This window comes from Macaca fascicularis, chromosome X (genome assembly GCF_037993035.2).
Source record: "Macaca fascicularis isolate 582-1 chromosome X, T2T-MFA8v1.1".
NCBI classification, from domain to species: domain Eukaryota; kingdom Metazoa; phylum Chordata; class Mammalia; order Primates; family Cercopithecidae; genus Macaca; species Macaca fascicularis.
This window is the reverse complement of record NC_088395.1, coordinates 30641144-30785322: the sequence shown is the minus strand read 5'-3', so window position 1 is coordinate 30785322 and position 144179 is coordinate 30641144. Positions and strand designations below refer to the sequence as shown.

Here is a 144179-nt window from a genome sequence, read left to right as displayed (position 1 = left end):
CTGTGTCATCTAAACCATGTGCACAAATGAGTTTCTTAAAAATGTACTTTGAAAGTCCCCAAACACTAATTCTACTTTGTTATCTACCAAATCTGTTTCACAGACACATTTATTATTTTATCCTAGCTTTATACTCTACTGCTGCTGATTCCTCTGCTATAGATTGGACTCTGCCAAATTGCCTGCTGAAAGTGGTTTTTAACTTGAGAATGTCATGGTTTCAGGCTTTATCTCACTTGACTTTGTGATATTAACTGCTTCTTATTGTTCTCTCTCACCTTGGGCTGTAAGATCTCAGGACCTTTTAAGTTTCCTCTACCCTTGATGACTTTCCAGCCTCCTCCTTGGATACCTCCTCTCCTGCTCACCATATTCATGTTGTTGACATGGCATTTCATTCTTGAAACTTTTTTTTTTTTTTTCCACCTCGTGTCCTTTCCTTAGTCACCCATCCACTGCCCTCAGATATTGATACAGGATTTTTCTCGGCACTTTCCCCGAACTCGGGGGCAACCCCTCTACTTGGCCCACTGCACTCAACCGCTTGTGGGAGGGAGCACGTGAGCAAGCGAGTGTGGGATCCGGCAAGCTGCTCTGGGTGCCAATACAGGAACAAGTTCCATGTGGGGCCTGTGGCCAGACTAAGCACAAGCGAGCCAGTATGGGATGCAGCCAGCTACTCTGGGCGCCAACACAGAAGCAAGCTCAATGAGGGGTCCTCAGCCACATAAGGTGTGCCACCTCGAGGTGAATGTGGCGGTGCCCAGTTGAGGGTTCCCGTGACGCTGAGGCCCCAGAGGGGCTGTTACAGTGCTCCTGTAATTCTGCCATCCACTGATGGTGGTGTGTTAGCAGCTCAATTGGCCCCTTGCCTCATCACATGGGGTGACTTCCCTCTGCCAGCGAGAGCAAAGGGCCAGTGTGACAGCTTTTCTGGGTACCCACACTTGGTGGGTCTCAAGCTCTTGTCCAGTGTCCAAGTAGAATGAGGTCACACGGACAGTTGAAGGATGCTGAAGGTGGAGAATTTTATTGAGTGATAAAAACGACTTTCAGCAAAGAGGGGAGCTGGAGAGGGAATGGGAAGAACAGGTCATCTTCCCCAAAGTCCCCAGGCCATTTCCTCTACCAACTGAGTCTGGGGTCTTTATAGGCACAGGATGGGGAAGTGCATGCTGATTGGCTTGTGACTATGCAAAAAAGGTTAAAGCAAAGACACCACTCAAACATGGACACAAAAGTATAGAAAACCAATTAGGAAAGGGTAGTTAGATATAAAATAGGTGAAGGGTGGGGATCAATCAGAAGAAAGCATGACAAACAGGAAGGCAAGTTTGCAACCCAGTCCGAGGATTTAACTTGGCTTTCAGGCTTTAAACTATCTTCGGCTTGGAGGTGGGGTTTCACCAGGTACCCACCCCTATCTGCTTAGGCATCTGGCTGCCTCCTGTTGCTATCAATATCACTAGAATGATAATGACTCCTATCTTCATTTATTTCTATTCTTGAACTTCCAAATTTTAGGTCCATTTTGAACTTCCTACTTAGACTGCTCCACCTAAAAATTCGACAGATAACTCAAACACAACACATTAAAAGACAAAAGACACCAGAACTTATAGGATATAGCTAAAGCATGGCTTAGAGGGAAATTTATAGCTATAAATGCCTATAACATAAAAATATCTCAAATCAACCTAATCTTCCATCTTAAGACACTACAAAACTAGTGAACTAAATGCAAAGCAAACAGAAGAAATAAGACTAGAGCACAATTGGCCGGGCGCGGTGGCTCAAGCCTGTAATCCCAGCACTTTGGGAGGCCGAGACGGGCGGATCACGAGGCCAGGAGATCGAGAGACGATCCCGGCTAACACGGTGAAACCCCGTCTCTACTAAAAAATACAAAAAAACTAGCCGGGCGAGGTGGCGGGCGCCTGTAGTCCCAGCTACTCGGGAGGCTGAGGCAGGAGAACGGCGTAAACCCGGGAGGCGGAGCTTGCAGTGAGCTGAGATCCGGCCACTGCACTCCAGCCTGGGTGACAGAGCAAGACTCTGTCTCAAAAAAAAAAAAAAAAAAGACTAGAGCACAATTAAAATAGAGAACGGAAAAATAGAAAAAAATCAGTGAAAGATTGGTTGAGAAGATCAGCAAAATTGAAAACCTTTAGCTGGACTGAACAGAAAATAAAAGAAGAAACAAATTACTCAACTCAGGAATGAAAGAGAGGACATCACTACTGATATTACAGAAATAATAGTGACTTTAAGAAAATACTAGGAACAACTACATGCCAACACATTAGATAACTTAGATAAAATGGAAAAATTTCTAGAAAAACACAAACTCCTGAAACTGACTCAAAGAAATACAAAGTCTTAATAAACCTGAGACAAGTGATTAAATTAATAATTTAGAAACTTCCTACAAAGAGTGAATTCTCCCTTCCTCCACTTTTTTGTTCTATTCAGGCCCTTGATGGGCTGGATGATGCCCACCCACACGGGTGAGGGTGGATCTTCTTTATCCAATCTACCAATTAAAATGCTTATCTCTTCCAGAAACACCCTCACAGACACATCAAAAAATAATGTTTTACTAGCTATCCAGGCATCCCTTACTCAATCAAACTGACACATAAAATTAACCATCACGGCCAGGAGCAGTGGCTCATGCCTGTAATCCCAGTACTTTGGGAGGCCGAGGTGGGCGGATCACACGAGGTCAGGAGATTGAGACCATCCTGGCTAACATGGCGAAACCCCGTCTCTACCAAAAATACAAAAAATTAGCCGGACATGGTGGTGGGCGCCTGTAGTCCCAGCTACTCAAGAGGCTGAGGCAGGAGAATGGCATGAACCCAGGAGACGGAGCTTGCAGTGAGTCGAGATCACACTACTGCACTCCAGCCTGTGTGACAGATCAAGACTCTGTCTCAAAAAAAAAAAATAACCATCACAATATCCTTTATGGATATTTATGCAAAAGCCATCAACAAAATACTAGCAAATTGAATCCAGACATATATAAGAGTGATTATATACCATGACCAAGTGGGTTTTGTTCTAAGAATACAAGACTGATTTAATATCGGGGGGGGGGGCGGAAATGTAATCGTGTTAGTCCATTCTTGCATTGCTATAAATAAATACCTGAGACTGAATAATTTATAAAGAAGAAAGGTTTAATTGGCTCATGGTTCCACAGGCTGTTCAGGAAGCACCGTGCCAGCATCTGCTGCTGGGGAGGCCTCAGGGAGTTTTTATTGATCTTACATGGCCAATAAAAGCAGGACCAAGAGAGAGATGGGGGAAGTGCTATACACTTTTAAACGACCAGATGTAATGATAAATCACTCACTCACTATCACTAGAACACCACTGAGGGGATGGTGCTAAACCATTCATGAGAAACCGCACCCATGATCCAATCACCAGGCCCCACCTCCAATAATGAGGCTGCAATAGAATATGAGATTTGCAAGAGGATACAAATCCAAACCATGTCAGTAATATACCATATTAATAAAGAACAAAAATCACATGATCTCAATAGACGCAGAAAAGGCATTTGACAAAAATCTAACACTCTTTTGTGATTAAAATGTCCAACAGTATAGGAATATAAGGGAGCTTCCTGAACCTAATAAAGGGCATTTATGAAGAAAAAAAAAAAACCCACAGGTAATAGGTAACATCATATTTAATGGTGAAAGACTGGATACATCAGGAACAAGATAAGGATGTTCATTCTCACCATTTCTATTCGATGTTGTACTAAGTCTTCTAGCCCATGGTAGTTAGGCTAGAAAAAGAAATAAAACACATCCAAATTGGAAAGGAGGAAGTAAAACTGTATTTGCAGATGACATACTCTTGTATATAGAAAATCCTAAGAAATCCACTAAAAATTATTAGAATAAATAAGTTCAGCAAAGTTGCAGGATACAAGATCAATATACAAAATCAACTGCATTTCTATACACTAGCAATGAACAATCTGAAAATTAAAATAGGAAAATTCCATTTATAACAGCACCAAAAAGATTAAAACTCAGGAATAAAACAAAAGCAACGTAAGATTTGTACACTAAAAACTAAAAAATGTGGTTGAAAGAAATTGGAGAAGATCTAAATATGTAGAAAGCCATCCATGTGGATAGATCAGAAGATTTAACATTGTTAAAATGACAATACTCCCCAAACTGATCCACAGATTCGATGCAGTAGCTATCAGAATCCTAGTTGATTTCTTTGAATAAATTGACAAGATGATTCTCCATTTCATAAGGAAATACAAGGAACTAGATGTCAACACAATCTTCAAATATAAAGTTAGAGGAGTCACACTTTCCAATTTCAAAACTTACTTCAAAGCTAGTAGTCAAAACTTCAAAGCTAGTAGTCAAAACAGCATGATACTGGCATGAGGATAGACATGTATATCAATGGAATAGAACTGAGACTCCAGAAATTAATTCTTATATTTATGGTTGATTTTCTTTTTTTTTTTTTTTTTTTTTTTTTTTTTTTGAGACGGAGTCTCACTCTGTAGCCCAGGCTGGAGTGCAGTGGCCGGATCTCAGCTCACTGCAAGCTCCGCCTCCCGGGTTCACGCCATTCTCCGGCCTCAGCCTCCCAAGTAGCTGGGACTACAGGCGCCCGCCACCTCGCCCGGCTAGTTTTTTGTATTTCTTAGTAGAGACGGGGTTTCACCGTGTTAGCCAGGATGGTCTCGATCTCCTGACCTCGTGATCCACCCGTCTCGGCCTCCCAAAGTGCTGGGATTACAGGCTTGAGCCACCGTGCCCGGCCTTATGGTTGATTTTCAACAAGGTTGTCAAGATAATTCAATGGGGGGAACATATGGTGTTTCAATAAATGGTGGTGGGACCACTGAATATTCACATGAAAAAGAAGTGGGAACCCCCACCTCTTTTTATCACCATACACAAAAATAGACCAAATTGTAAGAGCTCGAACTATAAAATTCTTAGAAGAAAACACATACGTCTTCATGACTTTAGATTAGACCCCAGTTTCTAGACATGGCATTAAAAACATAAGTAATAAAATATAGGTAAATTGGATTACATAAAAATTTAAAACTTTTTTTTCAAATGATACCGTTAAGAAAGTGAAGGCCGGGCGCAGTGGCTCACACCTGTATTCCCAGCACTCTAGGAGGCCGAGGTGGGCTAATCATCTGAGGTCAGGAGTTCGAGACAAGCCTGGCCAACATGGTGAAATGTCATCTCTACTAAAAATAGAAAAATTAGCCAGGCGTGGTGGCACAATCCCAGCTACTCAGGAGGCTGAGGCAGGAGAATCGCTTGAACCTGGGAGGCAGAGGCGGCAGTGAGCCACTGCACTCCGGCCTGGGCAACAAGAGTGAAACTCCATCTCAAAAAAAAAAAAAAAGAAAGAAAGTGAAAAGACAGCCCACAGAATGGGAGAAAATATTTATAAGGCATATATCAGATATCAGATAAGCTACTGGTATCCAAAATATAAAAAATACCTTTACAACTCAATAAAAAGGAAAATAATCCAATTTAAAAATAGGAAAAGGAGATGAATAGACATTTCTATAAAGAAGATATATACATGGCTAACAAACACATTAAAAGAGACTCAACATTATTACACATTAGGGAAATCCAAATCAAAACCACAATGAAATACCATTTCACACCCACCAGAATGGCTAAATCGGAAAGATAATAAGTGTTGGTGAGAATGTGAAAAAATTAGAAATCTCATTTTTTTTTTTTTTGGAGGAGGGGACAGGGTCTCATTCTGTTGCCCAGGTTGGAGTGCAGTGGCTCTATTTCAGCTCACTGCAACCTCCACCTCCTGGGATCAAGCAATCCTCCCACCTCGGCCTCCCGAGTAGCTGGAGCCACAGGTGCGCACCACCATGCTCAGCTAATTTTTGTATTTTTTGTAGACACGGGGTTTCACCATGTTGCCCAGGCTCATCTTGAACTCCTGGGCTCAAGAGATCCACCTGCTTCAGTCTCCCAAAGTGGTGGGATTACAGGTGTGATCCACTGTGCCCAGTATTATTCATAATAGCCAAAAAGTAGAAGCCACCCAAATGTCAACTGATTAATGGCTAACCAAATGTGACATATCTCTACAATGGAATATTATTCAGTCATAAAATATAAAGTTGTAGCTGGGCACGATGGCTCACGCCTGTAATCCCAGCACTTTGGAAGGCTGAAGCGGGCGGATCAGCTGAGGTTGGGAGTTCGAGACCAGCCTGACCAACATGGAGAAACACCGCCTCTACTAAAAATACAAAATTAGCCAGGTGTGGTGGCACATGCCTGTAATCCCAGCTACTCGGGAGGCTGAGGCAGGAGAATTGCTTGAACCCAGGAGGCGGAGGTTGTGGTGAGCCGAGATCGCGTCATTGCACTCCAGCTTGGGCAACAAGAGCAAAACTCGGTCTCAAAAAAAAAAAGAAGAAAAAAAGGAATAAGGTTCTGATATGTACCATAACACAGATGAACCTTTAAAACACTATGCTAACTGAAAGAGACCAGACACAAAGGCCACATATTGCATGATTCCACTTACATGAAAATTTTATAATAGGTAAATCTATAGAAACAGAAAGAAGATTAGTGGTTGTCTACAGTTGGAGCGGGCATGGAAAGTGACTACTGATGAGTAAGGGGTTTCTTTTTGGGATGAAGAAAATGTTCTAAACTTAGATGGTGGAGGCAATTGTACAACTGCGAATATGCTAAAACCACTGAAATGTATACTTTAGGGAAATTTATGGTATGTGAATTCTACCTCAAGAAACAAATTCAAGAAAAATGTATGCCTTCCCCACCCTCCTGAATCTTTACTTTTTCTGCAAACACTACGGTGACTTATCCTCCTGAATCCCACGGCTTCATTTAATGGGTCTACCATGTACCCACTCTCCCTTACTAAAAGTCAGTGCCATATGGAGTAAAAGAATCAGCCAGTCAGGACTCGTCCAAATTCATGAGCCACAAAACCATGAAATATAATGAATGGCTTTAGTTTTAAGGTATTAAGTACGGGATAACTTGCTATGAAGCAACAGATAACTACAACAGTAGACTCATAGTATCTGTGAATCACCAGCAAAGAGTATGGTAGGTCAATGTTTGTGCAATAAGACTAAATAAATGGGCCAGGCAAGGTGGCTCATGCCCGTAATCCCAGTACTTTGGGAGGCTGAGGTGGGCGGATCACCTGAGGTCAGGAGCTCGAGACCAGCCTGGCCAGCATGGTGAAACCCCGTCTCTACAAAAAATAGAAAAATTAGCTGGGCATGATGGTGCATATCTATAATCCCAGCTACTCAGGGGGCTGAGGCATGAGAATCACTTGAACCTGGGAGGCAGAGGTTGCAGTGAGCCAAGATTGCGCCACTGCACTCTAGTCTGGGCAATAGAGTAAGACTCCATATCGAAAAGAGAAAAGAAAAAAAACGAAAACAAATAAATGACCACAGAATGTTAAGAAGAGATTTCAAATTGCATCCTAGGATAAGTCTGCTTCTGACAAATTTTTCAAACTGTAATGGTAGCCTCAAACTTTTCAAGCTTTTGTTCTGATTATCTATCTACAATAGGGTAAAGAGGAGGGGGCTATAGGTAAAATGGTGTAATTGATTGGATAAGCCATACTGACAGTTAAATATAAAGCTTTTGTTTAAAAACTGTACCTCAATAAAATCAAACAGGGCATTGGATTGAATGTCTTAGATGGAAGAAAAGAACTAATCATTGAATTAAAACAAACAAAGCTTATGGTAGTTCAGTGTTTGTACAATAAGAATAAATAAATGATCACAGAATGAAGAGGTTTCAAATTGCATACTAGGGTAAGTCTATGAACTACACAAATCCATCCATGTGAACTACATAAATTTCTCAAAATATACTTACTCTTGGATGGAAACAAGCCAGAAAAGATACAAATTTCATCCCATCTTACGTATCATAGGGCAAGTTCCTTAGGATGTCTGTGCACTATTATCCCCACCTGTTAAAAGGAGACAATAAATATACCTATATCATAGGGTTACATGAGGGTTAAACAAAATACTTTCATTAAAACACAGCCTGGCATGTAATAAATACTCAAAAGCCAATAGCTATTACTGCCATTATTACTGGTACAAAAGTTGTTTTGTTTTCTTGTTTTCACTTTTTTCAAGATGGCATGTTTCTCATTTTAAATCGGCTAACTTTTGGCTGATGGTCAGGTTACCCTCAGCATTTTCAGTTCATGACACTGTCAAGTAAGAATACTTATTTATTGCTCCTAATGTGGCTTGACATTTGGGGAGACAGTCCATTAAAGCACTATTCCTAGCCTTTCTCTGCTCCATTAAAGCAGTATTCCTAGCCTTTCTCTGCTCTTCTATGGAGGGAGGTGACTGAACTATTGGTGAATCTAAGAGAAGATACTTGCTCGTTTTGACACAATTTCTCTTCCCTGTCCTTTCTGCCTATAGAGGGAATTTACTCTGCTCTTCCCCTCCATGCTTAAAGTTTCACAGGGGCTGGTCCCCTAAGAGAGTTGCCTAAATTCATACAATGCAGCTGGTGGCTGTATAATTCTCAATCTGCCACTCAGTAGTGTCAGGATCAGAACCTAGACCATTTATAGATTCCTGAGATTCAGCCCAGTACTAGAGAGTAATAGCAGTGATCGTTTACTATCTTCATGCCTTACTCCTGAGCCTGTCACTGAACTGTTCTACACCTCAGTGGGAAACTAAGGGGAAAGAGTATTGTATATTTTGAAAGCGCTAAAAGAGAAGATCTTAAATGTTCTCACCAATAAAAGAAAAGTAGGTGACGTGAAGGAGATGCTAATTCACTTGATTTCATCATTCTACATTGTATGCATATATCAAAATATGTTCTACCCTATAAATGTTTAATTCTTATTTAATTCAAAACAAATAATTTTTTAAAAAAGATTATCCTTGATCCTTCTCAAACTCCAACACACATCTACTTTGTCAGCTCAAGACTATAAGTGTCTTTTTTCAGAATCATTTATATGATCTTTAAGGCACAAATTACAAAAGAATAAACACATATAAATGGAAATATAAAAGTAGAAAAAATGCACTAATGATTTTTACTTAAGTCCTTTAGAGATGGAGTATATCGGTTATCTATTGCTATGTAACAAACGACTCCACAGCTTCTTGGCTTAAAACCACCACCGTTCGCTTATCTCAGAATTCTGTGGGCCAACAATGTGGGTTGGGCTCAGCAGGGATGTTCTCCCCTGGTCTTTGCTGGGTTCCCTCAAGTTTCTATGGTTAGCTGCCAGGTTGGCTGGGAACTGGTTGGTTTTGGTGCAGGGCTCAGCTAAGACAGTTTATCTCTGCTCCATTTGGTCTCACCCTCCAGCAGGCTAGCCCAGCGTTATTACACAGTGGTAAAATGGTTCCAAGAGCCACAAGAAAGCAAAAACTGCAAGGCTTTGTTAGGCTGAAGCTCAAAATTTTGCACATTTCTTACATTCTGTTCATCAAAGCAGGACACTTGGCCAGCCCAGATTCAAGGGGTCAGGAAATAGACTTCACTGTTTGGTGGCAAGAGCTGCAAAATATTATGGTCATTTTTACAATCCATCCCATATGCACCATAGAATAAAAACAAGTTTGCAGAAATATGGAACCCTACTTGTATAACATAAAATTATCTCAACTAAAATTTAGCTATGCTTAGCAGTATTCATTTAGCATAGTTAAAGTATATAAGCCAATAATAAAGTTACCCTTACACTTTGGTAAACAATGTAGAGAGAAAAAAATTTTAAAGAAGTCATATTGTGAATTTTGAAATAGAGACCTATGTAAATCTAGAGACTAACAGATGTAAGACTAAATATCAGAGTCAATAAAAATATTAATCTGTAATATAACTTTTGGTTAGTTACATAATTTAAAAGCATGACATTCTAGAACAATACAAACGACATGGGAGATGAATGTCCAAAATGACATTTTGGAATATAGTAAATATAAAATACAAAATAAATTATTAAGAACTTGTAACAATTTTTTATAATCATAAAATCAAGTTATTATTGAAAGATAGAGTGGCTTGGATTTTTTCCTTCATCAAAAAGTCTTTCTCTGCTAAAAGTTTTTTCTAGATTTTTTTTTAAGAACAGGCATCATTTAACTAGTCACTCCTATTTACATTATGAACTTGTTACCTTTTTCCTCAGCTAATTTTATTTCATAAGTTTTTTTCTTTTCTTTTTTTTTTTTTTTTTTTTTTGAGACAGAGTCTTACTCTGTCACCCAGGCTGGAGTACAGTGGCGCGATCTCGGCTCATGGCAACCTCTGTCTCCTGGGTTCAAGCGATTCTTGTGCCTCAGCCTCCTGAGTAGCTGGGATTACAGGTATGCGCTACCACACCTGTCTAATTTTTGTATTTTCAGTAGAGACAGGATTTTACCATGCTGACCAGGCTGGTCTGGAACTCCTGACCTCAACTGATCCACCCGCCTCGGCCTGCCAAAGTGCTGGCGTGAGCTACTGCGCCTGACCCATAAACTTCTCATAATTAAAAATTGCAAAATTATTCCAAGATGCCACATTGTCATTAATTCATTAGTAAGCAACAGCTTAATTCTTAATATTACTTTTAAATTCTGATTTCCTGACAGTGCCATCTGTCTGGTTAATGATGGCCCAGATTATCAGATTTTGATGAATTTCCCTCCAGCTCTCAGATTTATCCCTAGTTTTCTAAAATCCTTTCAGGTCCATGGACTGCATAAAATGAATCTTCCTTAAATATTTGGTCTCAAATGTTTGATTGTTATACAAGGGTAGTTTTTACTTCATAGCAAAAGAATATAAGAAATAAAACATCTAATAAAAGGGTTATTCTGAACTGAGGGCAATTGAGTAAACCGATTAGCACATCGCTTCTAAATGTTTCTGGTGTGATCTGAGAGAATATTTGTTTTTGAGGTTGTCACAGCAACTGTTTTTTCAGCTGAACTAGAAGTGTGCTATTTGGCCTAATCAGAACTAAGCAGTTTGGTTTTCATCAAATATCAAATAATACTGCTCAGTGTTTTCCAACTTTAAGTTTTAAAAATCATTTATGATGTTTTGTTGGCACACATATCTGAGAAAGAAAAAGCAAACAAACTCTCAGCTTTTATTGAACCATTTCTCAGTTGATTACGTATCCTTTTGGAGGACATTCATGCAAAATGCTATCTATGGAGTATGGGTATCAATGCCTGCTTAAGAAAATGACTGCATTCTCTTAAGTCCCATATATTTTAGTTAAATTAATGACTGGGTGAGTCAAATATAAAATGAGACATTAAATAAAGCAGATTCATATACTATTAAAAGCACATGTGAGCTGGGCGTGGTGGCTCACACCTGTAATCCCAACACTTTGGGAGGCCAAAGTGGGCGGATCACAAGGTCAGGAGTTCAAGACCAGCCTGGCCAACATGGTGAAACCCCGCCTCTACTAAAAATACAAAAATTAGCCATGCATGGTGGCGGATGCTTGTAACCCCAGCTACCTGGGAGGCTGAGGCAGGAGAATCACTTGAAACCAGAAGGTGGAGGTTGCAGTGAGCCAAGATTACACCACTGCACTCCAGCCTGGGCAAAAAAGCGAAACTCAGTTCAAGGCTCAGTTCTTTGATTAACTGCATCTATGTCTTTACTCAGAGATCTAAAGGGTACCCTAAGGATCACCACATTGGTTAAAATGAGTTTGGCAGCAAAATAACAGCAACAAACTAGAGGTGTCTATGGCTTCCCTAAAGGCTTACAGCCTTACGGCTGCAATATGGCTGTCACAGCTGTAGGCATGATGTCCACAAATGGCAGGGTGTCCAAAGTGAAAAAGGAAAGGCGCTTTTCCTACAGGCCTTGCTCCTTTCATAGGCAGAGGGGGAGTCTTCCTCAGAAGCCTCCTATATTTCTTCTATCTCACTGACCAAAACTGGGTCCTATGGTCAATTCTGACTGCAAATGAGGGTGGAAAGTGTATATTTGGCATTTACAGCCTCTGTAGGGAGACAGGCAAGAAGAAGGTGGTTAGAAATAGCAGTCAAAAAATATATAGAGCAGTCAGCTAGGGAACCAACAGAGTCTGCCACAATTCCAGCCCTTGGTTTAACAGATGAAGATCTGTCCAGAGAAAGGAACTGACTAGTAGCAACTTAGCATCACAGCCAGATTTAGAATTAGAATCTATATCTAGTAAGCATTCCCCACTGGCTGCAGTGTTTCTTCAATGATACCATATCCTCACCTCCGAGATGAGAGTGTTGGCTGGCTAGATGCAATTAACCCTTCAATTTATAAAGGAGCATTAACCAAGCATTTGATGTATGCCATGCACTGAGCAAGGAGCAGGAGATGCAAGAAGAAGAAGAAATGGTTTCTTTCCTCAAAATCTGAATGATCTCTAATGTGCCAGATTCAAAGATAATATAATTGTGATTTTTAAAACAATAAAATGAATATAGTACCCATTCTAAGGCACAGAATGTACATCAGAAAATATTACTCATAGCTTACATAATTATCTAAGGCAGAGGTTAGTAAACTATAACCTGTGGGACAAATCCAGCCCATGGCCTGTTCTTGTAAACAAAGTTTTATCAGAACACAGCCATGCCCATTTGTTTACATATTGTCTATGGCTTCTTTCTTGCTACAATGGTAGAGCTGAACAGTTGCAACACAGCTGAGTAGTTGTGATGGAAGCCATATAGCCTGCAAAGTCTAAAATACATACTCTCTGGCCCTTTACAAAAACAGTTTGTCGGCCCCTTAACTAAGGGGGTGGGGAAGAAGAAAGCTTATATAACGTAAAGATGAGTTACTAAATTTGACTCACTGGTTTTTTGCTTCCTGCAAGTTCAGCAGACAGTAAGTTGACATCAGTAATATAAGACCTTGATTACTTGTGCCACTGTTGCCTTGAAAACATTAAAAGAATGTTTTCACTGGTCGGGTACAGTGGCTTATGCCTGTAATCCCAGCACTTTGGGAGGCCAAGGCAGGTGGATCACTTGAGCTCAGGAGTTTCAGACCAGCCCGGTCAACAGGGTGAAACCTGGTCTCTACTAAAAATACAAAAATTAGCCGGGTGTGGTGGTGGCACACCTGTAACCCCAGCTACTCGGTGGCTGAGGCAGGAGAATCACCTGAACCCAGGGGGTAGAGGCTGCATTGAGCCAAGATGGTGCCACTGCACTCTAGCTGGGCAAGAGAGAGAGATCCTGTCTCAAAATGTTTTAACTAACAGTGAGGTACTTTGAGGTTCAGAGACAGAATTAACTCACCCTGTTCAAGAAGATAAAAATTCGGCCTGGTTGGCTTAGATGAAATTTTTGGATAACTTCTCTAGAATACAAACTGATATGCACAGTTTTACTGAAAAAAAATATTAATTTGTTTCATAAGAATATATCAGTGTATATATGAGGCAAGGCAAATGCAGCGGACCCAAATCTGCTTCCTTGCCTCTCCTGAGCTCCTTGGTTAGTTCCCGTTCCCCCGGTGGCCGAACATCCATACCTGAATGCTTTCCAGTGCCTCACATGCAGCAGGCTTCAAGCTCAACTTAACTCTTCCTCCAGACTTGTCCCAGGTTTGTTCTTTGTTTGTGATGCCACTAGCCACCCTCCCCACCCAACTAGAGGTCATACACACTTGAGTTCAAGTTGTGACTTTGCCACCCCTTTAAGTTTGGCGTATTTTTCAAACTGTCTCAAGCTTCAGTTTTCTCTTTTGTGCAACGTGGAGAACAATTATCTCATTAAGGATTGGTGTAAAAATTAAAGGAGGCACTGAGTATAAAGTGCTCGGCAGACAGTAGGTATAAAAAATTTCTTCTGGGCCGGGCGCGGTGGCTCATGTCTATAATCCCAGCAATTTGAGAGGCTGAGATGAGTGGATTGTTTGAGGCCAGGAGTTCGAGACCAGGTTGGGCAACATGGTGAGACCCCCGGCTCTACTAAAAATACAAAAAAAAAAAAAAAAATACCCGGGTATGGTGGTGCACACCTGTGGTCCCAGCTACTCGTGAGGCTGAGGTGGGAGGATCCCTTCAGCCCAGCGGGTAGAGGTTGTAGTGGGTCAAAATCACCCACTGCACTTCAACCTGGGTGACAGAGTGAGACCTGTCTCAAAAAGAAAAAAAAAACTTTCTTCTGACTAGGCCCAGTGGCTCACACCTATAATTCTAGCACTTTGGGAGGCCGCAGCTGGAGGAAAGCTTGAGGTCAGGAGCTGGAGACGAGCCTGGGCAACATAAAGACCCCCATCTCTACGAAAAGTTTAAAAATAATAACAATTAGCAGGGCATAGTGGTATGTACCTGTAATCCCAGCTACTAAAGGAGAAAGGCTCACTTCAGCCCTGGAAGTTGAGGCTGCAGTGAGCCACTATCATACCACTATACTCCAGCCTGGGCAACACAGTGAGACCCTGTCTCAAAAAAAAAAAAAAAAAAGATTTCTTCTATACACTTTTTTTTGTTTGTTTTTGAGATATGAGACAGGGTCTTGCTCTGTCCTCCCAGGCTCAAGTGATCCTCCCACTTCGGCCTCCCAAGTAGCCAAGATACTACAGGCATGCACCACCATGCCCAGTTAACTTTTGAAAATTTTTTGTAAAGACAGGCTCTCCCTATGTTGCCCAGGCTGGTTCCTGAACCCAAGCAATCTCCCTACTTCAGCCTCCCAAAGTGCTGGGATTCCAGGCGTGAGCCACTGCATTCAACCTACACACTTTTCGAAATGTTAGTCACTCATGTTCTTTTCTTGGATTTTGCACTCCGCATCTACTTAGTCAATAACTGCCATGATTCAACTTCTGCAGCAGGCTTTGATTCCAGCGCATCTTTTCCATCAACATGGCCATTCCCTTGTTTCTTCCCTAAATGGCTGCAATTATTCCCCATCTCTTCTTCCTTCCTCTAACTGCTTGCTTTCTGAGCCATCTTACTACAATTTTGCTCACAAACCTGCATCTGCTGTGTTTTGTTAAATCTATTAAAATCCCACTCAGTTTGTTGTGTTTGTTGATCAAGGCTTTTCAATCTTGGGCTGCAGGGCCCTGCTATCTCTCCAAGCCCATCTTCTACTTTCCTGAGGGCCTTTATACTTGCTGTTTTCTCTGCCTGGACCTAAGGTGTTTCCAAAGGCAATTTTGACTCTACATAATTTTGCCTGAGTTGACTTCCCTTTTTGCCAATTATATCTAGTAGAATCTGTTACACATGTGTATGACATGGCCCCTTTGTGTCCAGTTATTTGGGTCATTATCCCTTTCATCTGTTTGAAAGCTGGCAGGAATGGGTAGTCAGTGGCATACAATAGGAAAGATCAGAGTTTCCAACGGAGAAAGATCAAATTCAGGTTTGGTCACTGCGTAACATAATTTTTCTGCATAACAGACTCCGAAACTTAGTGGCTTAAAACAATAAGCATTTATCATTTCTCACAGTTCTGTGGGTCTGCTGGGCAGTTCTGGTCCCAGCTAGCTCATTTGACTCCTGAAATCATTTGGAGCCTCTGTTGAGACTGGATATTTAGTATGGCCTTAGATGTGTGGCAGCGGTGAGGCTAGAATGTCTCATGTGCCTCAGCTGTGAGGGCTTATTTCTGCTCCACATGACGTCTTATCTTCCAATAGGCTAGTCCTGGCTTCTTCACATGGTCGACTCAGGGTTACAAAGAACAGTAAGAGGGCCAGGCGTGGTGCCTAATGCCTGCAATCCCAACACTTTGGGAGGCCAAGGCGGGCAGATCACTCAAGGTCAGGAGTTTTGAGACCAGCCTGGCCAACATGGTGAAACCTAGTCTCTACTGAAAATACAAAAATTAGCTGGGCGTGGTGGCAGGCACCTGTAATCCCAGCTACTCGGGAGGCTGAGGCAGGAGAATCACTTGAACCCGGGAGGCGGAGGTTGCAGTGAGCCAAGATCATGCCACTGCACTCCAGCCTGGGCAACAGAGCGAGACTCCGCCTCAAAGAAAAAAAAAACACAAACAAAAAAAACCAAAACCAACAAAAAACAGCAGCAAGAGAACAAGCTCCAATGTTTGAGACCTTTTCAAGCCTCTGCTCATGTCCTATTTGCTAATGTCCCATTGGACACAGCAAGCCACATAAGATTTGCTTTTTAAGGGGTCATTACTAACCAATCTAGCCCAGCCACTCACTATGTAACATTGAGCAAGGCATTTGTCTCTCTGATACTTTATCTGTAAAATACACAAACCATTTATATCACAAAGTTCCTTGTAAAGATGAATAATTTTAAATTCTTTACATGTGTTTATGATAATCCCTTATCTCTTGCAATGCTTAGTACTGTGCCTTACACTTCTTTATTATGTGTGGTGTGTGTTTGTTTGTTTTGTCTTTGAGACAAGGTCTCTTTCTGTTGCCCAGGCTGGAGTGCAGTGGTTCAATCACAGCTCACTGCAGCCTTGACCTCCTTGGGCTCAGGTGATTCTTCCACCTCAGCCTCCCAAGTAGCTGGGACTACAGGCACACACCACCATGCCTGGCTAATTTTGTATGCTTTGCAGACACAGGGTTTTGCTATGTTGCCCAAGCTGGTCTCAAACTCCTGGGCTTAGTGATCCACCCACCTTGGCCTCCCAAAGTGCTAGGATTGCAGGTGTGAACCACTACACCTGGCTGTTTTTTTTTTTTTTTTTTTTAAACTAGGAGTTATGGAGGATACAAGGATAAATGATGGCAGTAAATATCTTCTGCTTATAAAGATTAAATGATTGCCCTGAGAAATGGAATGACTTTAAATGGCCTTTGCCATAAATGCTTTCTATTTTAGTGTCTTTTTTCCTTCTGATTTTGCAATTTATGTTCACAGTAGAAAAATAAGTGCAAAGAGGAAAGTAAAATTAACTAAAATTTCATTGCTAAGAGATAACTACTGTTAACATTTCAGCAAATTCCTCTGCAACCTTTTTTTTCTACAGATTTCAATCTTGTTAATAGCTTCCAAGCAAAGTTAAGACTTCTGAAAAGAAGAAATAGATTTAACTATTCCCCACTTTGAAAACTTATTTAAAACACATGCTAGAATAAAAACCAACTGACAGGCCATTTGACAACAGAGTACCAGGAATGGTGACTGAGGGAGTCGCTAGGAGATACAGCACTTACTTGCTTGTTTGGCAGCAAATAAGTCACAGCCATAAAACTCACAAATACCGACAAGTAATAAGTAGTTCCCATTTGCTTTTTTAAAAAAAAATCCATATAATAAACATTTCCTTTACTTGACTCATTACAAGGGCCTTTTGACAAGAGTACCTCCTCTATGCAAGAATGAGCAGCAGATGCCCAAGGGCCTCCACCTTTTTGAAGAGGTTTTGGGTTTTAAACAGACTATATTTTGTTCTTTCAGCAGGTTCTAATTTTTCATGTGCTCCTTATTCAGTTCTTGGCTGCCCTGATCAATTTCCAAATGACTTTCTAGTAGGAATTTTGGCAAGTTTATTGGTTTTTCCATGGGGTCTTTCTCACCAAAATTGTTACAGATATACATGAGACACATAAATGTAGTTTAAGTTGTCTCCATTTACCAGATTTCTATTACTGAGACTATATACATGGTAAAAACATAATAAGAATATGGACAAATAGAACATTACCCTAGTTATAGACCTGCTATTAATCTAACAGGATGATTTCAGAGGCATCAAGTTTCTAACTCATTAGAAGAGGAGGAGGGAAAAAAAGGATCAGAGAAGGAAGTAGTAAGTGAATTCTAACTTCCCTATGATAGTTTAGGCCATCTTTCTATAATGTCAATGTCTATGTGAATCTTCTTGGAATGAATTTTGGAAGGTAACCCAGTGAGCTAAGACTACTGTTTCAGTATCAGTCATGATGGAATTGGTTATTGGCTGCTGTATTTCTATTAAATCAAATGTAATTGCATGGTTCAAATTGTCTATATCCTCAATTTTATTTTTTAGGTTTGGGGTACATGTGCAGATTTGTTATTTAGACTCATGTCACAGGGGTTTGGTGTACTGCCTATTTCATCACTAAGGTATTAAGTCTCATACCTGTTAGTTATTTTTTCTGCTGCTCTCCCTCCTCCCAGCCTCTACCCTCAGGCCCTCAGTGTCAATTGTTCCCCTCTATGTATCCATGTGTTCTCATAATTTAGCCCCATTTAAAGGTGAGAACATGTGGTATTTGGTTTTCTGTTCCTGCGTTAGTTTGCTAAGGATAACAGCCTTCAGCTCCATCTATGTTCCTGCGAAGGACATGGTCTCATTCCTTTCTATGGCTGTAGTATTCCATGGTGTTTATGTACCACATTTTCTTTAACCAGTCTACCATTCATAGGCATTTAGATTTCATGTGTTTGCTACTGTGAATAGTGCTGCAGTGAACATACGTGTGCATGTGTCTTTATGATAGATTTCTATTCCTTTGGGTATATACCCAGTAATGGGATTGCAGGGTCAAATGATAGTTCTGTTTTTTAGGGCTTTGAGGAATCACCACATTGCTTTCCACAATGGTTGAACTAATTTACACTCCCACTGATATGGTTTGGATTTGTATCCCTGCCCAAATCTCATGTTGAGTTGTAATCACCACGTGTTGGAGGAGTGGCAAGCTGGGAGGTGACTGGATCATGGGGGTGGACTTCCCCCTTTCTGTTCATGTGATCTGAGTGCTTACGAGATCTGGTTGTTTAAAAGTATGTCACACTTCCCACTCTCTCTCCTTCTCCACCATGTGAAGATGTACTTGCTTCCCCTTCGCTTTCTGCCATGATTGTAAATTTCCTGAGGCCTCCCCAGCCATGCTTCCTGCACAGCCTGTGGAACTGTGAGTCAATTAAACCTCTTTTCTTCATAAATTGCCCAGTCTCAGGTAGGTCCTTATTGCAATGCGAGAACAGGCTAATACACCCACCAGCAGTATATAACCAATCCTTTTTCTCTGCAACCTCACAAGTATCTGTTTTGACTTTCCCCCCACCCCCTGAGAAGGAGTCTTGCTCAGTCCCCCAGGCTGGAGTGCAGTGGCACAATCTCAGCTCACTGCAACCTCTACCTCCCAGGTTCAAGCAATTCTCCTGCCTCGGCCTCTGGAGTAGCTGGGATTACAGGAACACACCACCATGCCCAGCTAATTTTTGTATTTTTAGTACAGACAGGGTTTCACCATGTTGGCCAGGCTGGTCTCAAACTCCTGACCTCATGATCCACCTGCCTTGGCCTCCTAAAGTGCTGGGATTACAGGCATGAGTCACTGCAGCCTTGACTTTTTAGTAATAGCCATTCTGGTAGGCATGAGATGGTACCTCATTGTAGTTTCAATTTGCATTTCTCTAATGATCAGTGATATTGAGCTTTTTTTCATATGCTTGTTGGCCACATGTATGTCTTCTTCTGAAAAGTGTCTGTTCATGTCCTTTGCCCACTTTGTAATGGGGTTTTTCTCTTGTAAATTTGTTTAAGTTCCTTATAAATGCTGGATGTTAGACCTTTGTCAGATGCATAGTTTGCAAATATTTTTTCTCATTCTGTAGGTTGTCTGTTTACTCCGTTGTTGGTTTCTTTTGCTGTGCAGAAGCTCTTTGCTTTGATTAGATACCATTTGTGAGTTACTGCTTTTGTTGCAATTGCTTTTGACGTCTTCATCATGAAATCTTTGCCAGTTCCTATGTCCAGAATGGTAGTTCCCAGGTTGTTTTCCAGGGTTTTTATAGTTTGGGTTTTAAGTCTTTAAGCCATCTTGAGTTGGGTTTTGTAATATGGTATAAGGAGGAGGTCCAGTTTCAATCTTTTGCAGTTATCCCAGCACTATTTATTAAATAGGGAGTCCTTTCCCCATTGCTTGTTTTTGTCAGCTTTGTCAATGATCAGATGGTTGGTTGTAGGTGTGTGGCCTTATCTGAGTTCTCTATTCTGTTCCATTGCTCAGTGGGTCTGTTTTTGTACCAGTACCATTCAGTTTTGGTTACTATAGCCCTGTAATATAGTCTGAAGTTGGGTAGTGTGATGCCTCCAGCTTTGTTCTTTTTGCTTAGGGTTGCCTTGGCTATTTGGGTTCTTTTTCGGTTCCATATACATTTTAAAATAGGTTTTTCTTTCTAGTTCTGTGAAGAATGCCATTGGTAGTTTGAAAAGAATAGCGATGAATCTATAAATTGCTTTGGGCAGTATAGCCATATTAATGATATTGATTCTTATCTACAGGCATGGAATGATTTTCCATCTGTGTCATCTCTGATTTCATTGAGCAGTGTTTTATTGTTCTCCTTATCTTTCACCTCCCCAGTTAGCTATATTCCTAGGTATTTTATTCTGTTTGTGGCAATTGTGAACAAGATTGCATACTTGATTTGGCTTTCGGCTTGACTGTTGTTGGTGTACAGGAATGCTAGTGATTTTTGTACATTGATTTTGTATCCCGAGACTTTGCTGAAGTTATTTATCAGGTTAAAGAGCTTTCAGGCCGAGACTATGGGGTTTTCTAGATACAGAATCATGTCTGATACCTGACTTTCTCTTTACCAATTTGGATGACTTTTTTTTTTTTTTTTTTGGAGACTGAGTCTCACTCTGTCTCCCAGGCTAGAGTGCAGTGGCACAATCTCGGCTCACTGCAACATCCACCTCTCAGGTTCAAGCAATTCTCCTGCCTCAACCTCCCAAGTAGCTGGGACTACAGGCACATGCCACCACACCTGGCTATTTTTGGTATTTTTAGTAGAGATGGGGTTTCACCATGTTAGCCAAGTTGGTCTCCAGCTCCTGACCTCATGATCTGCCCAACTTGACCTCCCAAAGTGCTGGGATTACAGGCGTGAGCCACCGTGCCAGCCACCTCTTACTTTTTTTATCTTATTTCAGTCATTGGCCAGGACTTCCAATACTATGTTGAACAGGAATGGTGAGAGAGGGCATCCTTTTCTTGTGCTGGTTTTCAAGGGAAATGTTTCAAACTTTTGCCCATTCAGTATCGTAGCTGGCTCTTATTATTTTGAGGTATGTTCATCCCTTCAATACCTAGTTTACTGAGAGTTTTTAACATGAAGGGTGAATTTTATCAAAAGCCTTTTCTGCATCTGTTATCATGTGATTTTTGTCTTTAGTTTTATTTATGTGATGAATCACATTTATTGACTTGTATATGTTGAACCAACCTTGCATCCCAGAGATAAAGCCTACTTGATCGTGGTGAATAAGCTTTTCGATGTACTCCTGGATTCAGTTTGCTAATATTTTGTTGAGGACTTTTGCATTAATGTCCACAAAGGATACTGGCCTGAAGTTTTCTTTTTTTCTTGTGTCACTTCCAGGTCTTAGTATCATCATGATGCTGGCCTCATAGAATTAGTTAGGGAGGAGTCCCTCCTCCCCAATTTTTAGGAGTAGTTTCAGTAGGAATGGTACAAGTTCTTCTTTGTACAACTGGTAGAATCCAGCTGTGAATCTTTCTGGTCCTAGGCCTTTTTTGGTTGGTAAGTTATTACTGATTCAATTTAGGAGCTTATTATTGTCTGTTTAGGGATTCCATTTCTTCCTGGTTCAGTCTTGGGAGGATGTATGTGTCCAGGAATTTATCCATTTCTTCTAGGTTTCCTAGTTTGTATACATAAAGAAGTTCATAATATTCTCTGATGGTTATTTGTGTTTCTGTGGGGTCAGTGGTAATTACTGCCTCCCGCCCCCCTTTTTTTTTTTTTTTTTGAGACAGAGTATTGCTCTGTCACCCAGGCTAGAGTACAGTGGCATGATCTTGGCTCACTGCAGCTTCTGCCTCCCAGGTTCAAGTGATTCTCGTGCTTCAGCCAACCAAGTAGCTGGGATTACAGGAACGCACCACCACGCCCCGGCTAATTTTTGTATTTTTAATAGAGACGGGGTTTCACAATGTTGCCCAGGCTGGTCTCAAACTCCTGGCTTCAAGTGATCCGCCTGCCTTGGCCTCTCAAAGTGCTGGGATTATAGGCATGAGCAGCCATACCTGGCCCTTGGTTAGTATTTTTCTTCAAGAATGTTGAATATAGGCCAGGTGCAGTGGCCCACACCTGTGATCCCATCACTTTGGGAGGCCAAGTTAGGCAGATCACTAGAGTCCAGGAGTTCAAGACTAGCCTGGACAACATGGCGAGACCCCTGTCTCTACTAAAAATACAAAAATTAGCTGGGCATGGTGGCATACACCTGTAGTCCCACCTACTCAGGAGGCTGAGGTGGGAAGATCACCTGAGTCCAGGAGTTTGAGACTGCAGTGAGGTGAGATTGTGCCACCGAACTGCAGCCTGGGCAACAGAAGTGAGACACTGTCTCAAAATAAAGGTTTGAATATTGGCCCCCAATCTCTTCTGGCTTGTAGGGTTTCTAAGAGATTCGCTGTTAGTCTGATGGGTGACCTGGCTTTTCTCTCTAGCTGCCTTTAACATTTTTTCTTTTATTATGACCTTGGAGAATCTGATAATTATGTGTCTTAGGGATGATCTTGTGAAATATCTTACTGGAGCTCTCTGCATTTCCTGAATTTGACTGCTGGTCTCTCTAGCTGGACTGGGGAAGTTCTCATGGATGATATCCTGAAATATGTTTTCCAAGGTGCTTACACTCTCCCTCCCCTCCTTCAGAGACATGAATGCATGGTAGATTTGGTCTTTTATAAAACCATATTTTCAGAGGTTTTGTTTGTTCCTTGTCATTCTCTTCTCTATTCTTGACTGTCTTATTTCAGAAAGCCACTCTTGAAGCTCTGAGATTCTTTCCTTCGCTTGGTCTATTCTGCTATTAATACTTGGGATTGTGTTGGCCGGGCATGGTGGCTCATGCCTGTAATCCCAGCACTTTGAGAGGGCCAGACAGGTGGATTACTTGAGACCAGGAGTTCAAGACCAACCTGGTCAACATGGTGAAACCCCATCTCTACTAAAAATACAAAAGTTAGCCAGGCATGATGGTGCATACCTGTAATCCCAGTTACTCAGGAGGTTGAGGCACAAGAATCGCTTGAACCTGGGAGGCAGAGGTTGCAATGAGCCAAGATCACCCCTCTGCACTCCAGCCTGGGCAACAGAGCAAGACTCTGTCTCAAGAAGAAGAAGAAAAAAATACTTGCGATTGCATTACAAAATTTGTGTTTTTCAGCTCTATTAGGTTATGTACTTTTATATACTGGCTAGGTTCTCTGTCAGCTCCTATACTGTTTTACTGTGATTCTTGGACTGGGTTCCCATGTACTCCTGCATCTCAATGATCTTTGTTCTTATCCATATTTTGAATTCTATTTCTGTCATTTCAGCCATCACAGTCTGGTTAAGAACCCCTGCTGCAGAGGTGGTATAGTTCTTGGTAACCTTGAGGGTTTGACTGTGGTATAAGGTGAATTCAGTCAACTGGCTTCGTTTCTAGAATAGGGGGCATAGGTTCAGCTCCTGACTCCTAGGCTGCATGCTCTAACTCTGGGGTACTGGTTTTGGGCCCCAACTTTGTTCTCTGGCTCCTCAAAGTTAGGAACCCACTGTTCTGGGTTGGGGGGCTGAGGTACTCCCAGACCGCTGGTCACAACACTCTGATGGATGGTGCCAACCAAAGCATTTCATAGGATGGTGGCAGTAGGATCCATTCTTGTTCATACATGCCAGCAGCAGCGGAGCTGTGTGCACACCTGTTGGCTGCAGCAGGGTGCTAGCAGGTGCCAGGCTACCAGCTTCTGTGTGGGCATTTGCAGCTGCAGTGGAGCTAACATGGCTCCAGGAGGTGGAGGAACCCCTGCTGGCAACCGTGTACACAGGTTGAGATAGTGGTGGTGTTAGCAAGGTGTTGGGGTACTGGCACGTGCAAGACTGTGTGCTTTCTCTGTGCATGTTCACACAGGCAGAGGTAGCCACTCAGGGCTGGGGAGGGCCCACTGTTCTCTGTGCCTAGTTTCAAACTGGTGGCAGTATCAGTGCAGGGGTTGGGTGCTGGCGGGGGATGGCACTGGTGGGCTCTGTGCCCATCAAGGCTCCCATTGCAATGGTGATATGGTAGGAGGAAAGGATTGGAGTGCACTCACTCCATCAGCAGTGGCAGGGCAGGGTGCATGTGCACATGCATGCTGGTAGGGCAGGGAAGGCAAGATCTACCCCTGCACACAGGAACTGCACTGGCAAAGCAATGTGGGGTTGGCTGGGCTAGTGCATGGCCATGACGCCCTCTCTGCTGGTCAAGCATAGTCTGCCAGTGCAGGAGCTATGATGTGGGCTGCCAGTGCACATGAGGCCTGCTCCAAGTGGTACTCAGGCAGAACCAGCCCCATCTGATAAGCAAGACCACCCTACAGAGTTAAGGTCTGACAGTTCTCCTAGGGCTGAAGTCTCCTATGGAATAAAGTTGAGCCTAGGAGGATGGACTTTGCTGGCCATGCTCCACTATACATGCTCCCCTGCCAAACCCTCTGGGCTCCACACCAGCTGGATACTGCCCCTACTACTTCTCTAAGCAGATTTCCTGGCCAACTCAAGTTTCTGTGGTGGTCGAGTGGTCTCCTCCTGCCGGGATTCCAGAGGCCCAGTGCCAGATCAGGTTTCTCCTTGCCTGTTCAACTCACCCATTGCTCCAGAGTCGTTAGGGGCCAGGTATGAATCCCAGTGTGCAGTAGCTCTAGCTTCCTCCCCCTTCAGCCCAGCTTCTGTATCTTCCCTCCTTCCAGTCTCAGTGCCTTCCCTCTGAAGATCGGCTAGGAGTACACCAGTTGTCCTGATCCCTTGGTGGCAGCTGTTCCACCTGGCTGTGTTTAGCCAGCCATCTTCTTATTTTCTTGATATATTAAACTGAGCAGGTAGGTTAGTACCTCCCACTATATCTATGGGTTTGTCTATCCTCATATTTCTGTCAATTTTTGCTCTATATATTGGGGGTCTGTTATAAAGTACATAAGAGTTTGTTATAACTTCTTAGAAAACTGGAACTTACAATGGTCATTTAAAAAAGAGTCTTCAGTAAGGCTTTGCATTTTATTCTGCTGTGTTTAGATAGCTTTGCTCACAGCTGGATTATAGGCTTTATTCGGAGAATATTTGCTATCTATCTTGACAGAATGATCTTTAGGAGGCTGCTCCTACCTCACTTCATCCATGTGCTTCTGGAACTGCTAACTGTAGTCTTTTCATCCCATTGTCACAGTAAATCTGAGGGGTGGGCACATGGCTCCAGTTGGGCCAAAGTTCTTCCCCAGACCTTTCTGTATTGCAGTTGGAAAGGAAGTCTTCCTTCTTCATTGGCCAGAACACTGTAGAGATGGGCACCCAGAGCTTTCAGGTCAGATACCCTTTTCTGGGGAGGATTCTCTCCGATTCTGTCTGCTGTGAGAAAGATCACTGGTGCCTTTGTGGCCATGAATCTAGCTCTACAGCTGATAGGTTACATGAGAAACTTCTGCTCCACATTTCTCCCCCTTTAAGGTGGTTTGATCTATCCTCTGCAATACCCCAAATAACAAGTTTTTAAGAGGATTTAAATGTTCTCACCAGAAAACTGGACAAATCTTTGTGAAGTACTTTAAATGGTGCTCTGGAATTTTGGCCATAGAAGGTAGTATATTAGCCAATAGCTATCCTCATCATTATAATTTTCTAAAATGTTATTTGGAAAGAAAGTAGTGCTTTCCTGTTTGTTAACAAGAGTATTTATGCTTACAAGAATATTTTAAATATATGAATATATGTAATTGGTACTTTTGTAATATGCTAGGCAATGACTTAAATATATTTAGCCAAGAAGACAGTTTTTAAACTAGGAGAGCAGGGACAGGTTACCAGAGGATGGGGGCTGGAGGAATGGGGAGATGATGGTCAAAAGGTAAAAAGCCTCAATCAGATAGGAGAAATAAGTTTGATTTTTTTTTGAGAGCTATTGCACAGTTTGGCGATTATAGCTAACAACTGAGTACTGAACATTTCAATGTCACTAAGTGTAAATCTCAAATGTTCTCATCACAAAAAATGTCAAAAATTTGAGATGATGGGTAGGTTAGCTTGACTTAATTATTCCACATTGTATTTTTTTTAAATCATACCATCAGTTTGTACTCCATAAATATATACAACTATAGTTTGCCAATATATAAAAGAAGGAATGTAACTCAACATAATAAAGGCCATATATGAGAAGTTCATAGCTAGCATACTGAATGTGGAAAAGTTGAAAGCTTTTTCTGTAAAATAAATCAGGAACAAGACAAAGATGCCCATTCTTGTCACTTCTGTTTTACTTTTCTTGACTGGAAGTCCCAGTCAAGAAATAAAAGGCATTCAAATTGGAAAGGAAGTTAAATTGTCCCTGTTTGAAGACAACATCATTTTATATATAGAAAACCCCAAAGACTCTAAAGAACGGTTAGAACCAATAAATGAGTTTGGTAAAGTTGCAGGATACTTATTTTAAAAACTCAACAACAGGCTGGGCATGGTGGCTCATGCCTGTAATCCCAGCACTTTGGGAGGTAGAGGCGGGCAGATCACGAGGTCAAGAGTTCGAGACCAGCCTGACCAACACGGTGAAACCTCGTCTCTACTAAAAATACAAAAATTAGCCGGGCGTAGTGGCGTGTGCCTGTAATCGCAGGTACTCAGGAAGCTGAGGCAAGAGAATCGCTTGAACCTGGGAGGGGAGGTTACAGTGAGCCGAGATCGCACCACTGCACTCCAGCCTCAGTGACAGAACAAGACGCCATCTCAAAAAAAAAAAAAAAAAAAAGAAAAATCTCAACAACAAAGAAAAATCAGCAGTGATTCTCTATACACTAACAATGAACTATCTGTAAAAGAAATCAAGAAGACAATCCCACTTACAATAGCATTAAAAAATAGTTGGGAATATATTAAACCAAAGGTCAAAGGTGTGTACAGAGAGAACTATAAAACATTGAAAGAGGCCAGGCATGATGGCTCATGCCTGTAATCCCAACACTTTTGGAGGCTGACGTGGGAGGATCACTTGAAGTCAGAAGTTTGAGACCAGCCTGGGAAACATAGTGAGACCTGTTTCTACAAAAAAAAAAAAAAAATTAAATAAAAACCACTAGCCAGGTGTGATGGTGCATGCCTGTAGTCATACCTACTTAAATGCTTAAACCCAGGAGTTGGAGGCTTCAGTGAGTCATGATTGTGTCACTACCCTACAGCCTGGACAACTGCCTCAAAAAGACAAAAATTGAAAAACAATTGAAGACACAAAAACAGAACATTTTTCACAGATTGGAAAAATAGTTAAGATGTCTGTACTACCCAAAACAATCTATAGATTCAATGCAATTTGCATTGAATTAGATAGAAGGAGTTGAGCTTTTAATTTGTATTCCTATCAAAATTCCAATGTCTTTTTTCACAAAAATAGAAATTATAAAATTCATAGGGAACCATGAAGACCCCAAACAGCCAAAGCAATCCTGAGCAAAAAGAACAATGCTGGAGGTATCACGCTACCTGATTTCAAAATCTACTACACAAAGCTTTTGTAACCAAAACATTATAGCAGTAGCATAAACAGACACATAGACCAATGGAACAGAATAGAAAAACCCAGCAGTAAACCCAGAATATATGGTCAACTAACTTTTGATAAGGGCACCAAGATGACACCATGGGGAAACAATAGTCTTTTCGGGCCGGGCGCGGTGGCTCAAGCCTGTAATCCCAGCACTTTGGGAGGCTGGGATGGGCGGATCACGAGGTCAGGAGATCGAGACCATCCTGGCTAACACGGTGAAACCCCGTCTCTACTAAAAAATACCAAAAAAACCTAGCTGGGCGAGGTGGTGGGCGCCTGTAGTCCCTACTCGGGAGGCTGAGGCAGGAGAATGGTGTAAACCCGGGAGCTGGAGCTTACAGTGAGCTGAGATCCAGCCACTGCACTCCAGCCTGGGCGACAGAGCAAGACTCCGTCCCCCCAAAAAAAAAAAAAAGTCTTTTCATTAAGTAGCACAAGGAAAACCGGATATCCACGTGTAAAAGAATGAAATTGGACCCTTATGCCATACATGCATGAAAAAACCCGCCCAAACCTAAATGTATTAAAAACCCAAACATAAAACCTGAAACCATAAAACTCAACACATAGGAAAAGAGTTTGACATGGGTCATAGCAATGATTTTTTTTGGTTATGACATCAAAAGCATAAGCAACAAAAAACCAAACAAGTGGGATCACATCAAACAAAAAGGCTTCTGAACAGCAAAGGAAACAGTTAACAAAATGAGAAGGCAATTTATAGGTTGGGAGAAAATATTTGCAAGCTACATATAATAAGGGGTTATCAACCAAAATATATGAGCTCACCTAACTCTATAGCAAAAATAAAATAAAATAGGATAAATTGGTTTAAAAATGGGCAAAGGATCTCAATAAACATTTGTCCAAGAGGACATAAAAATAGCCAGTATGCTAATTATCAGGGAAATGTAAACCAAAATTATGAGATCATCTCACATCTGTTATGATGGCTTTTATCAAAAAAACAAGAAATTACAAATGTTAACAAGGGTGCGGAGAAAAGGGAACTTTTCTCATCAACACCGTTGATGAGAATGTAGATTAGTGCAGCCACTGTGGAAAACAATAGTGAGGTTTCTAAATAAATTAAAAGTAGAACTGGCCAAGGCACGGTGGTTCACACCTGTAATCATAACAATTTTGGAGGCTGAGGTGAGAGAATCTCTTGTGGCCAGGAATTCGAGACCAGCCTGGGCAACATAGGGAGACCCCATCTCTCTCTCTCTTTTTTTTCCTTCAGAGACAGAGTTTTACCCTTGTCACCCAGGCTGAAGTGCAATCTCTGCTCACTGCAACCTCTGCCTCCTGCATCCAATCGATTCTCCTGTCTCAGCCTCCTGAGTACTTGGGATTACTGGGGCCTGCCACTACGCCCAGCTAATTTTTTTTTTTTTTTTTTTTTTTTGTATTTTTAGTGAAGACAGGGTTTCACCATGTTGGCCAGGCTGGTCTTGAACTCCTTACCTCAAGTGATCTGCCTGCCTTGGACTCCCAAAGTGCTGGGATTACTGACCAACATGGTGAAACCCCGTCTCTACTAAAAATACAAAAATTAGCCGGACATGGTGGTGTGCGCCTGTAATCCCAGGTACTCAGGAAGCTGAGGCAAGAGAGTCACTTGAACCTAGGAGGGGAGGTGGAACCCGGGAGCCACGGCACCCGGCCGGAGACTCCATCTCTACAAAAGTAAAAAAGTTAGCCAGGCATGGCGGGACGCACCTGTGGTCCCAGCTACTCTTGTGAGGCTGAGGACCACTTGAGCCCAGAAGGTCAAGGCCACAGTGAGCCGTGATTGTGCCACTGCACTACAGTGTGGGCGACAGAGCAAGACCCTGTCTCAAAACAAACAAAAAAGAAGTACCATATAACCCAGCAATCCCACTTCTGCACTTCTGGGCATATATCAAAAGGAACTGAAACCAATATTGTGAAGGGACAGCTGCAATCCCATGTTCATTGTAGCACTATTCACAACAGCCAAATATGAAAACAAATGTCTGTTGATAGATGAATGGATAATGAAATTGTGATATAAAGGAGTATTTTGGTACAATATTGTTCAGCCTTTAAAAAGAAGGAAATCCTACCATTTGTGACAACATGGATGAACCTGGAGAACATTATGATAAACGAAATAAACCAGACATAGAAAAAAAAAATGCTGCATGATTTTATGTACGAAAAAAAAAAAAGGGTTGAATACATAGAAACGGAGGGTAGGCCGGGCACAGGGTGGCTCACGCCTGTAATCCCAGCAGTTTGGGTGGCCAAAGCGGGAGAATCACTTGAGGCCAGGAGTTCAAGACCAGCCTGGCCAATATGGTGAAATCCTGTCTCTACTAAAACTACGAAAAATTGGCCGGACTTGGTGGCAGGCGCCTGTAATCCCAGCTATTCTGGAGGCTGAGGCAGGGGAATCGCTTGAACCGGGGAAGCAGAGGTTGCAGTGAGCCGAGATGGCGCCAATGCACTCCAGCCTGGGCAACAGAGCGAGGCTCTGTCTCAAAAAAAGAAAGAAAGAGAAAGGAGAGAGGGGGGAGAGCGGGGAGAGGGGGGAGAGGGGGGAGAGGGGGGAGAGGGAGGAGGCGGGGAGAGGGAGGAGGCGGGGAGAGGGGGAGAGGGGGGAGAGACGGGGGGGAGAGAGAGAGAGAGAGAGAGAGAGAGAGAGAGAAACAGAGGGTAAAATGGCGGCAACGGGGAGCATGAAAAAAAAAAAGTGGGAGGAAGTACTTCAAAGGGTAAAAAAAAAAACAAAAAAACAGTGGATTTGAACTCCTGTTTTGGTCAACATTTGACTTTTTAATTGCTTACCAGATATGAGCCTTTAAAATACCTTCATCTTTTATTTTGTGCTGACATCCATATAGTTAGTTCTGGTTGTTCCTGAGGCCCAAGTACGTCCCATCTTTCTTCTGCTTGGCTCAGTCTCAGAACACACAGGGTTGTCCGACAAATTTTCCTTGTTTTAAGCTTTAAAAAAAAAAAAGCTAGGCAGTTGGCTTTTACTGCGTAACTCCCTCCTTTACGACAGTGGCGTAAAACCAGCATTTATTTAGCTCCTGATAATGTGGGTCAGCTAGAGGACTCTGGGCTGGGCTGCGTTAGTTGATCTCACCTGCGCTAACTCACGCATTTGTGGTTAGCTGGCAGCTGGGTTATCCAGAGGCTGACGTCATTTATGGGCCGACAGGTGGTTGGCTATTGGTTAGGGTGCTGTGGAGGTGGGGGAGCCATGTTTTTTCTTGTTTTCAGTAGGCCAGTTCGCCTTCTCCACGCGGCAATTGTGGGATTCTGTTTGCTGCTGGAGAAGGCAAGCCTCAATATGCAAACACTTTTCAGGCTTTTGATTGCATCACATTTTTTAGTGTCCGATTGGCCAAAGCCAGCCACATGGTCAATCCCGGTGCAAAGGTTGGAGAAATCAATTACACCTTGGGAAGGGAGGAAAATAATTTTGATAGTTTGCAATCTACTATAGCTAGTTCAACTTGGATTTCTGTCACTTGATCAACTACTGATAGAAGCTATTTAAAAATTGTTAAAGTGGGCCGGGCACGGTGGCACATGCCTGTAATCCCAGCACTTTGGGAGGCCGAGGTGGACGGATCACCAGGTCAGGTTTTCGAGACCAGCCTGGCCAACATGGTGAAACACCATCTCTAGTAAAAATACAAAACTTAGCCAGGCGTGGTGGCACATGCCTGTAATCGCAGCTACTCAGGAGGCTAAGGCAGGAGAATCACTTGAAACTGGAAAATGGAAGGCGGAGGTTGTAGTGAGCCGAGATCACGCTACTCCACTCCAGCCTCGGTGAAAGAGGGAAACTCCGTCTCCAAAAAAAAAAAAAAAAAAAAAAAAAAAAAAAAAAAAACCAACAACAACAATTGTTAAAGCGTTAGTGTGGAATGTTTACAGTCATATATCATTGCCACAGCAATCACTTACAACTAATCAGGGAAATTTTACGAGACGTCTATTTCAAGTCTTTAAACCAACAGTAACTTCAAAGCAATCCCCTACTGGCATTTTAGCTGGGTAATCCCATTTTTAAGGACTTTGGATAGGATATTTAATTAATGATCTCAGAGATGCACATTGTATATATTTATTCTTTGTCCTGAAACTTATACATCCTTTGCAAATCCAGTTGGTAATACTCCAAAGTGCTTTTCTTTTTTTTTTTTTTTTTTTTTTTTAAGACGGAGTCTCGCTGTGTCTCCCAGGCTGGAGTGCAGTGGCGTGATCTCGGCTCACTGCAAGCTCCGCCTCCCGGGTTCACGCCATTCTCCCGCCTCAGCCTCCCAAGTAGCTGAGACTACAGGCGCCCGCCACCACGCCCGGCTAGTTTTTTGTATTTTTAGTAGAGACGGGGTTTCACCATGTTAGCCAGGATAGTCTCGATCTCCTGACCTCGTGATCCACCCGCCTCGGCCTCCCAAAGTGCTGGGATTACAGGCTTGAGCCACCGCGCCCGGCCTCCAAAGTGCTTTTCTGCTAGTAGGCTGAGGGACAGTTCTATAAATTCTCAGTTGTGGAAAAGACAGTAACAGTTCCCTGTTGCAATAGCAAGCAGTTCTGATTACTTTGTCACACTTCATGTGAGTTTTACCAGAAATGCTGTAGGCTTAAACTGAAAACTCCTCCCAAAGTGGTACAAGTGGCTCCACACATATTTAATCTCCCAGCTCAATAAAACATTCTTATTTCCTCAAGCATTGACGAAGCCATCTGGAGCCCAAAATGACCAGACAAATGGGCAACATTGGTTACTACCGCTTCTCCTCAAGGAACATTAACTAAAATGTCCTTTTAAAGTAAAACATCTACACCTATTTATCACTGTTTAAAAATGTGAAGGGGTTGCATCCTAAACAGAGTATTGCACTAAGATGCTAAGTATGCATCAAAAAAAAAAAAAAAGAAAGAAATTCAAGGAGAGAATGACTACAAACATTTCTCTTTCCCTAACACTTAGAACTCTGTCAATATCATGTATGAAAAAAAAATCCCCAAAAGTCTGAATTTTCAAAATAAGGTTAAAACTTGCCACTAGATTAGATTCCACAGAAACACGTGTAATTTCATGGACACTGAGTCATTCTCTGCCCCAAACACGTGCACGCGCGGGCACACGCGCGCGCGTGTACACACACACACACCCCTTACCAAATTCCTGAATAAATCTTGACTTTTTTTCTGAGAGAGACCTTCTTGGCTAGTCCCCGGTTCCTCAGAGATGATGGTTCTTGAAGGTTTTTAAGTAATAGAATGACATATCAGATTCATGTGTGGAAAACTCTGCTACAGTGGCAACATTGGGGCAGTTAGTTTTTGCTGAGTAGCAAAATGAACCCCAAACATAAAGGCTTAAAAAAAACAGTCATTTTATTGCTCATGATTCTGTGGGCAAAGCAAATCACATGGTCAAGCCCTGATTTAGTGCACTTGTGCACGTGGGGACCAATCAAAGGCGTGGATACAGAGAGGTCTGACAAAATTGGGGCCTATCATTGCAGCAATCTATAGCAGAGGGTTTCATTGTATCACCTGTGGGTTACTTCAAACTTTGTGGGCAGATTTTCTGCAGCTCTGGTGACTTTTTAAACATCTGTGTACATTTGAGAGCTGATGAGGCTTTAAATAAGGTTAATAAGGGGGACAATTGGGGGACAGGCTAACATGTATGTTCTATTTTGATTTCTATTTATGTTTAGGAAAAGTTGACTATAGTTTGTGCTCATTTCTGTACTGGGAAGATGTTAACGTTGTACAAACCTAGAAAATTCACCCTGTAGACTGTATAGAAATGTTAGGTAATTATGATCCCAAAGTATTGTCCTATAGAAACTCACCACTGTTTCCAGCTCTACATCCAGAGAGGTACCCATTTAAATTTACTTTTTGTTTGCAGATTAGTTTCATATCTACACAAAGGAGGCCACTTAATTCATGATTATTTCAAGTATAAAGGAAACAAATTATTGTTCCCTTGTTGTCCGTATTCCTATTTATCCCTTCAAAATTTCCTAGTTAGTTGTTCATTCTGAAAATACTTATTTGGCTTATTATGTGCAAGGAGCAATGCTAAATGTCACGTAAGATATGGTTTCTTATTTGCCAGCCCCTCCTCATTGCAGGCTTATTCATTCATTCTGTACTCATTCAGCAAATATCTATTGAGTAAATGTTGTATGCCAAGTACTACAATTGCAACTCTGCATATCAAACCATCCATTCCATCGACAAATACATACTGAGTGTCAGTTATGTGTCAGACATTATGCTTGATGGGTACAATGCCTGATATTAGAACTCTACAGGTGAGCAAAATTCAGCATTCTTTGCTTTCTAGAGTTTATACTGTAGTTGGGAATACAGACATCAATCTTATGATTATACAAACGTAAGTATATCCAATCCAAAAAATGCGATAAAAGTACAAATAAAGGAGAAGAATATAACCTGGACCTGGGGGGCAGAAAAGGCTTCCCTGAGTAAGTGATGCCTGAGATGAGATGAGAAGGTGGGAAGAGAGTGGGGAGCAAGAGGTGCAGAATCCAAGGCAAAAGCAACAGCACACAAAAAGGTTCTGTGGCAGGAGGAGCCACCACCCTTCAGCAGAACTGAAGGAAGGGCTGGAGGCTGGAGATGGGGAGCAGCATATCCTGGGAAGGGCTGTAGGTCCCAGGAAATACAGAGGTTTTTATCCTAAGATAAATGAGAGTGAATAAAGGATCTTAAGTTGGGGGAAAGGGCATGTTCAGATTCGCTTTTAAAATGATTGTTCTGACAGTTGCATGGAGAACAGATCTTCAAAGTGGGACCAGGGTGGGTGCAGGGAGATGGGTTAAGAGGAATCCCTGGTTATTACTATAGCTGAGAGCCTGGACTAGGATGGTGCCAGTGGACATGGAGAAAAGGAGTTCAGATGTATAGGAGATAAGAACAACAGACTTTGGTGATGGGTAGATGCAGGCTGAAGAAAGTGTCAAAGTTGACTCACATATCTCGCCAAATTTCAATATTATCTTTATTAAGGTTTCTAGCAACTTCTTAAAGGTAAAAACAAGCTAACAAGCTGCACTTTCTTTTGGACAAGAATTGCAAAGGCATTCACATGAGGTCACTCACACAGTGTATCAGGTAGCTTTTACTATATAATCACCCCCAAAATGTAATGGTTTAAAACAACAATAATCTATTCACTCACAATTCTGAGGCTTGCCAATTTGGGCAGTGCTCAGATGGGTGGTATGCTCCACATGATCTGCTCATCTTCCAGTAGGCTAGCCTGCTGATATGGTTTGGCTGTGTCTCCACCCAAATCTCACCTATAATTGTAATAATTCCCACATGGGGGAGCAGGTGGAGATAATTGAATTATGGGGGCAGTTTCCCCCATACTGTTCTCATGGTAGTGAGTAAGTCTCATGAGATCCGATGGTTTTACAAAGGGCAGTTTCCTTGCACATGCTCTCTTTTGCCTGCTGCCATGTAAGACGTGCCTTTGCTTCTCCTTTGCCTTCCACCATGATTGTGAGGCACCCCACCCCCAGCCATGTGGAAATGTGAATCCATTAAACCTCTTACCTTTATAAATTACCCAGTTTTGGATGTGTCTTTATTAGCAGCGTGAAAACAGACTAATACACCTGCTCTCTTTTACATGATGGTATCAGAGCTCCAAAGACTAGCTAGCCCCAGAGTGCTGTCAGTTTCCCTGCTTTCATTTGCATCTCATTTACTGTTGTTCCATTGGACAAAAGTCACATAGTGAAGTCCACAATCATTGTACAAGAGGACCACTTAAGGACCTGGATATAGAGAGCTGTGACCAAATTTGAGATAATTACTGAAACAATCTGCCACATATGTTTTTATTGTTTTAATAGTGAATGACTTCAAAACTTGTAGGAGAATTTTCTACAATCCCAGTGATTTATTGACATTTATGTAGAGTCAGTACATTAGCATATGCCCAACACCGATTTGACCTAGTGTTCTTGACCTGGTGTCTAGCTATGTTAACGTTATTTGTGTCCTCAGTAGTCAAGACCAAAGCATAGAATTGATTGATGCTCATCATTCCATGGCTTTGATGCATTGATTCCCTAGCAGGTTCTCCAGCCACTGCAGTATCACTTCTTGTGGATTTTGTGATTCTAATGAGAAAACTTTGAATTGTATTTTGGTATGTCCCATGTCTTCTACTTGACTCAAAGTATTTCATGGACCACTATACATTTACTTATGTAAGCTTTTCATCTCAAAAAAAATCCTTTCTTTAGAACATTTAGAAGAGATATAATTATTGTATCAGTCAGCTATTGGTAAGTAATGACAAAATGCAATGTTTCTATGGCATACAGCAATAAACGTTGATTTTGCTTATATGTCTGCAGATCAGCTGGGGGGGTCTGATGGTTTAAGCTGGATTTTCATTAACTCCATGTGTCTCTCATCATCCTTGATTCAGAGGGTTAGCCAAGGCACGTCTCCTGATGATGCAGGGGCACAAGAAGACACACTCAACTGCACAGGCACTTTTGAAGTCTCTGCTTGTGGCATATCTGTTAACATTCCACTGGCCCAACATGTAGCCAAGTTCAAAGTTAAGATGGGGTGAAATAGAGTCCTTCCACAGAAGTAGGGGAGAGGGATGGAGTATTTTTGCACAATAATTTATCATATTGACTTTGACAGTGAGCTAATAAGGGTTTTTCAATAATGACTTGTCTTTTCAATCTACTGGCCACACTGAGTTCCTGGGTTGGTTGGTTTGCTTGTTTTGTTTTTCTTTTTTCAAGATGGGGTCTCACTCTGTTGCCCAGGCTGGAGTGCAATGGCATGATCACATCTCACTACAGCCTCAACCTTCTGGGCTCAAGTGATCCTCCAGCCTCAGCCTCCCAAGTAGCTGGGACCACAGGTGTACACCACCACACCCAGCTAATTTTTTAATTTTTTGTAGAGATGAGGTCTCACTATATTACCTAGGCTGGATTTGAACTTCTGGGCTCAAGCGATCCTCTTGCCTCAGCTTCCCAAAGTGCTAGCATCCACCATGCCTGGCCATTTGGTTTTTAATTTGCTTCTTTCTCCCTCTCTCCTCTTTCTCCTATCTTCCCCTGTTCCCCTTCCTCTCCCTCCTCCACCTCACATTTAAAATGTGGTTTTAAAAAGTTTTAAGGCGCAGAAGATGATTTATTTGACCTTTTATTTCCAATTTTTTCCCCTAAATGATGGTTAAATTTATCTGAGATGGCTTCTCCTTTATTTTATTTATAAAACATATACAAACCTTTTAATTTATCTATTATTTCTACATGTGTATATTGCCAGAACAGGTGGGTAAAAAGTTTGTTCATTAAACTGAGTTATGAAATGTATCACTCACTGTGCCCCTTTCACCCGAAGTATGTAAAGAGATTCTTTTCTTGTCTGGTTTTTAATTATTATTCACAGAGGAAGGATCACCTTCCATCCTTATTTTTAAATAAAAGTTGTAGACATTTATCAAACATCCAGCATTTTCAAAGACTGCTCAGTCTATTTTTCTAGTGAGCTGAGAAGCAATGGCCATGAAAAGCTCTGAAATCCCCACGCCCCACAGAGAATCAGTGATTACAAAATAAATTACTCCTGGAACAAATAAATCTTCTGTGGTTGATAGGATAGAAATTTGATAATTTAGGGTCACCTACTTAGGTACAATCATGTAGGCTTTGTGGATTAATAATAAATATTAATGGCAGAAGCTATTGAAGTAGAAAATAAAGGCTTAGAAGTAAATATACCTGCAAATATTCGTCATGGCAACTTTATTGAGTGGGAGTGGTGCACGTTCCTGGAAAGTCTGCGTGTGTCATAGACTAGAATGTATAATCTAAGCTATCCTAGTAGGATGTCAAGGTGGGTGGCTGAATTGCGCCTGACCATATGCTATCTCACTACGATTTCTTGGTAACATTTTTGAACATATGCATCCCCCAACTTTTGGCCCCAGAAATGCATATGGCAGAACAATAGTTGATCATGTTCAGAAGAGGGTCAATGATGCTAAGAAACTTGGGGGAGTGGTTAAGAGGTTTGGCTTTGGAGTCTGACACTTGGGATGACTCTCAGTGTCCTTTGCTTTTTTTTTTTTTTTTTTTTTTTTTGAGACAGGGTCTCGCTCTGTTGCTCAGGCTGGAGTGCAGTGGTGTGATCTTGGCTCACCGCAACCTCTGCCTCCTGGATTCAAGCAATTCTCCCACCTCAGCCTCCTGAGTAACTGAGACTACAGGTGTGTGCCACCACACCAGGCTAATTTTTTTTTTTTTTTTTTTTTTTGTAGATACAGGGTTTCACCGTGTTGCCCAGGCTGGTCTCAAACTCCTGACCTCAAGTGATCCACCCATCTTGGCCTCCCAAAGTGCTGGGATTACAGGCCTGAGCCACCATGCCCAGCCTCCTTTGCATTTTTTAATAGTTTTACTACCTATATATGCCTCCAGCCATTAGCTCCTGCAGGACCCATGTCAGTTTTTGAACAGAGATTATGCTTTTCTCAGGGTGGCCCCCAGCCAATGACTGAGCATGAGGTATATAAACTATATAAAGAGATTCTTTTCCTGTCTGGTTTTCCATTATTATTCACAGAGGAAGGATCACCTTCCATCCCTATCTTTAAATAAAAGTTGTAGACATTTATCAAACATTCAGCACTTTCAAAGACTGCTCAGTGAAACTTGGGCCTGGCCACTTCTGCCCAGTGTGAGACTTCTTTAACTGGCAATCTCCACTCCAGGACTCCTAGTCAGGCTGGCAGAGATTTTTTTCCCCTTCTTTTTTTTCTTTGCTCAATGCTGGGTAATTTGTCCAGATCTGCTTTCCAGTTTGCTAATTAATGGCCGAGAACGGTAGCTCAAGCCTGTAATCCCGGCACGTTGGGAGGCTGAGGTGGGTGGATCACTTGAAGTCGGAAGTCAGGAGTTTGCAACCAGCCTGGCCAACATAGTGAAACCCCATCTCTACTGAAAATACAAAAATTCGTTGGGCATAGTGGTGTGCGCCCATAGGCCCAGCTACTCCGGAGGCTGAGGCACGAGAATCACCTGAACCCAGGAGTTGGAGGCTGCAGTGAGCTGAGATTACACCACTGCACTCCAGCTTGGGTGACAGAGTGAGACTCCATCTTAAAAAAAAAACCAAAACAGTTTACTAATTAAACTGGGAGAGTAATAAGATGTGTCCAATCTGTTCAATATATTGTGAAAGGAAAATAAATTTCAGTACCCCCAAATCGCTAAACCAAGGGAAAACTCAAGCTGGGAACTGCGTCAGGCAAACCTGCCTCCCATTTTATTTCTAAATAACATAGCTACAAAGATTTAAAAAAAAAAAAAAAAAAAAAGCTACAGACCTCCCTCACAATTCGCCCACAAATTCTTTGTGGACAAAGGACAGACAGACGGGATCCGTCTGAGGCTCCTGAGATCCCCTTCCTCTGCCCTGTTATTTCACTAAACCACACTAAGACGTTAGTGACTGTTCCTCTACCCTCCTCTCACATGTAAATCGTCCATTCAATGAAAAGCTAATCGGAAACTCGAAAGAATACAACTGTTTGTCTCTTAGCTACCTATGACCAGGAGGCCCTCTCCGTGGCCTGAGTCGTCCCGCCTTTCCAGACCAAATCAATGTACATCTTACATATATTGATTGATGTCTCATGTCTCCCTAAAATGTATAAAACCAAGCTGTGTGCCGATCACCTTGGGCACATGTCATCAGGACTTCCTGAGGCTGTGTCACGGGCACTTCCTTAACCTTGACAAAATAAACTTTCTAAATTGGTTGTGACCTGTCTCAGATATTTAGGGTTCACAATATCCACTGCGTTCTTAAGTTTGGTTATTGAATTTTCCATCCCTAGAGGTTCAGTTCGTTTCTTTTTCAAACCTGCCATGTCTCTTTTATAGCTTTCTGCCTTGTGAATGTTTTCAAGTTTGTCATTTATTTCTTGAAACTTGTCTGATAACATCTGAAATTGTTAAAATCTCCTGCTGTTATATCAGCTGGTTCACATTCATGATGCCTTGCTTTCTAGTACTGAAGCAGCATCGTTGTCTAGGGTAAATACCCGGGGTTCATCATCTTGCTCCAAGAAGATTAAGGACACAAACACATGTGAGTGGGTTAAGAAGCAGAAAGTCTAACAGGCAAAAGAAAGAAGAGAGGAGAGCAGCTCTCTCTTGCGAGAGAGAGGTGTCTGAAAGGGAAAAGCCAGCCTGCGGTGGACTGCAGCAGATTTTATAGGCAGAATTGAGGAGACAGTGTCTGATTTACATAGACCCACAGATTGGTTGGACCAGGTGTGACATTTGCATTGTTTGTGGGGAAAGCCAGTCACCCTACCTAATCTTATTATGCAAATGGGCTTTCCACTTCACTGGTGCCATCTTGTCTGTTCCCTATTGTACACATGGCTGGCAAAAGGAAGGGAAGATGGAGCTGCCATTTTGATCATGTCTTTTCCTATTGTCACAACTACCGGCATTCACCCGTGCAAAATTCAGGCTTGCTTGTCTCTATCTGCAGCTCGATTTTACAGGCTGCTTTTTGTTAGAAAATAAAATGATTTGGGGGCTGCTTTTCATTATAAGGAAGACCTTACTGCGGACTCCCGTTCCTGTACCCTCCCTATCCGCCTAAGTACTTTCTTCTTAACTGCTGTATCAGTACTATCTCTGACCCCATGCCTTTCATTGCCTTTGGACAATTATTTTTGGTGGCCTCCAAAGGCCTAGGTTAAAGAGGCTTTGTGATTTGATTCGCTCAGCCACCTGGGAGCACTTCCAATCCAGATTGCAACGACCAAGTTCAGGGCTTGATGGACCCTGTTCATTGGGGCTACGGGTCCCTGGGGTGCAAATTTGCAAAAGGGCAGGTATGTGGCAACAACTTCTGAGGGATACGTTTCCTTTTATTTTTTCTTCTCTAGCTCTGCTCTTAGCCAAGGCAACCATCTCTGTAGTCCCCAGGGACAGGGGAGTTAGGCAATAGATCGAGTCCTTATACTGGAGGTGTAGTCTTTTTGGATCCTTCTGTAATGCTGGAGAAACTTCTAGAAGAGTCCCTATATTTTGAATGCATCTTGATCCTGGACTTCTGGATCTGGATCTCAAGTGTGAAGCCTGTTCATCTTTGGTGCTCAGAAGCTTATTTCTCTGATTACAGCCTATCCCCCCGAAATTAAAACTTGCCCTAGGAGTTCACTAATGTCTTTTCAGCTCTTCAATACTCTTCTATTTTTTTGAGATGGAGTCTCGCTTTGTCACCCAGGCTGGACTGCAGTGGTGCAATCTTGGCTCACTGCAACCTCCGCTCCCTGGGTCCAAGCAATTCTCTTGCCTCAGCCTCCCAAGCGGCTGGAATTACAGGCGTGTGCCACCAAGCCTGGCTAATTTTTGTATTTTTAGTCGAGATGGGGTTTTGCCATGTTGGCCAGGCTGGTCTCGAACTCCTGACCTCCAGTGATTCGCCTGCCTCGGCCTCCCAAAGTGTTGGGATGACAGGCGTTAGCCACCACACCAGGCCACTTCAATACTTTTAAGGTATTATTTTGACATTTTCGATGAGGTTGATCTGAATAACCTACTGTGAAAGATAAATATAGCCACAAACTATCTGCTGCTCTTCCTATCAAGAGGTCTCAGCCAGGCACGGTGGCTCACGCCTGTAATCCTAGCACTTTGGGAGGCCAAGGTGGGCAGATCACCTGAGGTCAGGAGTTCGAGACTAGCCTGGCCAACATGGTGAAATCCCGTCTCTACTAAAAATACAAAAATTAGCAGGGCGTAGTGGCTACATGTCTGTAATCCTAGTTACCTGGGAAGCTGAGGCAGGAGAATCACTGAAACCTGGGAGGCAGAGGCTGCAGTAAGCCGAGATCGCGCCACTGCACTCCAGCCAGGGTGACAGAGCGAGACTCCATCTCAAAAAAAAAAAAACAAAAAAAAAAGGGGGAGTCTGTTTTCCCTTCCCTTGAATGTAGGCAGTCTTATGATTTGCTTTGACCAATAGAAAGGTGTGGAAGTAGGCTTGCTGTGGTGGCTCATGCCTGTAATCCCAGCACTCTGGGAGGCTGAGGCAGGTGGATTGCTTGAGTCCAGGAGTTCAGGACCAACCTGAGCAACATGGCAAAATCCTCTCTCTACAAAAAATACAAAAATTAGCCGAGCATGGAGGCACGTGCCGTGACCCCAGCTACTTGGGAGGCTGAGATGGGAGGATTGCCTGAGCCCAGGAGGTAGAGGCTGCAATGTGCCACTGCTGTGATCATGCTGCTGCATCTATCCTGGGTGACAGAGTGAGACCCTGTCTCAAAAGAAAAAAAAAGTGGCAGAAGTGACACTGTGGGACTTTCCAAAGTCAAGGCCTCATGAGGCCTTCCACTCTTGCCCTCTTGGAATCCAGCCACTATGGGAAGATGTCTGAGCTATCCTGCTGGATAAGCAATGTGGAAAACTGAGGGGCTCTGGCTGATAGCCCCAGCTGACTCCCAGATGTATGAGTGAGGTCAACCAGGGCCATCCAGCCTCCAGCCAATGGGCCATTTGACTTGGATTACTTGTCCAGGAGTAATCTAAGCAAGACCAACAGAACTGCCCTCAGTAGAACAGATCAAATCGATGCTCTACAGAATACTGACCAACAAAATGGTTGTTGTTTTAAGCCACTACGTTGTGAGGTGGTCTCTTACATAGCAATAGATAACTGATACACCCAGCTCACTATTTATTAAAAACCACAAACACTGGCTGGGCGCGGTGGCTCACGCCTGTAATCCCAGCACTGTGCGAGGCCGAGGCAGGCAGATCATGAGGTCAGGAGATCGAGACCATCCTGGCTAACACGGTGAAACCCCGTCTCTACTAAAAATACAAATAATTAGCTGGGCATGGTGGTGGGCGCCTGTAGTCCCAGCTACTCGGGAGGCTGAAGCAGGAGAATGGCGTGAACCCGGGAGGCGGAGCTTGCAGTGAGCCGAGATTCTGCCACTGCACTCCAGCCTGGGCAACAGAGCGAGACTCCAACTCAAACAAACAAACAAACCCCCACAAATATCTTAAACTGAAATTTTAATGCCTAAAACATTACTACCGTAATTCTTGTTATTTGTTATTTTGAGAAGATATTTATGAAAAACGTGTTAACAATGTAAATATATTTTACTGTAGTCATCAAATATTTGATGGCAGAATTGTATTTTTTTTCCTTTTGACTTCAGAAAAATTTTTAAGCATACACAGTTAAAATGGCCAAGTCCACTTGGGTATACCAAAGTCAATTGATTACTGAAGCAGGGTAAAAAAACTGAATTTTCCTTTTTCCAATCCCTTCACCCAAGGGGACTACAATTAGCTCTGCCAAAGCAACATTTAGAAACAAAATTCATTATTTCTTAACCTAGAAACCTGAGAGGAGAAGGAATAGCATAACCCTAAGGCCATTCACTTTATTTCAAGTTAACATCCTACTGAAACATTTTGGATAAAACCCTTTTTGATGATTTTCTATAAGGGAGTTAGCTCCAAAAATAGTTTTGTGAGCAAGACAATTTATATGCCTACTTTCCTTGCCTGTACGTTCATTGTTGTATAATTATAGCATCTATAAATCTACAACTCAATTCTCACTAATAGTACAATGCAAAGCAAAATGCCTTTACTTCTTTTACATTTGGATTACTCAGTTCCAAAATAGTTTGGTTTTTAGAGTAATATATTAAATTTTCAAAAATTTCTTATTTTAAATAAAACAATTCAATTTGAAATAAACCTTATCCAAAAGATGCCCAACGGATTACGGTGTTAAAATTGCTGGTTTAGGCTGGGGATGGTAGATCATGCCTGTAATCCCAACACTTTGGTAGGCCAAGGTGGGAGGATCTCTTGAGCCCAGGAGTTTGAGACCAGCTTGGGAAACATGGCAAAACCCTGTCTCTACAAAAAACACAAAAATTAGCTGGGTGCAGGTGCAAGTATGAGTCCCAGGTACTCGTACTGGGGAGGCTGAGCTGGGAGGATCACCTGAGCCCAGGAAGGTCAAGGCTGCAGTGAGCCATGATCACGCCACTGCTCTCCAGCCTGGGTGACAGAGTAAGATCCTGTCTCAAAAAAAAAAAAAAAATTATTGGCTTAAAGATTAAAGAAATTTTGTGATTAAATAAATTTAATCCTATATGTAGCTTATTATTGTTGATATGACTCTATTGTGGTTTTTTTAAAGAAGCATATACTTTGTGTCTTAAAACTGTATGTGGAATGTTAGCTAGGACCACCGGCATGTACCACCATGCCTGGCCAATTTTTCTTTTTAAGATTATTTTTGTGTAGAGATGGGGTCTCACTGTGTTGTCCAGGCTGCTCTCAAACTCCTGGCCTCAAGTAATCCTCCCACCTCAGCCTCCAAAGTGTTGAGGTTACGAGTGTGAGCCACTGTGCCTGGCAGTTTTATTATACTTGGATGCTATGGCACTTACAACATATGATCAAAATGCTGATGGATTGTGGTAATAAAGAATACTTTCTTAACAATTTCGTAAAGCTCAACATGTAAAAAGCTAATGACAATGATAATAGAGTTGCAGATTTGCCTGGTATTGATGCAATAATGATGCTATCAACATACAGGACAATTAACATGATTTTGTCTTGATTTGGCCATGTTTATAGATTGTTATATAAAAAGAGATTTTTTTTCTGTATACCTCTCTAGAATCATTCGGTGAAAGGCAAAAGCAAAAAAAAAAAAAAAAAAAAAGAGTAAAAAAAAGTTGGTTCATACTGGGAAAATAATGAAGGAACAATTTTGCCTTGGAATTGGTTGATTCTAGTATGTCATTCCAAGACTCAAGCATAAACAGAAATGTTTTTATTAAAAAACGCTTTAATAGAACAGGGTATAACTAAGATTATATTTGTGATTAAATAAATTTAGCAGAGTATATGTGTAATTAGCGGAGATATTCAAGTAGTAAGTGTTAAATTATAAAGAGAAATGTCTATAAACCTTACTTTTATGATGAGCTGAAAGTCTAAGGAAAATCAAAGATGCAAGAGCGTAAACGGATTGTTGGATTCAGTTAATCCTCTGGTTTTTACGATCCTAGCATGAAAGCATTCTGTACATCTCCCACGGTCACTACAATGCTTTCACTTTACTATGATTACTAAAAACCAGTACAGTAGCAACTTCTGCTGATAGACTGGAGACAGAGAAGCCCAACTGTGGAAAGTAGCGCCACCTAGCGGCCGAATTTGTTTCTTACAAGAGACCAGCTTTTCAAAAGGTGACTGACTGGGTCACTAGAGCCTGTTCCATTTACATGGCCTTTAGCAAGCTGATAAAAGAGTTTAGGCTGAGTGTGGTGGCTCACACCTGTAGTCCCAGCATTTTGGGAGGCCGAGGTGGGAGGATCTCTTGAACCCAGGAGTTCAAGGCCAGCCTTGGAAATATAGTGAGCCCCCATCTCCCCAAATATTTTTTTAAAAATTAGCTGGGTGTGGTGGTGCGTGCCTGTGGTCCCAGCTACTCAGGAGGCTAATCCTGGAGGATGGCTTGAGTCTGGGAGGTCGAGGCTGCAGTGAACCGTGATTGTGCCACTACACTCTAGCCTGGGCAATAGAGCAACACCCCATCTCAAGAAAATAAATAAAACTTAAAATAGTTTAGACTACAAGTGATGGATTTGGAAAATAAGGGAATTTTTTTTTTTCCCTAAGCTTCTGATTCTCTGGTTGAAAAACAGGGGAATCTTGTATGGTACAATTCCTTAATAAATTTTGATTGGATATCTGAGACATTTCAGTAGAAATGGTTCAGCATCTGTTCACATTAAAATCACTTAATATTGGCATTATGGTGTCTAAAATACAACTTAATAATAAAACCACAACCATTGAAGTCCTGTCCACTATGATTTAAATGTAAGAAATCTATGTTAACACTTGTAGCTTCACCAGTTCTTCGAGTTGGGCACAAAAATCCTTGGCTTGAGCTACATAGGTACTTGGCTCAAGCCAAGAATCTGGGGCTGGATAATGGTGTGAAGATTTTCTTTCCTTAGTTTTGAAGGGCAGTCTTCTTTTGGGGAGACTCAGGTAGCTAGCAGGGAGTGCAATTCAATTAGCCAAACACAGTTATTGGAGCTAACTAGGAGACAGTAATAACCAGCTGCAGGCTTCAGCATATACGAAGCCCTGTGTATGACAGGCATGGCCCTGCCCACGCCTGCCATCTATGGGTGTCTCTCTCTGAGGGGGAGACAAGGGGAACATGGTGTCTCTGATGAACACCTGTATACATGGGAGACCTGACAAAAAATCTCCTTCCAATAATTTTTATTATTCCAGTCTTAATCCATAGAAGATAATAGCTCTGGTTTTGTTTATTCTAAATGAACCTGCTTAATATAAAACATTAAGAATCTCTCTTATACTCATTTCTGATTATCCTGAACAAAAATATGTACTCTGGCTGGGCGCAGTAGCTCACACCTGTAATCCCAGCACTTTGGGAGGCTGAGGCGGATGGATCACGAGGTCAGGAGTTCGAGACAAGCCTGGCCAACATAGTGAAACCGTGTCTGTACTAAAAATACAAAAATACCAGGCATGGCGGCATGTGCCTGCAGTCCCAGCTACTCCGGAGACTGAGACAGGAGAATCGTGTGAACCCGGGAGGTGGAGTGCAGTGAGCTGAGATCGCAACACTGCACTCCAGCCTGGGCGACAGAACGAGACTCCGTCTCAAAAAAAAAAAAAAAAAAAAAAAAGTACTCTGTGTGTGTCTGTGTCTGTGTCTGTGTTGGGGGTGAGTGTATATCCTTGCAGGATACACATTTATTTAACATATAGAATTAGAGAATTAACTGAACCTGTGGGATGGAGACATAGATAACATTGAAAAGCCATGGAAGAATCCTAATAACTTAGTTTTAGTCATTAGTTATGTCTCTTCCTTTAAAATCGATTATATAATGCAACTAACTACCAGTAACGTCTCCCTGAGTGGGCAAGGAGAATTAAAATATCAAACCATAATTGGGGAGAAACCCAGCATAGGTGAAATTAGAGAATTGTTCTATTTTAGAGTCAAGTTTTCCCTTCAATAGCAGGTTTTAATCACTTCCATGATCACCCTACCGTTTTGTTTTAACCATGTTTTTGTGGTCTTTTAAACACATATTCGAAAGGAAACAAATGTCATTCCATTTTATTATTTAGTGCTTTCTTTGGACTGTAATGAATTAGAACACGGAATACAATAAAACAGGTCTCGTACGTAACTTAAAATCTAATATGATGATAACAATTATTTTCCCTTGGACACTAAACTTAAATGTAGAGTCAAGACTTTTCTGTCTAGAAACTTTCTAGCCTTAACACGTAATTACAAATATGATGGTCTTACAGCCATGCAGTTATCTATTAAAATTCATGGAAGGTACTATATAGAAAACAAATGGGCATTTCTTTTTTGAGTCTTCTAAATTCTGTTCGTAACAAGTGAATGGCTAAGTAAGGATGTAATTTCTTTTTTTTGTTTGTGTGTTTTGTTGTTGTTGTTAGAGATGGAGTCTTGCCCTGTCATCTAGGCTGGAGTGCGGTGGCGCCATCTTGGCTCACTGCAGCCTCCACCTACCAGGTTCAAGCGATTCTTCTGCCTCAGCCTCCCAAGTAGCTAGGATTACAGGCGTGTGCCACCACACCCAGCTAATTCTTGTATTTTTATTAGAGATGGGTTTCACCATGTTGGCCAGGCTGGTTTCAAACACCTGATCTCAACTGATCCGCCCACCTTAGCCTCCCAAAGTGCTGGGATTACAGCCGTGAGCCACTGCGCCCAGCCAGGATGTAATTTCTAATACACATTATTTCTTCTGTATATTGATGCTTCATAGGAGGTGCTTGAAATAATTCTGCCAAAAGATAAGATCAATAAAATTTCAACCCTTCTAATTGGGAAGGCTGTCAGTACTAACAAAACTACACTGATAGACAGACAGTAAGTGATGGATCAGGAGAAACACACTTTATCTTTTTATTATGAAATATATGGAGCATACAGAAATGTAGAGGATATAATAAAGACATGTGTGTACCCACCACTAAGCAGTGCCAAATCTTAAGGTATTGCTATATTTGTTTTAACTCTTAATTTTTTTTACAAACACAACTTTCCAGGTTTCAGCAAAGTCCCCTTCCCTGACCCCATCCACCTCTTTCTGAGGTAATCACCACTAAACTTGGTATTCATCATCTCTATGCCTGTTCTATACTTTTAGTTTACCTGTGTCTACATACATGACAGCCCTGATTATTTTGCATGTTGAAATTTTTATATAGTTTATGAACGCTCAAGTTCTATGAAATATTCCCTTAAAGTCTGGGGGAAAATCAAAATAACCACAGGGATCATTTTAGGACTATGGGTGACTTTCTCCTTTCTAACCTTTCATTTTACAATTTTTATAAGAGGAGTAACATTCTCATTTCCAAGCAAACAGTTTTATCAAAGAAATAAAGTGGACAGGCGGACACAGTGGCATCACGCCTGTCATCCCAGCACTTTGGAAGGCCAAGGGGGGGTGGATCGCGAGGTCAGGAGTTCAAGACCCATCTGGCCAATATGGTGAGACCCCCGTCTCTACCAAAAATACAAAAATTAGCTGGGCGTGGTGGCATGTACCTGTAGTCCCAGCTACTCGGGAGGCTTGCGGCAGGAGAATTGCTTGAACCTTGGAGGCGGAGGTTATGGTGAGCCCAGATCATGCCACTGCACTCCAGCCTGGGCAAGAGTGGGACTCTGTTTCAAAAAAAAAAAAATGTGTATATATCCACACACACACACACATATACATACACACACACACACATATATGTATAGTGAAATTTTTTCCCACCCCTTTCTCCCAAGTGCCTAATTATCACCCCTTTCTGTCCCAGTGGATAAGCACTATTAACAGCTTTTCTGTCCTTCCGGCATAGGCAAACATTCTAGTTTCTCTCTCTCTCTCTCTCTCTCTCTCTCTCTCTAATAGAAGGGTAGTACAGTTACATGCTGCTCCGCACCTTGCTTTTTCACTTACCCTGAATACCATATCTTTCTAGAGAGTATCCTCATCCTTTTCTAAAGCTACACATTTTCTCTGTATGGCTGTACCAGAATTTATTTAACAAGCTTCTCTTTGATGGATATTTTGGTGATTAAATGATTTGATATTTATGAAATCCACTTGTAAACTAGTCATACAATAATAAGAAATCTATGAGATAAATATTATCAAGTTCAATAATAAGGAATAAAAGAAACTACTTAATACTAAACAGGAAAATTGAAAGCGGTCTGAAGCTGCTTTTTAAAATAAAATATTGTCATCCTCTCAACTGTTACTCTGTCAGGTAGAACTAGTTATTTGAAATTGAATGAAAACTGGCAATTAAAGATATTGGCCTAGTTGAGAAACTTGTTTTTAACCTAACTTCTCCTTCTCAGAATATTTATCTTTATGGTCCTCAAATTTAATTTAATGGGTCATTTTCATTAAATTTGATGACGGGGCAATCTCAGGAAATACCTGTGAGAGGTTTTTTTTGTCTACGATACTTGGCACAATGTATATTTAATGATAAGGCCAAAATGAAGATATGTACCTATAAAGTACACACAAAGTAGAAATCAGATTGGTTTACAAAGTCACTCAATTTTCTACTCATTGTTTATTATGTGAACTTATTATTAAAGTTGTTAGGTTGCAAAAGCAAAGGATCAAGGAAACGTCAATATTTAAATATTACTAGATAAAACAAGCTATGAAAGAGTTACAGTTAAAAAAAATTTTGTGCTTCTATCTACTATGTTGTAAACACTACAGAGTAAATACTACCTACTCCACTGTCAACGCCGTTAGCTTCTGTGCTATCACAGCTTTCATTTGTTGGTTTCTCCAAAAACTTTCATTCTTCACTCCCACATGATACCAGATACCCAAAAGATATCCCAAAGAATTGGGCTTTGGGCATTTCAAAAGAAACATACTAAAAATTCTAAGATATCATTACAGAAGCAGAGATGCATTACTTATTTTACTGATTAGTTGGAGAACAAAGGATTGAGGTGTTGCCTATCAGATTGAGAGAAGAATGGTGGTCAAGGTTAGCCACGCAAGGCCCTATTGATAATGGCTGCTGACCTTACCAACGTATTTTCTGCAAATGCTGAGATGGGACAGTGTAGTCTGTTCTAACAGAATGATTAAGGTGTTCATCATTACAGAAATTACTTCTTCGGCTGTTGGTTAACTCTTCAGAGTGTGCCCTATCAAGTGCTAACAGCCAAGTTTCACATTTCCTGAAACATCTTTCTTAATTTAACTTTCATCTAAGTTCTAGTCTGTAAATGAGAAGTGCAAGTAAGAATGAGGGGTCAATTTATTTTAAGTAAATTTGTCATTAAATATCAATGTGTACAATTTCAAACATTTATAAATCTACAATTTATAGAAAAATTAATGTAATCTTAAAATTATTTGAACAGTGGTTTTCACAATTATTTACAATGAACTCAACCTACTTTTGTAGAAACATTGTTTAAAAGTACCCCTGCCACAAAGTGATCATTTCACAGTACCTCTCTATAATATTTATGTCACTTAAGTGGTGGCTGCATCAATGAAACCTAGCAGATTCAATAATTTAGAAACCGCACAATCAGAACAGTAAATAAAGCTACCATCAATTCCAAACAAAACAGAACCTTTTATAGTAAGATATAAATGTTTTCCCATTCAGCACTAATTGAAAAAAATAATTAGGAGGCAATCTTTTCTTCACTGTTTACTACAAAACTAAGTAATGTTAAGATTTTTTAAAAATTGACATTAAGAAGCTAGATTAGGTAACTTCTTATGTGACATTAAATATTTTGAGAAATTCTGGGTTTCATTGGAAGGCATTTGTAATGATAAACCTTTTTTCAGTTACAATAAGATACTAAGCAGAGATAATTCCGTCATCCCAGATAGCAATTTCTTATTAACAATTGCTAACATTTGAACTGAAAGAGATTATTGGCTTTATTTCTATATTTTTTTCTACTTAGGTATTTAACTTTTTTTGACATCCTCTTATCCCCTCAATAGGATCCCAAATATGTCTAAAATTAATTCAAAAGAAAAATAACTATTTGAATTATTGCTTGTGTTTGAAAACAATATTTACTGTAGTATTCCACAGTTTCTTCTTTTTTTAAGCTAAGACAAATAAAAATGTAAGGGATAAGAAATATAGTTGAAGTCACAATAAAGTATATTTTCTTTTATTGACATAAAACATAAATTTTAAATGTTGGCTCTTTAAGAAAAAAATTCTCCTGGTAAATATTATGCATAACCGTTGCCCAAAAATGTATACAGCTGTTTTCCAACATATTTATATACATAGTGGTTCACTTAAGACCAGCCCTGTTAGAACCTTCTGAATTTAATGTGCTCTTAATTTATAAATGGGCTACCCTCAGTGTATAAAATATATAGGCAGGTATGACAAAGTAAAAAATATAAAAAGGAAAGATGGAAGAAAAAAGAAAGCATCCTTTCCTGTAAGATCCAGACAGAAAGTCATCATAACTAGTGGGACAAAGGAAAATATCTGAAGGATTTCAGTTTTGGCAAATACTTTTCAAAAAAATATCCAAGCTGTGAGAACACTAAATGTCTATTTTAATAATTTAGTAGAAGTTTCTATTCAAACATTCAGTGAAGGTGTTGCCGTCTTCTACTATGTAGACAAGAAGACTTTTGGGGTGTCCGTTAAAATCAAAGAGCTGCTCATTTGTAACAGGTTAGTAATAACCTTTTAATCAAGTATATGTCATGCAGAGACTCAAATCCTGGTCCAATAGTGTTTGAATATGTTTGATGGAAGATTCCAATGGTGAGGATCCAAATTCTTCCTACATCTTAGAGGCAATGCAGCAGGATGTTATGGCAATGGAGGGGTCAGCCCCAAAGGTAGCTGGTCCAACCTTAACTGTGGATGTTAAAAAAAAAAAAAAAAAAAAAACCCAAAAAAAAAACCACCAAATATTTCTATAGCATTCTTTTTGCTGCATTTTCTTTATTTTAAGCCACAGGTCTACTTGGAGGGTCATGCAGCAAGTGGCTTATAAATAAAATCAAAGTCTATGAATAGTGTCATCGCATTAAGAGACAGAATTGCTGGGTTCTTTCATTATGTAAAAAGCTCACATCTTGGGACTCCATGAGTTGGTAAGTTTTACGGAATACCTGAAATGGGGAACAAAAACCACATATGTCAATAATACATGCATACAATGCAGGAGTTAAAGCAATGAAGACGATTCAATCATTTATTAAACTAGAAAGTCCATATGATTTCTAAATCATACCTCACAATTAAAATGCAACAAACAGGGCTAATTCCAAAATTAGCAAATATTGCCACTGTTGCTAATTGTTTACCAAGGCAAACAATTTCCAGCCCTCTCAAATTGCAGGGTATGTCATCAAAGAGAGAACCTAAATATAGTGACCACGTGCATTTTAGAAGCCTAAGAATCTAGACACGTAGCACATCTTTTAGCTTAGAGAGATGCCACATGTCTCAATTTTCATAGAGACAAGGCCTTTTCATGCTGTCATGATACCAAGGGGGAAACAAACAAACAAATAAATCAAAACTTTCAGCTGCAATGTTTCTTTTCTTTACTTTTCCAGACCATTGTTATGCAGCCCAAAATACTCAGGATAATGAAAAGTAACAGAGGCCGGGCGCGGTGGCTCACGCCTGTAATCCCTGCACTTTGGGAGGCCGAGATGGGCGGATCACGAGGTCAGGAGATCGAGACCATCCTGGCTAACACGGTGAAACCCCGTCTCTATTAAAATACAAAAAAAAAAAATTAGCCGGGCGCGGTGGCGGGTGCCTATAGTCCCAGCTACTCGGGAGGCTGAGGCAGGAGAATGGCGCGAACCCGGGAGGCGGAGCTTGCAGTGAGCCGAGATGGTGCCACTGCACTCCAGCCTGGGCGACAGAGTGAAGACTCCGCCTCAAAAAAAAAAAAAAAAAAAAAAAAAGTAACAACTTTTTCTAAAACAATGTGTACGTTTCTTTATAGATTTAAATTACAGTTCTCATGGGAATGTTCCACCAAACATTCCTGAGAAGCAGAAAGAACAGATTCCATATAGATTTATGTATACAGAGGCCTTTTGTAAGGTAATTCAAAGAAAAACTAACTATTTGGACTAGTGGTTGTGTTTTTGGAAACGCAGTATTTACTGTAGCATTCCATAGTTTTTTCTTCTGTTACTGATACCAAATTAAGGTATTGTTAGTACAGAAGCAGACAATTTGAACAAATTTATTCTGAATATGCATGAATATTCAGAAAATGGAAAAAGTAATATAATCTAGTTTTAAATTCTCATGCAAGTAATCCAAATTTTCTCATTAAAAGATAACCTAATGTTCTGCAAATAATTTTCTGTAAATAATTTTCGTTCTACATTTATGTATAGCACTAAAATGATAATGACAAGCTAAATAAATGTTTGTCAGATCTCGACAAACAGATGTTCCCTCTCATATCACTAAAGTTTAAATTTTACATCTTAAGCTCAGGCCATTATCTTATTAATTGAGAGAGAGAATTTAACTCTCCCTAACCATGAAGATTTTTTTTTTAAGTTTCACTTTCATGGGAACATACAGAATAAGAAGCATCATTTCCATTTAAGCCAGTAATTTTAAGAAAAATTGAGCTATCATCAAGAGCAGCTTCCAAAAATGGCTATTATAAATTAATAAGATTATGCAATATATTTCATAACATGCTGAGCCATTTTACTTTTATTTTAAAAATATTATTCAGTAGAAATTAATGTGGAAAAATAATTCTATTTTCATTTCAACCCCTTTATTTAAGCAATCATTTTTAAAACTTCAGTTCACAAAATACATTCTTTTAACTAAAACAAAAGTGACTATAAATCTTCCCTGGTTTTAGGGTTTTACAGGAACTCTGCTGACATGCTCTGGCTGAAACTCTTGCCAGAATTGAAAAGTTAAGACTTGCTTAGCAAATTTTCAGGAGTATGAAAAATAATTTGTATACATTTGAAAGACAATTTAATTAATGTCAAAACTATACTTTAACTTTCAGCAGTCTGAAAGTCCTTCCATTTAAATATTAGTATTTTCACTTTTGCTTATTGCTGCAGCTCACAGCAGAATGTAGTCCCTCTTAAATAAATCATCACATTAAAAATGTAAATAGGTGGCCGGGCGCGGTGGCTCACGCCTGTAATCCCAGCACTTTGGGAGGCCGAGGCGGGCGGATCACAAGGTCAGGAGATCGAGACCACGGTGAAACCCCGTCTCTACTAAAAATACAAAAAATTAGCCGGGCGCGGTTGTGGGCGCCTGTAGTCCCAGCTACTCGGGAGGCTGAGGCAGGAGAATGGCGTGAACCCGGGAGGCGGAGCTTGCAGTGAGCCGAGATCGCGCCACTGCACTCCAGCCTGGGCGACAGAGCGAGACTCCGTCTCAAAAAAAAAAAAAAAAAAAAAATGTAAATAGGTTAAGCAGAGTCACAGTTCTTACTTCTAACTGCCCCCAAAGATTAATTGGTCTAACTAATTAGACCTTTAATTGAGTTTCCAGCTTCCTAGACACAGAAAGAATGAAAAACACTGAAAAATTTCTGTTAAGTTATACACGAAAACATTAAAGCTAACTAAATAGAGTTGTCTAATTTAAAGAGTAACTAACCTGAGATGTACCTTGCTCCGATTAACATTACCATGCTACTCACTATAAAAAAGCCCAAGGGCAGACTACAGAAGATACTAGGGTCACCTGTGGTCATCCAAGCAGAAGAGAATTCCAGTCAAGCAAACCAAAAGAGAGACACATAATTACAATATTTGTGTTAAGAATCACAAGATAGCAAAACAAAATAAGCTATAAAAATAGTATATTCATAAAAGCTAGCAAAGAGTTATTACTTCAAATCAAAAATATAATCAATATTGAAGGCTTATGACAGTTAACAAACAATACAGATAGCATGCCACACAGCCAAGAACATAATACATATAGACCAACATTAGCCTTCCGCTGGCAAAGCCAGAGAGAGCCTATGGATAACTTTTTGGGAGGCTGTTAATTTTAGCTTTCTTGATTCTTCCCCCAAATATACTAAATGATCTATTTAATTCCACCCAAGTTCAAATTATAGGTCTTTTGGCTATGAGAGAAGAGTTATATTAGTGTTCTAAGATGAACTTAAAACCCTATTTTTTGCTAAAATATTAGTTCAGTTTTAATTTTTATTTATTTATTTTTTTTTGAGACGGAGTCTCGCTCTGTCACCCAGACTGGAGTGCAGTGGCGCAATCTCGGCTCACTGCAAGCTCCGCCTCCCGGGTTCACGCCATTCTCCTGCTTCAGCCTCCCGAGTAGCTGGGACTACAGGCACCCGCCACCACGCCCGGCTAATTTATTTTTGTATTTTTAGTAGAGAAGGAGTTTCGCCGTGTTAGCCAGGATGGTCTCAATCTCCTGACCTCGTGATCCACCCGCCTCAGTCTCCCAAAGTGCTGGGATTACAGGCGTGAGCCACCACGCCCGGCCAGTGTTATTTTTTTAATAGAATTTGGTATGTAACAAAATGCACCTGACAATACATTTTAAACACATATTAAAAGTATGTTAAAAATTGTTTACAAAGCATTCAAATGTAGTCACAAACAAGAAAATAAATATGATTGCTTCAAAATTGGCAAACTGCTTTGAAACTTAAGCAAGCCTCATATTCTTCCCATAGGTAAAGATACAGGTAGCAGTTCTAATATCCTTTCAAGTTTATTAAAATAGGATTCTATCTGTATTGCTGTTATCATATAAATTATATAGTTATATAGCTTAGATTGCTTAAAGGAATACAACTAGCATTTTATTAACTGACGATTACTATTCCAAGTTTATTACACAGCTTAGAGACCCCCAAAATATTACATATTAGAGTGTTTTTCATAAATCTATTCAAAAAACATTTTCAGGCCGGGTGCGGTGGCTCATGCCTGTAATCCTAGCACTTTGGGAGGCCGAGGTGGGCGGACCACCTGAGAGGTTGGGAGTCGAGACTAGGCTGACCAACATGGAGAAATCTAGTGTCTACTAAAAATACAAAATTAGCTGGGCATGGTGGCACATGCCTGTAATCCCAGCTACTCAGGAGGCTGAGGCAGGAGAATTGCTTGAACCCGGGAGGCAGAGGCTGCGGTGAGCGGAGATCGCGCCATTGCACCACTCCAGCCTGGGCAACAAGTGTGAAACTCCATCTCCAACAAACAAACAAACAAAAAAATTTCAAACTGGCTTAAATCCACTGCAGCCTAACTGAAACAAAAACAAAGTTATTTAAAATATAAAACTCTCACAAACCAAACTACTTTTATCATTAATGCTGATAGCAGAAATTGGAGCAATCATATCTTTTTTTTGTTTTATCAACTTTTTCTTAGCATTTTAAATTCATTGATTGTCAAGTACACAAACAAGGGAAAAATGATCAGTTGATTTTGTGGGAATTTTGCAGTTAAAATTACATCCTGAACTGCTAGTGAGGAGAACTGTATATCTGTGTGTAAGACATGGGGTTGAAGGGAGGGAGACAGGAGGATTAAAATGCCATTTTAAGGCCGGGCGCGGTGGCTCACGCCTGTAATCCCAGCACTTTGGAAGGCCAAGGCTGGTGGATCACGAGGTCAGGAGTTCAAGACCTGCCTGGTCAAGATAGTGAAACCCCATCTCTACTAAAAATACAAAAAAATTGCCGGGCGTGGTGGCAGGCACCTGTTATCCCAGCTATTCGGGAGCCTGAGGCAGGAGAATGGCTTGAACTTGGAGGGCAGAGGTTGCAGTGAGCTAAGATCGCAACACTGCACTCCAGCCTGGGCGACAGAGTGAGACTCCATCTCAAAACACAAAAAACAAAACAAAATGCCATTTTAAACATGCCAGTTAAAGTGCCATTTTAAAACGTCCAGCTAGTTAAAGAAATCATGTAACTCCACTTCTTACAAGCAATAATTAAGGGCAACTAGAAAAGAAGTCAGGGCTTACGTCTATCTCACACAGCAACTAGCACTGTGCTAGAAAAATACTTATGATTGAGAAGTTTAATTGTAAAGGGTCTCTCAAAATTACAGTCTTAGCAAGAAAAACTTTGCCACCATCTTGGAAAAGGAAGCTGAGTCTCACAACAAAAGATATTAAGCTTATTTAGGAGAAAAACAAAAGCTTCAAATAGGAACATCCGGGACTGAAAATACAGACCACAGTTATCTGTGGCAGTAGATAGTTCTGGAAGCTTTCCTAAAAAACAGATACATTAGCCGGGCGCGGTGGCTCACGCCTGTAATCCCAGCACTGTGCGAGGCCGAGGCGGGCGGATCACAAGATCAGGAGATCGAGACCACGGTGAAACCCCGTCTCTACTAAAAATACAAAAAATTAGCCGGGCGCGGTTGTGGGCGCCTGTAGTCCCAGCTACTCAGGAGGCTGAGGCAGGAGAATGGCGTGAACCCGGGAGGCGGAGCTTGCAGTGAGCCGAGATCGCGCCACTGCACTCCAGCCTGGGCGACAGAGCGAGACTCCGTCTCAAAAAAAAAAAAAAAAAAAAAAACAGATACATTAACTTTGGGGTTGGAAGGAAGGCAGGTATTATTTCATTTGTCAACTCTTCCCCATTAAAGTATATGCTCAAGTCAGGTGCAGGGGCTCACGCCTGTAATCCCAGAACTTTGGGAAGCCAAGGCGGGTGGATCACTTGAGGTCAGGAGTTCCAGACCAGCCTTGCCAACATGGTGAAACCCCGTCTCTACTAAAAATACAAAAAAATTAGCTGGGCGTGGTGGTGGGCGCCTATAACCCCAGCTACTTGGGAGGCTGAGGCAAGAAAATCATTTAAACCCACGAGGCAGAGGTTGCAGTGGGCCAAGATCGTGCCACTGTACTCTAGCCTGGGTGACAGAGCAAGACTCTGTCTCAAAAAAAAAAAAAAAAAAGTATATGCTTCAATAAATTATTTGCCATTGTTCCATTCATTATGCTCCACATCTTGTATTTAGCAAAAAATAATACTATGTATCTTAAGGCTGTTTAAATGGTTTGCTTAAGCTCTTGACCTTCCTAAGTGATCGTAAGGTAGAATAGTCCACTATTTTTTCTGCTAAGAGCATTTCCCAATCTATTTATAAGAGTTCAAATTTACTATGTTTGGTATATTTCTTCCTCTCTGATTCCAAAGGAATTCCCATTATGTACTTGGAATCAGCCTAGGAAGTAGCAGAATATATTCTGAAATTAATACAGTTTTCAGTTGGTTCAAGTCATAAAGACAGCCCCCCAAAAAGGTAAAGTAAGAGGAGAAGGGAAAAAAAATGAAGACTCTAGTTGATTTTTTTTTCATTAAGAAGAAACTAGAAATAATTTTACTCTTGGAAGACTAAGTTGTCAATTGAAGTACCAAGAATAAACTAATAAGGAAAGATATGGCAGGATAGAGTTAAGTATGTATATCAACCTGATAATTTACATTTTGTGTTTAGAACTTTAAAGTGTTTTCAAAATGTTAGAATCTCTGGACATACGATAACGCTTTGCTTCAGAGCAGCCTGGCTATGTGTAAATGGCTAGATACTTAAATAACTATTTAACATACTAAGAAAATGTGGCAGTAATAAACAAAAACATTTTTACCACTTTCTGGAGATTGAGTTGTAACCCAACCCATTGACTTCATCACAGCTTTCTTCCATGTAGAATAACGAATTTCACTTTCTAGAATTAGAAGGTAGAAAAAACACATATGAAAGGTAGTTTGCTGAGATGTTCTACATACCATACTTATGATCACTCAACATTCTTCACAAATTATTGCACACATTAAACTGCAGTGGGGCTTTAGCAGGACTCAGATTTGAAAGCACATGGTTGCTGATGACTGCCAGTGACTGGAAGAGATGCTTGCTTGGAAGTTGGAGTGAAACAGGACACGGGGAGGCTGGGTGTGGTGGCTCATGCCTGTAATCCCAGCATTTTGGGAGGGTGAAGAGGGAGGATCGCTTGAGCTCAGGAGTTTGAGACCAGCCTGAGTACCATGGTAAAACCCTGCCTGTAGTACTAGCTACCCGGGAGGCTAAAGTAGGAGAATCATTTGAGCCTGGGAGGCGGAGGTTGCAGTGAGCCAAGATCACACCACTGCACTCTAGCCTGGGTGACAGAGCAAGACTCGGTCTCAAAAACAAGCAAGCAAACAAACAAACAAACAAAAACAAGATAGGGGAAATTCAGCAGGGTAAAGGAAGACTGGTAGACAGACTGCCTGCTATGCAGACTGGGCCACACACAAACAAGTGGTAATGAATTAGAAAGGGGAATCCCATTTGATCTGCTTTCTCTTCTTTTTGGGGGAAAGAGTATGAGGAAAAGGGTATGCTGTAATGTGGGAAGACTAGAAGGAGGCGTTTTTATTTCAGTCAGAGGATTTAACAAATACTGGTTTCTCATAAGATTTGAATTGCATTCCTCTGAGTCAGCCCCATGCCCCCTAACCCCAGCATCTTAAAGCAAGATTTTTTAAAGGTGGAAATCCACAACAGAAAGTCTAAACAAAAATGAGCTTGATGCTGTACTTCTAAGGGTGGTGAACCCCATGTGGGGCTACCTTTCTCTCAAGCCTCCCAGACTTTCCATAGCACCTGAGGCCTGCAACACCTAGGAGACAAGGCTCAAGAATCACTCACTTCAGAAAGCTTTCTGGTGCCCCATTTCTATCCCCACCCCCTCTTCACACATACCCCAGGATGTCAGCTACCACAGTGAATTTTTATGGTTTTGTCTACTGCTCCCAATATACTTTAATCTTCTGAAGGACAAAAGAAGGTAAGAAGATAAGGCTTTATTCATCTCTATATCCCCACATCAGTACAGTCTCTGGCCTGTGGTTGGCTATAAACAACTGTTTGCTGGCAAAATGTACTATTTATATCTAGGCGCCCATTCATTTATGGGGAGGAGTGAGGGCTGGTGACAGGGAGGACAACAGGGCATGACTGATCAACCCCAGGCTAAGGCCTTCAACACCAGCAAAGATGGCTCTCCTACGAATGGAGATGGCTGTCTTGACATAGAGCTTCCTTGCTTTAAGAGTGAGATTGGCATTTAGAGGCCATATACCTGCTCTGGACATTATTTGCTTATTATAAAGTTGATTTTTTTTTGAAAAGTAGAAACATTTTTTGAACTTCATATTTCATCCAGTATTGCAAAAGTTAAAAATGACAGAATATCAGATGTTGAAATACATTTCTAAATCAAGGTACATGGTATACTCTGACTATAAAATTACTAGTATTATAATTCATTTTCTTATATGTTGAATGAATAAAATTGAGAAACACTGGCATAGTCTCCCAGAAAACCAAAGAAAAATGCATTTGAAAGCTTATTCCCAATATCTTAAAGTCCACTTCGATGCTTTCTTTTTTTTTAAGAGACAGGGGTCTCATTATGTTACCTAGGCTGGACTCGAACTCTTGGGCCCAAGAGATCCTCCTGGGTAGCTGGGACTATAGGCACATATCACCATTCCCAGCTGATGCTATTTTATGCATAGGTTTTTAAAAAGTTATAAAACCAATTCTAATATATAAAACCTTATTTTTTCTACATTTATTTAAATTTAAGAACGACATCACTACATTTTAGTGAAAGTGCTGATCACAGCTTGTGGCTTAGCTTAGTTAGCACAGTGAATCAGATATCTAATGTTCACTTACTTAAATTGTTGCTGCCTTCATCAGGTTAGTCCTGCTGTGCTTAAAAGTTACCAGAGTGTCTCTTAACCCAGCTAATTATGTCCTAAAGCTGGACCACTGGCACCAAAGATGATCTGGTATAGACATTAGAGATGAGTGGCTGATATATCTTCCTTCTCACTTTAAAAAAGGCTGTTCTAACTAGCTATACCCGACAGTGTGTCAGTATTATTATCCTACACTAAAGGACCATAAACATTAAAAGCAAATGGTTTTTAAAAAGTGATTTTAGAAGTTCTTTTGATAAACAACGATTTCTGTCATTCACATTTATTCGGTAAAGCCCAATATGCTTAGTACCCGAATCTGCAATGATAACATTTACTATTTTACTTGGTTCCTTAACTTTTTTTTTTTTTTTTTTTTTGAGACGGAGTCTCGCTCTGTCGCCCAGGCTAGAGTGCAGTGGCGCGATCTCGGCTCACTGCAAGCTCCACCTCCTGGGTTCACGCCATTCTCCTGCCTCAGCCTCCTGAGTAGCTGGGACTACAGGCGCCCGCCAGCACGCCCCGCTAATTTTTTTTTTAATGTATTTTTAGTAGAGACGGGGTTTCACCATGTTAGCCAGGATGGTCTGGATCTCCTGACCTCGTGATCCACCCACCTTGGCCTCCCAAAGTGCTGGGATTACAGGCGTGAGCCACCGCGCCCGGCCGGTTCCTTAACTTTTAACTAAACAGAAAAACAAAACTCCCATGCACTAAGGTCGTTTTCACAGTATTATCACTAAACATTTCATTATTTAAATGTACCCTCAGCATTAATCTGAGGTTCAAACCGCTCCATTGTGACGGCAGACAAATCCTCGGGTTCGAGACTCCATACGCCGACTCCTTCTGCAGCCCCTGCCGCCATAGCAGCACCTAGTGCAGTGGTTTCGGGCATCGAGGGCTTCACTGAGGGGAGAGAGTTCCATCAACATCTTTGTGGTTACATATGCCCAAAGAACTAGTTTTTCCCAAGAAACATTACTCCAGGAGTTTAAAGGAATGAAGACTTACTAACCTACTGGAATATACAGAATGTCTGCTTGTAGCTGCATAAGAATTTTGTTGCTGGTCATTCCTCCATCTACCTGCAAATGACTGAGTGGAATTCCACAGTCTCGATTCATGGCATCCAAAATCTTAAATAAACCAGTGCAATTAATGTTATAAATCTATTTCATAGTAACATCTCTGAAAATGGCAATCCTCCACTCAACTCTCAAGGCTTCCAAGAGCCTATGGAATAAATTGAGACTTCTTATTCTAGTCTTCTAAGCCCTCTTTGATCTGCTCACAGCCAGCCTTTTCTCTCACTACACCTCTGCATTCACCTTGATATTCAGCTAAGCTATACAACTCTGTTTGGTACCCTGTTTTTCTGCCTTGATGCCTATGTTTGTGCTATTTCCTTTGCCTAATGTGTGCCACTCAGCCTCCCCACAACCATAAAATTCTCAGTGCCTGACAGGGAACAGGAACTTAGAAGGTAATGACAGCTGGAAAAAGGGAAAAAAAAACCCTGCTTATATTTAGATTAGTATTTAGGTAGCCGTAATATTTAATTAACTACATTTTCAGTACTGAATAAAGCTCAGGTGTTACCATATAACTTAAGAGTGATAAAAGTGAACTAAGTACAAGAAAACAGGCCCGTATTTGTTACCTCTCGAGTTTGGAAACAAACAGCTTCTAATGCAGCAAAAGCAATATGGCATTTATTGGTGAACTGAGTGAGTCCACAGATTATCCTAAAAATACGCACAAAGATTTTCAGATTAGAATGGTATAAACCAATCAATTTGAAATATCTCAAATATGAAAAGGTCAAATTTGATAGATAGAAGTGTCCAGGAAGAGAAAACTGGATATAATCATTAGGTAACTCAGAAAGTCCTTATATTTCACAATTCTGCATTCATACATGAAAAAGTTTATGATGCATTTGAAGAGATGATGGCATCGTAAAACTGAACCAATATTCATTATGATGATGTCCCTTCACTATACAACTTGCAGACATCTTGAAGATAAAAGATAACATGAATATGGATATGGCAGGGGTTACTGTCAGCTGATTCATAACTTCTTAGAGCTTAAAGTTTCTGAAATTATATTCTCCAAAAAGAAAAGGTTTTCTCAACACATTATAATTATTTGAAAATAGATAAGAAACTAATTAGTTATTAATGACTTTAGTAAATAAATCAAGATCCCCAAAAGCACACCACATTTTCAATACTTACCCTCTTGCGCTGGGCTCCCAATAAGGTGCATATAACCCCGAAAATGCTGGGACGAAGTAGCAGCCATAAGAAGTACCTACTTCTTTAGCAAGCTTTTCTATCATTAAAAACAAAGCAAAACAAACAAACAAAAAAATCATACAAATATTGTGTATTATTAAATAAGCACACCTATTTTAAAAATTAGAAAAATTAGGACAGGGGTTTTGGTTTCCAATTCATTGGTAGAGCAAAATGTTGCTAACTACAGTAGTATGCTAGGATCAACAAAAAAGAGTTTCTCCCACATTAAATACCCCCCACTAAAATGTAGCTTAGCTCAAGAAATCAAGGAACCAGATGCGTTTCTTTAAGGTATTTTAGCTCATTTCCACTATTTTTAAGGTTGCTGACTAGGAGATGAAAAAGTGGCCTCTAGTGTGTCCCTAATCAGAAATGTATTTCTGATTGTCTCACCTTCAGGCAAAGTTAAACAAGCGGATGAAAGAGTGACTAGGGAAGCTCAAACTAATTATCTATAGACTGAAAACAGCCATATTAATACTTAAATTATAGGTACCAGAGTTTTAATGCTCACTCTAATCTAAGAGTTAAAGCTCTTTCTCATCAGATAAATTTAACTCAACTTCTCTATCTGCAGCTTCTGGCAATCTCCAGTGTTCAATTTTACACTTGGATAATTCTTATGCCCTATATTGCCAGTTTATTAATAACCACCACTAATTATGATAATTCCTTGTTTTATAAGTCTTCACAAAATAGTCTTTTGTATAAGTCAAACTCATACTAGGGATCTATATAATTTATGGATCACATTTGGGGCAAAGCATAAGTATTCACAGATTGCAGAGATAAAATACTGAAATGTGTCATTTTTCAGATTTTCTGACCTTTTGTTAGAACACACTCACCAATTTCTTCTGAGGTCTTTATAATTCCAAGATTGTCTCTTAGCCAGCGAATAACAGCACCAGCTATAGCTACAGAACCCTAAAGAAAAAAAGGAATCCAAGACAGAACATATTTTATCACGATCAAAGGTTTTTATTGAGCATATTCTGTGTATGACACAACCAGATGGACAGAATTCAGTTTCCATTTTGGGACTCTGACAAATACGATAAACTAGGTCTTCTAATACAAACATAGTTTTGTCTAAGTCACTAATAAAAGTTTTTCATGGGATGGGGAAAAGAAGTGAGCCTTCCAGCACACCCTTGGATTTGTCCCTATAGGTGGACATTGATCTGTTGGTCAGTTTGCTTCTTGAACAATTTTCTGTCTGTTGCTAAGCTACTGAGGTATGTTATCACTTAGAAATATATTGCCATATTATTCATAAAATTATTGGGAGAGGCCACATTAAAAGTTTTTTCAAGTCTGTTTCCCATATCTAACAGCATAGTAAATAAAAAAAATAAAATAAAATAAAAAAGCAAAGAAGCTAGCTAGTGAGTAATTTTTCTTTAAAACAAAATCACCTAGAGCTGTGGCAATAACGATAAAAACATATTTTAGAGTTGGATAAACTGGCTTTGAGTCCCAGTTCTAGTACCTAATTGCTGTGTAATCTTAGTAACTAATCTAAGTACTTTAGTAAGTTAATCTTAGTAAATTAAGTAACTTGCCTACTTAGGCTTTCTGAGCCTCCATTTCTTCACCTATAAAATGATGACTATGACAACACTTACCTAAACAAACTACTGTGAGGCTCAATATGAGAATATATGTGAAGGTTCTTACTAAATGTAAATATTGACTTCATTAATTTTTTTAATGTTAAAGTATCAGCCAAACACCAGTGACTGATGAATAGATAAAACACAGTATGTCTATACAATGGAGTATTATCGGACTATGAAAGGAATGATGTCTTAATACATGCTACAACATGGATGAGCATTGAAAACATTACGCAAAGTGAAAGAAGCCAGGCACAGAAGACCATATATTGTATGATCCCATTCATATAAAATGTCCAGAACAGACAAATCCATAGAAAAAGAAAGTAGTGGTTGCCTGGGCTAGGGGATAGGGGGTGGTTATGGGGTTTCTTTCTGGGGTGGTGACAATGTTCTAAAGTTAGATAGTGGTGACGGTTGTAAAACTCTGTAAATATAGTATTACTATAAACCATTGAACTGTATACTTTAAAAAGGTAAATTGTGTGGAATATGAATTATATCTCAATAAAGCTATTATAAAAAAATCCTGACGGCAAAAAAAAAAAAAAAGTCTCAGCACAAACCACTAGGAATTCCAAGAAAATTTTTTTAGTTCTGATAGTTCATTCATATAGATTATTAATGTATATTACTTCCACAGAGTCACTCCAAACCAAATGTCAGGTGATATTAAATGTAGGGACCTGTCCCCATTTCTATTAACTGAATTACAAATGGTAATGCCTTCTTATTGTCAGTTGTCAAGATGCAAGTAAACTAGAGAATGAATATGCTGGCATATTCCATCATTCATAGCTTCTATGAGAAGTTACTATGTTACTGCAAACCTACAGAATGCCTGTATTCTGTTTATACGTTTACACATTTTTATATATGTAGACATACATACAGTACTCTGTATTACTACATACATAAAATGGCTTTTTAACCACAAAAAGTATTTGAGGAACAGATCTGACATAGCTATGCAAATATGACAAGGCTTTAAAAATGGGACAAAAACAATTCAACAAATACCTTACAAAGGACTCTAACACAGCTCATTCCCTGCCTAAAAGAACTTGTACTTATTAAGTTTGACACATTTACATATTTAGGTACTTAGAGGGATCATTCAAGAGAACTAAGTAAAATTTTGGTTTAAAGAGATTTAAGAACTTTACTCTCAAATTTCCTTTGGAAACAGACAATTCAGAGATAGCAGCTGCCAAATATTAGTAAATATGTAAGAGTTTCTAGACCAGTGCTGTCCAATAGAAATATAAAATGAGTCACATATGTAATTTACATTTTTGCCACATTAAAAAGGTAAAAGTAAGGTAAAATTAATATTTTATTTAACCCAGTGTATTAAAAAAATAATTTCAACATGAAATCAATATTAAATTATTGAGATTTTTTTTTTGTACTATCTTTGAAGTCTGGTATATACTTTACACTTAACAGCACATCTCAGTTAAGACTAGCCACATTTCCAGTGCTCAATAGCTGCATGTGGCCATGGCTGCCATGGGCAGTATAATTCTAGACCTAATTGAAAAACAAAAACAAAAACAGGTGTCCCTCCTCCTTATACTCTCAAAGACACTGCCCTTAAATGGCATCTAACAAGAAATGCATACATAATTGTTTTAGGCAAGTAGAGTTAAACTATGAATTTTTAGAAGCCACTGTGCTAGGAGTCTAGTAAAGTGATTTTGTGGCACAGCTGGTGGGACTTTATACTCTAGGAAACCACATGCTGATACACCTCATTTCCATTGAAAAAGATAGGATGTGACATGCTTACACCATATTTTTAAGAGGAAGCAATATGATTTTAGCAAAAGGAAAATCAAGGTTTTGATTAGAGGTAACTAGTTGAGAATCAGAGTATCATTTAGATTAAAACAAAAGAAAAAAAATACATAGTTACTGTTAAGGCTCCAGGAGATAATTGTTTTAAATTCTGTCATCAGGAATATACAGAAGTGACTAGTTTCAATATAACACAATAAAAGGTAGATAAAAACACTTATCTGAAAAAAGTAAATAATTTTGCTGTCAGGATATAATACATGGTATGATTTAGCTTTTAAAGAAATAAAAATGAGAGACACCTCTAAATTCACAAAAGACATGCGGTCTTCTGAATTCAGAGGCAGGAAATAAAATGGAAGATGGTTGGCCAGGAGCAGTGGCTCAAGCCTGTAATCCCAGCACTTTGGGAGGCCGAGACGGGCAGATCACGAGGTCAGGAGATTGAGACCATCCTGGCTAACACGGTGAAACCCCGTCTCTACTAAAAAATACAAAAAACTAGCCGGGCAAGGTGGCGGGCGCCTGTAGTCCCAGCTACTCGGGAGGCTGAGGCAGGAGAATGGCCTCAACCCGGGAGGCGGAGCTTGTAGTGAGCTGAGATCCAGCCACTGCACTCCAGCCAGGGCGACAGAGCTAGACTCCATCTCAAAAAAAAAAAAAAAGGAAGATGGTATAATGCTTCAAAGTTGGACAGGAAAAGAGTATAGCAGCCAAAACCTAAAGTGATAAATAGAAGGTGACGGTCTATTTGTTATCAATTAAGTTGCCATAAGTTACATCCTAAGTATAAAGATCCAACACTTTAGTATATCATCTACAAATTTGAATCAGCCCTTGTTCTAGGTTATGATTCCCTGGAAAAGATGCATGCAAGCCTAACAGTTGTACACTAAGGGAGATGCAATGAAAGTGACAGGGTGTAAAGAATAATGAATTAAATTATAACAGGGCAAGAGGAATAAATTATTTTAAAACTAGACACGTAGCCTGGAAAGTGAAAGGCTAAGAAATAAGCTATACGAAGATTGAATTAAAAATAATCAAGTAGATCTGATGTAATGTCATAGCAGGCAAACACATTTTTCTTCAAAAGCTCCTTGACATGAATGCCACTGCCACTAACAGTATAAAAATAAAGCAGGATATTTCAGGATGCAGTAGAATTGTAGCTTACAAGGCAATTAGGGTGAAAATTGGTGAGTATGAAGAAAAATCATGTAATGTAAAGATTACCCTAAATTGCTTACAATCATCCATCAGGCATAGCAAACACAGTTTTGTGTATACTACAGTGCCATGTATCTGTACATATATAATTTATAATGTAGTTAATTTGTATATATTATATTACAAATGCAGTGTCTAACTCTATAGCATTTTTAATTGCATAGAGAAAAGGAAGACTTGAATTGGAGCAACATTATTTTTGAAATGTGACAGATTTCATTAATACTTCAGTAACAAGTTGGGGAACTACAATTAAAAGCATTTATTGCTCAGAAAGTATACTTTTCAAGAAAGAACATTGTAAAAGTTCATAAACAATGTTTATATGCTTGTGGCAGATAGACTTTTAATTAAGGTGGCTCCCATGATCCCTGCCTCTTGATGTTCATACCCTTGCATAATCACCGCCTCTTGAGTGTGGTGATATCTGTGACTTTCTTCTACCCAACAGTACGTGTCAAAAGTGATGGGATATGTGTGGTGATGTGTATGTGCTTCCATTACATGATTTACTGTGCCTGTCTTGCTGGATATATTCCCTCCCATCCTGACTTTAAGGAAGCACACAACCACAAGGAACTGAATTTTGCCAATAACCTGAATGAACCTGGAAGCAGATTAAACCTCAGATGACAGAAGAGCCTCAGTCAACACCTTGACTGCAGCCCTGTGAGACTCCGAGCAGGGTACCGAGCTAAGCTGTGCCTGGATTCTGAACCCATGGGAACTGAGAAACAACACATGTGTTGTTTTAAGCCACTTAAGTTTGTGGTAATCTTGTTACACAGCAATAGATAATCTATTACATAGGTTTATACCTAAAATCGGGATTTAGCTCAAGAAGGATGAAAAACTCTAAAAAGGAAATCTTAATGCTATAATCGTTAAACCATACCAAAGAAAAAATAGGGGAAGAGACATTTAAAGAAACCAATAAGGCGATATAGGGAACCCTCTTTGAAGTTCATATTTAAAAAGAAAAAAAATGGCCTAACATAGGATTCTGTATTTAAACAATATTTAATGGGTACGTATTATCTGCCAGCCTGCTGGGACAGAGTGGTTAACAAGATAGACAAGTACCCTGGCCTCGGGAAATCTATATTCTAGCGACAAAACACAGAACATGGAAGTCTCAAGTCATAAGCTCAAGTTCATAATCACATTAAAAGTTCCCAAAAGGATTTTTGTGTTGTGAAACAGTATTTGGAAAAAGAAGGGGAACAAGGATGCCAGAGGGAAGGCAGAACCATTCAGTGGCTCTATTTTGCTCCAGTCTCTTCCACTACTGAGAAATATTTTCCAACTAGAAAGGGTGGGACAAATTTAACCAGTTTAATATGAGTTTAATGTCACAGAACAACTTAAGGATCATGAACAACCAATTTCTTTTTACAAATATTGAAAATGAGAATTTAGAGGTGTTAAAATGTCAGGCCTTAGTATCACCTGCCAGGGGCTTCAGAGAGAGAAAGAGAGTTCTCTTGGTGATGAAAAAGAAGATGCAGATGCTTACATGAGCAGAAATAATGAGTTTGTACTTCAAAAATCCCCTTTGTTCTAACCACAGAGGATAACAGACACTATATAAAAGAGAAAACTGAAACAACATGCTGACTCAAATACAGAATAACATCTATGTGGACAGACACGGAAACACATAACCAAACAGGACTGAAGCCACGAGCATGATGGCTTCTGATTTATTTTTCTGTATGTGTCAGGGAGTAGGAGTGGTGGCTGGGAACTGGTTCCTCCAGAAGAAAGGGGTCCAAAATGTTTTGTGTAAGACAGGGAATAGAAAGAATCAGGCTCAATGCTTGAAGCCAGGGGCTAGGTGGCGCTCTCTTACTTGTGTAGGAATGTTAGAAAAATAAGCAAGTGTGTATTTGCTGACTGAGGCTATATGGCTTAATGGAAGACAAGGCTGGAAGTGACAATTCTAAATTATATGAAGAACTCTTGTATTAAGAAATCCAACAAGGCTAGGTGCGGTGGCTCACGCCTGTAATCCCAGCACTTTGGGAGGCCGAGGCGGGCGGATCACGAGGTCATGAGGTCGAGACCATCCTGGCTAACACGGCGAAACCCCATCTCTACTAAAAATACAAAAAATTAGCCGGGTGTGGTGGCGGGCGCGTGTAGTCCCAGCTGAGGGAGGAGAATGGCATGAACCCGGGAGGTGGAGCTTGCAGTGAGCCGAGATGGGGCCACTGCATTCCAGCCTGGGCGACAGAGCAAGGCTCCGTCTCAAAAAAAAAAGAAAGAAAGAAATCCAACAAACTTAATAGCTGGACTAGAGTTCATTCCGGCCTAACATAGATTTTAAAATACGTATGCTTTAAGTATTCGGAGATAAATTAGGAAATGAGTTCCATTTTAAAAACAAACAAACGTGAAATTAAGAATCAAAATAGGCCGGGCGCGGTGGCTCAAGCCTGTAATCCCAGCACTTTGGGAGGCCGAGACGGGCGGATCACGAGGTCAGGAGATCGAGACCATCCTGGCTAACACGGTGAAACCCCGTCTCTACTAAAAATACAAAAAACTAGCCAGGCGAGGTGGCGGGCGCCTGTAGTCCCAGCTACTCAGGAGGCTGAGGCAGGAGAATGGCGTAAACCTGGGAGGTGGAGCTTGCAGTGAGCTGAGATCCGGCCACTGCACTCCAACCTGGGCGACAGAGCGAGACTCCGTCTCAAAAAAAAAAAAAAAAAAAAGAATCAAAATAAAAACAGAGAACTGAAACAAAATCAGGTGGATGTGAAAAATAACCAAATAAAAACTATAGAAATGAAAATATTAAATAAGATGAAAAATGTAATAGATGGGGTAAACTCTAGACTAGATAGAGATGATGAGTAAATTAGCACTCCCCCACATTGCTGGTAGGAGTGTAACTTGCCACATCTACTGTGAAAAATGGTTTGCATTATCTACTCAAAGTGAAGACACACATAATCTATGGCCTAGAAATTCTACTCCTACAGAAAGGTGAATATATTTACATCAGGAGGCATATACAAAAATGTTCATAGCAGCATTTTTCATAATAGCCAAATACTGAAAACCACTCGAATATCATCAACAGCTGAATAAATACTGAACTTCAATAATTTCATATAGCAATAAGAAGGAATGAAAAAAACAGCTATGTATAATACTGTGGATGAATCTCACAAACATAATGTTGACTGAAAGAAGCCAGATCAAAAAATACAAAAAAATATATACTAAGTGACTGAGATACGCATGCACATGCTCTCTCTCTCCTCTTTTATATTTTTAATATATCAAATATTAAACACATGCAAAACTAAACTCTGGTGTTCAGGGCTGCACATTTAAGTGTTAGAACTACAAAGAAAAGCAAGGAAGTGATTATGATAAAAGTCAGGCTGATGTTTATCTCAGGGAGAGGGAGGAAGTTGTGATCAGGGGCAAATAGAGGTTCTTAGGATTGGCAGCATTCTAGGAACAAGTTACATGAGACTTTACAGTAGTTTTTAGAGTTGTACATTGATATTTAATGCATTTTTCTGTATGTGTCTTATATTTCATAATACAAAAAAGGCTTTTATGTTTTGTCTTGTTTGTTTTAAAGAGAGAACTTGGAAATGGAAGGTAGATACTGAGAAACTCACCAGGGACGCAGCACAGAGAAACAAAGAGATTAAAAAAATATAAAAGGGCAGTTAAGAGACATGGATGATGGGTTGAAAGGTTCCAATATTCATCCAATAGCAATTCCAGAAGAGGATGGAGGTAATGGTAGAGGAGCAATATTTGAAGAGATAATTGCTGAGAACTTTCCAGATCTGAAGACAGACTTGGATCCAAGTACCTAACAGGATAAATAAAAATAAATCCAAACCCAGGCATATCATAGTAAAACTATAGAACATCAATGATAAAGAGATAATGTTAGAAACTCCCAGACAATAAACCAGATTATCTACAAATGAACCACATATTAACAGCAGAGGTCTCATCAGCATCGAAAATGGCCAGAAGGGATGTGGGAAAAACAATTAATATAGGCTTTTATACTAATCCTCAGAGTGAGGACAAAATAAAGACAAACCTAAAAAGAATAGGCTTACTATCCCACACTATTACTAAAAGAAATATAGAAGGATGCCCCTCAGCAAAAAAAAAGAAGAAAAAAAAAGTAGGTGGGAATAAAAAAGGTATGAGACGAAAGAAATGATACTGGACACAGAAAACTAAGAAAAATAAGTCAATAAATATGATTTATTGTGGACTGCAAAGTAAACAATAGTAATTATTGCATGTTGAACAAAATGGGGGAAATGAAAGCTTTAAACAAGATAACACGATTGGTGATGAAGGAGGTAGAATAAAATATTAGAGGTCCTCATCATGGTTGGGAGATTAAAAATACCAAACAATGACATACACGCTTAGAAAAATATATGGTTAAACAATGTCTTAAAAATCTAAGGGTATACACAAAAGAAAAAAAAATCACCAAAATAAAAACATAGAAATGCTTCTTATTCCTCCCAAATCAGCAGAGGAAGAATGAAAAAAGACTAAAAGACTGAAGATGGGTAGCTATAGTCTCAGGTTTTAAAGAGCATAAAGACTAAAATGTTCCTATCTCCAACTTCTAAGCCTAACAACAGTCGATCAAATGAAAGACAATGTTATTAAATATATACTTCGTAAGCATTTACAAAAAAAGGAATTAGTATGACCAAGTGAAATTAGCATGAGTTTACTGATAAAAAGTCTTACCAATCTAGCATTATTCCCCACCCTTGTTTTTTGGTTTGGTTTAATTTAATTTTTTTAAATGTTTGTTAATTGTAAAAAAAAAAAAAGGTAGGCCGGGCGCGGTGGCTCAAGCCTGTAATCCCAGCACTTTGGGAGGCCGAGATGGGCGGATCACGAGGTCAGGAGATCGAGACCATCCTGGCTAACACGGTGAAACCCCGTCTCTACTAAAAAATACAAAAAACTAGCCGGGCGCGGTGGTGGGCGCCTGTAGTCCCAGCTACTCGGGAGGCTGAGGCAGGAGAATGGCGTGAACCCGGGAGGCGGAGCTTGCAGTGAGCTGAGATCCGGCCACTGCAGCCCGGGCGGCAGAGCGAGACTCCGTCTCAAAAAAAAAAAAAAAAAAAAAAAAAAAAGGTAAGAAAACATAAAGAAAAAAATTCTAACTACACCGTTAACATTAGTATGTGTATGTGTGCTGTTGTTGTTGTTGCTGAGACTGCTAGGTTAGCAGATGAAGGAAAGGACATAAGCTAGATGCAGGGACAACAACACTGGGCTTGGTAGACTGGAGCCCAGAACTTCCAGACTTACAAGGAAGGAAATAGTACAGCAGGGTGGCCTAGGCATCAAGGTTTTGATGTCCAAGCATCTGGATGTGCATCCTGGATCTGCTACTTACTGTTGTCAAAAGTTACTTGGCCAAGGGAGTCCAATTTCACTTTTCTAATCTCAGTTTCCTCACGTGTAAAACATGGGGATAGGAGGGTGTAACTAAGTATATTGTCATATGATCTAGTGTCTCTCTCAGCTTTTACAATTCTAAGCATCTAAAAGCATTACATAAATTGAAACAAAATCATAAAGCATATGCCTGTTAAATCTCTAGATGAGACAAAACTGAAAGAGTAACAGTAAAGAATGAAAACAAATTCAGACTATATAGGAATAGGCTAAAATCACTATTATGAAATTAAACAGAAAGAAACAAAGACCTGAATTTAGATTTAACAAAAAAACTACACAAATACAGAACGAAGCAGACTTGGTTTGACAATGATTCATTTGAAAACAGGCTAGGTTTTTTAGCATATGCTCCCAGGGCCAATAATATGAAGGGGTTATTACTAAATTAATGAACTCTCAGGCTAGAAAAGCAGAAGTAGTGCTTATGGTAGGAGAGGCACAAATCACCCTATTGATTGAGTACAGGTCAGATTAGATGTAGAATATTATATTCCATTCTGGACGACATGAATTGCAATGCACCCAATGAAGGCAGCTCAGAACTATAAAGCATCCATAAACCATGTGAGATCAAGGCATTGGGTCAGTTTACCCTGGAGGAGGAAGACCCAGAGAAACTGACTGCAGCCTCTAATGTTAGAACGCTTTTGACAACCAATGCAGGTCCAATGCTAGAGGTGTTATTAAGAAGCAACTTTGGGTGCTGTCTTCAGATAGAAGCTGGATGGCTACTGGTAAAGGACTGGTAAAGGAGACAGGAGAAGGCTTTTCATATTGGGAGGGGAGTTAAGACCCGGTGACCCCTGTCCCTGAGGCCTGTCCCAGGGGGGTCTTTTTTACAGGCCTGTCTAAGGCACCTGTAATTCTAAAGCACTAATTGTCTCCTATGCAAGAAGAAAAAAGGCAGAATCATATTCTTTTTATCATATTATAGGTAACACTTATCAAGTGCATATTCTATGTGCCTATTGTTGTGCTATGCACTCTCCACAGATGGAAAGTAGAAAGGGAGAGGGCTTGTAGGATTTTAAGTTCTGAGAAGTGTTAAGATACCTTTAATATACAGACTAAGTTTTCACAAATGCTTCCATCCATAGAAAAGGAGCTGGGGGCAGATATTATAGTGTTTATGGGTTGGGGAAGGGAGAAAAATAGAAATAAACTAATATTCTTCATGTGCTAGGCATAATGACTAATAAAATGTTTTAACTCTAACTAGAAGTCTTTAACTTGTGACCAAATTATTATCAGACACTCCAAAAATGAGCCTCAATAAGTTTGCAGATCACGTGTATACTTGTGCATTATAAGGTAGCCATTTCAAAATTAATTATATAGAAACGCTTATAAAAATGTATCTGATTTTACAAAAAGAATACTATTTCTTTGACTTTATAAATAAACGTTTCTAACACAAACTTACCATATCCTACAGGCTTAGGCTGGCATATTCCTACTATAACATACAAACATGTTTGAAACAAATGTTTCCAGTGATAAGTGGCATAAATCTCCTCACTTTCTTTTCTATATCAAAACGTTACACGAAATTTATTTTTATGAGGAGACAAGTGAAAAGAGTTATTCTGCTTTTTTGTGCCCAGGATTCTCTTTGGAACACTGGAGCATTTTATTTATAAAAACAAATAATTTTCAAGATGAAAGAAATGTTAGCACGTTAATCCAATTAAACTTTAGAGATTGAAAAAAAAAAAAAACCTTACATTGTAAAGCTATTAAGTAATATGCCTAAGGTGACACAATTAATTGGCATAAGAACTGAGGAACCAATCTAATCAAGGTCTCCTGTGAGTCCTGACACCCAGGTCAGTCTCAGGTTCCTTCAACTCAATCAAATGCCAAGAAAGCAGAACTTTTTGAGTCCTCTGTATTAAGATTTACCAGAAAAGTGTTAGAAAACACTGTAACTTTTATTAGCTTTGAATGTTTGTCATATTATCCATATTGATTAAAAAGAACTTACTTCCAAAGCATAATATACTGGTTTGTCTCTGCCAAGTTTGTAAGCCACTGTGGTGAGAAGGCCATGATCAGAAAATACACACTGTAGGAAAGAAAAAAAAAAAAGATTTCAGTAGTGGAAAATGAAAAGATAACATGAGAACATTTTTTTAAAGTTATAATAACATAGGTACAAAATAATGCAATCAATAAACCAATTTTTAAAAATAAATATAGTCAAAATGATCAGAATTAAGAACACATTTCAGCTGTATAAAAAGTTTATTCCTTGTTTCAAATTAGATTTGCATTAAGAATTTGATGAGGTCTCAGTCTAGATTTCCCACCAACACAATTAAAAACACACATATAAAATTCAAAAAGTCTAAAATGGTTCTTATTAGAACCATTCAAATTTTGTATTGAGCTCTAAATTAAACCCTGATAAAGATTAACTAAAAGCTAAAGACTAAAAGTAATTTAATAGCAAATTATGTTCAAGCATTATTTATATGAACTTAAAGACTTTTATCAATTTTTTAATTTAAAGAACCAACCTTATGGCCTGTATTACATAGTAAGAAACATCCTGTTCCATACCTAGAGTTGAAGGGAGAATGAATAGTAAGACAATTTTATTGAAAGCAAATAATGAAACATTAATAATACAAATGATCAAAACTGACATATAATTTAGTCCAAAAAAGTCATTATATTATAGTTTTATAAAAGTTCCTAAAGTTAACAAAAATCATATATCTTCATGGAATGTTTTAGAAATCAGCCTAGAAGAAAATGTACTTAGAGCAATCTTTTTTTTTTTTTTTGAGATGGAGTCTCGCTCTGTTGCCCAGGCTGGAGTGCAGTTGCACAATCTTGGCTCATTGCAACCTCCGCCTCCCGAGTTCAAGCGATTCTCCTGCCTCAGCCTCCCAAGCAGCTGGGACTACAGGCATGTGTCACCACGCCCAGCTAATTTTTTCTATTTTTAGTAGAGACGGGGTTTCACCGTGTTAGTCACGATGGTCTTGATCTCCTGATCTCGTGATCCACCCCCCTCGGCCTCCCAAAGTGCTGGGATTACAGATGTAAGCCACTGTGCCTGGCCAGTGCAATCTTAATAGAAAAATGCAGATACAGTATTTAGTGTTTAGTTAGTCCTAGGCCAGGGCTGTGTTTATAAAATACCATTGAATTACAATAAATTCTAAGTTCTGTCATAGTATGTTACTACTAATCCATGTGGAGTGAAGCATCATAACTGACAGCCAGCTTAGCTCATTAATACAGTCATAAACCGAGAAACACCACTATCTTCAGGCAGCGTAGGGAGGCTGGATACAGAGTGTGGGAGGGTGTAGTTGGAAAGCTAGGACAAGAGTGGCATGGAAGGGAAGGCAATTTAAGGTCTACCTTTGATAATCAGAGCCAGAATGTAACATGGCTGTTACAGAAGAACTAAATTTATTTTGTGGCAGCCTTATCAATATAAACTTTGGACTCTGCAGCAAGTCTGGCCCTTGGACATTAATAGGTAGTTTTGACTTGTGCCAGGCAGATAAGTGGCCCAAAGTGATACTAATAAGAGTCACAGAGGAACAGTTAAGCTGAGTTGGGGTAACAAGGTTGCTACAGTCACCCTTGCTTAGCTCTGCCCAAGCTGGGCATTCCCTCCCCGTGGGCCTTGCTGCTATGCCCTGCACCACCAGGGTTCTGACTGTGTTGGTGACATTCCAGCAATTGAAAGATGGGACAGCACTCAGTCCAGGAGCTGGCAGAAGGATCCCAGAAGAAGCTACTACCAGTCAGCACTAATTCAAAAGATCCCATCAGCTGCATTTTGATTGTGCAACAAACACAAAACCAATGGAAATTGTTTTCTGACATTTTTCCAGGTACCATTGTTCTGAATAAGGATTAGCCTAGGATAGTCTATATCCTCTCATCCAAATATATGCTTGGCCTGCTTCATGAGCAGGTGACAAATTCAAGGAGCATGGGACTAATATCTAATTTTGTAAAGACACTTGTCAAATAACACTAGGTACAGGTAACACATTTACAAACTAAAACACAAAATCACTATACCGTTTTATCGCCACACACTGAAAAAGCTATATATTTCAAGTTAATCTACTGTGATAAATACTCATAAAAATGGAGGTTAATTATCTATTTCATGCTTTTTAAAGGAGAACTCTGTACCAATTTAGCATCCATATAAACACTATACTGAACAGTTGCATATGTGTCTTAGTGCAAAATTGATGAGAAGACTCAAGGCACTTAATAAAAGTGAATTCTTAAGTGAGTATACTTAATAAGCAATTAATGAGTATTAGCAAATATGAAGAGACTTCCTTGCTATATTTAGGCCACAGCTTTTAAAGCAGTACACATGCAAGTATTTTCCTCTTAAATTTTATTGTTCTTTCTTCCCAGTCATCAAGCACATATGGAGCTTTCAGCATTTACGTGATCTACCTCGCCTTCTTCACTGTACATTGTACTCACAGAACACTGTACTTTGTTCAAACATCCCAGAAAGATGTCTCACTTTTCCAGCTTCTGCAAAGGTAAAGGTTGCTTGCTCTCCTTCATGACTATCAGATCAGGACTGAGCAGCCCAAAGAGGTGTGACAAAGATGGCACACAGGGGCAGGGGGTTGACCCTGGAGGAAGCTATGAGGGAGGTAAAAACTTTGTCACACTCAATCAGTACTCCTGGATAAATGAGACAGCTATCTTAGGTGCTCTTTCAGAAAAATAAAATTTAATGTTCAAATAATCAATTTTTTTTAACATTCTAGAAAAATTGGAAAATACAGCTAAGCTGAAAGAAAAATTAGAATCATCCATAATTTCTTCCCCCACTCTGAAACAGAGATGGGCTTTTCATTGAATTCTGAGTGGACTGTCATTTTCTCTCCGCTGAGGTTGGGAGAAATTAACTAAATTTTCAATCCCAGTCTCTCTAACCTCTTACTTGGTCTTGCCCATCACTTATACCCCATTTATTTTACAACTTTCATCTGTTCTCTGCTCAGACTCCAAAGAAACATTCTCTGATCTTACCATAACTTACAAAGAAAATCAAACAAAATTCCCAAAATGTTACATAATCCTGTTAACCTCACAAACTATGTCCTTCTCTCACCATTCCTAGATGGTTGTATTTTTGCAAAGCACATATCTTTGGTTTCCTACCTGCTTACATCTCTTTTGACCGTTTGCAATCAGGCTTCTATCTTGAGCATTCTAGTAAAACTTCACTCTTGAAAGTCACCAAATGGCCAGGCATGGTGGCTCACACCTGTAATCCCAGCACTTTGGGAGGCCAAGGTGGGCAGATCACAAGGTCAAGAGATCAAGATCATCCTGGCCAACATGGTGAAACCCCGTCTCTATTAAAAATACAAAAATTAGCTAGGTGTAGTGGCGTGCACCTGTAGTCCTAGCTACTTGGGAGGCTGAGGCAGGAGAATCACTTGAACCTGGGAGGCCGAGTTGCAGTGAGCCGAGATCACGCCACTGCACTCCAGCCTGGTGACAGAGCGAGACTCCATCTCAAAAAAAAAAAAAAAAGTCACCAAATGAAGACCTAATTTCTATGTATAATGGTCCATTCTTGGTACTCAGCCTCTATGACCTCTTAATAATGTTTTGTGCTACTGACCATGCCTCCCTCATAAATATCTCCACCCTGGATTTCCACACTAATGAATAACTTCAGGCTAGGTGCAGTGGCTCATGCCTATAATCCCAATAGTTTGGAAGGCTGAGGCAGGAGGATTGCTTGAGCCCAGGAAGTTGACACAACCTAGGCAATATAGTAAGACCCCATCTCTACAAAAAATTTAAAAATTAGCTAAGTGTGGTGGCATACACCTGTAGTACCAGCTACTCAGGAGGCTGAGGGGGAGAGGATTACTTGAGCCCAGGAGGTCAAGCCTGCAGTACGCTGAGATCTCACTATTGCACTCCAGCCTAGGTGACAGAGTGAGACCCTATCTTATATATATATATAAGATATATATATATATAATTTGTAATCTATATATAATCTATATATAGATATCTATATATATCTATAGATAGATAGATAATCTAGATATATATAACAAAGATAGATATAACAAAGATAGATATAACAAAGATAGATATAGATATAACAAAGATAGATATAGATATATATAACAAAAAATGAGTAACTGCATTGTTTTTCTGACTTCTCTATCCCGGTGCCTGCTACTTCTACTTATGTAAATATCTTCTCTACTTGTGTATTTTTTCTTGGTAATTTCTTCTACTTCTACTGCTTCAAAATCCCCTCTATCTAGGGAAATAGGGAAATTCCAAATTTTCCATCTTTTTTTTTTTGAGGCAGTCTCACTTTGTCACCCAGGTTGGAATGCAGTGATGCAATCTCAGCTCACTGCAGCCTCTGCCTCCCAGGTTCAAGCAATTCTCATGCCTCAGCCTTCTGAGTAGCTGGGATTACAAGCACTTGCCACCACACCCAGCTAATTTTTGTATTTTTAGTAGAGACGGGGTTCTGCCATGATGGCCAGTCTGGTCTCAAACTCCTCACCTCAAGTGATCCACCTGCCTTGGCCTCCCAAAGTGCTGGAATTACAGGTATGAGCCACTGCGCCTAGCCAAAAATTTCTATTTCTATACAGAACTTATTCCACATTTCCAAATGTGTGCAACATATAGTGTGCCAGCACCACAAACATGCTCTGAACAGAAATTCTTCTACTCAGACCCTTTCCACTTTGGCTAAGCCTAACCACAGGGTCCACGTACCTAGATGACATACCTACTTCCCCTCCCTTTCTCCTCTACAGTGCCATGCACATTCACTCATGGCCTCCCTCTGTCTCCATCCTTCTGAGCCCATGTGCTCATTACCAGGACACTATAGTGGCTTCCTCCATGGCGTCTTGGCCTCTAGTCTTTCCTCACTTTCACCCAAGACTGCTACTGACAACTCCAGTCATCTCTGAACACCAGCTCATAAGCCTTCAAAAGTTTCCTACTGCCTATCAAGAAAAGCTCCTTAGCCTGAAATATCAGGCTTCACAACATGATCCTAGCTTTATATTTTTTGTCACTTCCCTACTCTAATGTTCTCTATATTCTCTAAACAAAGTCTTCTATTTCCCCATACGTATCTTTGTTCCATGTTCCCTGTACCCTCCAATACTGCTCATTTTTCAAAGCATCTCGTTACTAAGATAATCTTTTGTAATTTTTATTTCCTCCCATTGAAACCCAACAGCTTTGCTTCAAAGTTTCTCATGGCACATAAGTTCTGATTTATACATGATTAACTGCATATTTGTGTTCTTTTCCCTCAGGGAGATAAATATGAGATCAAAGATCTTATAATTTGTTGTTTCCCTCTTCCAATCTGTAGTAGCTGCAGAGGTACTCAAACAAGTCCTCCCTAACTTAAATTCATCACTTAAGGACTTGGCTGATAATGCTAGCGGGGAGGGGAGTAAAGAGAAGAGGAAAAGCAGGCTACTGTATTGGGTACCTACCATATGCTACATACAGTCATCCCTTGGTATCTGGGGCGGACGGCATTGATTGGTTCCAGGGTCCCCTACCGCCCCAACAGATACTAAAATCCAAGGATGTTCAAGTACTGTGGATAAAATTGTGTCTATTTGCATGTAACCTACATACATCCTTCTCTTGTATGTTTTAAATCATTTCTAGATTATTTATAATACCTAACACAATGTAAATGCTGTGTAAATAGTTGTTATACTGTATTTTAAAATTTGTATTTTTCTGTTGTATTGTTATTTTTTATGGGTTTTTTTCCTGAATATTTTTAATCCACAGATATGGAACCTGCAGATACAGAGGGCTGATTGTACCATGCTAGGCACCTAAAATATAGATAACATTTGATTTACTAGCAGTAGTGTTCCTGGCAGAGGAGGAAAGAAAGAGAAAAATAACCTAATTTTCTACCTTATTTCTCTTGACTCTTGATTCAGCTGCCTGGAACCCAGATTCCAAGAATGTTTCCAGACTCAGGCTGACTCAAATGCTCTTGGTCATGTAATCTCAGATTACCATGACCTGCAAAGAATTCCCACATCCCTTCTCCTCAAAAACTTCTCACACAGGCCGGGCGCGGTGGCTCAAGCCTGTAATCCCAGCACTTTGGGAGGCTGAGACGGGCGGATCACGAGGTCAGGAGATCGAGACCATCCTGGCTAACACAGTGAAACCCCGTCTCTACTAAAAAAAATACAAAAAACTAGCCAGGCGTGGTGGTGGGCGCCTGTAGTCCCAGCTACTCGGGAGGCTGAGGCAGGAGAATGGCGTAAACCCGGGAGGCGGAGCTTGCAGTGAGCCGAGATCGCGCCACTATACTCCAGCCTGGGCGACAGAGCCAGACTCCGTCTCAACAACAACAACAACAACAACAAAATTCTCACACAAATAATGTCACACTCTTGCATGAGAACCGCTGACCCTGCTAGATTACAAGAACGTTTAATCTAGAAATGTTACATATTCCATTATTCACAAAGGAAGAACTTAACCACTGAAGTTAAAATCGATGAGATAATTAGGAAATCCTCAAGAAGAGAACAATTAAATGTAGCCTCTTGCCAGTCGTATAGAAATCTTTTCCATACAGGAGGTAGTATAGTACACAGGTTAAGAACCCTAGCTAAGGAATGAGATGGATCTGGGTGCAAATATTACATCTCCCACTTACTGGTTGTATGCTGTTGCATAAATTATTTTCTTTAATTATCAGTTTCCTGATGTATAAAATGGGAATAATAGGATCTATATGTGGATTAAATGATATCATGTGTTTAAAGCACATGAAACATTATAGGTAACACAATAGCCATTGGCTGAGCTTGTGTTATAATTGTCACTATCATTTCAGCTTTTGAGGCATATTCATTTTTGTTCATGAATACATATACTTGGCAGGTAGCTTTTTTAATATTTAAAAGATTACGTTGGCCAGGAGCGGTGGCTCATACCTGTAATCCCAGCACTTTGGGCCACGCCTTCTGAGTCTGAAGCTGGCACTTTCTTTCTGTTCCACCAATCACTATACTTATTTGAAGGTAATATTATTTATTTATTTATTTATTTATATTTTTATTTTCTTGAGACGGAGTTTCGCTCTTGTTGCCCAGGCTGAAGTACGATAGCGCGATCTCGGCTCACTGCAACCTCCACCTCCCGAGTTCAAGCGATTCTCCTGCCTCAGCCTCCTGAGTAGCTGGGATTACAGGCACGTGCCACCACGCCCAGCTAATTTTGTACTTTTAGTAGAGACGGGGTTTCTCCATGTTGGTCAGGCTGGTCTTGAACTCCCGACATCAGGTGATCCACCTGCCTTGGCTACCCAAAGTGCTGGGATTACAGGCGTGAGCCACCGTGCCCGGCCTACAAATTAAGGTCTTTATAAGATCCATATTCCTTATTCAAAGCACCAAGTAGAAAAAACAAAACAGTACTGGTTTTTAAGTCTGTTTCTTAAACTCACGTATTTTTGGCTTGTCCAATCTGGAAGCACATTTGTCCCACCAATGCAGCAGACTGGTCCCCTAAACACTGAAAGTACAAATGACAATAAAGAACACTGACTAATACAATAGTATTAATTTCCTTTTTAGAAGAGCCATAGGATTTATTTTTCATTTTTTATTTATCAAAGAATGAACTGTCTACATTACTTTGAATTTTCTCCATTTGGCCATTTTCCCCATTTGGTAATACCATTTGTTAATATATAAGAGAATAGGTATGGGAAGGGAGAGTTAAAATTAATTTATTCAAAAGATTCTCAATGGCCTACAGTATGTCACATAAGAACAAGAATTAGCCAATTTTGTGACTTTCACTTGTTTTCCCTAGTTTAAAAAGGGGCAGACTGATGAACTAAGAGGAGGAAAGCCTTGACATGGAAAAGGGTGGGGATGGGAAGATACTTGGTGATGAAACTTACCCCAGATATTGGCACACCTTCCAAGGCCCCAGCTTTCTAATAAAATTTAAAAAAAGGATTATGAATAGTCACAAAATTTTGGCTCTACTAACATAACTGCAACAAGAGTGAACACAAGTAGCAATGTGCCAGAGGATGTGGGCAGACAAGACAAAGAAAGCATTTCAACTAAATGAATGATACAGAGACAGATACTACAAGTATTCCTAGAATGACAGGAAGAGATGTGGCACTGGAGAATGAACATAAAACATTAGACGGGGAGCCAGTAAATGAGGGCTCTACTCTTGGTTAGTTAGTTAGTATTAATCCACTAGCAGGCTGCTGAAACCTCTCAATACATCACATTATTTCTCTACAAAATGGAGATTGGGCTACGTGGTTGCTCAAGTTCATTAGTGCTTTGCTATTATTGCCATTATTAAGAAGTGAAATGACTAATATATTCTTGCAATAGCCATCAAACCAGTATGAAACATATTTATTTTGCAAGGCCATATTTTAGCAACTTTTCTTTCTACTCAAGCTGCTCTAAACACAAGAGTGTTCAGGTATTGGATATTATTTGTTCATAGCAAACATCTTTCTTCAAATTTAGATAAGCAACAGTTAATTTATGTCACAAATACTGGTTTTTATTTTGATCATGATGGCCAGCATTCTAGGAAGAAAAATGAGATTTAAGTGACTGACTGTAGACTTTACAACCTTAATTTTTAAAAAAACATACTAACTTAAGGCAATATTTAATGATATTAAGGAATTAGGAGAACTAAGAAATAGAATCCCTGGCCGGGCACTGTGTCTCATGCCTGTAATCCCAACACTTTGGGAGGCCGAGGTGGGAGGATCACCTCAGGTCAGGAGTTCAAGACCAGCCTGGCCAACATGGTAAAACCCCATCTCCACAAAAATACCAAAATTAGCCATGCATAATGGCAGGTGCCTGTAATCCCAGCTACTCAAGAGGCTGAGGTGGGAGAATCACTTGAACCCAGGAGGCAGAGGTTGCAGTGAGCCAAGATTGTGCCATTGCACTCCAGTCTGGGTGATAGAGTGAGCCTCCGTCTCAAAAAAAAAATATATATATATAAGTAGGAGTGAAGTAGGAGTGATGTACTAGGATGAGCACCAAACTAAAGCTTTGGACCTGACTCCTTGGTCTGCCACGTATAAGCAAATCTCCCAGGCTCTGAGAGCTTTAGATATCCCATCTATTAAAGTGAGGGCAAGAATAGAATCCACCTCACATAGCTACGATAAGGAAGAAATAATAGGATATACGTAGAAACCCTTTACAAAACAGAAAACGTCCTCTAGATAGCTGGTATTATTTTATTTCTTTCATGTTTTCCAGTTAATTCAAAACCTGCTATTTTTATTTACTGTATATATTCTTTGAAAATCTGAACCTGGATATTAAGTAAAGGGTAAATTTCATAAAAGGCTTAAAGTGAATCTATAGGAAACCTAGAAGCTATATATCCTGATATATTTAAATATTATAAGAAGTCTTTGCTTATACTTTCAAAATTAACAAACTATCAACAGGATCTACTATGTGTGTTCAGGCATGTAAAGTGCTCTTTTTTCTTCATAGGGAGGGACCTCTGATGCTCCTCCTGGAGCATCCTTGATGAAGCATGCAGAAAAAGTAACAGTGCATTTCCAACTAACTGGTCTGGAAAGGTGGTCAATATGCCATTTAAAATAGACGTTTCAAACTATATCTATCTAATTGCCCTATTATGGTAAAGCCCAAAGTACATCACAGTTGTACTTTATGAGAATATCAGAATCTCTCATTCCAGGAAACTACCTTAGTCTTTTATTTTAGAATATTACTCTTTAAAAACAAACAGGATTAAGGTTTTTTAAAATTAAAATGTGACTAGAGCTTATAATAATTTGGAAGGTCACGGAAGTTCTAGATATATATGTTTAGTAAATGGACTTCTGCTTGTGTAAAAATAAATGGAAGTGCACTGTATCTTTTCCAAATGAATGGGTACATAATTGGTGGGCAACCTACTCACCAGGCTATGAGAGATTTTCTACAGTCAGCAAGGGGGAAAAAGAAGGATAGAAGCATAATATTTTAAATGCAAGAGAAAACTAGGCCAGTTCAACGTTTTTTTTCTAACCATCCTCTGAAACTATTTCTCAAGCATCATTTCTTTTTCCTTGACCCAAGTCAGTTTGCAGACAGCTATGAAATGATCAAAGCACTTTTACTGTAGATAAGCAATGACTATGGCTCCCTTAAGAAATTCTATGTTGCCTTAAAAAGCTTTATTGTAAATGAAACAGTTAAAAATTCTTGCTCAAGCTTTATCCAGAGCACTTAGTGCTCATCTATATTAACTTTGTAAGTGAAGTTTCTCTTATCTTTCACGAAATGTCTAAGCAATACTTTTTGTAATTTATCGGACTTACTCTTGAGTATTATCATAAATTCCAGATTTTTGTGCTCAAACACCAGTGCAAATCCTCCTAGAGGTTTTCATTCCTGATGTTTAACCACAGACTCTTAATGCACACTTTTTGCTGAAGCTATATCTTTACTGGATTTCAATTAAAACAAAAGTAGGCCGGGCGCGGTGGCTCAAGCCTGTAATCCCAGCACTTTGGGAGGCCGAGACGGGCGGATCACGAGGTCAGGAGATCGAGACCATCCTGGCTAACACGGTGAAACCCCGTCTCTACTAAAAAATACAAAAAACTAGCCAGGCGAGGTGGCGGGCGCCTGTAGTCCCAGCTACTCGGGAGGCTGAGGCAGGAGAATGGCGTAAACCCGGGAGGCGGAGCTTGCAGTGAGCTGAGATCCGGCCACTGCATTCCAGCCTGGGCGACAGAGAGAGACTCCGTCTCCAAAAAAAAAAAAAAAAAAAAAAAAAAGTAAAAATGTCCATTACAGAAACTAGTTTAATTAGCAATCCCAAATCAGAAACAGACTCTTCGGTGGCTCAAGCCTGTAATCCCAGCACTTTGGGAGGCCGAGGCGGGTGGATCACGAGGTCAGGAGATCGAGACTATCCTGGCTAACATGGTGAAACCCTGTCTCTACTAAAAATACAAAAAACTAGCCGGGCGTGGTGGCGGGCGCCTGTAGTCTCAGCTACTTGGGAGGCTGAGGCGGGAGAATGGCGTGAACCCGGGAGGCAGAGCTTGCAGTGAGCCGAGATCGCCACTGCACTCCAGCCTGGGAGACACAGCGAGACTCCGTCTCAAAAAAAAAAAAAAAAGAAACAGACTCTTTGCTTTCAGTTTCTTTGCTAAATTTTGCTCAGGCAGATAAAGAATCTAATATATAACATAGTTTGGCCATAAAAAAAGATACAACGGGAAAAAGAACACTACGAAATATGCAGAGTCTCTCCGCTAAATTAAAAGCAGACACCACAAGTACTAAACAGTTATTTGGATTCAAAGAATAAATTGGCTCATGCCAACATCTAAAGTTAGAGTATCCCATTAATTCTTTTAAAATAATAATACTCAAAGAAAAACCAATTAAAGTTTATAAATGCAAATCCATTGATAAGAAGGGCTTTAAAGTTTTTAAGTTACAAAATATAACACAGTTGACCTTTAAATTTCGAATAGTAAAGGTGTTTTCTAATAAAAAAAACTTTAATTATTAGGTTTTTACTTTTTTGTTGTTGTTGTTGTTTTGTTTTTTTTGTTTTTTTTTTTGTTTTTTTTTACCATTAGGCCATAGATCTCAGAAGAACTCCGGACATTTGGAAGAATTTCCATTGGAATTCCAAAAAATCTGAAAAACAATAAGATTGGGTATTTAACACTGCTTTAAATAGACATATAGAAACATATATATGTATTTAAATGCAAAAAGTGTAAATAACAATTAGAAATGGATGTTTTTGAGCATGGAGTTAGATAGTAATAAATACATAAGCCAACAGAACATAGTTGTATTCTTAGATATTTAACATTCTAACTTTATGCAAGTCAATCAATAAAAATTAGCACACAGAAACCAAAGTACTTTTATAAAGGAACCTAATCTTCCATGAAGAATAATTAATTTGGCCTGTTTATTATATATGCAATAATAGTCTCTCTTTAAAAAACACACAACATAGATTTGCATATTGTAGTTGAAATATCAACAGTTAAATTTTGGTGCTCCACTGACATCTGCAAATAGTAAGATTTCGGTTATAAATAGGTAGTGTATTGGGAAAACTATATGTAGAACAAAGCAGAACTCACTCGCAGAGCTGTTTATCCCATTCCAAAGAATGAATGTTGAAAAGCATAGTCCTACTTGCATTTGTTACATCTGTACAGTGGACACCTCCATTGACTCCTCCTGTCAAACTCTAGACAGAATAAAAAAGACAGGTTAAATTTGTACTTATTTGCAATTTAATTTACATATTGTTAAGGGTCATAATCAGCAGAGCATATAAAGCAAAACAATGGAACATTACATTTATCTAGTTTTCTAGTTTACAGCAGTGTCCAATAGAAATAAAATGTGAGCCACATATGTAATTTTAGATTTTCTAGTAGCTATGTTGAAAGTATACAAGAAACAGGTAGAATTAATCTTAATACTGTGTATTTTATTTAACCCAATATATCCAAAATATCATTTCAACATATAATCAGTGAAAATATTGAGACATTTTACCTTCTTTTTTCTGTACTAAGTCTCTGAAATCTGGTGTATATTCCATGCTTACAGCAAACCTCAATTTGATCATGTTTCAAGTGCTCAATAGCCAAATGTGGCTAGTGGCCAGCTTATCAGCACAATTCCAGTTACTTGATGGATAAATAAAAAATCAGTTTTGTTTTCATCCTATTATGTTTAGAAAACTCAGAGTCTTATTAAATTTGGCAAGATGAAATAAATTGAAATATTTGCCTCACAAGGATTATTAGAGAATTCTGTGTTGTTGTTATCTCTGTTTTTTTGTTGTTGTTTCTGCTGTTGTTGTTTAAACAATTCGCATTATGCTGCCTACACTCACCTAAGCATATATCTTAAAAGGAGAGTTTTAAACTTTCTTTCTCAGGTATACCCACATGCCTGAACTGGAGGCACTGCTGCCTTCCTTTACATGGAAGCAATAAGAGGTAGGAAAGGAACAAAGGTCGATAAACAGCATCCAGTGGGTTATAGCCAAAATGTGCTCCCTTGAGTCTCCTGCAGCTCACGGTTTCCACATCTTGCCTTACTCTGGTCGATGCAATTGTCAAAGGTACTCATTCGACTGTGACTGACACACGTGAAAATGGCTGGCCATGAACACAAAGCACATTCTGTCCTGGCCAAGCACATGGAGAGGTGAAGAATGTGCCTCTTCCTGATACGGGTTCTGAAAGACCTGCTCTGTGGATCTGGCAAGTGAGAGTGGGGACAATACTTCCTTGACGTTCCTTGAATGTTGAAAAAGATCATTACATACTGAAATATTTACAAATAAAATGAAATGTCTGGCATTTGTTTTAAAATTATCTGTGGGGAGAAAGAATATGTGAGTATAGTAGAAACAAGATTGGCCATAGGTTGATGATTGCTGCGTGTTCAGCTTAGGCAAAGAGATTCTGAATAGAAATGTCCACTATGATTTAGTTTCATATTATGGCTTGATTATACGAGACAGTTGTGTAATGTTGAAAGCAAAACATAAAAGTACTCTAAGTATTTTATCCTGCTAAAGTGTTATTTTGTCTAAGACATGGCTAGTGGGAAAGGAGTATATAACAAACAATAGAGAAAGGGTACCTAAATTACTCATCCTAAAGATAATAGATATGAGATACAGTTTTGGTAATTATCCTTCGTTTTCACTGAAATAAAACAAGAAAAAATAAAGAGGAAGTAGGCAAAAATCCTTCTCGAATGGAAGCTGAAATGTTCTCCTGCTGCTTCTTGAGTGGTTTTTCTTCATAATGCTGCTAATTAAAAAGTCTGACCTGCTAGTAGAAAACAATAGGCAAGGCAGTCTAGAAAAATTTCTGAAAAAATTCTCCATATATCCATTATATTTAAACATACCCAAATAAGCCATGAATCAATAGTCCCAAAAAGAGCTCGTTTTTCTTCAACGGCCTTTTGAACTTTTCTCACATTGTCAAGGAGCCAACGAAGTTTCACTGCACTGAAGTAAGTGCTAAGTGGAAGGCCTGTCTTGGACTAAAACAGTTGTGAAGTTCAGTTAGCAAATGAAATGTGTAACAGTTTAAAACAAAACCACCAAACCAAAGAACTCAACAAATCACAAAATATTCAAAGACCCTGAAGGCAATCCCATAGTATTATGAATAAAAATACTTTTCCTGTCTCATGGCACAGGAAAGCATGTTCATGAACAAAGATTAGGGTGACATGTTTACAGTTCAAAGGGCATCCACGTAGCAAGGTAAAGAAAAAATTAAATGACACAACATCCTGTAATTAGATAGTGACAATGCAGATGTTGATTTTTGCAATAAATTAGTATTGTATGTATAACCTAGTTCAAAACTATGCTGTTTATTTTATATTCCATAAAAATGGTATTTAAACTATTAAAAATCAGAGAGTATACCAAATCATAAACTAATGATCATAACCAGAAAACTTTTAAAACAATAAGACTTAATAACATATTTTACATATATACACACACATGTTCAAATAACATAACATGAAATTAGTAGACACTAAAGTAGAACTCAAAGACATGCCAAATCAAAGCAACACAGGGCCAGGTGTGGTGATTCATGCCTGTAATCCCAACACTTTGGGAGGCTGAGGCGGGTGGATCACTTGAGGTCAGGAGTTCAAAACCAACCTGGCCAACATGGTGAAACCCCGTCTCTACTAAAAATATAAAAATTTAGCTGGGCATGGTAGTGAACACCTGTAATCTCAGCTACTTGGGAAGGTGAGACAAGAGAATCGATTGAACCTGGGAGGCAGAGATTGCAGTGAGCCAAGATCACGCCACTGCACTCGAGCCTGGATGACAGAGCGAGATTCTGTCTCAAAAAAATAAATAAAAAATGAATAAAACAACACAGAATTACTCTATATAAAACAGCAGTTGCCTAAATTTAGCAAATATATTAAACAGAGGGAACATGAACTGAAGAAAGGTTAATGGGTAAAAATGAAACACACATGTGCTTACCAATCTTCCTTGAGAACGGGTCAAACCCAACTCATTTGTGGTTAGTATATTAAACACTAAATGCATATATAAAGGCTGATTAAAGTTAACTAGTTAAGAAAATACACACACAAAAATAATGCAACTATGTTCCCCTCCCCATCCCTATTCTCATTTGTCACCTAACTACAGAGAGTGATAACTTTTTCCCTCCTATCTCATACAAGTATGGTTTTGTAAGAAAACTCAAACCAAAATATGTAATACTCTAATGCAACCTGTAAATTAAAAATCTTAACTCAAGGTTTTCTAGCTTTCTTAAAAAAAAATAATAATAATCAATGTACAAAAATAATGAAAAGAGACCAGGCACAGTGGCTCACATCTGTAATCCCAGCACTTTGGGAGGCTGAGGCAGGCGGATCACCTGAGCTCAGGAGTTCGAGGCCAGCCTGGCCAAGACGGTGAAACCCCGTCTCCACTAAAAAATAGAAAAAAAATTAGCTGGGCTTGGTGGTGCATGCCTGTAATCTCAGCTACGGTGGAGGCTGAGGCAGGAGAATCATTTGAACCCGGGAGGTGGAGGTTGCAGTGAGCAGAGATTGTGCCACTACACTCCAGCCTGGATGACAGAGTAAGACTCTATCTCAAAAAAAAAAAAAAAAAAAAAAAAGGAAGGAGATAATTTATGGAAATATTATTTAATTTGAAGGACCAAGGGTCATCCCAAAAGACGACCTGGGAAGATCTCACAAAGTCAATGGCAAGGTAATACATAATATCTTATTTTCATGATGGGGGTAGAAAGTGTAAAAGTTGCCTAAAATGACATTGGAGAGAAAAACATGCATCCCTTGAAGCAGAGTGCAGCTGGAGGTGAGGATGAGGGTTGGGCAGGGTGATGAAGGGAACGGAATAGAAAATGATTTATTCAGGACAAGTCTGAAGTTATTGTGGGGGGACGGAATGGTCAGATTACTGCAATTAATGGGATTTCAACAGTAGTTTTAGAAGAAAATGACACAAGCATCCAACTGACAAATAAAAAGGGGATAAACAACAACAACAAAAACACAAAAAACGGCCGGGCGCGGTGGCTCACGCCTGTAATCCCTACACTTTGGGAGGCCGAGGCGGGCGGATCACGAGGTCAGTAGATCGAGACCATCCTGGCTAACACGGTGAAACCCCGTCTCTACTAAAATACAAAAAATTAGCCGGGCGCGGTGGCGGGCGCCTGTAGTCCCAGCTACTCCGGAGGCTGAGGCAGGAGAATGGCGCGAACCCGGGAGGCGGAGCTTGCAGTGAGCCGAGATGGTGCCACTGCACTGCAGCCTGGGCGACAGAGTGAAGACTCCGCCTCAAAAAAAAAAAAAAAAAAAAAAAAAAAAAAAAAAAAAAAAAAACCACACACACAAAAAACAAAAACAGAAAAAGGGAACTTCCTTTTAGATGCTAGAAGAACTTGGCCTTGACCTTGCTAAAAAAAATTCCTTGCCTATTTTAAAAATTCACTCTCCCTTCCTTTATGTGAAGAGGGATCTATATAAGGACTGAAAAGTAGGCAGTTTTATTAGCCTTCTTCATATGAAGAAAGTGGAAGAGGGGTTCAATAAAGAGCTAGAGCATTTTCTACTTTCTCTCTCTCCCTGAATCCAGATGCTTAAAAACTCAAAAACAGCCAGAACATTCTTTGATGGGCAGTAGAAAATAACAGGGATAGATTTGGAAAGCATAGTTCAATTATAGAAAGCACACCGCCCCCAGCACTTTGGGAGGCCGAGGCGGGCAGATCAGGAGGTCAGGAGATTGAGACCATCCTGGCTAACACAGTGAAACCACATCTCTACTAAAAATACAAAAAATTAGCTGGGCGTGGTGGCATGTGCCTGTAGTCCCAGCTACTCAGGAGGCTGAGGCAGGAGAATTGCTTGAACCCAGGAGGTGGAGGTTGCGGTGAGCCGAGATTGTGCCATTACACTCCAGCCTGGGCAACAAGAGTGAAACTCTGTCTCAAAAAAAAAAAAAAAAAAAAAGAAAGCACCCCTAGGGAAGTTATGACTGAAGCCACTGGGACACATTATAATCTCCTCCAGCCTGTCAATTTTGTGGTATTATTGTTCCAATCCACCACAGAGCAGGAAAGACAGGAAGGTAAAGACTTGAGTTGGCCTCAATTATCCGGGAAAAAGATTCTATAAATTGTATCAAATAACTATTGTACCATAAGATGCTTCTTTCTAGTGAAATCTGCAACCTTTTTTTAAAAAAAGAAATATTCTTGTAGTATACTTTTGAAGAAATTCTTACCTTGACAAAGTTATTATTTCCTGGAATTCTTTTACTAAGACTCTCAACGGTAGACTGGGTTCTTAGATCAAGCCACACTATAGACCAAAATAAAATAATATACATGAAAAACTTCATTTAAAAAATAAGAACTTACTGAAATCACCATCAAGGATAAAAGATTGATTAGTTTCTATAAGGAATTAAAATGCTATAGCTTTCAAGAGATAGAAATTAGAAAATTAGAAATGAATGGGCATATTGTTAGATAAAAATAAATTTATGAGAGGATTTAAAGCTTTTATGCAAAATTACAGACCAAGTTAGGAGAATAATACAAACCTTAGAGTGCTTATTTTATATTATTTTTATAGAACAAAACTACAAAAAATATTTGGAATATAGATTTTCTAAGCACACATGAGGCCAGAGAATATCTAAAAGCTAGGCAGGCTAGTTGGTAGCACAAAATGCAAAACCCAGGATCATCATACCATATATAAAGTGTGCATCTTAACAAACTAGGGAGCAATTTGTAACAAAGACAAAGTAGAGAACTTGATTCTATTATTGAGGAAACAAAAGATTCCGTCTGTTATATATAAAATGCTTATTTACATTGAAATCTTTCCAAGTATGCTAGACCCGGAATCGTTAGAATACTTTTAAAGGCACCATTCTTTCTCTCTGCTGGACTATAGAAAAAAAAAATCTCCATTTTAATGGATCAACATTATCTTTACTAAGTAGCTATTATCTACTTTCTAACCCCCTGGTGGAAAGGATTTCTATTTTGCTTCATGATAGTAGGCTTGAGGAAGAGGAAACATTAAATAGTACATAAAGTAATTGTGAAAGGCAGCCAATAGAATCATCTGAATTTTATTTGCCAGATTTAAGTTTTGTACTTAAACTTTGATAACTTTTAATCTATTTGTGGTCATTTGATATTTTTAGGACACTGACTGCTCAGATACCTCCTGAAAAGACTCAGTCTCATAGTCTATTTAAAGGACTCCAGGGAAGACTATGCAAGCTTGCCCACTACCACATATTTGAATGGTAGCAATCACTGTGTAGTTTGGTTAACTCTTCTCTATTACTCCATTCTCTTCATTAAAAAGCAGTTATTTCCTGTAGTAAATGTTAATCAATTCTTTCTAATTACTTATGCTGTCATTTCCCTGGAGGGCCCTGCACTTCATTTTGACAGTGGCTACTTCCCACAAGATTGAAACTGGGGACTTCAGGACAAGATACTGGTTTCTGTAGGTGGGAAAAGCAGCAAGAAAAGACTCATCACAACCAAGAAAACAGGAGGGAAAAGAGAAAGACCATGAAAATAGATGGCCTATAATAGATAACGTCTGCATTTGCTGTCCAGTATCTACTCCTCCTGCATCTGTTGGGGAGAGGTATTTTGAATTCTTTTTAGGAAATCGGTCCGCCCTCATCCTCAGCCATGTAGTGTGCCTGAGATTTGATCTTACTCTCAGCTCCAGGAATGGGTCTGGATCCCAGTGACTGGATCAGGAGATAACATGTGGTCAAAAAGATTTGTGCTCAGTCTGCAAGAGTCCCTCTTCTCAGTTGACCTTGGCAGTGTGTGGCTTGGGCCTGCTGCCCTCATGAAGGGAGAATTGAATATGCCACATCAGGAGCCATCCCAGAAAAGGCAGGCTTGAGGGGGATGCAAGTGATACTGTCTGAGTCTGGAATCAAACAGCACCTGAACGTAGCTACCCTTGGACTGCTGCTTCCATGAGCAAAAGAACTGCCCCCTGCTTTAAATTTCATTTAGTTGAAATAGAATTTTATATTATTTACACTGTGATTGATATAAGCCATTAGTGACATCATCATGGAGTGGCAAGATCTCCCATGTCCAGGGAACAAGGGCAGTCTACTTTTACACTGTGACAAAAGTGGACCTTCCTTACAGGTAAGCAATCCTAGCAGGTGTTATTGGCTTACAGAAATAACTAGAAAAAGTAGAAGAATTAGAAAAGTTTTAAATCTATGATAGGTAGAATTAACAAGCACATCTCAATACTCAGTGTTTCAAACTACAGTGAGCTATGAGTTTAAAAATGAATTTAGTGAGTTTTGATTGCCTACTTTAAAAATTGAAATAGGATGAATTAGAATGGAAAATATCAGAGTTCACTGCACTGGGTAAGATAAATATTGATTTGTGAAACTTTTGTTTTAGTTATGTGGATTTGCCGAATCATTATGTAAAATGCAATTCTTACCAAGGGGCATGAACAAATACATTTGAAAGCCACTACTCTAGGCTTTTTTGGTTAATGACTTAAAATATTCTAGACCAGTGTTTTTTCATATTTTAATGGATATAACATTCACAAGGGAGCTTAAAGATGGGCTCCATCCCCATAAATTCTAGGATAGAAGTTCTGGGAATGAGGCCCAGAAATCTGAATTTTAAATAGGTGCCCCATTTTGAGAAACACTGCTAGACTTCACAGCAGTGGTTATTTCCTCTAAAGCATACCATGACTACCTGGAAAACCTTAAAATCCAGGCCCTACCTTGCATGATTCTGATTGCAGGTCTAGGCAAGGCCTGAGCTCTGAGTCTCTGTACTTTTGTTAAAAGTATCTCAAGTAATTCAGTATAAAACTAAAATACGAGAACCTCTTTTCTTTCTCTTTCTCTCGCTCTCTTTTTTTTTTTTTTTTTTTTTTTTTTGAGACAGAGTCTCGTGCTGTGGCCCAGTCTGGAGTGCAGTGACGCAATCTCGGCTCACTGCAGCCTCCGCCTCCCGGGAGAAATTCTTTTCATCTTTTGAAGAGCATGTTCTTTAAAATACTAGGTGTGTTCCAATTATTTGTTAAAAAAAAAAAAAATCTAAAAGAACCCCCCAATTGAGTCCCAGTGGCCCTGTGATTCTATTGTTTATTAGCAAGGACCACTTAGGCACTTTATTCCTCACTTGAAAGTTTGCAGCTATGACTGACAATAGCGGTAAACACAGAGTTAAATCCTCACCACAAAGAATCAAAACACTGGATGTGAAATCAGGGAGACCAAAATTCAATGTTTGGCTTTGCCAACAATAAGCTATGTGACTTAGGCAATTCATTTTACCCTTCTTGGTCTGGATTCTGTAAATATAAAATAAGGAGGCTGGACTAGATGGTCTCTAAAGTCTTTCTCCTTCCATTGTTCCATGATCATAGAAAGCTGTCGTAAGAATTACTTTGTTTTTACAGCCAGACGTTAAGGCAGTTAGAATACATGGAATGCATTAGTAAAACTGCCAAAGAGAAAACTATCAGTGTTTGGTACACTACCAAGCAATTCACAAATGCTCAAAATTAATTGAATTAAGAACAAAAAAATTAGAAAACTCATTAAAGAAGCTAAGACGGCAGAATTAGACTTGCAGAAGAGACCAAAGCCAAAGAGAAGACTCCCAAGCTGGAGGACTAAGCCCCTTGTGTAGGTAATCTCTGAGAACAATCAAAAGGAATGACAGATCCAGATCTGGCAGCAGAAGTCAATTTCCCCCAACATATAGGACTTGGGAGGCTGGGAAGTGAGCAATAGCCAGAGCACCAATACCTGAGGAAGTACCAGCAGCTGGAACTGAAGAGCCAGAGGGAACAACGGCAACTGGAACTGAAGGGCCAGGAGAAACTGGAGCAGCTGGAGCATTAGAAGAAATAAGGGCAATTCATGCTAGAGATGGCCAGGTTCAAGGTCTCTTGTTGACCATGTAGGAAATGATAGATCACTTGGGCAAGTTCGTCAGAATGAACATTTTTCTACACACTGGAGTGTAGAAAAAGAAAAGGAAGAGGCGGGGAGCAGAAAGGGAACAAAGGAAGTCCAGTATGAATCTCTGATTCAATAATATTTTCATTTGGATGAAGACAGGTAAATACCTGCTTCTTGTTTAGGATGACTCTTCTCTACCTGGCAACATATATGCATCCTAATTAGAAAAGTGGCTCAGGTGGTAATCGACTATTCATTCAACCACTAAATTGAAATGATGGATGGTGTACTGAGGAAGCACAATCCTAGGGGATGTTAGAAAGGAATGGCAAGGAGCATGCTACAGTCTGTGTTGTGACCATCTGCACTAAGACATGAAAGGGCTGTTTTGGGAAGGCAGGTCCCCAAGAAAGCACTTTCCTGGTAAGATAGCTGGGAGTAAAAGGCACCTCCACAGAAGGGAGCAACGTGTCTAGAGGGAACAGGGGATTGCTAACTTCCAAAGTAATTAGGAAAAAAAATAGAAGGAAAATAGATGCTAGGGAGTCAGAACACTAGACAGCCCACTTCTAGAAGGTATATCCCTCCCCTTATCTACACCAAGTAAAGCGGAATTAAATGGTCAAGCCCACCAAATAAGTAAGTTAATAAAAACAACTTGGACGATCTGAACTTATTTGTATTAAATAGTCACATCCAATCTGTCTGGTAGATTTAGTTTGTTCTGGAAAAAACAAAAAGTTTGAAGAGTGAAGATAAATGTAGTTGCCTCAATCCCCATGGACTAGAGTTAGTGACATAGTAACAAACAGTACAGAGGAATAAATTATTTTTAAAATATTTAGAATAATAAAACCTCATAAATTTCCAGTGTTTCATTAGTCATAACAATAGAAGGAAAAACAAAACACAGTAAAAAAAAAAAAAACCCCACTAAAATCATCTAACTGATTTCCAGTTGACTAGAAACAAAGACAAATAATAAATCTTCTCTGAAATGGTCTGTCATGAGCTGCTAGGGTGATAGGAAGTGAGGTGAAGGTGAGGCTCCAGGTTACGGAACACATCCTAAGCACAGACTGCTGACAGTTACACAAAGTGTTACATACGGGGTTGTTTCTCCCACAAGAGACATGATAGTAAAACAGATTTAGTTATGGCATTTTACTATTTGTCAAAAGCTAAGCTATTAATTAAGCTGGGTAAGTGGTCATTTGCAAGGTGGAAGAGACTACATTGATGGCTGCCCCTCACCTTCATTCTCAGAAACAGGTGGGGCCAAAAGTAAACCAGAGAGTTGGGAAGGAAAAATTGATTTACATATATGCCAAAAGGCAGGGGCTAAAGCCAATTTCAGCTCTTGGGTATAAAATGCCAAAATATCAATGACTGACTTGAGTGTGGGTGATCCCAGGTAGGCTCTGCATTTCCCCTAGGAACACCTGTCATGTATAAACCAATCATTTCATCTGGCATTACTAGATGAAAAAAGCTATCAGCCAATTCAGAACAGTGGCCCTAGCTAACAATTACTGAAGCCTTAGAGTCTGTCAGGCCCTGGCTTAAGTATCCTACATATATTAACGCACTGATCTACACCTCAAGCCTATAAGGTATACACTTTTCGTCTCCCCAGTTTAACTCTCAAGGGAACAGGCACAGAATGGTAGGAAGTGGAAAAGCTAGGATCTGAACCCAGAGCCTGAATCTAGAATTAAACCTCTAGGTAGATATAGCCATGATGACGTCACAGTCTTAACGGGATAAAAATAATTATTAAAGATTGGATAACTCAAAGTTGAAAACTAAATCAGTTTCTTTTTATTTGGACAGATTTGAATAATTCAATCACTCCAAAATACAGCAGTATTTCTTTATCCAGGATTGAGGGAGATGTAAGGTTTTCAAAGAATCCTGTAATATGGAATTTTTTTTAAAGGCAAATAAGTGGATCTTAATAAAGCTGAAAATTCTAGATTTTACAAAAGTGAAAAACCTCCCACAAAGAACCAATTTAAAAAAAAAAAAACATACTTTATTGTCTAAAGTTAAGTGTGCTTAGGAGTTTTAGGTGGTTTGTCATCTATGGTTTTCTTTTCTGCTGATTCTTTGAAACATAAGCCAGTTCCAGAAAAGATAAAAGGACTGAGCTCAAGGTTCAGATCTCAACTCATGATCACATAGGTTTAATAATTGGCCCACTGTTAACCAGTATGTGAAAACAAATGTAAAAACGATAACCAATCTTTAAAATTGCAACACTCTGCATAAAGAGTTATGTGTGCCATTGGGAACTTTAAATCCAACATCTTAGCAAAAAAATGTTTGCACTACCATTTAAATATAGAAAAATGTTTCAGGGACAATGAAATATTTTTTGTGGGTGGTTTTATTTAATATACTAAGTGTTAAGCCAGGGACTCTTGCCTTGCTGGATTAGTCCCTACTATGAATGGTTTCCTTTTTTCTTTTTTTTTTTTTTTGAGATAGAGTTTCACTCTTGTTGCCCAGGCTGGAGTGTAATGGTGCAATCTCAGCTCACTGCAACCTCTGCATCCTGGGTTCAAGCAATTCTCCTACCTCAGTCTTCTGAATAGCTGGGATTAGAGGCATGCACCACCACACCCAGCTAATTTTGCATTTTTAGTGGAGACGGGGTTTCTCCATGTTGATCAGGCTGGTCTCAAACTCCTGACCTCAGGTGATCCACCCACCTTAGCCTCCCAAAGTGTTGGGATTATAGGCGTGAGCCACCACGCCCGGCCTATTAATGGTATTTTTATATTAAATCAAGAATTGTGCTTTACAGAAAGCTACCAGAGTGAGGGTCATATTGCTCTATACTTATCATGCATACCAATCAACTGCAGTGGTGAGTGAGCAAACTTGGCCAATTAGGGGGAAATACAGCTAGGCCTTTAAAGTTCGGACAGAACATTTCCCTGATAGCATCAATAAAATGTATGTGTAAACATACTAAACATCACTGATTCAAGCCTTCTCCCACTTCACATTTTAACTACTTGGGTAGTTTCGTGCTTTCTGATCAATTGAATCTGTGGCTTAATTACTTTTTCAATAATAGTTAGAAGACAACCAGTTATATAGACCATTAATAAAAGCTGCGTTTGGAAGGAAAAGGCTTAGAAAAATGGGTGGGTAGAGGAAACCCTGTGGAAGGGAATATTGAAGATAATGCTAAAAGGGAGAGAGAGAAGTACCAGGAGGACTCAGATAACTGAAAAGAGGCAAGAGAAGCCCAAGGCCTGCTTCAGATCCAGGGCCACAAAGCTCTTGCTGATCCACCAATGAGGTCATTATTGTAAATGCCTGCATCATGGCACAGTGGCTGGGAAGCAGTGATGCAAAGTGACATTTCCCCATTTTAGATATCACATTAATGTTTACCTTGTTAATCACAGAATTAAAAAATATATAGAACTTGTAAATTAGGCCATCTGTTCCTCAATGGACCCATTTAAATTTTTTTCTGTTTATAATCGTATCTGATAGAAAAGATGTCAATAAACGAACATACCTTTATTGCAAGCAAAATCAAATAGCTCTTCTCGGTCTTAACCTTCATCAAGCCTATGCCATGGCCAACAATGACATCCTGAAGTTCTCCTATCTTGGGTTTTCTGTTACTGTAGTGGGGGTGAGTGAATTACTGCTTATCAAGTATCCCTGGGCCATAAAGAAAGGAGGCCATGTAGAAGTTTTTAAAAAGGGAAACATAAGGTGCTCCTCTCACATGCTTGTTTGTAATAAATATTGCTCATCTGGCCGGGCATGGTGGCTCACACCTGTAATCCCAGCACTTTGGGAGGCCGAAATGGGAGGATCACTTGAGGCCAGGAGTTCAAGACCAGCCTACTCAACACAGTGAGACCCTATCTCTATTTAAAATATATATATATTTACATACAGCTATATATATGCATATATCATCTGTTGTATAATTTAGTAAGACAGAGAAATAAAGAGGAGAAGGACAGGCCTAGAGTTACAGAGATTTACAAGAGAAATAGACAAGGAAAGAAGAAAGCATACAAAGAGAATGCTATGGACTGAATGTACATGTCTCTTCCAAATTCACATGTTAAAATCTTAACTCCTAATATGATGGTATTAGAGACGGGACCTTTGAGAGGTAAATTAGGTCATGAGGGTGGAGCCCTCATTAATGAGATCAGTACCCTCATTAAAAGAGGAGAGAGCTTGCTTTCTTTTTATCACTCTCTGCCATATGAGGATGAGAAGACAGTCATCTGCAAACCAGGAAGTAGGTCCTCACTAGACACCAGATGGGTGAGCACCTTGATCTTGAACTTCTAGCTTCCAGAAATGTGAGAAATAAATTTCTACTCTATAAGCCACCCAGCCTATGATATTTTTGTTAAAGCAGCATGAACTGAGACAGAGAAAAAAGTATAAAACCCACAGACTGTGATACAAACAAAGCAAAAGAAGTTCAAAGACAAATATATGTGAAAATCTCATTGTTTCCATTCATCCTACCTTGTGTTGCTTTAGAATAAAACTGCTGAAGATTTAATATTATGTTGATATTTTCAACTGAAGACCTACATGGAGATATGACACTTCAGTGTTTTCCTGGATGAAATATAACTGGAGGCAGAATCTATCCTTGTTATTTCTTAGTGGCTCTCCTCCTTTCCTATTTCCCTTTCTCCTTCTAGCTTCCAAACTCCCATCCTTAGTTTCTGTAGCACAAAGGCAAGTACAAGGTCTTCCTGGTTTGTCACTATATGCCAAGGGTTATCACAAAACCTGGAACACAGAAAGGCACCTATTCTTTCATTGAATTAATTTTACATTAATTACTATAGTGAGTTCATCTATAATAAATTGAGATTATCACATCTATGTTATCAATTTCCAAGTCTACATTTGGAACCATCTAATTTCTCATTGCCCAAAATTAGCTTCTATTACAAGTCCAATACTCACCTTGTCCAAAACAAGGCCATTTTTTCTCTCAGTTTGGTACCCCCTAAATATTATTTAATTTCCTTCTGTTCTCTCAGGCTGAAAATCTCACAGGCCTGCTTTATTTTCTCCCTCCTCTTTATGCCCTATCCAATGTATAAACAATACAATTTTTGTTGTTTATAAATTATCCAATCTAGGGTATTTTGTTATAGTAGCCTGAATGGACTAAGACAATGGGTTAGCTGCCTAGTGTATCAAGTCTACACTACTCTGCATAGCTTTTGGTGACCTCTATATCCTCACCAACTCCTAGTATATTTCACTTTCATTTCTTAATAATTTTTTCACTGGATATAGAACTGTATGTGGAAGTTACTTTCTTTGAGTACTTTAAAGGTTTCATTCCATTGCATTCTGACTTCCTTTGTTTCCATTGATAACTTAGCTGAAAGTCTTAGGGTCACTCTTTTTGAAGTTTACATATCTTTTTTCCTCAGGCTACTTCAAAACTTTATATCTTCATATCCCAGCGTAAGTATGGTCTTCTGTATATTCATCTTGCCTAGGGATTATAGTGCTTATTGAATCTACAGCTTGGCATCTTTCATCAGTTTTGAAAAACTTTCTCCCATTATCTGTCAAATGTTATTTCTGCCTTGTTTTTTCTCTTTCCTTTCCTTCTGGAAGTCCAATTACAAATACATTAAACTTCTTCACCTTTTCCTGTATTTCTCTTACATTCTTTTGTGCATTTTCTAAACTTTTGTTTCTCTGTGCTTCAGTCTAAATATTTTACTCTCTCTTGCAGTTCTGATTCATCTTCCAGCTCACAAATTCATCTGCAGCTATGTCTCCTCTGATGGTAAAACCCCATCAATTGAGTTCTTAATACAGTTCTAAAATGTCCATTTAAAATGCACTTTCAATTCTTTGCCAAGATTATCGATCTCAATCTTGTCAATTAATTCCTTGAACATATTAATTATGGCTATTTTAAAGTCTAAAAACTCTAGTATCTGAATTTCTTGAGTTTGTTTCTAATGTCACTTGTTTCTGTTGCTTTTCAGTCACGTTTTGTTTTGTACGCATGCTTTTTTTTTAAATAGAAAACTAGATAATGCATATGAAAAATTCTAGAGATTTTTTGAGGCTCTAATTGATGTTGTCTTCCTCCAGAAAGGATTTACTTTTATTTCTGAAAGGAAGTTAGGCCACTAGCATTAGCAATCTCAGATCATCTTAATCCAATTAGCGTTAAAGATCATTTGAATCTGTGCTTCAATTCCTGTGAGGGTTGCTTTATTTTCAGTCTACCTCACTTTCAGGATTTGACCTTTCACAGTTCCAGTTCAAAGTCTGGGATTTTACCAATACTCATCCCGACCCTTGGCAGCCCTTGACTCCACCTTTTGCCTCCTTATCTTTATGGACCTGTCAGATACTCCTTTCAGAACCTACTGGTATCTCTAGGAGATAAGCAACACCAAGTGCTAGGCTTACATCTCTGGGCTTTCCTCCTCTCCTCACTGTCTTGGTAGCCTTCCAGTTGTTCAGAATTCTATTTCATTTTCATCCAGGTTTTCTGGCTGTTCTCAGCATACTGATGCACTTGAAACAACCCATTCCACCATCATGGGATGGCTAAACTCTCCTTTATCATCTGTTTTGCCTCAAGCTGCCCCATGCTTTAAGTCTACACTACACTGCATGGCTTTCAGCCCCCTCTATATCCTCACCAACCCCCGTCTATCCAAATTAGAACATAAGCTTTGAGGTTGGAGGGTGTTCATGTTTAAACTGTGGTTTTACTCTACTTATAGCTACATGCCATTGGACAAGTTATTGAGCTTTTCCACAATTAATTTATAAAATAGGGGTAGTAAAATCTGTTTCACAGGGTCAGTGAGATTAAATAATATGGGTAAAATACTTAGCACAATCCCAAAGTAATAGCAGTTAGCACTTACTGAGTATTATTATCACTGCTATTTCTACTAAAAATAAAAAAATGAGTCAACCTATGCGTGAAACTCATCCATTTCTTTACTCTGGCAAAATATGTGTACACATTTTCACCTTCATAGCTTGTTCACATTATTCCTCAATTTTCTCTTTTCCTAATGCAATCCAACATACGCTTCAAGGCCCAATTGTAGTTCAACCTCCACTGTGAAAAGTATGCTAAAATTTCAAAATCCATACTGATATGTACTTGCTCTAATTCCTATTCAACTTATCAACACATGATTTATCAACTATTCCCTAATTTTGTTTTATGGATTGTTCCCTAATCTAGTTTTTCCTTTCCAAAACTAGATTATAAAGTGCTTACAAAAACAGCCAATATAATTTGTATCTTTTATAGTACCCAGGATAACATCAAACATGTAAGAGGTTCTCAAAACATGCATGTAGCTCAGGATAGAAGAAAAGAGTTCCTCATATTCTATGAACATTTGAAATAATACTGCAAAGCACGTAGAATGGGGGAGGGGTGCAGAGAGACACAGGCAGAAGAGAAGGAAATAAGTAAATAAGCACATCACAGAAAGATTTTCTAGTAAAACATTTACTTGAATCTTTACTGTAAGAGTAACTTCAGCTTACCTAGTTGCATTATTTGAAAAATAACAATTCAAAGTCCAAAGTTCCATTTTTACAATTCAGTGTTTAGAATTTAACTGGAACTGGCCAGGCGTGCCAAGGTGGGCGGATCACCTGAGGTCAGGAGTTTGAGACCAGCCCGGCCAACATGGTGAAACCCTGTCTCTACTGAAAATACAAAAATTAGCCGGGCGTGATGGTGCACACCTATAATCCCAGCTACTTGGGAGGCCGAGGCATGAAAATCACTTGAATCTGGGAGGTAGAGTGAGCCGAGACTGTGCCACTGCACTCCAGCCTGGGTGAAAGAGAAGACTCTGTCTCAAAAAAAGAAAAAAGAAAAAAAAAAAAAAAAGCTCAGAATTTAACTGGAACTTTCTGGTTTGCCTGAGTAGCCTCTTCCTTTCATTAAGAAAACAAAAGAAAGTAAAACCTTAACTAGTTCAGGAAATTAGCTAACACTGATCTATCAAAGGATACTCTCCTAAATACTAGTCATTTGTCTTACTTATATTCAAAATGAACTACTCATGAGAATGAGAACAAAATAAACATTTAAAAGATATACTTTTGGCTGGGCGTGGTGGCTCACACCAGTAATCCCAGCACTTTGGGAGGCTGAGACAGGTGGATCACCTGAGGTCAGGAGTTCAAGACCAGCCTGGCCACCATGGTGAAACCCCATCTCTACTAAAAAATACAAAAAAAAAAAAAAAAAATAGCTGGGTGTGGTGGTGGGCGCCTGTGATCCCAGCTACTTGGGAGGCTGAGGCAGGAGAATTGCTTGAACCCAGGAGGCAGAAGTTGCAGTGAGCCAAGGTTGTGCCATTGCACCCCAGCCTGTGCGACAGCAAGACCCTTGTCTCAATAAAAAAAGAAAGAAAAAAAAAAAAACAGTACAGAAAAAGATGTACTAAAAGGATCTTTAGTTGTAATTCTTTCAAATTTTTTGAGAATTTATTTTATCATAAATGTAGAAAACATAGTAAATGCTTTCCTATAATATAACATTATTTTAACTTTTAATAAAGATTATTCTCCCAAAATTATCCCCTCTCTGATAATTTCTGATTCCATTCCCCACCCCACAACCTAGTATTTTATTGATAAAAAATTGTGCTTTGCTATCTGACACAATGAAGTCTTTTAGTGATTGCAATTTAGAACAAAATTTTCCTTTTAGGAAGTGGTCGTGTCATTCAGTGTTCAACAACTGTCATATGCTAATAATGATGCTAAAATATACTTAGGATCATTTACACCTAATAAGTTGTGATACCTAAAAGTGGTATATTTGAGATTTTGGGCTTTTTAATCCCTGCTCAAATAGCCACATGTGTAGCAGAAGCAGCTAAAATTTGAATATTCTATTTTTATAACCTTACAAGAAGAATTCAGATTCCTAGATGGAAAGACAAACACACAAGTACTTTGTAGAAAAATGACTGTGAACATACGTTATTTCAATTTTTTGAGGGTAAGGAGGTAAGATCTCTTTTAGATGTCAAAACAATTTGGCAAACATTTGCCCATTTGTAAGACAATCAGCAAGAGGAGAGAGCATAGGAGAGTTAATTCACATATAATATGTGAATATGTATGATCCAAAAATGGTAAATATACAGCAGTCAATTTCTTAGCAGACTCTTCTGCCCATCCCATCAAGATTATAGTGACCATGACTGCATGCCTTTTTTTTTTTTTTCCTTTTTTTTTTTTGAGATGGAGTCTCACTCTGTTGCCCAGGCTGGAGTGCAATGGCAAGGTCTTGGTTCACTGCAACCTCTGCCTCCCAGGTTCAAGCAATTCTCCTGCCTCAGCCTCCCAAGTAGCTGGGACTACAGGCATGTGTCACCACACCCGGTAATTTTTGTATTTTTAGTAGAGAAGGGGTTTCCAGGTTGGTCTTGAACTCCTGACCTCGTGATCCACCCACCTCAGTCTCCCAAAGTGCTGGGATTACAGGCGTGAGCCACCACGCCTGGCAACTAAATGCTTTTTTAGCAAGATATTTTAACATGACCACATTTGCAATGTGAAGAAAGGCCCTACATTTGACATCCATGCATGACAGCTTACCCACAGCATTGTAGAGAGGCTCTCCAGTTATCTTGTCCCAGACTACAGTGGTTTCCCTCTGGTTGCTGACACCAATAGCTTTAAAGAGAAAGTTAAACAGAAGGAAGTCGAAATTTTAACAAGTAGGAAACTACTTCAGGAGAATAGCTCTCATCTTACTAGAGACGCAACTAAACATAACAAATCAAAAAAATATTTGAAATATTTGTAGTGATTCGTTTATTTTCTTTGAGTGGCTCCAGAAAAAGTCAATACTCAATGCCAAGTATTTCTTTTCATTTCTACATACTCCTTCCAGCTTTACTACTAGCACACAATGACATGGACCCAGATCAATACCCAAATAAAAGGCACACTGGTTGCTTTAAGGAATGCAATAACTTTGCAAATTTATAATACCCAATTTATTATTCTGAGCAGACCAATAATCAACTCATTCAATTGTTTACCAAATGCTACAAGAAATTTTCCTCCTTATGTGTGTGCATTTGTGTGTGTGTGTGCGCGTGTGTGTGTGTGCGTGCATGTACATGCCTACATTTTAAGAAAATAGCTATGGACAAAATCCTTTATGCTGAGCATCCTTATGATTTGTTAGAAATTCAGTTTTATTCCTGTATTTAATATGTCACAATACATAAGAATTTGAATCAGGCATAAATATATAATGGCATTTACATTACACTGACCTACATAAAACAAGTACAAGTACTGTATTTAATGTAAAAAACACTAACCCACACTATCACACTATCTTACTCAATTCAGCTTGCTTGAGCTAAATTGGAGGTTTTCAGACTTGATTGTACTTTAGAATCAACTGAGCTTTTTTTTTTTTTTTAAAGACGGAATCTCGTTCTGTGGCCCAGGCTGGAGGCTGCAGGGCAGTGGCGCGATTTCGGCTCACTGCAAGTCCCACCTCCCAGGTTCACACCATTCTCCTGCCTCAGCCTCCCGAGTAGCTGGGACTACAGGCATCTGCCACCACACCTGGCTAATTTTTTGTATTTTTAGTAGAGACAGGGTTTCACTGTGTTAGCCAGGATGAACTGAGGAGCTCTTAAAAAATACCAATGCCCAAGCCCTGGTCAAAACATTCCAATTTAACTGACCTGGGATGGGATGTGAGCATTGCTATGGGTTCCTAAAACTTCCCCAGGTGATTCTAATGTGCATCCTGGCTAGAACACACTGGGCTAAAGGATCCAGCTCTTCCAGAATTTAAGATCAGGACAGACCTTAAAGGCTGTATAACAAAAAATACTTTCTAAGCTCAAATCTTCTCTAGAATCACCTGGCATATGACCATCCAGACAGCACTTCTAGTGACAAGATATTCACTACATCTCTCAAGGCAGAGCAATCTCTATTGGACAACTTTGGTGCTTTTCTTCTTTTTGTAAATCCTCCAGACTGGAAAATGTAGCAAGACCTCATCTCTACAAAGAAATAAACTAATTAGCCAGATGTGGTAGTGGACAACTGTAGTCCTAGCCACTCGGGGCTGAGGCAGGAGGATTGCTTGAGCCCAGGAGTTCAAAATCACCCTGGGCAAAATAGCAAAACCCAGTCTCTATAAAAAATTTTTAAAAATTAGCCAGATGGCCTGGCGCGGTGGCTTGCACCTGTAATTCCAGCACTTTGGGAGGCCGAGGCAGGTGGATCACCTGAGGTCAGGAGCAAGACCAGCCTGGCCACCATGGCGAAATCCTGTCTCTACTAAAAACACAAAAAATCAGCCAGGTGTGGTGGCGTGTGCCTGTAATCCCAGCTACTCAGGAGGCTGAGGCAGGAGAAGCACTTGAACCCAGGAGGCGGAGGTTGCAGTGAGCCAAGATTGCGCCACTGCCCTCCAGCCTGGGCCATGGAGGGAGACTGCATCTCAAAAAAAAAAAAAATTACCTAGGTGTGGTGGTGTGTTCCTTTAGTCCCAGCTACTCAGGAGGATTCCTTAAGCCCAGGAGTTCAAGACCAGCCTGGGCAACATAGTGGGACCTTGTTTCTACAAAAAAATTTTTAAAAATTAGGGCGCTATGGTGATGCACGCCTGTAGTCCCAGCTACTCAGGAGGATTGCTTGAGCCCAGGAGTTTGGGGTTGCAGTGAGCTATGATGGTGCCACTGCACTCCAGCCTGGGCAACATAGTTAGATCCTGTCTCAAAAAATAAAAATAAAAATAAAAATCATTTTCTGTGTCCGGCCACGTCTGTAATCCCAGCACTTTGGGAGGCCGAGGTGGGCTGATCCCAAGGTCAGGAGATCGAGACCATCCTGGCTAACACGGTGAAACGCCGTCTCTACTAAAAATACAAAAAATTTAACTGGGCGTGGTGGTGGGCGCCTGTAGTCCCAGCTACTTGGGAGGCTGAGGCAGAAGAATGGCATGAACCTGGGAGGTGGAGCTTGCAGTGAGCCAAGATTGGGCCACTGCACTCCAGCCTGGGTGACAGAGCGAGACTCCATCTCAAAAAAAAAATCATTTTCTGTGTAGCTTCCACCTCCCAATCTTAGTCATATTCTTTGGAAATATATAGAGTAAGGGTAATCCTTCTACATGCCAGTCTTTCAAAAACTTGAAGCAGCTCTTTTGTACCTCAAGTCTTCTGCTGTGTAGGCTAAACAATCCAATTTCCTTCAGCTGACCCTGCCTAAACACAGCATGGTTTAAAGTCCCTTTATCACCACGCCTAGGAACATGCAAGTATATGTCCACATCACTCAAATTGTACACCCAGAATAAAACACAATACTCTAGGAATGTTCTGACCAGCACAGAGCTGAGGGGGAACCATCAGCTCCCTTGTTCTAATACTATTTATCCAATGCAGATTGACTTACTTTAACATCTTTTCTAAAACTACCTATCGGGCGGTATACTAACTGGGTCACGGGATCTGTACCCCAAACCTCAGCACTCAGCATCATGCAATGTACTTACATAACAAACCTGCACATGTACCCTCTGTATCGAAAATAAAAGTTTATATATAGATATAGATATAGATAGTAAATCTTTTCTAGAGATACAAAGATGATTGAGATTCTACTCCAAAGAAATTTAGAGGCATTGGGTACAGGGAAGAGATTCTGGGTAAGACAAAAATGTTTATAAAAGTAAATAAACAGAAAGGAGAATGAGGGGATGGATGGGGCTGGGAATCAATGGGGACTTGGTTCTGACTGATGTAGTGACAGGAGAGGATGGATTACCAGCGCAAGTGGAGGGAGGAGTTCCAAGTAGGGCAGAAGGCTATTGCTGCCCTTGTGATGAAGGAATGTTGGCAGGAGATCCAGATATTAAGCACAGGAACAGGAAGGTGAGGATTTAAGGCCGCAGAGCTTCAACTTTCTCCGTGAAGCAGGAGGTAAGGTTATCTGCCAAAACAGGGCAAGGGTTTGGGGCACCATTCAGTAGAGCTCAGGCTCTGAGGCCAGATAGCTGGGATTCCAATTCCAATTCCTGTGCTTCCTAGCAGTGTGACTCTGGGTCTCAGTTTTGTGTCTTGTGAAATGGAGAGAATAATAGTTCCAACTTTACAGGGTTACAGTGAGGAATCAGGGTTACAGTGAGGTGTCAATGTATTTTAAAACAGATGCCTGGTACACAGTAAGCACTCAATAAATATTACCTACTGCTGCTGCCTTGGTCATCATTATTGAGAAGAGAGTAGAGTAACAGTTTCAGAGAATGGGACTGAGCTAAGCAGGGCAAATAAAGGAATTCTGCAGCAGCTCTATGGGCACATACTGTGAATGTGATTTTTTTGTGTATGTGACAACTTTACAACATGGGATCAAAATGAACTCATGGTCAACTAAAATCTCCTATTCCTCCTCACTATGTTAATTTTACCATCAATAAGCTAGCTGCTTTCTTATTCACAATCCTTGAGTAACTATTCTATGCCTCTCATGCTACCTATCTTTACTGGGTCATTCTAACTTTTCTTCAGAATCTAATCTAGAGGTATTTCAATCTGATTCTTCAGTCACGGGTTCCTCCCTGGGCATTCCTTTTTTCTCTTCTATCTTAATTGGATTCCTTCATGCCAAGTAAAATTGCTTTGCTTGCAGACAAAGTCCAGTGAAACAGCTTCCCAGGATTCTCTGCCGGCCACAAACATGTCTTTATTACCCATTTCTCCCCAGGGCACACAAGTCGTATGTGTGAACTTATCTCCGAACTCTTTCAATGTTCCAGTGTCTTGTCATTCCTACCCTAAAATCCTCTATGTTTTTTAAAGAAAACGTTTCTGACTGCTAATCTCAGCACATGTGCCATTCCTAATGGTTCCTAATTTTAATTCCTTCTTTCTTGGAATAACACATTCAGGTTTTATAATTCTCCACTCCTCCTCATGTGCACCATTTAAGATAATATGAAAGTCACATGAATAAAACATGTATTTCCTGGCCTCAAAGTCTTTCATTTACGGATATCATAACCATTATCATATATTGTATTACTCTTGCATTTACCAGCTTCATACTTTACCCACATATTCTCTTTGGGGGCACTTTTCTCTACACTGAACGTCAGTAGTAAAATTAAACTAGTTAAAATCTACACTCAAAATCTCTGGTTAATTTTTCTTAAAATTATGTGTGAAGTTATAATCGCAGTTAAGAAAATATACCTTAGGGCCGGGCGCAGTGGCTCAAGCCTGTAATCCCAGCACTTTGGGAGGCCGAGATGGGCGGATCACGAGGTCAGGAGATCGAGACCATCCTGGCTAACACGGTGAAACCCCGTCTCTACTAAGAAATACAAAAAATAGCCGGGCGAGGTGGCAGCGCCTGTAGTCCCAGCTACTTGGGAGGCTGAGGCCGGAGAATGGCGTGAACCCGGGAGGCGGAGCTTGCAGTGAGCTGAGATCCAGCCACTGCACTCCAGCCTGGGCTACAGAGCGAGACTCTGTCTCAAAAAAAAAAAAAAAAAAAAAGAAAGAAAATATACCTTAGAAAAAAGAGCCTTTGAAAATACTCCAGGATGATGGCCGGGCGCGGTGGCTCAAGCCTGTAATCCCAGCACTTTGGGAGGCCGAGATGGGCGGATCACGAGGTCAGGAGATCGAGACCATCCTGGCTAACACGGTGAAACCCCGTCTCTACTAAAAAAATACAAAAAAAAAAAAAAAAACTAGCCGGGCGCGGTGGCGGGCGCCTGTAGTCCCAGCTACTCCGGAGGCTGAGGCAGGAGAATGGCGTGAACCCGGGAGGCGGAGCTTGCAGTGAGCTGAGATCCGGCCACTGCACTCCAGCCTGGGCGGCAGAGCGAGACTCCGTCTCAAAAAAAAAAAAAAAAAGAAAATACTCCAGGATGTTAATAATTGTTGTCTCTGTAGAATTATGGATGAGATGCATCCTTTTTTAAAATTCAAATCATAATGTATAACACATTTTTTGGGAGAAAACTAAAAACACACAGAAAATAAGAGCTTCAGAGGAAGGTTCTCTGGCTACAAAAAGTAATACCATATGGGAAGAGAGATAAGGCTTTTATTTTCTTTTTTTTTTTTTTTGAGACAGAGTTTTGCTGTTGTTGCCTGGGCTGGAGTGCAGTGGCGCGATCTCAGCTCACCGCGACCGCTGCCTCCCCGGTTCAAGAGATTCTTCTGCCTCAGCCTCCCGAGTAGCTGAGATTACAGGCATGTGCCACCATGCCTGGCTAATTTTGTATTTTTTAGTAGAGACAGGGTTTCTCCATGTTGGTCAGGCTGGCCTTGAACTCCAGACCTCAGGTGATCTGCTCGCCTCAGTCTCCCAAAGTGCTGGGATTACAGGCGTGAGCCACCACGCCCGGCCTGGTAAAGCTTTTTAAAACAGGCTCTGCAATATGTGTACTTGAGGTGAGTTAGAAAAATTGCAAATGAGATGTGGCTGCTGCTGGAAACATTTTGGAGAACGAGGTGCCTTCCTGAAACCCCTGAGAGGCCCCTGAGAGTATGAGTCTAAGAGGTGATAGAAATGTGTGTGAATATGTTGGGTAGGGCAAGGCAGTGGAGGAATGGATGTGTGGGTTTCCCTTTTCTCTAACAGGGAAATAATTGTTTTAGATACAAGATAATCTAATCTCTGAGAATTTTATGCTCTCAATTTTGAAACAGTTTATGTTATGTTTTGGTTCTATCACATGAATGAATATGTAACTGGTTTTGTGTTTTTTGTTTTTTTTTTTTGAGACGGCATTTCACTCTTGTTGCCTAGGCTGGAGTACAATGGAGCAATCTTGGCTCGGTGTGATCTCGGCTCACCGCAACCTCTGCCTCCTGGGTTCAAGCGATTTTCCTGCTTCAGCCTCCCGAGTAGCTGAGATTACAGGCATGAGCCACCACGCCCAGATAATTTTGTATTTTTAGTAGAAACGGGGTTTCTCCAAGTTGATCAGGCAGGTCTCGAACTCCTGACCTCAGGTGATCCGCCCGCCTCGGCCTCCCAAAGTGCTGGGATTACAGGCGTGAGCCACCATGCCCAGCCGTAACTCTTTATATTTTGTAATTGATACTGTAACTCTTTATACTTCGTAATTCCTTGAGCCCAGTGACAGGCAAACAGAGCTGACTCTACCCCTAGAAGGAAAGAAGCAGTCTATTTAATTGCCTTGGGCTAGTGTGTGCTGCTCAGTTGGAGAGTTAATTTTAATTTTGGAGGCATTGCTCCTAGTGACCTGAAATCAACAAACCTTCTGTCCGATAAGGACAACAAAACCAATGAAATGGAAATTTGCCAAGGAAATACCAGACATGAAGAACCCTTAATGACTGTCAGGTAAGACTATAAATGATATCACTCTTCAGTTGGCAAAGTTAATTTACTTCCATACAAGAAATAAAAACAGAAGTGGTTTGTGAGATTATCATCAGTGTGGCTCAGGATAAAGAACACTGGTCTAGGAGTCAGGGGAGCTGTGCTTTAATGCTAATCCACCATTAAAAAGCTACATAACCTGCAGTAAGTCCCCTTCCCTAATTTGCAGATAGAGGGAGCTGGTCTAGTTGACTGAAGATCCTTTACAGTTTTTCCTTTTTTTTTTTTTTTTTTTTTTTGAGTTGGAGTTTCGCTCTTGTTGCCCAAGCTGGAGTGCAATGGCGCCATCTCAGCTCACTTCAACTTTCACCTCCCAGGTTCAAGAGATTCTCCTGCCTCAGCCTCCCGAGTAGCTGGGATTACAGGTGTGTGCCACCACGCCTGGCTAATTTTTTGTATTTTTAGTAGAGACAGGGTTTCACCATGTTGGCCAGGCTGGTCAAGAACTCCTGACCTCAGGTGATCCGCCTGCCTCGACCTCCCGAAGTGCTGGGATTACACGCATGAGCCACTGTGTGCCCAGCCTTTTTTGTTTGTTTGTTTTGTTTTTTTTGAGACAAAGTCTTGCTCTGTTGCCCAGGCTGGAGTACAGTGGGGCAATCTCGGCTCACCACAACCTCTGCCTCCCAGGTTCAAGCGATTCTCCTGCCTCAACCTCCCAAGTAGCTGGGATTACAGGCACCCACCAGCACGCCTGACTAATTTTTGTATTTTCAGTAGAGACGGGGTTTCACCATGTTGACCAGGCTGGTCTCAAACTCCTGATCTCGTGATCCACCCACCTCGGCCTCCCAAAGTTCTGGGATTACAGGCATGAGCCACTGCACCCGGTCTCCTTTACAGCTTTAACAGTTTGTGATCTAGAGTTCTACACAGGCAAGCAAAAGCTTGGCCCTTGGCAATGCCAATTGGATAAATTTTCTGGGAAAAAAAAAATAGTACAACTGGCCTGGTATGTAGGAGCTTGTGGGATGTTCTCTTCTGTAGCCAGAGGATGGTAGTTGTACAGATGGAAGTGCTGGGTCACTTTGGCTCAGATGTGGACTTCACACTGGCCAGAAACAGAGGAGTATAGAGAAGTTGCCTGTTCAATTCTTAGACCAGGTAGTGCATGTGGAAGACAAGTCACTTGGGCAGGAGTTGTGTGTCATCTTCACATAAACCGTAAAAGCAAGAGAAAAAGGAATACCACCCAAGTGGGTCCAGAAAGCCAACATATCACAGCCTACCTTACCTGTAAGGGAGGTAGAATGATGTCGAAGCCATGGTCAATCACCCTGGACTCTACATTCTAAACATGGCTTTAAGCTGCCTGGATTACCTATGTCTTTGGTAATTTTGACAGAGCGTGCTACTGATTACCTATTATTTGTTCCCACTGTTTAGACTGTGAGACCTGCAAGAACAGCTCAAGGAAATGATCAACAACAATCACTAATGCACAATTAACCTAAAGTTCAGGACTGCAACCCTAAAATAAGTTGAAGCCCTTCCACTTAGATATAGGGATAAAAGGAGGATAGGATTAATATGTGCACGATATTAAAAGTTGTTAATAAAATATCAAATTATACTTTAAAAAATCTGCAAAAACAGAAATAACTCTATTATTTTATGCATTTCCATTTATTTGTGATTATCAGATTAACATGTCTGCACTTAAGCATTAGCTCCATTGTATCCTTAGCACATCTGGCACATAGTAGGCACTCTACAGATTTGTAGTCTGTTTTTTTAAGTGAGTTTGAATTTATACAAACAGAGGAAAGGCTCAGGAGTGATGGTATCAAAGCCAAGATGATGGCAATCAAGCCACCACCACCAACTGATGATCTCTCTATCTATAGTCAAACTACCTAAGGAGGAAAAAAAGAGCCCTTGAATGGTGAACTTGAAAATTTGAGGCTATAAAGTAGACAGCAAACTTCCACATTACGCTTCCAACTTTTATGCTATTACATCTATCTTGGGTGGCTGGATTTTTTTTTCCCTACATGAATGATGAAAAGTCAAACGTAGATATTCAATTAAAACTACTAGGACTTCACCAGGCGCGGTGGCTCACGCCTGTAATCCCAACACTTTGGGAGGCTTAGGCGGGTGGGTCACGAGGTCAGGATTTCGAGACCAGCCTGGCCAGCATGGTGAAACCCTGTCTCTACTAAAAATACAAAAAACAAATTAGCTGGGCATGGTGGTGTGTGCCTATAATCCCAGCTACTCGAGAGGCTGAGGCAGGAGAACTGCTTGAACCTGGGAGGTAGAAGTTGTAGCGAGCTGAGATTGTGCCACTGCACTCCAGCCTAGGTGACAAGATTGAGACTCTGTCTCAAAAACAACAACAACAACAACAAAAAAAAAACTACTAGGACTTCACAGAGAAATTCATAACAATCTAATACTCTCAAGCAATTATTTCAGGGAAATTTTATAAGTGAAGAGTTTGGATTTCAAACACCCCTTCCCCACAACCTACTCCTTCCTCTAGTCTTTCTCTCCTTAGCAAAAGGCATCCTCATCTATCCAGGAGATCTGGCAAAAATGCAAGCATCACCTTTGACCAATCTCTTCCCTCTACTCTCTCTGTTACTGAAACATCCAGTCTATCAGCAAATTATGACCCTTTCTCTCCACCTCCACTGCTACCATTATTGGTCAAGCCACCATCCTCTCTCAGGACTTCCATAGCAGCCTCCGCACTGGTCTCCCTGTGTCCACACTTTTGCCTTTACCATCTACTCTCCACACAGCAGTCAGAAAGTTGCCTTGAAACTGCAAGTCATCCCTTGCCACCTTGCTTAAACTTTCTCATGGCTCCCTATGATACTAAGAATAACATCTAAAATCCTAAATATGGCTGATGAAGCCTGACCCACTTCCACAATTTGATCTCCTACGGAAACCCCCTACCCACTCTCACTGCTCAACACTTTTAGTCTTCTTTTGACATGCTGGCCTTCTTTCTGACCCGGAAATGTCCCAGGCTTATTCCCACTTCAGGGCCTTTGTACGTGCTGCATCCTTTCCCTCAAACACTCTTCTAGACACATAGCTGACCCCTTTTGCCCTTTGAGAGCTCAGCAAAAGTGTCACATCCTCAGAAAAGCTTTTCCTGGCCACCTAATCTAAAGCAAGCCCTTCTAGGCACAACCCACCATACCACTTGGTTTTTATTTTTTGGATGGAACTTTTTAGTATTTGAAATTATATTTGTCTGCTCTTATTATCTTGCCCCCATCCAAATAAAAGCTCCATAAGGACAAGAACTTGAACCTTCCTGTTTAGTGTTGTATCCTCAAGTTCTTACAGAAATGCTTGGCACTGCATAGACACTCAATTATAAGCTGAAAGAATAAATTAATGAATTTGATTGAGAGAGTCTTATTATGTGGGTAAAATATTCTATTAAAATACCTTTTATGTTGGAAATATCAATATTGAGCTGTCCAAGTTTCTCACATGTTTTCTCTATACACTCATAGACAGAGTGTAGAATTTCTTTAGGGTCCTGTTCCACCCATCTTTGAACAAAAGAAGGCATTTGGTTAGTCAGTAAGAAAGCAACACAAATATAACTTTTTTCTATAGAAAAGTTAACTTATGAGGGTATGGCTGATGCATACATTAAAGAAAATCAGATTAAGCAAAGCAAATTACATTCCACATTTTAAAGAAACGATTTCAATAAAAGCCTATTTCCTTACAATTTTAATATTCTCCACATAGTAATTAATCATTTTCAAGGAGGCCACTAATAGCAGGCCACAAACAGCAAATATCTACCTATTTTAAATTATTTTTCCAAGTCCAATAAGAAATTTGTTCCCCTTCTTTATATCCTGCAGATTCCATTAATTTTGATAAATTATCTGCATGTTTCACTAATCGCTGGTTATTTCTAGGTAGACAGAAATATATTTATTATTATTCAGAATGATATATTTGTGAAGCAAAAGGAATTCCGAAAAGTCAAATAAGTATAATATTCTTTTTTGCTACTTTTTTCCCAAAATGTTTTGTTGAAATTTAGGGAAAAATTTAAAACTCCTTTTAACTATTTCATGTAGATAAGTGATTGGTCCAAGTTCTTAGACCCAATCTCAGTACAATTTTGGTAAAGTACCAGGGCCTCAGAAGGATGAAAGGCTAATAGTAAATGAGAAGGGTGAGAAGCCTAGGAGAAATATGGTAATTTGAGGAAGTTCAAAAGTAGAAATGATACAACCTAAAATGATTCTACCATAGGATCCAGAAGTAGCAAGGGAATTCCAACTGCCTTTCTTCTCTGCCTTTCTCAGGCCTAACTAAATTCTTCCCTTTCCTGGGCTTTGAATTCTGTCTCTAATTTATTTTATTATTTTTATGTATTTTATTTATTTATTTATTTATTTATTTATTTATTGTTTGTTTGTTTGTTTGTTTGAGACAGAGTCTCGCTCTGTCGCCCAGGCTGGAGTGCAGTAGCACAATCTCGGCTCACTGCAAGCTCCGCCTCCCGGGTTCATGCCATGCTCCTGCCTCAGCCTCCCGAGTAGCTGGGACTACAGGCACCCGCCACCACGCCCAGCTAATTTGTCGTATTTTTAGTAGAGACGGGGTTTCACCGTGTTAGCCAGGATGGTCTCGATCTCCTGACCTTGTGATCCACCTGCCTCAGCCTCCCAAAGTGCTGGGATTACAGGCGTGAGCCACCGCACTTGGCCGTCTTTAATTTATTTTAAAAAACCCAGTCTCCTTCTGTGTATTTATAATTTTCATCTAGCCAAGACTCAGGTATCTTCTTTACAAATTGCACTGGGCTCAGTCTTGTGGACAGTCATGCTAATGCTGCTAATGTATCAATAACTTTTATTATTAAACAAAGGAACTCTAAAAAATAGAACATTTTTTTCATGTGAAGAAGACAATACAATTTGGAAACACATCAATTTTTTTCTCTCTTTCTTAAATTGAGGTAAACTTTACAGTGAAATGCACAGATCTAAAGCGCACAATTTGCTGAGTTTTGACAAGTGGAAATACCCATCTAAGCAACACCCCAGTCAAGATACAAAATACTTCCAGCATCTCAGAAAGTTCTTTCATGCTCCTTTCAAGTGAATGACACACCTCACAGACAACCACTTTTCTGATTCCTATCATCCTAGATTAGTTTAGACTATTATAAAATTTCAGATCAATGGAGTCATGTAGTATATACTCTTTTGTATCCAACTTTTTTATTTTCCATAATTCCAGTGACATTCCCTCATGTTGTTGCAAGTATCTGTTCACTTTTTAAAAATTACTAAATGGTATTCCATTGTTATCCATCCTACTGATGACAGACATTTGGGTGGTTTCCAGTTGGGGCTACCTTTTTTTTTGAGATGGAGTCTCACTGTCTCCCAGGCTGGAGTGCAGTGGCGCGATCTCTGCTTACTGCAAGCTCCGCCTCCCGGGTTCATGCCATTCTCCTGCCTCAGCCTCCCGAGTAGCTGAGACTACAGGTGCCCGCCACCACGCCCAGTTAATTTTTTTTGTATTTTTAATACAGACGGGGTTTCACAGTGTTCCCCAGGATGGTCTCGATCTCCTGACCTCGTGATCTGCCCGCCTCGGCCTCCCAAAGTGCTGGGATTACAGGCGTGAGCCACCGCAACTGGCGTTTGGGGCTACTTTTAATAAAGTAACTATAAACATTCGTGTGCAAGTCTTTCGATGGGCATATGCTTTTATTCCTCTTGGGTAAATTCCTAAGAGTGAAATGCTGCAGGTGTATGGTTAGCTTTGCAATAAACTGCAACACAGTTTTTCAAAGTGGTTATATCATAAACATTATTAAATTTTAAATAATATACTTAACATTATATTTAATTACAATTACTACTTATGAATACTATTCCCAAAAATGTGATTTTAGTATTAGATATTAAGATATGTGAATACTTTTTTAAAAGATACCTTTATTATAAATCAAACCTGACACTCAAATCAGCAAAGCAGCATTTTTGCAATAATAGGAACACAGAACTCAATGACTTCAAAGTTAACGTAAAATTTCTGATATTTAATACTCTTTTGCTTTATTACTTTATTATTCATTCCTTGTTGGTAACTGAATTCCTAAGCCATCAATTCCTGACATGTAAGACATACCAAGTTATTGCATATTTTCTTGACTAATAACAACCTCTCAAATCTTTTCAGGAGGATGTCTGACCAAGTTTACTTTACAAATCCACAGGGCAAGTCAGGTGAGATGGACTAACAAACATAATGTGTCTTTACATATCGAATTAGGAAACATACCCTTCTCTTGGGAACTCTTGTTTTATTTCCACTTGATGATGACTAAGTAGTTCAGCTGTTTTTGAATTGAAAACCTGAAAAATATATTGTAATATTAAGGTAAAAATGCAGGCAGATATCAAGGATGTTTAAAGTTATTCAGTAACTGAAGTTCTTGTTCACTGGTAGAAAAAGTCCAATGAGATGAAATGCCATATAAGATGTTCGACTTTCTTTTCATATGGATTCATAAAAGATATAAGGCAGCATCAGAAATAACTTCTCTTTAGGTAAAAAGAAACCTATTGAAGATAAAGGTAAATTAAGAGGCAATTCCCTACTCCTTAAAAAACCAAAATGGTTCTCTAATTGTAGGAAATTTAACACATTAATTAACAGTATGGATTTCTTTTACAGAATAGGAAAAACAAGAATAATAAAAGAGAGCTGATACAATACTAATAGCAATGGTGTAAGGTTCCACTCCATTTATCTTGGACGTGGAGACAGAAAGGGTCACAGATACTCAGCACATAGATGCGTACTGTGTAGATTCCTTTGAAGGGAAGTGCGGCTACGCATCTAGCTCTTATAAAAGAGAAATAGAAGGCCAACGCAGTGGTTTACACCTGTAATCCCAGCACTTTGGGAGGCCGAAGCAGGCAGATCACTTAAGGTCAGGAGTTTGAGACCAGACTGGCCAACATGGTGAAACCCCATCTCTACTAAAAATACAAAAAATTAGCCAGGCGTGGTGGTGGGTGCCTGTAATCCCAGCTACTCGGGAGGCTGAGGCAGGAGAATCCCTTGAACCCACCCAGGAGATGGAGGTTGCAGTGAGCTGAGATTGAGCTCCACCCTGGGCGACAAGAGTAAAACTCTGTCTCAAAAAACAAAAAACAAAAACAAAAAGGTAATAGAGTCCTTGTTAGTAGAGGAATAAGTATATACTTGGCTCTATCCAGCTGAGTACTCTGTGACATGCTTGTCATAAATTGCTGACCCTTGATATAAAACATTAAAACCAATGGATGAAAACTAACAAAGAAGTGCTATACAATCCTCTACAATTTTAGCACTACTAAAAACAACACTTTTTAAAATATATCAAGTTTTGCTGGGCACGGTGGCTCAGGCCTATAATCCCAGCACTTTGGGAGGTTGAGGCGGGTGGATCACAAGGTCAGGAGCTCCAGACCAGCCTGGCCAACATGGTGAAACCTCGTCTCTACTAAAAATACAAAAATTAGCTGGGTGTGGTGGCGCGTGCCTGTAATCCCAGCTACTCAGGAGGCTGAGGCAGGAGAACTGCTTGAACCAGGAGCTGGGAGGCAGAGGCTGCGGTGAGCCAAGGTCGCGCCATTGCACTCCAGCCTGGGCAACAAGAGTGAAACTCTGTCTGAAGAAAAAAAAAAAAAGATGCTATATGCAAGTTTTTCATATATATTGTTTTCCATGTTGTAGTATCTATATTTGAGTACCAAAGTACTTACTCTTACAGAGTAAGATGCATATTTTGATTAAAATTAACTTCCAAAATTACTCTAATTACAGCAGTGAAGTAACTTCCAATTAGTAAAGCGTTTCCATGCTTAGGTTTCCTGTGGGAGAAAATTACCTGTTCAATGCAGACTAAGAAAATAAAAAGCATTGAGTCTGTGACTTGCTGCCTTCCTCCTTCTACATCACACACACTCCCTTTCCTCTTTTCTGGAGGAAATAATAAACATAATGAAAGCAAGAGGGCAAATTCTGAAGTCCTTTGAGAAGATAAAATATCTTACAAGTCAAAGGTTAACTTGACACATCATACATCATATACCATGTGATAGCCCTGTGATTTACAAGGCAGCATGAGGGCATGTCTCTAGGATGCCATCTCCATTAGCATTAGGGTGTGTCTCTAGGAAGTCAGTTCCATTTGCCCTGTTTTATTCACTGAAGTATCCCTAGGAACTAGGGCACAAAGTTGGTGCTCAATAAGTATTTGTTGAATGTCCAAAAAATATGGTGTATTACATATACTTATTAGGACAAAAATTATCACATAAAGTGAGAAACACTTATGTGCAGAAAAACTTCACTACAATAGGAAACTCCAGCTGTATTACTGTTATTCATATTACTGCTGCTCCCTGCTACTCTCAAATTCCTAAAGGACTCTAGGCTAAGAAACAAAGTGTTGGCTGGGCGCAGTGGCTCATGTCTGTAATCCCAGCACTTTGGGAGGCTGAAGCAGGTGGATCACCTGAGGTCAGGAGTTTGAGACCAGCCTGGCCAACATGGCAAAGCCCTGTCTCTACTAAAAATACAAAAATTTGTTGGGTGTGGTGGCACATGCCTGTAATCCCAGCTACTCAGGAGGCTGAGGCAGGAGAATCACTTGAACCCAGGAGGCGAAGGTTGCAATGAGCTAACATCACACCATTGCACTCCAGCCCGGTACACACGTTGAAACTCCGAGAAATAAGAAAGAAAGGAAAGAAAGAGAGAGAGAGAGAGAAAGAGAGAAAGAGAGAAAGAAAGAAAGAGAAAGAGAGAAAGAGAAAAAGGAAGGAAGAAAGAAAGAAAAAGAAAGAAAAAGAAAGAAAGAAAGAAAGAAAGAAAGAAAGAAAGAAAGAAAGAAAGAAAGAAAGAAAGAAAGAAAGAAGGGAGGCAGGGAGGGAGGGAGGGAGGGAGGAAGGGAGACAAGGTGTCCCTTTTTGCTTGCTGAATTCATAAAAACCTCAAGAGCAGACCTGTGGGGCTCTGAATGGAGTGAGACCCCTCTTCCATCACCTCCTAGTTTTAATTAGGGCAACGTCAGGGCCCTTATGCTAAAATGAATACATGGATCTTTGGAAGAGACACAGAAAACAGAAGGATTTTGGTAAATTCTATTTGCTGTATTAGACCATGAAGCCACCCAATCAAACAACATTTGGATGTACCAGGATGGAGCCTAAACCTCCCGACTTCATTAAAGCTCTGAAACTTAGGAGACTGACACCACCTTAGTGTAGCCTGTCCAATAGAAATATAACCCAAACCAAAAATGCAAGCCACATACTAACTAAGTTGTCTCATTAAAAAAGTAAAAAGAAACATACGAAATTAATTTTAATAACACATTTAAGCCAATATATCTATAAACTTATTTTAACATGTGATAGATATAAAATATTAATGATTTGTTTTTACTAAGTCTTTGAAATCTGGTATATATTTTACACTTATAGTCTACTCAATTCAGACTAGCCATATTTGAAGTAATCAGTAGCCACATGTGGCCAGTGGCTATTGTACTGGACATGAAGTTCTAGAGTAATTTTTTCCTCATATATCTAGGTTCATATGAAGCCTTCTGGCCATTCATTTGTCTGCAGATGGACAAATGTACAAAGAAGGCTAATGATGTTTCCACAAGACTCTATGGTACAGGGTAATTAACTCCACATTAAAACACAGTGCCCAGAGGCAAGAATGCTAGTCTGATTTTTTCAAGTAGATTTCAGAAATCATTGTCAATTAAAGACAGCAGTGGCTGTGTCGTTTGCTTTACACAATGTCTAGCCTGGTCATTTGGTTTTCTTGGGGGGTGTTTGTTTGAGACAGGGTCTGGCTCTGTCACCCAGGCTGAAGTGCAGTGGCACAATCTCAGCTCACTGCAACCTCTGCCTCACATAGGGCTGTGTCAGGGCTATGAAGAGGAGAAAGGACAGGTAACCCAGAATTGAGGGTCCGAGAAGGGCTCTCAGAAGTGGTAACTTCTAAACTAAGACTTCAGGTTGAACAGAGGGAGTCCATGTGGGACAGTGTGCGTAGGAGTGCAGGGTGTACAGGTGGGCGAGGGTGCGTAGTACTTGCTGATGAGAAAGGATTAGAGGGAGGCAAGGCTGGGACAGGAAAAGCAGTTGCAATGTGTCTGCAGTTCAGGTGAGACATACAGAGGCCTCCACTAGGAGGGCAGCTGCGATGAGGTTGACAGAAGTGAAGTGCAAGTGCAGAGAGATACTTAATTCAGGAGGTACAAGCAGGAAAAAGAGCAACACTCAGGGAGGAGAAGTTACAGGTCAGTGCAACTGAGTAGGCAGTGTTTACCAGACAAGGGATAGGGTAGGAGCAGTAGTTTCAGGATAGGAACGCATAGGAGATTGCAAATTTTGTTTTAGATAATGTGTGTTTGAGGTGTTGCTTGGGCACTGAAGTGGAGATATCCAGTGATCAGTTGCTTCTATTTCAGGTCATAAGCTTAAAGAAAAAGATCCAGGCTAGGCACTGTGGCTCATGCCTGTAATCCCAGCCACTTTGGGAGGCTGAGGTAGGCAGATCATGAGGTCAAGAGATCGGGACCATCCTGACCAACAAAAATTTTCCAGGCGTGGTGGCGCACACCTGTAATCCCAGCTACTCAGGAGGCTGAGGCAGAAGAATCAATTGAACCCAGGAGGCAGAGGGTGCAGTGAGCCGAGATCACGCCACTGCAATCCAGTCTGGTAACAGAGAGAGACTCTGTCTCGAAAAAAAAAAAAGAAGAAAGGAAAAAAAAAAGATCCGTTCTCAGACTTTTGTGTGGGCCAGAAAGGTAGTTGAGAACGTCATGCTTGGTGTGATGTCGAGGCAAAGAGCACACACAGACCCCGGAAGCACAGAGAGCTGGGGGACATCAAGCTCCAGCTCTGCCCACATCAGCTATTTGACATTTTCTTCTGAGCCTCTATGTTTTTCGTTTGTAAAAGGATACTAAAGTAATTAATGAAGAGTATTTAGCATAGAATAGGCAGAGTATACATCCAAAAGGTGTTAACACTATTACTGTTGCTACTACCGCTACTAATTTTATAATTACTATTATTACAATTACTACTCCCACCACCACTAATAGATGACAGAATAAAGATTAGAAATCACTAATTCTGAATAATGAATATAGGAAGCCAGTTCTATATTCATCTCTAAACCCAAATCATGTCTCAATTCCAGATTTTGTTTTGGGTGAAGGGTAATTTAAAAAGGAAGAAACAAGGCAAGTGAACATAGGATGAGAATTTAGCTCAGTGCAGACACAGTATACACTCGAAAGATGTAACCACTACTGTCACTGCTGCTACTACTGCTACGTTATTATTATTATTATTATTATTACCTATAAGTGGCAGTATTAGAATTGGAAGTCTCCAGGTCTATATTCAGCTCTATGCACAAACTATGACTCAATTCCAGATTTGGAGGAGGAGAATAATTAAAAACTGAAAAAACAAGGAAAATTGTTTTTATAAAAAAATGTTTGGCCGGGCCCCGTGGCTCACGCCTGTAATCCCAGCACTTTGGAAGGCCGAGGTAGGGGATCACCTGAGGTTCAAGACCAGCCTGGCCAACATGGTAAAACCCCATCTCCACTAAAAATACAAAAATTAGCTGGGTATGGTGGTGCACACCTATAATCCCAGCTACTGGGGAGGCTGAGGTGGGAGAATCACTTGAACTCAAGAGGTGGAGGTTGCAGTAGGCTGAGATCATGCCACTGCGCTCCAGCCTGGGCAACAGAGCAAGACTCTGTCTCAAAAACAAAAAAAATTTTTTTTAATTAGCTTCTGAAACAACACATGTATTTTCTGCCTTATAAGAAGGAGAGTTGTGGGGCGCTGAAATGCTCTCTTGACTAAGTAACTGCCCTATAGGCTTACCTCACTCATCCTATGACTAATTCATCTGTCCTATCATAAATGTGCACATTCATTTCCTTCCCCATGTGATTTCCCCACTAGCCTAGCCTACTCTTTTATGACACACTAAACTTTACCATGTGATAAGACATTATTCAGAAATGTAAACTCCCTCTTGAGAACACCATGATACTACATAAATGTGAGTGACTGAAAATAAAAATATTAGCCACAAATACGTTCCATGCCAAATTTGACCAGAAAAGGCATCTTCCAACAAGCCACAGAAGTAAATAAAACATAGCAAATGAAATTATGTTTTTCTTAAAAATGAAATTGGCCGAGCGCGGTGGCTCACACCTGTAATCCCAGCACTTTGGGAGGCCGAGGCGGGTAGATCACCTGAGGTCCAGAGTTCGAGACCAACCTGACCAACATGGAGAAACCCCATCTCTACTAAAAATATAAAAAATTAGCTGGACGTGGTGGCACATGCCTGTAATCCCAGCTACTTGGGGAGGCTGAGGCAGGAGAATCGTTTGAACCCGGGAGGCGGAGGTTGCGGTGAGCTGAGATCGCGCCATTGCACTCCAGCCTGGGCAACAAGAGCAAAACTGTCTCAAAAAGAAAAAAAAAAAAAGAAAGAAATTGTAGTAAATGGCATATACATACATCAAATACAGCTATAGTTTCTGATTTTGACTTTTTTCAAGATGCCTCAAGTTTTATCTGTCTATTCTTCTAATCCAAGCATTCCAGTCAACACACCTGAGTCCTTGTAGGTCCCTTGCTGCTAATGTTGATTCATGTACCATGTGTCTACCATGTGCCAGATGCTGTGTCAGGCTTTGAGGAAGAAAAAGGACATGGTTCTATCCCTCAAGAAGCTCAAAATTGAAAGCTCTTACCACTTAGTCTTGTGACAGACAAGAAGACAAGAGTGGGTGGCAGCTCTCTGTTGAGAACGTATTCCTGGTACTTGTGTAACGTGACGGGCAAGGAAACAAGCAAATGTAGCGAGGAAAGAAAGAAACAACAAAAGAACCACAACTTGGCCAGGTGCGGTGGCTCACGCCTGTAATCCCAGCACTTTAGGAGGCCGAGGCAGGCAGATCATGAGGTCAGGATTTCAAGGCTAGCCTGGCCAACATGGTGAAACCCTGTCTCTACTAAAAATACAAAAAAATTAGCCAGCTGTGGTAGCACACACCTGTAATCCTAGCTACTCAGTAGGCTGAGGCAGGAGAATTGCTTGAACCTGGGAGGTGGAGGTTGCAGTGAGCTGAGATCGTGCCGCTGCACTCCAGCCTGGGCAACAGAGCGAGACTCTGACTCAGAAAAAAACAAAGAATCACAACTCTAGTTATCACAAGAGTGGCCTCATTCCAGCTGTGAGCCAAATCAGTTTTACCAAATTTATTGTTCATTAGTCCTTGGCCCATAATGGGTGCTTAATAAATATGTGTTGAATAAACAAATGAAGGAAAGAGGAAATCCATCTGTAAGCCTTATGAGATCTCTAAGTATGATGGGACAGCTGGGGCCAAGGGAATGCTTCCTGCCAAAGCAAACACTGAGCTACAATTCTAGTCATTCTTTATATGTATTGTCTGTTGAAACAAAATGATTACGCAACCATTATCCACAGTGACACACCTGAGCCCTGCCTAGGACCCACTGAATTTGAGTCACAAGATGATCATAACCCACAGTATTCATTCAAATGCAATATTTTTTATAGATTGCAAAACCAATTTATAAGTATGTTTGTCATGGTGAAGATTCATTCATTTGTGATGATAATCAGAACTGACACTTGATTAATAGGTGAGAAGGTGGCCTCCCCCTTCTCTCATCTCCCCTCTGCAGTACTCTAGACAGCTGAGGAACCCAAGGCAGTAGTCAGGAGGACTGGTTTCAGATTATAACAGACCTGGACTTGAATCCTTGCTCTACCAGTTATTCTGTGACCTTGGGCGCAATCCTCAGCCACAGTCTAATCACCTGTGTAAAGAAGCTTACTAATACTATCTACATCACAGAGTTATGAGGATTAAATGAGATAATGCTGGAAAAGTCCTCAACATAGTACCTGACACATTTCAAGCCACAACATACTAAAGTATTTTAAAAAATCATCATAGCGGGGGGAAAAAATTAAGTTACCAAATTAAAGAAGGAAGTTGATTGTTTAAGCTGAAACTTTTGTCTTACAAAGAAATGGCTCCTGTTACACTAATTCTCTTTCCAAGAAGTTCCTACTCTGCAATCTGAGTTACCATGTGCCAACCGCAGTTCACTTTCCTATCAGATAAGTTGGAAATGTTCCGCTTGTACAAAGCATATGCATGGGGTCCCAAGATTAATTATTCGACAATTTGATGAGGAAATGAACATGTTCTATTGTATGTCTACCACTAAAATGTAAGAAATTAAGTAACCAAATGTACCCAAGAAAGTTTTAAGAGGTAAGAAAGAAAACCAGAATTAAAATTCAGTTAACTTGGCCGGGCACGGTGGCTCACGCCTGTAATCCCAGCACTTTGGGAGGCTGAGGTGGGTGGAACACGAGGTCAGGAGTTCAAGACCAGCCTGACCAACATGGTGAAACCCCGTCTCTACTAAAAATATAAAAATTAGCCGGGCATGGTGGCGCATGCCTGTAATCCCAGTTACTCAGGAAGCTGAGGCAGAAGAATCGCTTGAGCCTGGGAGGCAGAGGCTGTAGTAAGCCAAGATCATGCCACCGCACTCTGGACTGGGCTACAGTGCAAGATTCCATCTCAAAAAATAATAAAAATAATAAAAAATAAAAAAATTCAGTTAACTTATTAAAGAGAAATAAAAATCTACTCAATAAACATGTATAAAACACTCTGAACAGTCTTTAAGTGCTGTTCATCTTTGTATTTCATAAAACATCTTGGTCAACATGACAAATAGCTTAAAAGGAGGTCCCTGCTCCCAAGTACAGCAGGTATACAATTATAATACAAGGGGGGAGTGTAATAAGAGCTATTAATAGAAGTATTTTTTAAAGTGCTATAGGAAGGGGGGGAAATTCTGAATAACGGTTTGAGGAAAAGGTGGCAGTTAAGCCACTATTTAGAGGTAGAGAAGCAGATATGGGGGATAGAGGTGGAGGCATTTCCCTGGGATGAGAGAGCTCAGATAAAGTCTTTTCTCCTTATGGGAGAAAGCTAATATTGCTAACCGAGAAAAAAGAAGGAAGCTTGCAGAGGTTATTGGTCTCAGGAAAGTCAAGTTAAATATGCAAATTAATGAATAATAGTCAGGAAATTACTTAAATATCTTTAATCTTATAAGCTTCCTTATGACAGTTCTTTTCCACTGTATTCTTTCCTGACAGGTAAGCAATTATTTTTCAGTCATAATTACAACATGGAGTAATATGACTGGAATAACTCCCGGGAATCACCTTGTGATTGAAGCACTTATTCAGCAAATCTTTTATCTGCATTTTGCAGGGAGTGGTTTAGCAACCTCTTTCCTTATAAACAAAGGAAAAAATACCTTGCGAAACCATTCCCAAGTTTTTCACTATTTCACACAGGATCTCTAAGCTTTTTTATTTGCCTCTAGGGCATTCTTTCATAGTTGTTTCTCAAGGAGCGGGCCATTTTATTGATCAACTTTTATACATCCTTCTCTAAGCAGGATGAGAATCTTCTGAATTTGCATCTTCGCTTACATGCAATGAGACCAGGCCTCACAGAGCCCAGTAAACAGGAGCCAATTTTTGAAGGCTCATGTTGTTCATGTTACACACTGAACAATTAATTGTAGCAATATGAAGTTGATCAAGTCCTTCTTCATTGATGTAGAAAGATGTCTTTTGGGCAACAAAACCTGAGGGACCAAGAACAACCTGCAGTGGATAAAGAAGATTGCTGGGCTACATGGACAGCAATAATGAGTCAAAAAGAAGGCATGGACAGTTCAAGCTGACTCCTAAAGGAAGCCTACAAAGTTATGAAATATTTTACCCATTTTCATACTGAGCAAAGGCTGTATAAACTTGAGAACATCTGCCATGCTTGGTATGGCCCCCACAGTGCCTTATAAACTAATTGCCAACATTTAAGAATTGAAAGATTTCATTGAAAACTCTGGACTACCTGCTTTTAATCTGACAATCTGGCAGCACTGGGCTTGCGTTCCTGCTTGGCAGCTACTAGCTGTCCCCTTGGCCTGGATATCTCTCTAGTCTGCTTTCCCCCTTCTACCTGCCTGGTCCCTGCAGGCATTTGTGTGGGCAATTCTTGAATATGGCTTTAAACATCAACCCACAGTTAGTTGGCACATGTCTTAATGGTCTTTCTTAAGTGGGAAGATGATGATGATCGTGTATATTATGTATTAATCAAATCCAGTTAAGCAGACTTTCTTACTTCTGATTCAGGATTACTTTATAAACATTTCTAGCAATATAAGACAAAGTGAAACCTGCCCTGGGTGATCAAAAGATAAACAGTGCAAGAGACAGTGGAACTATGCTTGGCAGCTCAAACCAAGGTAAGTCATTAAATAAGATTCAAACCAAAATTAGACTGAAAGCTTCTCACTTTAGACAAAAAAAGATATGTCAGGATCAAAGCACAAATGCAGTTTTTAGTCAAGTGCCAGCTTTGACAGAACTTTGAAAAAATATATACACTGTATGTATAATGCATATGTATAAATATACACATAAGTGTATATATGTATAGATACATACATACTAAATAACGCAGGAAAACATGATTTGGGGTAAAGTGAAGAGCTAAATAATCATTACATATTTACATCAACTTGCCAAGTTAGTCAAATATCCATTGAAAGCATGGGCTTTTATCAGCAGGCATTCATTTCAATTATCTTTATTTATTTGTTTATTTTTATTTATTATTTTTTTTTGAGACAGAGTCTCCCTCTGTTGCCCAGGCTGGAGTGCAGTGGTGTGATCTTCGCTCACTGCAGCCTCCGCCTCCCGGGTTCAAGTGATTCTCTCGCCTCAGCCTCCCGAGTAGCTAGGATTACAGGCGCCCGCCACTACGCCCAGCTAATTTCTATTATGCCAGGTTGGCCAGGCTGGTCTCGAACTCCTGACCTCAGGTAATCCACCGGCCTCAGCCTCCCAAAGTGCTGGGATTACACGTGTGAGCCACCGCGCCCGGTCTCAATTACTTTTAAATTATCTTACTGAACTCAGTGCTAGGTCACTTTAAGAGCAAGTTTCCTAATTGCACAAAAATTAATCAGCAGAGTCACTTAAATAGCGATCTTTTGCGGTAAAACTGTGCTGTCACACATGGTAAATAAAAAGAGAAACAGAATTTCCGTCTCGCTTTATGCTGTGAAGCACAGTAAGGACAATCATTTGTTTGTAATGGGCAAAGTCTCAGAACTGAAATTTGCGAGTCTTCGGAATTAAATAAAGATTCTGGCAAAAGCAGTGTAGTATGACTGTTTCCTAATTTGTTCTGCCACCCTCCCCAGTATTCAACCCTCTGCAATTTCTGTGGGAGAGGATGACAACGCATCGTCACTCCAATACTTTATTCGTTCTACTGCTGGAAAGGACGCTGTGTTAGCTACCACAGCCGTGACACAGCTTTCCCCCCATCCAAGGACGTCCTGTGTCTCGCAGGCCAAATGCTCCTAGGGAAGACCGCGGTAGCCGTCATTGTGGCCACCTGTCCCCTCCTGCAAGCCGGCCGCTCTAAGCGGATGCTCAGAGTCCCTGCTCCCTCTGGGGGAAGGGTCACCCCATTAGTAGGTGACCCAGCTCCGCCACCAAAACTGCGACTATTCAACTCGGCCGTGGGGGTCATGAGAGGCCGAGGTCCCCCAGGCCTGGGTGGGGCACCCCCAGTGTGGCAGGTCCCGTTCCGGCCTCCCTCCTTTGCCCAGCGGCCGGGGCCCCGGGTCCGAGAGACACGGGATGGGGACACAACAGCCACCCCCTCCGTCCCCCGACTCCCGCCCCGGCTCAGCGCCTCTTCAAATGTCACCCCGGGCTCACCAAAAAGCGCGTCGAACTGGTGCCCTGGTCCACCGCCCCCACCAATGGCCCTAAAACTGCCTTCTTTGAGGCTGCCATGAAACCAGCTTCAGGTCGGCCGGCGATTGCTGCCGGTTTCCTGGGTGACGGCGGCGGGAGGGGGAGGGGCGGGTGACGAGTCCAAAGAGCGAGGCCGCGCGCGTCCGCTGAACGCTCGGACCGCGCTCGAGGCGGCCCCTTTACCCGCGCGCAGCCTTCTCACCCCGCCCCTCCAGCTCAGGCCCCGCCCCCCACCGCGTTCTCCAAGGCTCCAGGGGCGGGTCAGGGGGGTGGGGGTGGGCGCTGTCACCTGGGCTAGCCAATCAGCAAACGCAAAAGAGTCGAACGCTCGGACAAGCGGAGGGCGAAGAGACGTCACGGGGGCGGGGCCTGGGCGCGGTGGAGGCGGTGGCCCGCGCAATAGGTCACGTGGGGGCCCGGCGAGTCGACAGCCGAGCCTTCCAGCTGCCTGGCTTGGGGCGGAGACGAGTACTGCCCTTTGGCAGACACCGCTCCTGGCCGGCGAAAAGAGCGCCCTTCCACTCGTGTCCAGGGGCTCGCCTCGATAGGGGTCCCGAAGTGTGTAGAACTGCTTGTTCCCTCCGGTGGGCTGTGCACAGCACGACGTAAGTCTCTGTGTCGACCTGCCCGGCCTTCCCGCGTTTCCCACGCCCCGCCCACCTCCCTGTATCTGACCCCTGGTAATAATCGTAATCATTCCTTTGGCTGGAACTGACCCCTTACAGGGTCACCTCAAGGAGTAACGCGAATCCTTCACCGTTGCGAGCTTTTCAGGGACAAGAAACGCGGAAGTTCTTTCGGTTTAGCATTAAGGAAAGCACCCAAAATCAACCTCCCCAAGTTCCTCAATCGACCATTCAGGCAGAAGGCGCCCGGCACCACCCAGTCCTGACGCGCCCCTGCTCCTCGTTTGGCCTCACTCTGCGGTCCCCTCCTCCACACGCCATTTCCTCTCCCTCCATTAACTGCTTTGCATGGCAGGGGACAGAAAAGGGTCTCTCCCTTGACCTTGAATTTACCTTGCCCGGATGCTTCTGGATCCTGTGTTCTAAGGGCTTTCAAACTTGGAACCAAGACGCACACTGCAAAACAGTTTACAAAACAAACCCAGGCTGGAGTGTGTGTGTGCGGGGAGCATTTGTAGTTACAATCGTTACACATGTAAATACATGTTATATACATCTAATATACATATATAGAGAGAAAAACTTTCCAAAACAATATTTGTCCTTCCACAGTATGCATTCTGTACTTTTATTCTATGGCATATCATTTTTTTTAATGCTGATTGAAAATCACTGAATTGCTTTTGTAACCCACCATGCTCTCTATCAATTTTAAAAGCACTCCGCTATACTCACTGTCATTTCTTTCCATCCCTTTCCCAAATGTCTGTGTTATGGAACATCATTTCTTTTTTTTTTTTTTTCCTTTCTTGCCTTGCTCTACACCACGTCACTTGTCCATCTCTGTATAGTTTTACCACACATGATCTGAAAGCAAATTTTCCTAAACACCGTCTAGACCTCACATTCTAATGTTCCAGAAGAAGCCTGCTTATGGACAGACTAGATTTAATAACTATTGATAAACTGGCTTGCTTTAATATAAGAGTGAAGATGAGTCGGTATTTCTGAATTTCCTGGAAGAGGAAAAGAGGGAGACAGGCATATAAACAGGAACTAGGCCAACTTGCCTCTAAAAACAGTGAAAGGCATTGAGTGAATGATATAGAAAAGAATTGTCTTGGTTCTAGAAGGCAGTAAAAACAAAGCCACCAAACCTACCACATCGATCCATTAAAAAAAAAAAAAAAAAATCCCTGACCACGTTTGAACTTTCACATACTTTTGACTCTCAGATTCCAACAGGACAGCAAATTACTTGTTTGGCAGCACAATGGGATCAGAATTCAGACATTTCAGAATAAATTGGGCTAGATGTACATGAGGGATTCTTAAATTTGTCGATCCTGTGGTTCCTACAACAATGTGTATTCCACATCCTCATTCCTTTCACCAAATCAAAACTGAAAAGCCAAAATATTATTTGGCCTTTCAGGAGTCACATCTCAGCACCCTGTTAGAGACAAAGTAAAGATAAGGGGAAAGATGTTAGATGGAAGAGTTGAGCTCAGCCTATCTTAAATATTTACTGTGAACTTTTCTTTTCTTTTCTTTTTTTTGAGATGGAGTCTTGCTCTTTTGCCCAGGCTGGAGTGCAGTGGTGCAATCTTGACTCACTGCAACCTCCACCTGCCGGGTTCAAGCAATTCTCCTGTCTCAGCCTCCCAAGTAGCTGGGACTACAGGCCCGTGCCCCCATGCCTGGCTAATTTGTTGTATTTTAGTAGAGACGGGGCTTCACCATGCTGGGCAGGCTGGTCTCGAACTCCTGACCTCGTGATCCACCTGCCTCGGCCTCCCAAAGTGCTGGGATTACAGGTGTGAGCCACCACGCCCGGCCTACTGTGAATTCCTATAAGTCCACTTTGTCTTATTTTTTTAGAATTACAGTCATCCTTCCATATGTGTGGGTCTCTTATCCAAGGATTCAGCCAACCGCAGATCAAAAATATTTGAAAAAATGTCAGTACAACAATAACAAATAATACAAATAAAAACAATAACATGTAACAACTGTTTACATAGCATTTACATTGTATTAGGTGTTGTAGTTAATCTAAAGATAATTTAAATTTACTGGAGGATGTGCATAGGTTATATGCAAATACTATGCCGTTTTATATAAGGCATTTGAGCATTCTCAGATTTTTGTATCCTGGGGTAGGGAGGGTGAGTGTGTGTGGCGAGGGCGGCAGGGGAGGGGGTGTCCTGGAATTAATCCCCAGAGGGACAAATCCCCTTTTGCTTGACCTTTCTCACTCCTTCAAGCCCCAGCTATTGTCCAAAACCTTTATATAAATGTAAAAATCAGCCAATAGACCCTCTGATTCCATTTTTCATACTATCATTGAGACAGAGTTGGAAGTATTAAAAACAATGGGGTCTCTGAGGCCAAGAGCGCAGAAGTGACACACATGTCTTAAGACTGGCTAGCCTCCTGTGGCAGAATCAGAACTAGAATTTCAGTCTCCTGACATCAAACCTAGGGCCCTTTTACAGGAATCTGAGGGAAGGGAAGCTGAAGGAAGTTAGGTAGGAAATCAAACAAAAAGGAAAAAGATAGGATGCTGGTTCACCTTCTTCTCACCACCCACCCCAGATCTGAAGGCAAAGCAATAGAGAAAGCGCTGGACTGGGAAAGGAAGGACATTGGTTTGATCTTGGCCCTGCCATTCAACACTTAATCATCATGAGCTTGAGTAATAACTCCTTTATTTCCATGGCTTCTTGTTATTTGTTTGTAAAATAGGGAAAATGTCACTGATGTAGATGGGTTAATGTGAGACCTAAATGATGTAATGCCTGCTAAAGTACTGTACAAGCAGAACAGTTAATCATGAGAGGCAAGAGGCAATCTCACTGTCCTATCTCCACCAAAAACCCAGAGATGAAGATCAAGATCCTTCATGCAAATGAAGTAGCTTGAGTCACCTAAAGCTCACTGTGATGATTTCTGACTGGTAAAGCAGGAAATCAATGTTAACTTCCCTCTTGGAGAGAACCTAGGTGTTTCACTTACTCTTCCTCTGTTTTTTCCTGTTTTTTGTTAATTTACACAGAATTTATGTAAGCAGAAAACCTATGCTTCCCTCGAGAATCTCTGCACCCCCTTTTCCCCCGGAAGTGCTTCTTGGTCTTCACGTACTAGTCTGAGAAGTAGCACTTATTTGTTCAAGTTTAGTCTGTTGGGAAAGCTACCCTTTCCTTAACCCCTCCTTGCTATTCTAATGATTACTTGGATATGGATTGATGTGGATATTGGAAGTATAACGTGGAGTTAGTGCTGGAAAGGACTATAGTAAAGAGCACAGGCACACTGTTATTTTATGGAATTGGGATGATTTAAGCAGATATACAAAGTATTTTGCCCAAGGTAGCAGAGGGAGTTAAAGACAGATTCGGGACTCAGTTTGTTGTTGTTGTTTTTGTTTGTTTGTTTGAGATGGAGTCTCATCGTCTCCCAGGATAGAGTGAAATGACCTGATCTTGGCTCACTGCAACCTCAGCCCACAGGGTTCAAGCGATTCTCCTGCCTCAGCCTCCCAAGTAGCTGGGTTGCAGGTGTGTGCCACCACGCCTGACTAATTTTTGTATTTTTAGTAGAGACGAGGTTTCACCATGTTGGCCAGGCTGGTCTCGAACTCCTGACCTCAGACAATCCACCCTCCTCGGCCTCCAGAAGTGCTAGGATTACAGGCGTGAGCCACCGCGCCCGGCCCACAGATTTGGAATTTAAACCTGCTTGAGAAAAATAGGCAAATTGGGAGCCTACCCCTACCCGCTATAAATTGAAGCATCCACTCACATGCATGTTAATAATCTAAATTATAACTATCCAGAATAATGTTTCATTTTATGCAGTGTTGCAGTTATAATCGAGTTAGGGTTTGGTAGTTTTTCTCAAACTTTACCTACTTCAAGCCGAGCGCAGTGGCTCACACCTGTACTCCCAGCACTTTGGGAGGTTGAGGTGGGTGGATCACCAGCTTGACCAACATGGAGAAACCCCGTCTCTACTAAAAATACAAAATTAGCCGGGTGTGGTGGTGCATGCCTGTAATCCCAGCTACTCGGGAGGCTGAGGCAGGAGAATCACTTGAACCCAGGAGGAGGAGGTTGCAGTGAGCCTAGATCGCGCCATTGCACTCCAGGCTGGGCAACAAGAGCGAAACTCTGTCTCAAAAACAAAAACAAAAACAAGAAAAACTATACCTACTTCAAAACTATCTAGTGGGCTTGTTAAAATCCAGGTTGCCAGGCTGCAAACGCCCCAGATTTTTAAAGTTTGTAGTTTTAATAGTTCTCAGGTGATGCCGATACTGCTGATACAGGGACCACACTTTGAGAACCACTGGGCTATGCATATGCTGGAACCTTTAATTTTCTAGTTTGACAAAATTGTGGCAAAACCATTAGGTAAGAGAACTCTGTTTTATGAGTTGTTACTGCCCTTTTCTCTTATATCCTAGGTCTCTGCTAACAATTAGACAATCCACTTAGAATATTGGTAGATAAAACTGTATTCCCAGGGAATACTTTGGGAAGCCAGGGTGGGTGGATCACCAGAAGTCAGGAGTTCAAGACCAGCTTGTCTAACATGGCGAAACTCCGTCTCTACTAAAAATACAAAAAAAATTTAGCCAGGTGTGATGGTACATGCCTGTAGTCCCAGCTACTCGGGAGGCTGAGGCAGGAGAATCGTTTGAACCTGAGAGGCAGAGGTTGCAGTGAGCTGAGATCTCGCCAGTGCACTCCAGCTTGGATGTCGGAGTGAGACTCCATCTCAAAGAAAAAAAAAAAAAGAATATTGGTAGGTAAAGGTTAAGGCAGAGGTTCTCAAATATTAGTTTATGTCAGAATCACCTGGGGTACTTGTTAAGGATGCATATTCGTTCCTTCCACACTTGCCCTACCCTGACCTCCCCCTAAATGCAATGAGCTAGGCTACTTGATGCCAGGGATTTTGCCCTGATAATTATTATATCCCTAGGATCTGGGAGTCCTGTAAGTGATTGTTGAATGAATGAATATTGTAGACTGCTACATAGGCTGCTGCTAATGACTCATGCCTTCTAATAATAATGTCCTTGTGTTGTGCCCTCTCATATTGACCCTGGGCTTGGGCCATGTGACTTGCATGGGCAATAGGATGTTAGCAAACATAATGCAAGCAGACTCAATAACTGCTTATGGAGCAGTGAGCCTTTCCCTCTTGGAACTCAGTTGCCATGCTGTAAGAAAGATAATTTAAACTGCTAGCAGATGAAAGGCTATGTGAAGGAGAACTAAGGCCCCCCAGCTGACCAGCACCAACTTCCAGATATGTGAATGAAACCATCTTGCATATTTAAACCCTGTCCGAGGTCCTGGCGGTTTGCAGCTGCTGAATGAGTGACCTGGTTGAATGAATGACCTTAACCAATAGCACAGAGAATGGAAAACGACAACAACAAAGACAACAACAACAAAAAAGCCACAGCTGAGCCCAACTAGAATCATGAGAAATAGAATCCACAGAATCATGAGAAATAACAAACGGTTGTTGTTTTTAGCCACCCAGTTTTGGAGTCATTTTTTTAATGCAGCAATAGATAAATGATGCAATTGGTACATTTTGGTGTGATCTCCATTCCTCACAATCTAATTCTTGGTCATATCTGGTTATAACCAAGGCATTGGGCCTTTTGGAAAAATAAAAATATGAGTATCCAGAAGTTTTCTCATTTTCCAAACATGTTTGAAAAACTTGCTACTGGTGCAAATTGAGAAATTTTCTTTTATTTTCTTTCTTTTTTGAGACAGGGTCCTGCTCTGTCTCCCAGGCTGGAGTGCAGTGGCATGAACATACCCCACTGCAACCTTGACTTCCTGGATTCAAGGAATCCTCCCACCTCAGCCTCCAGAGTAGCTGGAATCCAGGAGGTCAAGGTTGCACAACCACACCTGGCTAATTTTTTTTTCTTTCTTTTTTTTTTTTTTTTGTAGAGATGAGGGTCTTATTTTGCTGCCCGGGGTGGTCTTGAACTCCTGGGCTCAAGAGATCCTCTGCCTCAGCCTCCCAAAGTGCTGAGATTACAGGCATGAGCCACCTGGCCCGAGCAGTTTTCAATTTGAAAACCTGTTGTTTCTAAGGGTCTGGGGTAAGGATTATACTTGGAATGCCCTTGAGGTCATGGTTGGATCTGTTAAGGGCAAAGTGGTGCTCAAGGTGGGACCATTGGTAACTTTGGCTGTTTTATTTCCTTCTTCCATATCCCTTTGGTCTTCCAGTTTCACAGTCTTCTCGTTTTCCTCATGCTTTCTCTTTTGTGTGCTTATTTATCTTTCATTTTTCTATGTCCATCTCTAAGCCTCCAGTGGCTAATAGAAGAAAGACAAAAATGTAGGTTATTTTATTTATTTATTTATTTATTTTTTCAAGACAGCGTCTCACTCTGTTGCCCAGGCTGGAGTGCAGTGGCACCATCGTGGCTCACTGCAGCCTTGAGCTCCCGGGCTTAAGAGATCCTCCCACCTCAAACTCCCAACTATGAAGTAAGTGGCATTACAGGCACAAGCCACCACTTCCAGCTAATTTCTTGATGTTTTTGTAGAGACAAGATTTCATTATGTTGTCCAGGCTGCTCTTGAATCCCTGGACTCAAGCAATCCTCCCACCTCTACACTCCCAAAGTGCTGGGATTACAGGTGTGAGCCACCGTGCCCGGCCCAAAGATGTACGTTCTTTTTTATTTTCTACCTTTTGCTACTATATGTACACAGTAAAAAATATGGATACTGATTAAAAAAATGTAGCCTTAGGAACCACAATTTAGTTCAGGTACTACATTTATATTACATTTATAATCGTGGGACACTGACTCTTCAAGTGCTCCATTCACACATTCAAATCATACAAAGAAAATAATATGTAATGCTTCCTTTGACAAGTCACATAGTAGGCACAAAATATATGTTGAATGGATGTAGGGAATTCACTAATCTCCATGAGATTACAATCATTCATTTGCTGACTTTAAACAAATATGCTATTGAAAAGAAAAGGTAACTACATTTTATTTGTTTAGGTCTTGTATTTAAACTTGAGTAGGAAGAAAATGTATCATTTATCACTCAATAATGGCATGAGAAGAAAGAGGAATGATGATCTTAATTGAAATATATTATTTGTCGGCCAGGCGCGGTGGCTCAAGCCTGTAATCCCAGCACTTTGGGAGGCCGAGACGGGCGGATCACAAGGTCAGGAGATCGAGACCATCCTGGCTAACCCGGTGAAACCCCGTCTCTACTAAAAAATACAAAAAACTAGCCGGGCGAGGTGGCGGGCGCCTGTAGTCCCAGCTACTGGGGAGGCTGAGGCAGGAGAATGGCGTGAACCCGGGAGGCGGAGCTTGCAGTGAGCTGAGATCTGGCCACTGCACTCCAGCCTGGGCGACAGAGCGAGACTCCGTCTCAAAAAAAAAAAAAAAAAAAAAAAGAAATATATTATTTGTCTTTTAAATGGGAAACTCTACTTTTTTTTGAAATATTCAACTGAGGTCACATTTGTCTTTGGGGATATTTCTCTGTGAAAACATATATCGATTTAATTTTTTTTCCACCTCCCGGGTTGAAGCAATTCTCCTGCCTCATCTTCACGAATAGCTGGGACTACAAGCTTTTGCCAGCATGCCCGTCTAATTTTTGTATTTTTAGTAGAGATGGGATTTCACCATGTTGATCAGGCTGGTCTCGAACTCCTGACCTTGTGATCCGCCTCAGTCTCCCAAAGTGCTGGGATTACAGGTGTGAGCCACCGCGCCTGGCCTAGATCAATTTTTATTAATTAAAGGATTAAAAAGAACTTTCAGGATTGTGTAGCACTTACTAGAGATGAAGAAAATGAGGGCAAGAATCAGGGTAAGTTGTCCAAGGTCATTCTAATGCATGATATTGTTCACCCAGTGGTGAGATGCATGTGTGTTTTACGAATTTACTATTATTCATGAAAAAAAGAACTCAGAGTATAAGCCAACCTATAATCAATCAACAGTACTATTTCCCCCCAAGTTACTGTAAACATATAAACACTATATGTGTAAATAATTGAGCCATCACTGATAAAATCTGCAGCCTTTTTCAGGGAGTTTTTCTATCATGCTTTCTATACTTTATTTTCCCAGAGCTCCATTCCTCACTACTGTATACAAAACCCAAGTCTTCATCTGTGTCATCAATCTGTCTGTGGTAGAGACTGAGGAATTAAGTACTGTAGAGAAACATCAAATGCTGGAAAGGATGTGGAGCAATAAGAACTCTCATTCATAGCTGGTGGGGTTGCAAAATGTTACAGCCATTTTGGAAGACAGTTTGGCAGTTTATTACAAAATGAAAAATACTCTTACATATGATCCAGCAATTACACTCCTTGGTATTTACCTAAATGAGTTTAAAATTTGTGTTCACACACAAACCAGCACATGATGTTTATAAGCAGTTTTATTCATACTTTTCAAAACTTGGAAGCAACTAAGATGTCCTTCACTGGGTGAATGGATAAACAAACTGGTACACACAGACAATGGGATGTTATTCAATGCTAAAAATAAATTAACTATCAAGCCATGAAAAGACATGGCCATTTTTTTTTTTTTTTTTTTTGAGAAGGAGTCTCACTCTGTCACCCAGGCTGGAGTGCAGAGGCGCGATCTCGGCTCACTGCAGCTTAAATGCATATTATTGAGTGAAAGAAGCCAATTTGAAAAGGCTACATATTGCATGATTCCAACTACATGACATTCTGGAAAAGGCAAACCTATGGAGACAGTAAAAAGATCAGTGGTTGCTAGGAGTTGGTGGGGAGGAGTAAATAGGCAGAGCACAAAAGATTTTTAGGACAGTGAAACTATTCTGTGTGATTCTATCATGGTGGATACGTGTCTTTATACATTTGTCCAAACTCATACAATGTGCAACACCAAGAGTGAACCCTAATGTAAACTATGCACTTTGGGTGATAATGACGTATCATTATAGGTTCATCGATAGCAACAAATGTACCACTCTGGTGGGGGATGTTGATAATAGGGGAGGCTGGCTGGGTGCGGTGGCTCAGACCTATAATTCTAGCACTTTGGGAGGCCGAAGCAGGTGGATCACCGGGGTCAAGAGTTCAAGACCAGCCTGGCCAACATGGCAAAACCCCATATCTACTAAAAATACAAAAATTAGCCAGACATGGTGGCATACACCTGTAATCCCAGCTACTTGGGAGGCTGAGGCAGGAGAATCGCTTGGACCCAGGAGTTGGAGGTTGCAGTGAGCCGAGATTGTGCCACTGCACTCCACTCCAGCCTGGGTGACAGAGCAAGACGCTGTCTCCAAAAAAAAAAAAATTGTAATGGAGGAGACTATGCATGTGCAGGGACAGAGGGCACACAAGAAATCTCTGTACTTTCCACTCAATTTTGCTGTGAACTTTAAACTGCCCTAAAAAATAAAATGTATTTTAAAACACCATAGGTCGGGCGCAGTGGCTCACACCTGTAATCCCAGCACTTTGGGAGGCCAAGGCGGGTGGATCACCTGAGGTTGGAAGTTCAAGACTAGCCTGACCAACATGCAGAAACCCTGTCTCTACTGAAAATACAAAACTAGCTGGGCGTGGTGGCACATGCCTGTAATCCCTGCTACTCAGGAGGCTAAGGCAGGAGAATCACTTCAGCTGGGGAGGCAGATGTTGTGGTGAGCCAAGATCACACCATTGCATTCTAGCCTGGGCAACAAAAGCAACTCTGTCTCAAAACAAAAACAAAACCAAAAACACCATAGAAATAATTTCAATAGATTTGGATGGTTCTGTTGCCTACTTCTCCTCAGCTGACTGCACGTTACTGGGTGTTCGTTACCTTGATTTAGATATCATCACTCTTTCCCTGCCATTGCCACTTCCATTCCCTGCTCTTGACCTCTCTTACTGTTGGCCACATCGTGTGCATTGGTATATTTCCTTGCTTATGATAAAATAGATTTTATTAGAAATTTTTAGTTATATTTAAGCAATCATATTAATTTACTTTTATTTTATTATTTTTATTATTATTATTTTTGAGATGGAGTTTTGCTCTGTTGCCCAGGCTAGAGTGCAGTGGCGCGATCTCAGCTCATTGCAACCTCCACCTCCTGGGTTCAACCAATTCTCGTGCCTCAGCCTCCCGAGTAGCTGAGATTAGAGGCGTGAGCCACCACACCTGGCTAGCTTTTGTATTTTTAGTAGAGACGGGGGTTTCGCCACGTTGGCCAGGCTGGTCTCGAGCTCCTGACCTCAGGTGATCAGCTTGCCTCGGCCTCCCAAAGTGCTGGGATTACAGGTGTGAACCACTGCACCCAGCCTTAATTTACTAATTTCTTCTTTTTCCTTTTTCTTTTTCTTTTCTTTTCTTTTTTTTTTTTTTTTTTTTGAGACGGAGTTTCACTCTTTTTGCCCAGGCTGGAGTGCAATGGCATGATCTTGGCTCACTGCAACCTCCGCCTCCTGGGTTCAAGCGATCTCCTGCCTCAGCCTTCTGAGTAGCTGGGATTACAGGCATACACCACCATGCCTGGCTAATTTTGTATTTTCTAGTAGAGACAGGATTTCTCCATGTTGGCCAGGCTGGTCTTGAACTCCCGACCTCAGGTGATCTGCCCGCCTCAGCCTCCCAAAGTGCTGGGATTACAGGCATGAGCCACCGCGCCCGGCCTAATTTACTAATTTTTAAAAGCTAAGGCTATTTTAAGTATTTTGTAAGCTATTGGCACAACATGAAATCACTGACTTAAGTAGAATAATTTTTTTCTTCTTTTAAAAACAGTTGACCCCGGCCGGGCGCGGTGGCTCAAGCCTGTAATCCCAGCACTTTGGGAGGCCGAGACGGGCGGATCACGAGGTCAGGAGATCGAGACCATCCTGGCTAACACGGTGAAACCCCGTCTCTACTGAAAAAATACAAAAAACTAGCCGGGCGAGGTGGCGGGCGCCTGTAGTCCCAGCTACTCGGGAGGCTGAGGCAGGAGAATGGCGCAAACCCGGGAGGCGGAGCTTGCAGTGAGCTGAGATCCGGCCACTGCACTCCAGCCTGGGCGACAGAGCGAGACTCCATCTCAAAAAAAAAAAAAAAAAAAAACAGTTGACCCCAAAATCTGTGCAATTCAGGACAATTTCAAGTACATTTTCTATTTACATTTTCAAATGTACCTTAACTTCTCCACCCCCACTCCTGCATATCGCTTCCCCTGATTGCTGGTTAAAGACATTACAGTACACAAGTGGAACTTTTCTCTTTCGTAGTTTGTGTCTGACTGCCTGGAAATGATGATCTCACAACTGTTGGTTTGAAGTTAAGCAACATAGCAAGAGGAACCTGGTTAAAGAGGAAATAACTTATGTTTGTAAATTTGTATTTGTACAATGTGGAAACCATATGTTTGTATGGTTTTCCTCTCATGACTCTCTCTTCTCCTAAATGGGGTGACGTCTCTTGCTTTGAAGATGACTTGCTTTGATGTAGTGCCTATGTTAGATACTTTGGGACTTGCATATTCTACAGGAGACAGAGTTCATATGCTTTGACCATTGGAGAGCTCCAGTCTGTCAATTTCACACTGATATGGACACTCAGACTGGCATATGTGTTCAGGAATAGGGAACAGAATGAACACTTTTAACTTATGATTCACAGCTATGTGGTTCCAAAGTTTAAAGGAACAAGCCCCATTTCATGGAAGGGTTTTGTACTTTCTGTGGCATCCCCTGGTGAAGTGTTTTGCAGCAAAATAGTTTTTCACTCCGTAGCTATGTTTTATTATTTGGGATCCTTCTCTGCTATCAAGTCTAAGAGAGCTTGTTAACTGGATTGTATTCAGGAAATAGTTTATTTTCATTCTCTTGATATTTCTCCTGTTAATTCTGCTGAAATTACATTTTTCTTTTTTTTTTTTTTTTGAGACGGAGTCTTGCTCAGTCCCCCAGACTGGAGTGCAGCGGCACGATCTCGGATCACTGCAAGTTCCGCCTCCCGGGTTCACGCCATTCTCCTGCCTCAGCCTCCCAAGTAGCTGGGACTACAGGCTCCCGCCGCCACGCCCGGCTAATTTTTTGCATTTTTAGTAGAGACGGGGTTTCACCGTGTTAGCCAGGATGGTCTCGATCTCCTGACCTCGTGATCCGCCCGCCTCGGCCTCCCAAAGTGCTGGAATTACAGGCGTGAGCCACCGCGCCCGGCCGAAATTATATTTTTCTAAAGGAAGAAAGGCAGATTATGTACTCCAATGAGAATGGAAAGCCTATAGGTAATTATTGTATGTTTTATAACTATTTAGACTAATGTTTTTATGGCTGTAGAATTATGAGTCCCCAAGTTAAAATCTTATACACCTCCAAAGATATGTAAGGTCAAGTTATAACAAACTGGAGATTTTCATAGACTCACTCCTGTAAAAACACCACTCCCTTGGCCTTTGGCCTTTACTCACAGGCCATTCTTTCTCAGCATTTTCCCCCTCCCTGTACATTATATTGTCGCAGTAATGGCTCTCAATGTGTTCACTCCTCCCTGTATCCAAGTCCTTGTTTAGTCCCTATCCACTCTGAGTCTACGCTTGACCAGGTTACTCGCTTTGGCTAAGGGGGCAGTAGTAAATATGACATGAGCAGAGAGTTAAAATGAACTTCTTCAGTAGAGCTAGGGCTCCTTTGTAGTTCTTTTGGGAATCCTCAAACCACCATGTGAAGAAGCTTGGGCTAGCCTGTTGGAGAATGAGAGACCCCATGGAGCAGAGACAAGTCATTGCCACTGAGGCCCTACTAGAAAAACCAGCTTGACAATCACCAGACATGTGAGTGAGGCCATTCTAGAACATGGAGTCTCAGCTCAGCCAGCCTAGACTAGAAGCGCCATCACAAACATCACAAACATCCCATCTATCACAAGACAATCCACAAAATTGTGATCTAAATAAAATATTCTGCTGTTCTAAGCCCCAAAATTTCAAGATTTTTTTTG

General features: G+C 40.5%; 1 protein-coding gene across 36 annotated transcripts; it reads right to left on the bottom strand.

Annotated features, from left to right (window-relative positions):
* Positions 1 to 50055: 50055 nt before the first annotated feature.
* GK (glycerol kinase) lies at positions 50056 to 131276 on the bottom strand. 36 transcript variants are annotated; one of them, XM_065538299.2, is made up of 22 exons: positions 130822 to 131276; positions 118845 to 118918; positions 115968 to 116074; positions 105747 to 105824; positions 95952 to 96035; positions 92385 to 92461; positions 88979 to 89116; positions 87181 to 87290; positions 86653 to 86719; positions 84981 to 84998; positions 82945 to 82980; positions 82483 to 82550; positions 75497 to 75539; positions 74962 to 75042; positions 63693 to 63771; positions 62782 to 62878; positions 62202 to 62286; positions 61557 to 61677; positions 61304 to 61447; positions 58432 to 58512; positions 54436 to 54522; positions 50056 to 51929 (listed from the first exon to the last, which is right to left on the bottom strand). In XM_065538299.2, exons 1-22 carry the CDS (start codon positions 131227 to 131229, stop codon positions 51919 to 51921), a joined length of 2094 nt encoding a protein of 697 aa, XP_065394371.1. In that variant the 5' UTR covers positions 131230 to 131276; the 3' UTR covers positions 50056 to 51918. The 36 variants fall into 36 exon arrangements, with proteins under 36 accessions (XP_065394371.1, XP_005593287.1, XP_065394375.1 ...); XM_005593230.5 differs by lacking the exon at positions 130822 to 131276 and adding an exon at positions 130494 to 130684; XM_065538300.1 differs by having other exon boundaries at positions 50944 to 51929; positions 58435 to 58512.
* Between the last annotated feature and the right edge of the window lie 12903 nt (positions 131277 to 144179).

Bases quoted from the DNA above. Each gene is read 5' to 3' on its own strand.
- GK (XM_065538299.2), bottom strand. From the start codon at position 131,229: ATGATTACGATTATTACCAGGGGTCAGATACAGGGAGGTGGGCGGGGC. The intron at 118,919-130,821 runs GTGACAGCGCCC...TATATTTTTCAG, and splicing joins TTGCTGATTGGCTAGCCCAG to GTTTTCAATTCAAAAACAGC. The intron at 89,117-92,384 runs GTAAGAATTTCT...CAACTGTTTTAG, and splicing joins GAAATAATAACTTTGTCAAG to TCCAAGACAGGCCTTCCACT.